Consider the following 144,179-nt stretch of genomic DNA (forward strand, 5'->3'; position numbering starts at 1 on the left):
GAAGGTCGCTTATGTGGCAACAAAACAACAATGGGCCAAGAGCTGAGTCTTGCGGAACACCAGACATCTACCATATTCAAGCAGCGGCCATTGTTGAACACCGTTTGTTTTCTTCCTTGAAGGTACGACTTGAGCAAACTCACAGCTGCAGAAAAGAAGCTGAATTGTGCTCCCAATTCGTCCAATAGTTTCCGATGAGGAATGGTGTCAAAAGCTTTCGAAAAGTTTAATAGAAGCAGGATGCCTACACCTTTTTTATCCAATATTGCTACTAAAAGTGGTCGTGAACCCTCAGTACAGAGCTTTTGATACCAGTTACAGCCGTAAATCATCAGTGGATTAAACAAATTATAGGGTATTGTCGTTATCGTCGGGCCACTGTTATGGTCGGGCTATCACGATTTTACAGTTTAAGTAACTCATGATATCTATGGTACAACCATTGTAAAACTTCTTACTGTGAAAGCTAACTTTTCACAATATTGTGAGTTTCAATCGTGTATTCAAAACACCCGTACTGAATTCAGAGAATAAATCTTACAAAACAAGTTTTCCAGGCGCAATGAACTTTTCTTCAAGAAATGATTCATGAAATGCAATTAGGTAGGTATCTAGATAAATTTTGAAAATGTATGAAGCGTGTTGTGCTGCACACGAAGACTATATAAAAATCCCCTCCAGTAAAGTGTTTGGGAAGGCTAAGGTGAAATACTAGAAAAGCGTTATTTGTAAAGGTCGGGCCACTTGAGTAGGCATGGTTGGGCCACCATAATTTCAAGCGCAGAAGCGCAATAATCGCTAGAGAATGTCAATCACGTAAAATGTGATGAAATAAAGCAAAATTAATACGATAAATACCTAGATTTTTGTTGTTTTATTCATTGTACATAGTTGTACACTTCGGAAAAGGCGATTGTAGCAACATTGATTTTACAAGATCGCCAAAATTTCGCAAAAATGCTATTAAAAATAGGGTATTTGTACCGATATGAGCCGTTGTTCACGGAATTCATGCTTTTCATGTTTTTATATTGAATTTCAAAACGTATGTCTTAGATTTTCTGCGGTGGCCCAACCTGTACAACATGGCCCGACTATAACAACATTTTTTGTCTTCACGTAAATGCCTAGAACTTTTTTATTTTTCAAGCAATCAGTTCAAAATTTTCCGAAAATATACCTTATTCTTAGACCTTTGCAACGATGTATTTAGATTTCCAACTGGTGGACTTAGCTGAGAACTGAAATTCTCCTTACGCACATTATAAACTCAAGTTTATTGACGTGCAACAACTTTCATAACCTGACAAAAACATAAGTCGCCCCACTAAATATATAGCAAACCCAAGCGGATGAACTTTGATAGCATAAATCCTCTAAATTGCATTTGAAGAGAAAGCAAATGAATCTTTCCAACGTTGCGAAAGAATACCGGAAGTCAGTGACAGGTGGAAGACCTTGGAATAAATCCACAAACCAGATTTTTCCAGGGAATACTACTGGAACGTAATCCAGTTGCAATTTTTATCCGCTTTTCGACAGAACTCACAATGTCGCTATAAATAATGAACGAAGAAGAATCAGACACAGACATACGTGGAAATCGTATGGGAAACTAGCCGGAAACATCAACAACAGAGAGGGCTGCCCTTTTGCATTCACACGACTTCAAAAATTTTCAGGATTCGCTTTCCCGTATGTACGAATTTTTTTTAGATAAGGGCGATGTCACTTCCGGATTCACTCACCCTACTGTTTGTTGAATCTTGCAGAAAAAGATACTGGCAGTGTAGAAACAGAGCCAGGTGCTGTAATGGTAAAAACATCCAGAAACCATTTCGTACACTTTTTACAATGCGGAAAGCTCCCGACCGTTGCAATAGATGGTCAACTACCGAGGGATTCATTTGTTTGTTAATAACTTTAAGGCTAATGAAAATACATGCCAACATCAGGCCAAGCCAGCTCTCCACTCAACCGATTGTTTTACATTTTTAATTCTTTCGACAATAATTATTCTTGCTCCTTCTTCCGTATCATCGCATTCCGACCGAGTCAGATTTTTCCGTGCTACCATTTCGCCGTACCGAAATTTTGCTTGTAACCAACTGCGAAGCACTTGAACCGTAATTAACATTCTTACCGCATTTTTTCTTAATGGACTTTCAACATTGTTTTCCTTCTATATTTCCCTCGATGCAATGCGCAAGGCACCCTTTGTGTGATACAATTATGAGTTCAAAAGTGAAACAATGCTAATGAAATATCATACCGGCATATTTGATCAAAAAAATGAAAGTGTTTTAACTGTAGCGGTGCATCTGCAGAATGACGTACTTTTTACAAAAAAAAAACTTTGTAACTGAACTGACTGATATGCAATGGTATTCGATTTTTTAGATAAGCATAAAACACTTACAATGCACTTTCCCTTCGGGTGTAAAACGTCACAGCCTATTGAAGTTGAAGTTTCCCAGTATAAGTGTCACATTCACCAGACAGATTCGCTAAGCCACACAACAGTACCACTCGAGCGAATCTAACGATGCACTTTACGATAATTTATGACAAACAGCGCTATGCACACAACAATCCAAGTACGATCTCGAGCTGGTCCCGGTCGCTTAACAACATTCACTCGATTTCTGCGCTTTTCTAGTAAATACAGATTCACTCGTTTGCTCCCTTCGTATTTTAATGATCACTGCATGACACAGAGCAGAGGTGTTAATTATGTAAAGACAATAATTAGATTACAACTTTTTACTGCATTATTTTGCCTTCATCAGCATTTTTTTTTCTGATACTCAAATTCACCTACACCAAACGCTAGAGTTTGTAATTATCGACACTCACTTAGTGTATCTCTCATGTACTTTTTCATCAAACAACACTATTCCGAATGAAAACAAAACGGACTAAAATTGCTCGTTTCGAAATGAGAAATCTTCTTCAACTATTAAACAGCGTAACACGATAATCTGTTAACCGTGCCTAATTTATAACATGTAACCCCCGGTGCAGACACTGAGTAAGCAAACGGCCGCTTTTGGCTGGGGTTTATCTTTGCAGTGAAACCCCCTCGCGGCCACTTCTCGTTTTCGTTCCCCGGGCACATAACGTTTCCTGCCGGCGGTAGCACAAAATTCACCGTACCATACGGTCGAGACTACACATGGCACTTGCTCAAACCACGGCGGCTACAATTGGCCATCGCCGGGCGGGCAGGGGATTGCAGCGGCCCGGAACGGCAGGTGGCCAAAAGCCTCTTGAACACAACCCCTGAAAGGGGAAAAACAACAACTGGGAAAAAAAAGTTCACTTGGACTTACTCCTTCGAAAGCACTCCAGCAAAGTCAGAACACGTCCAAACAACACGCGCGCCAAATGCAAACTAAACCAAATCGACCGGTCAACCACCAGGCGAACCCATCGGCGTTCGCTCCACGGCTAACTGGCTGATTTGGTTTGTTGCTGCATGCATATGCTGGCGAAAGGGATAGCTTCTCACCACATCCTCCCGACGAAAGCCTTCATGCTGCTGGCTGGTGGCGTTGAGTCACCCAGCAAAGTGCACCCGTTTCAGAGAAAACACGCGGCGACAAAACACGCTCTCAATGGGTTGGTTTTTTCCCTGGTCTCCTGCTTTATTAAGCTTCAAGCCGGTATCTACGGTCTCACTCATATGGTACCCGAAGCCGGAAAACCTAAAACCGCCACTGCCGTCACTTTATTGCCACCGGAAAGGGGTTGTTGCTGTGGGAAGCGATGAGGTGGAGAAAATTTGGATGCCCCTTGAAAAGCACGTGCGAATCGACAGCGCGGTAGAGAGAAAGAGAGTAACATAAATTAGGAGAATAGTAAACAGAGCAAACGAGAACACAATGGTGAGTTGAGATGTTGCACGGTAGCACCAGCTATTTAAATTTTTATGCAACATTTTATTGAATGCAATTCTAGTCAGTTTTTGCATTCAAGGGTTGGAGTAGTATGCAAGAAACGCTACTGATAGCGCAGAAAACACAAGACTTAGTAGGAACTTTCTCTGTCCGTTACTATTAAAAACTCAATACTCGGGTACTTTTTCATTTCGACGTATCTGCAAATGAAAGATTCTCTTTGTGTCTCCTCTCTTCCGCTTTTTGCGGCGATACTAATGCATTGAAAAGAAAATGAGGAGAGGAGACACGAAGAAATCTCTCATTTGCAGATACGTCGAAATGAAAAGTACCCTATTATAGGGGTACTCTCGTAGCGCTTGCTATGTTGCGTATACGGCGTATTGCGTATTTTATACTGCCGCTACTGGCATTACAGTTCCATCTCCATAGAGACCGGAACTGTAACGCGAAAAGCGGCAGTATATACACACCGTTTACGCAACATAGTAAACGCTACGTGAATATAATGATTTCACATACTATTTAGTCTGACCTGTAGAAATGCAAAAAGCACAAGTCATAAACTAAAAAAAGAAATGACTTCTTGAATATTTGGTACACTTAGACATTTAGAACAGTTTAGGGTTTATTTCTAATTCCCGTCGTAGTAAGTAAAGCCATTCTAATGTTCATCATTTGTAGGAGTGATTTAATGAATATAGGAGTGTCGTCGTCGTTGGGCCACGTTTTGGAATTCGCCCATAACTTTCGTTTCAAAAGGAATTTTGGAAATCTGAATACATCGTTGCAAAGGTCTAAGAATAAGGTATATTTCCGGAAAATTTTGAACTGATTGCTTGAAAAATAAAAAAGTTATAGGCATTTACGTGAAGACAAAAAATGTTGTCATAGTCGGGCCATGTTGTACAGGTTGGGCCACCGCAGAAAATCTACGGCATACATATTGAAATTCTATATAGAGACATTAAAAGAATGAATTCCGTGAACAACGGATCATATAGGTACAAATACCCTATTTTCAATTTCATTTTTGCGAAATTTTGGCGATCTTGTAAAATCAATATTGCTACAATCGCCTTTCCGAAGTGTACAACTACAATGAATAAACAACAAAAATCTTGGTTTGTATCGTATTAATTTTGCTTTATTTCATCACATTTTACGTGACTGACATTCTCTAGCGATTATTGCGCTTCTGCGCTTAAAATTATGGTGGCCCAATCATGACTACTCAAGTGGCCCGACCTTTACAAATAGCGCTTTTCTAGTATTTCACCTTGACCTTACCAAACAACTTACTGGAGGGGCTTTTTCTATAGTCTTCGTGTGCAGCACAACACACTTCATACATTTTCAAAATTTATCTCGTTTATTGCATTTCATGAATCATTTCTTGACGAAAAGTTCATTTCGCCTGGAAAACTTTTTTTGTAAGACTTAGTCTCTGAATTCAGTACGGGTGTTTTGAATACACGATTGAAACTCACAATATTGCGAAAAGTTAGCTGTCACAGTAAGAAGTTTTACAATGATTGTATCATAGATATCATGAGTTACCAAAACTGTAAAATCGTGACGGCCCGACCATAACAGTGGCCCGACGATAACGACAATACCATACTCCAAAAGTTCTTGTGCTGATTTGACTAAAACACACCTACCTTTCGATCCGTGAACTTTGAAATCACTGAAAAGCGATTATTAAACCATTCTTCTTCTTCTTCAGCAGCATAGAGCCAGGGTGGCTGGTGCTGTTTGAAGTACAAGTTCAAGTACTCGTCTCCATTCAACTCGGTCTTGGGCCACTCGTCGCCAATTTACTAGTCGTCTCAGAAGTCGCAAATCGCTTTCGACCTGATCGAGCTATCGTGCACGTTGGGCCCCCCTGTTCCTGGTGCCGGTGGGGTTATTGAAGAGGACTATTTTTGTCGCACTGTCGTCCGGCATCCTTACGACGTGTCCGGCCCACCGTACCCTGCTAACTTTCGCTAGATGTACGATGGGAGTCTCCCCAAGCAGTGCCTGTAGCTCGTGATTCATTCGTCTCCGCCACTCTCCGCTTTCAGTTTGTACTCCGCCAAATATCGTCCGCAGCACTTTCCGCTCAAACACGGTAAGGGCGCGTATGTCCTCCGTAAGCAGCGTCACGGCTTCAAGTCCATAAAGAACTACCGGTCTAATAATGGTTTTGTACATTGTTAGCTCGTGCGGCGGCGTATGCTTCCTGATCGTAGCGTTTTACGAAGGGCAAAGTAGGCCCGATTTCCCGCTTGGATGCGCCGCTGGATCTCCTTACTAGTGTTGTTGTCCGCGGTCACCAGCGATCCCAAATACACGAACTCCTCTACCACTTCTAGTTCGTCGCCGTCAACGGTTACCGTCCGTGGGAGGCGCGCATTTGTTTCCTTTGAGCCTCTTCCTTTCCTGTATTTGGTCTTGGACGCATTTATTTTTAGCCCAATTCTCCTAGACTCCGCTTTCAGTCTGGCGTAGATTGACTCCGCCGTCGCAAAGTTCCTGGCAATGATATCGAAGTCATCTGCAAAGCCTAGAAGTTGGCTACTCTTGGTAAAAATCGTGCCTCTCGTTTCGATGCCCGCTCGTCGGATCACCCCCTCAAGAGCGATGTTGAAGAGTATTCAGGATAAACCGTCATCTTGTGTCAATCCTCGCCGCATCTCGAAGGGACTCGAGAGTTCCAGAGATGCGTACGAACCACATCACTCGATCCAATGTAGCTCTGATCAGTCGCGTCAGTTTGTCCGGAAAACCATGTTTGTGCATTTTCTCCCATAGCTTGTTTCGATCGACTGTATCGTATGCTGCTTTGAAATCAATAAAGATGTGATGCGTGGACACGTTGTACTCCCGACATTTCTGCAAGATCTGTCGGATAGTAAAAATTTGGTCCGTAGTTGCGTGAGCCCTCATGAAACCCGCCTGATAATTCCCTACGAAACCTTGTGCTATCGGTGACAGCCGGCGTAACAGGATCTGGGAGAGTACCTTGTAGGCGGCGTTTACCAGCGTAATACCACGATAGTTGCAGCAGTCTAGCCGATCACCCTTTTTGTAGATGGGACAAACCACTCCTTCCATCCATTCCTCCGGTAGCTTTTCCTCCTCCCAAATCCTCGAAATAACCCAGTGTAGAGCCTTTGCTAGCGTTTCTCCGCCATGTTTATAAAGCTCTGCCAATAGGCGGTCCTTCCCAGCGGCTTTATTGGTCTTCAGCAGCCTGATTTCTCGTTTGACTTCTTAAACCATATTATTAAACCATATTATTGAGATTACGCAACTGACTTTATATCTTAAATTCGTCGTACCGTTTTAAAATGCGTCCATCAACATTTTTCATTGTCCGAACTAAAAATCACAACAATGTTTACGAAGCTAACGCGCATGTATTTGTGCAGAACGGCATGACAAATGTTATTCTGCAAAATTTCTGCAGGTCAGACAAGTTTTCCTGGCTGTAGAATAACGACAATACCTTGCGTGAGATATTTTCAATTATGAATGATGGAAATTAAAACGATTAGTCTACATTTTCTTCATCGTCGCACGTAAAAACGTAGGAAATTTGACTGGTAGGATTTCTTTATTGATAATAAGCATTTAAATAGATCTCAGCTCACTTTGATTGATCGCGTATGATATACAACAAACTAAAATATTAGGGAATAACTAGTTTTGCATTGTATGTCATAAAAATGCTGATATTTTTAATAATTTGTGTTGAATAGGACGAGAATAGGCAATTACGACGAAGCAGCAACAAACCCTAACTGAATTTTTGGAGCACGCGTAAATATATCATACGATAAAACACTCGACTGATATATTGATGAAAGCTTAAAGAGAAAGATTGAATATTCTGGCCTCGTGGATAATATGTCCCGCTTCGTTTGTTCCTAAACTATAAAAAACTAGGCAAAATTTGCCGAGATTTAGACAACCGAGCGCTCGGTGAAAATTTCGGTGGTGCATATCGACGTTTAGTGATGAAACCTCGGCAAACCGCGCAGCAGGCGGAGGAAGTGGGCTTCGGATGAAACTTAGAGGAAGACCGACGCGCGAAGAGAGGCGAAAGCAGGCATTGAGCGAGCGCGAACCAGACCGGCTAAGACAGCTGCCTGTCAACGATACTGGAGAGGGCTGTTAAACGTGCTTGTAGGCGGGACAAGAGAGCCTGGACTAACTTCCTAGCCGAACAAGTGAGAAACGATATTTCTCGCCGCCTTAGTGGTACCAGGATGAATACAAAGATGCCGCTAAAGGACAGAGCTGGTCAGCTACTAACTGACCGTACAGAACAGCTTAAGCGATGGATTGAACATTTTGAACAATTCTTCCGAGTTCCAAATGTCAGAGACCAACAAAACCAGCAGCGTATGACGCCTACAGTTCGTCGAATTAATCGCGTCAACTCGGAGGCGCCATCGCTGGATGAAATTGTAGCAGCCATCAAGAGTATGAAATCCAATAGAGCGCCAGGGATAGACTGTATTTCAGCCGAAATGCTTAAAGCTGACCCATCTTTGTCAGCCAAGATGATGCATCAGCTTTTCAGCAATATATGGGAAACCGCAACTTTTCCGGTGCACTGGATGCAGGGCATATTGGTCAAAGTCCTTCAGAAAGGAGGCCTAACTGAGTGCGGTAACTGGCGTGGCATCACGCTGCTCTGTATTACTCTCAAAGTACTCTGTAACCGGATCCAGGAGAAGATCGACGCTACTCTCCGGCAGCAACAAGTTGAATTCCGTGCTGCCCGATCATGTGTAGACCATATCACAACGCTCCGTATTATATTGGAGCAAAACAACGAGTTCCAGGACTCTCTTCTGCTGGTATTCGTTGACTTCGAAAAGGCGTTCGACCGACTCAACCACGAAAACATCTGGGGCGCACTTGGGCTTAGAGGAGTTCTAAATAAGCTAGTCCATCTCATCGAGGCTCAGTACGAGGCGTTCTCGTGCAAGGTTTTGCACGACGGCGTCTTGTCCGACCGCCATTACTGCTGGCGTGAGACAGGGCTGCATTTTATCACCACTGCTGTTTCTCATCGTTATGGATCAGATCAGTTGGAACAATTGACAGTAGACCAAATCGAGGATTGCCTTGGAATCCTCTAACGATGGAGCAGCTAAATGACCTCGACCTAGCCAACGACATTGTCTTGCTCGCACAACGCCGAAACGATATGCAGAGCAAGTTAGATGACCTCTCCGAAAGCTCCCAGGCAGCAGGTCTCACAGTCAATGTAGTAAAAACTAAGTCGATGGTAGTGAACACTGACAATTCCACCAACTTCACAGTAGCGGGACAACAAGTTGAGCAGGTAGAAGCCTGTCAATATCTTGGTAGCCAGACAACGCCCGATGGTGGTACCAAGACTGATATAGCCACACGGATTAGGAAGGCCAGGGGTGCCTTTGCAGGTCTGCGAAACATTTGGCGCTCAAACCAGATTACTCTACGTACGAAAACCCGAATCTTTCATTCAAACGTTAAATCCGCACTGCTGTATGCCCGCGAAACGTGGTCTCAGCGAAGACAATGCAAAAACTGCACATATTCATCAACCGGTGCGTGCGATACATCATTCGTGGCTGGTGACCTGATAACTGGATGTCCAATGAGGAACTCCATCGTCGGTGTCATCAACGGCCAATAACCACAGAAATTCGTGAACGTAGATGGAAGTGGATCGGACACACCTTGAGGAAAGGAGCGAACGAGGTTTGCAGAGGACTAGGACAGCGTAGAAGAGGCAGACCCAGAGGCTCATGGCGATGCTGCTTAGCCAACGACATCCGGCTGTAGACGAGAACCTCCCAAGGAACAAAACGGCAGCACCTAAACAAGCAGGTGTGGAATAAGAGTTGTGTGGTAGCATTCGGTGCTGAATAAGCGAATTTGCTGTTGTTTAAACGTCATATCTTACGTTTTTTCTAGCTTCTAATCAACATTTATACGTTGTTATATAATTGCGGAATAAGAGTCGAATAAACGTTATGCAAACGTATCGGCAGTACGGCTAAGAGCAGGTGTGGAATAATGGTCGCTTAAAAGCTACCATGAAAATGCATGTCGAATAGACGTTGTGCAAACGTGTCAGTCAAGAGCAATTGTGGAGTAAAAGTGGAATAAGAGTGGAATGAGCATTGCGCAAACGTATCAGCAGCATTACGGAAATCAAGTGTGGAATAATAGTGGAATAAGTGTGGAATGAGCGTTGCGCAAATGTATCAGCAGCATTGCTGAGAGCAAGTGCAGAATAAAAGTGGAAGAACAGTGGAATAAATGTTGTACAAACGAATTTGCAGCATTGCTGAGAGCAAGCGTGGAATAACAGTGGAATAAATGTTGAGCAGCATTACTGCGAGAAGGTGTGGAATAAAAGTGGAATAAGAGTGGAATGAGCGTTGCGCAAACGTATCAGCAGCATTGCTGAGAGCGAGTGTGGAATAAGAGTGGAATAAGAGTGGTATGAGCGTTGCGCAAATGTATCAGCAGCATTGCTGAGAGCAAGTGCAGAATAAAAGTGGAATAATAGTGGAATAAATGTTGTACAAACGAATTTGCAGCATTACTGAGAGCAAGTGTGGAATAACAGTGGAATAAATGTTGCGCAGCATTGTTGCGAGAAGGTGTGGAATAAAAGTGGAATAAGTGTGGAATGAGCGTTGCGCAAACGTATCAGCTGCATTGCTGAGAGCGAGTGTGGAATAAGAGTGGAATGAAAGTTGCCCAAACGCATCAGCTGCATTGCTAAGAGGAATTGTAGAATATGTGTCGAATAATCGTCGTACAAACGTATCAGTAGCAGCACTAAGAGCAGGTATGGAATAAAAGGTGCTTGATGGCAGCCAATAACACCAATAACTTGAATGACACTTTATACTTTACACTTTATAATTTATGCTTTAAATTTATGTTAGGTACACTTTATTTTTATTTTTTTTTTGGTACATTAAGAATAGAAAACATTTGCATAACCACTTTTAGCCGCCGCAAATCTTTGCTGGTCGTGGAAATCCTTTTAAGTGTTGTCTGTACGGTGTGTATCTTTTCCCTCGGCGTGTCGTTGTCCCTCGTCGTACCGAAATTTAACTTTAACAAACTTATATCCAAAGGCAGCCGGCTGCTTGACGCTTTACGAGTTACTCACAATGGATTTGCTCAGCGAGATGAATTCCGTCGGGCTAAAGCCGCCAGAATTGTTATGATCGGGTGGCATAGTGGCGATACCACCACTGCTCCCGCTGCCGGTGCGCGAAAACACCACTGCTTCTCGTGCCATCCGCTGCTCTTTTTTGTTTTCTGGAAGCTCAGGACTATCTGCGTAAACTAATGACGGGGTGACAAAAGTACTCCTTCTCTGCGGTACTAACACGAATCACTCCTGCTGCTAACTAATCACTGCTGCTGCTAGTCACATCACTGCTAACTAAATGAACAATCGCTAACCGAACATTCTGGATTTCTAGTTTCCAGTTAATTTTATTCACTAGCACCGCTTACCGTCGTCAATATTCAAAAGAAAAAAGTCCTCTGCGTTGCGACTGTGTTATGTTTCTGGTGGTACAAGCGAAATGCTTTATTATTTTAGTACAAATAGTTTATTAAATGTTTAACATGTGCGGAATAAATACTTCTAAAGTAATCTTGTACAGCAGATGCCAAACATGATTTAAGAAACTACTCTTCAGCGCTTAAATGTATTTTAGCCCATTTTTGTTCCACACTTGACAAACTTAAGCTGGTAAATCTACATCGGCTGAAAACTCGGCGCCTGTCATATGTCAGATTATCTCAGATGTGTTCGTTGACGGCTTCCGACCGATAGGATGTAAGTTCGAACCCGGGTGAATAAAAAAGTATTTGGTAGGCTTGATCAATTTAGAGTCAACCAATGATTTTCTACTAAAGTCTCTTATTAAATTATAATATATGCATACAAAAATGGCCATGAAAATAGCGAAACCCACAAAATAAAAAAAAATACTTCCTGCATATTTTTTTCTTTTTGCTTGTCTAAAAGTTGAACTGCTGTGGAATAAACGTAGCTTCAGTGTCATCAGCAGAAGTTTAATAAACATATCTATACGTACTGAATAAACATTTTACTATACGTTGCTTAACAGTCATACAAACGCATCTTCCACGCCCATATTCAGCATTGTGCTGCTTAAATTCTCCAAAACCAACTGTATAAGCATTGAACAGAGGTGTTTAGACATACTTGAAAAGCAGCTATACAGCATGTGCTGAATAAAAGCTGTCGGGTAAACGTTTAATAAGCAAAAATTGTTCCTTGGGCTGTCCCGGCGACAGGTAAAAGCCATGGCGGGTAACCGTCAGCAGTGGAGATCTCTTATTTCATCCCTTTGTTCTGCCGGACCGGCGGACATGGACACCTAATAAAAAATAATACGGATCTTTACTAACGTTTGGTATCATAAAAAATTTTACCGAACACTCGACTGTCAAAATCTCGGCAAAATTCTGCCGACTTCGATACTTTTTTAAAGTGTGTAAGGCAAACTTAAGTTAAAAGTCAAAACATCCAATTAAAAACCAAAACAAAAATAAATTGATTGTCGAAGCTCCCGATGTATTTTTTGCGTCGTTTCCAGAAGCTTGTCATAATCTGTAAACAATCGGTTGTTTCCGTGAAGTGAGATCGGAGAAGTTATTTCTGTCAAAAAAAAGAAGCGTTCAATTTTTTTTGGTATTTAATATGTCTCCAATAAGTAAAAGCAGGCAAGTGGGGAGGTCCAAATAAGTAAAACGGGTTTGCGTTTCTCTTTCACTTGCAGTTGCGCAAGTGTTTGAAAGACAAAAAGGCGGAGAGGTCATGGAAAGGCGATAGGGTTAAAGAGGTGGGGAGAAAGGCTTTCGTTTCTCTTCCGCTATAGGGATTTTCAGAGAGCAAACAACTGCATAATTGACTTTACAGAAGCAGAAACTGACTGAGAGGCCTTAACAGAGGGGCGATACAAAGAACGTCAATATGAAAATATGTTCCGCCATAACTCCGAAACGCCTGGACGGTTATAGTCAAGTGATTCACTGCGGATGTCTTTCACTCCTCTCCTCAAGGCGTGTCCGATCTAGTTCCACCTGCGCTTCCGAATTTGTATTAGCAGGCTGCGACTGATAAATGTTGTTGTTTGCGTATTAGTGACGGTACGTTATCGATCCTGCGCCGAACGAATTATGGTCTCCAATTCTCTCGAACACCAGCTGACCGTGCGTCGTCTTCGACAGCGTACAGTCATTGGGTGCGGGGTCTGCTCCGAAGTCTACGACCTCTTGCTAGTTCTCTGCTGAAAATAGCTTTGGTTGCTCTTTTGCCAGCCATACTGGCCACGTATCTAGCCCACCGCAGCCTGCCACATTGTGCTACCTTCACTATATCAGCATATTTGTATGCTTGATACAGCTCGTGGTTCAGGCGTCTGCGCCACACTCCGTTTTCCATTTGTGCGAATTCGCAAACTACGGGACTTAAGAATTTTACTGGCTACGTAATCCGTAGAAAGTCCGATTCACGGTTGCAATGCGTCGTTTCACTTCGCGGCTTCATAGTTGGAACAAGTGCTTGATAAACTATTATACAACAAAAATGTTTGCGTCAGTCCCGGTGTAGTGGTTATCAATCACGCCTCTCCCATCAAGGCCCCGGGCTCAAATCCCAACCCCGCAGAAAGAAATCCCGAATTACCCAAGCTGTTAAAGTGACTATAATTAAGCAAAAAAAGAACGAAAATGTTACTTGGGTATCATTCCTCATCCAGTTCGACCTCAGCACCAACACCTTTCGGACTCCCACGTTCCCTGCCAACAACTGTACTTCGTTTTGGCGGTGTTAATGGTAAGTTCCAATCTCGTTGCTTCCCGTTTAAAAGGTTCTAAGGTTGATTCCGATGATATCGACGTCGTCCGCAAAACCAAGAAGCATGTGAAATGAGAGGTTAGAGAGTGCAACCCTTTACTTCAATCGATCCAATGTAACGATAGTGGTTAAAGTTTTACCCGCTATGCTAACTCTTGATTTTGAAATCCAGCGTCACACGACTCAGCGAAATTTATTTCATCTAAAAACCATGATCTTCATCTGCCACAATTCATTTCGTTTGACTGAATCGTGCGCCGCCTTAAAGTCCACAAACAGATGGTGAGTCTGCAAGTTATACTCTAGTAACCGACGCAGGGTAAACATCTGATCCGTCTTCACGAAAACAAGCATGGCACTCGCCGACTTCGCTAACGGCCTCAGTCTATAGAACAAAATACGGGAAAGCATCTCTTAGGCAGAATTGAGTAATGTAATGCCTCGATAGTTTTTACAGTCAAGACGATGTCCTTTTTTGATTTGTAACAGCTGTGCTACTAGGGTAGTCTTTGCGCCGCTGGATCTTCTTACTAGTGCTGTTGCCCGCGATCACCAGTAATCTCAAATACACGTACTCCACCACCACTTCTAACCGGAAAACCGTGTTTGTACCTTTGTACATTGTCTGCCATAGCTGGTCTCGATCGATTGTATCGTATGCTGCTTTGAAATCAATAAAGTTGTATCAATAGACTGGTAAATATTAGAAATAAAATAAGTAGCTGAACAGTAATACGCGTTTAAAACAAGTATTAGGCAAGTTAGACTTCTTCAGAACTCTGCGTCGAAAGACACCAAAATAAAAACTGTATATAACATGTTTATTATGCTTCAAATGTTTTTTGTTATTTTATTTGTTCTGCAGTAACAATGCTGCTAATGATACAAAGATCTCAATAAAGGTTTAAATTTTTCTGTAAACAACCAACCCAAACCCACAAAGGGGGTTCTGTCACTGGACAGTCTTCCCGATTTCATCAATCAATTTTTTGATGCCAATCTATGCTCTATGCTCGAAAAACCGATGGTTTGTTGTCCTCATGCATAATTGTATTGTTCACTGCTTACGCGGACATTAGAATGATATCTAAAAACTACCAACTTGTCTAACAGCACTGAATTCGTTAACTTGATTATTTTAATTTCACTTCATTGCTTTCGATGTGATCAAATACAAACTTCAGCTTTTTTGAATTTTGTTCTAATTCACAAAATCTGCCCATTTGGTCATGTCGTTAAACAACCTTACTATTGAATATGTATTGTAAATTGTGCTTTTTAACGAATCCGATCCGATCGAGTCAGTCATCCATTTTGTTTTGGCAAAGCACATATTCAAAATACAATTTGCATTCAGTCGAAAAGTTCACAGAGTACTCTCTGGTAAAAAAAAAATCCCTTGGATTGGGTTTGGGGCGAACCAACCACTGGTTGAAAGCCCCATTAAAAAACAGTTAATAAATAATTTCCTTGGAAATATGGGATACTCAAGAAATTATCACCATTCTGCTACCAACTTTATAAATTAACAGTACAACATCGTCATACAAAAAACATAGAATGAAATTTTTTTCTTTGATCGATTTGGCAAAAGAGGAATCCCTTGGTTACTAATAGCAACAGTGAAAAGGAACTGGTGCAACAGGAGCATTAAATAAAAGATGGATGATAGATGAAAGGGTTTTTGCAATGTGATCCAAAATCATGAATTATACTTATCAGCTGAAATTCAATCCGATACTCTTAAAAATCACGCTTCTGATTTTATACTTATATTTATTGTATTCTCCGAATTTTTGGTTTGATTTGCATTCTATGCAAATTTCTGTTACGACCGAGAACCGATGGATGAGTAAAAATGTATTGAATGGATTTTACATGGTTTTTAACCAAGTTTTAACATGTTTCGAAGTAATGAGGTATGAAAAATTAATAAAATAACAAATAAATCGAATTATTCTTTGAATAGGATAATTATTTTATTTTATTTTTACTTCTATTCTTCCTAATTATGGTTCGAGATGTAAAAAATGTATTGTAGAAACAGTTCCGTTACGGATTTTTTGATAAATAATATTGTAAATAAGCATACCGATGCGAGTAATAATCGTAAACGATTGGCGATTTTATTACTAAACAAATTCAACACAAGAAAATTTAAGCAACTGAATTTAATGTGGTGTACTTCCGTGGAGAGCAACAAATAATTGCATGTGCAATTTAGAGGCGCCAAAAAACTAAACCTGCCATACTTATAATCGAGTCTACTAGCTGTTTTGGAACGAATATTAACTTCTCTCTACGCTTGTAATAAAATATTCAAATAAATATGTTTAGGAAATTGAGCTACTCTTATTTTCCCATTCGCTCGCGCCCACTCGCAAATACAGCAAACTCCTCAACGCACACTGCTAAGCAAATATTCCAGCCTGATTCCGATTCCAAAGAGAAAAAAAGCCAATTGCAGCCTCCCCTTGCCAATCCGGTACCAATAGTATTTCGTTTACACCTAACATACTCATCATCATTCGATGTGCTCTCTAAGTTACAAAGACAAAAGCTAGCAACCGACAAAAAAGATGCGGATCCTGCGCATTCTAATGATGCTGTCCATTGTGACCGTTAACCATTGCGGTCAGATTGTAGCTGGAATTGGGCTGCGAACGCGAATCGACAAACTCCTCCTCATCCTCGTCCTCGTCACCATCGAGTTCGTAGTTTGTATCATCGTCGGTTTCCGACAGTTGATTTCGCGATCGGAGTAAATTTGAGCGCTTCATCGGCGGGGAATCCAACGCTGAATCGGCCGGACTTTCCACGTCCTCTTCGCCATCGTACTCGTGCAAACTGCTATTGCTGCCACTGCCCGGACTTCCCGGTTGACTTAGGGCCGACCTTAGCCTCTGTTTCGAATCTGACCAAAAGTTTGAGATTCTGCTGTCTTTGCCGAACATCAGCAGGAACGTACGAATGAAGTCCGAAGATTTCTCCTCCCACTTGCTGAGGATGTCGCCCTTGCCCTTCTTCATCTTATCCTTCAGCTCGTCCATCTTGTTCTGGAACCGGAACTTCTTCTCCGACAGGAAGGACACGTTCAATTCTTTGGCTGTGTACCCGCGAGCGAGATTCCTTCGGACGTAAATGTCGTAGTCCTTCACGATGCGGGCCACGATGTCCGACGTGCTTACGCCCTCGGTGCGCTCGGTCGCCACGAACATGCCGCGCGCTTTGATATTGGCGTAAATATCGTTGCAATCGTCCGAACTGTACGGAATCTCATCGTGCGCCACGAAGTCAATCTTGTGCTTCGCGAGAAAGTCATCATCCAGCTCCCAGGGTGCGTCTCGGACGATCTGTAACCAGAAGACCACGAAAAATTATTAGTTATTGGGAAACTTTATAGGGTTATGGTAGATATAGGATTTTATTAAAGTAGAATCGAAACAAACGCGTGGTATGTCAATTTAAAATTAGCATATGCAGCCTTCAATTCAAGTTTTTGTTTATCAATTATTCCACAAACTTTATAACCTAATCTTTGAAAAGATACTCAAAAAGATTGTTTTTCTTCCTTTTTCCTAATGCAAAATTAATAGTCAAATAATAATAACTCTTTCTACCATTTTCTAATGAACAAATCTCATTTATGAAAAGCACAGTAGAAGAGGACCTATTAGTATATTACCAAAATGTGCGAGAATTCCACACCAAAACAACTTTTTTCATAGCCCTCCAAACGAGTAAATGTTAATGTCCGCTCAACTTTCGTTTACAGCTTGATGTAACTATCTCGAGACCCATAATTTATTTATTTAATCGACTTTCTGTCAATCGACATGGCCTGGTGAACATAATTCGTCCATTCTAGTCAGCTGTAGCCTCAAGCTTCTTGGACAGCGTATACTTGTCGCCAGATCTTACTCCATCGAATCTAGCCATCTTGCTTCATGTGCTACCGGTCGTCACTTTCTTTAGCGGTCATACTTCATGTTCTCAAAGAGCACCGGGAGAATTTAAAGCGTTACTTTTCTGTTTGTAAACTCGCTACGTAGTCCGTAGAAAGTCCAATTCGCAGTTGCGGGCTTCCAGTCTGGTTCACCACTAGACTTGTCGTTTAACATCACGGTTCATGCCATTATCACATGTCACGAGCATGCAAACGTAAATGAATTTCTTGATTACTTTAAAACATTCCTCATCCAGCTCCAACACCAACCTCACAGTTTTGCAGCTAGTTCCAGATGATTTTGAAGTTATTCGGAGAATCAAGAATGTTGTTTAAGAGTGTATCTTCTTACATCAATCTAACCAGTTTCACGAGAGTGGCCAAGATCTGACCAGCTATTCCAATTCTTGATTTATACCTGTGTAGCATTACTCGAATCAATCCAATGGGTTTTGTGGAAAAAACTGCTTCAAGCATACCTTACCACGACTTATTTCGCTTGACTGAATCGTACGCCGTTTGGAATCCACAAACGGATGAAGAGTCGGCAAGTTATACTCCCAAGACTTGTCAACGATCTGTCACAGGGTACACATTTGATCCGTCGTAGAGTAACGCTCTCAAAAACCAGTTAGGTATTCGCCGACAAAAGACTCCGCCAACGGTCTCCATGGAAATATACCCCGAATTGAGCAACGTTATGCCTCGATGCCCTTTTTGAATATACGGCCGTTTAACCAAATCTTCAATATGCGTAATATCTTAAAAATTCCGCCGTATTGCACATAAGCATTGCAAGTCTTCGGCATAGGAGAATTGCTGCTAGTAACATAGCAGACTGTTTTGGAAAAAATCTTTGCATCCTTCCTATGGAAACTATCTTCGGCGCTGGCGAGCACGCGCAATTCTTCGACTCTAGCCTTCCTACATATCTTTCTCTCGATTCTCGCGACTAATTCTCTCGAACGAATTACGTGCGTTCATGTTCGTGTTGTCCTCTACATTCATTCATTCTCGAAAATAGTGAATGAAATCAAATGTGAATCATTCATTCATTTCGAACTGCCGACAACGGCAAACAAAATTACAATAAACGTAAACATTGCTCCGAAGTTTCGATTGTTTCTCCTTCAGCCAGGTTTTGGTTGATTTCAAAAAGCAGGCAGTTTAAGAAACTAAACATTGAAATCAGAAATATCAGTCAAGAGCAAGAAAATTGACTAACAGGTTACTCGAGCAATCATTCAGCACTGCAATTCATACATGAAGTGTTTTGTAGAGTAGAATACTGAGAAAGACAAACACTGTCAGCAGTTCAGTAGTCATGTCCACGGGCTAACGGATAAAAGAATACTACCAGGGCTAAAACTGTAGGTATGCACTGAATGCGTTTTATGCAGGGCTTTCATTTTTTTCGAGCACTAATCGTGCCTATCGTCTGTCTCACAGTGGTCTCTACTACAACCTTTTTTGACGTAGGACTACGTCTTTGTTTACTATACTGGGACTGGGTAGCACTTTGTAAAAACGAAAAATAGAAGTGTAACGTTTGAATGAAATATTTCAAACGCTAATAGCTAGTATACTACTGAACGAAACATAACAGTTAATATGTCGTTGGATAGATAAAATGTCCAGCAATTTTATAGTAACATATTAATAATAATTTTTTATACGCTAAATAATGAAAATGTGTGTAAAGTTTTAAGGTCGAATTTTCCCATACATTTCCCTTGTGATCGCCTAGCTTCACAGGCACGGACGACAATTAGATACAGCAAAGGATTTGGATCCAAATGATAACCTTTAAGACCACTTTGTAAGCCACACCCCTTTTCCAATCCAATTGGCAACATCGATGGCTATTGACGGCAACACCGACCCCGAAGACAAGCGGAATCAGCGGGCAATGGCCAACGTGAATCCCACACGATGCACTTTACGTTACATTTTGCATTATCCCCATCGCAGACATGCGAAATTGTTCGATAGCTTGCTCAATCAGTGTCGGACAATCATTCAAGCAGCAGCAGCCGATATGGTTTCCTCCACCACCTACACTAGCTTACAAGTAGCAGCGGCAGTGCCAGTGACTATATAATGGTACACTTGGTTTGCCGCCTGCTCATTTATCGCACGATCGCACTGACGGACGGTCAGTATTTATCATCGACGGCTATTGGTGGCGAAACCAACGGCATTTGGCGGCAACACCGACAGCAATTGGAGGTAAAAACGATGGCATTTTGGCGGCAACACCGGCAATTGGATGCAAATCCAAGGACTTTTGCGGCAATTAATGGCAATTCGAGGCATGCCCGATGGCATTTTAGCGGAATTCAGCAGCAGGCCATTGTGGTCTTAAACAGTTCTTATAAGAATTATAGTAATTAAAGAATGGAAAGATTTTTCTACACTTTCTAAATGGTTAACTTTCCATTTTGCGTTGTACCATGGTAAACATGGGAAGTGCTTGCTCAGTCAGCGTCAGATAATCATTTGAGCAGCAGCAGCAGTCGATCTGCTTTCCCGGCGCGTCCCGGGCTCGCACGATCGCACTGGTGGACGGTCAGTATTTACCATCGACGGCTATTCGTGGCGAAACTAACGGCATTTGGCGGCAACACCGATAGCAAGTGGAGGTAAAAACGATGGCATTTTGGCGGCAACACCGGCAATTGGAGGCAAATCCAACGACCTTTGCGGCAATTAATGGCAACATCGATGACAATTCGAGGCAAACCCGATGGCATTTTGGCGGCAGTTTCAATGGCAATTATCGCAAACCAACACCAACAACCAAGGCAAATGGAAACTGATCGACTGACGGGCAGCAAATTCAGCAGCAGGCCAATGTGGTCTTAAACAGTTTCTATAAGAACTATAGTAATTGAAGAATGGAAAGATTTTTCTACACTTTCTAAATGGTTAACGTTCCATTTTGCGTAATACCATGGTAAACATGGAAAATGCTTGCTCATTCAGCGTCAGATAATCATTTGAGCAGCAGCAGCAGACGATCTGGATTTCCCCATCACCTACACTAGCTTACAAGTAGCAGCGGCAGTGCCAGTGTCTATAAAATAGCACACTTGGTTCGCCGTCTGCTCATTTATCGCACGATTGCACTGACGAACGGACAGTATTTACCATCGACGGCTATTGGTGGGGCAACACCAGTAATTGGCGGCAACACCGATGGCAAATGGAGGCATAAGCGATGGAATTTCGGCGGAAACACCGGCAATTGGAGGCAAACCAAGGGCTTGGGATGGCAATTGGTGGCAAGACCAAAAACATTTCGCGGCAACATCGGTTGTTAGTGGTAACATTAATGGCAATTGGAGGCAAAGCCGATGGTATTTTGGCGGCAACTTCGATCGCAATTATCGTAAACCAACACTGATGGCAAACGGAAACGGAATGACTGACTGGCAGTAAATTCAGCAGCAGGCCGTTGTGGTCTTAACCCTCTAACGGGCAACACCGTAAAAACGATGCGATCAAGTTAATGACTATTTTATCATGAAAGTACACACGAAAAAACCTTAAGTTCTGATTTTCATGCAAAAATAATTATCTGAAGGAGCGCCAGGTAAGAAAAAGTCCAATTTCTCTTTTTCTTTTTTCATGTCTAACGCTCTGCCCAGATATTTTTTCAATTCAGATATATTACAAAATTAAAATAATGCATGAAATTTACTCATAGAAAAACTTTTTAGGTCAATCATTTTGTTCTAGATGTCCTTTTTCTACAAAAGTAAAAAAGGGAAAATTCGCGCATTAATTATTTTCGAAATTTTTCGGAATTTTTGTTTTTGAAAGATAATAACTTTTGAATGCATGGTCAGAATGTTATGATATTAGTATCAAAATGTCAAGAAATCTGTACAGAACATATTTTCGATATTGCCAATTAAAAACAAATTTCGTATGCGACTCTGGAGCTTCAAACGCGAAGGCCGTCTACAGACGGTCTTACCCGTTAGAGGGTTAAACAGTTCTTGTAAGAGCTATAGTAATTGAAGAATGGAAAGATTTTCCTACACTTTCTAAATGGTTAACGTTCCATTCGGATAATTATTTGAGCAGCAGCAGCAGCCGATCTGGTTTCTCCCACACCTACACTAGCTTACAAGTAGCAACGACAGTGCCAGTGACTATAAAATAGCACACTAGGCTCGCCGTCTACTCATTTATCGCACGATCGCACTGACGGACGGTCAGTATTATGATAAAACTAATCCATTTCTACTTAACAGTGATTTGGTATTTCCTATCACTCATGTATTAGCGGGCAACCATCATCCTAGAGTCTAAAGGACCGAATAGCGACATCCATCTATATATTGGCAACAGTAATTATAGTATTGATTTTTAAGAAGTGCTATCAGCTCAAATATAGCTCTTTTCAGGGCCACCAAACAATTTCAAACGGTTTTTTTTCAAAACCACCATTGATTCAATGAAGAATTAAATCAAAATATTTCGCTCTTCTTTTACAAATAAACACTCAAACAATGATACTCACAGATACTCAAATATGCACATGCCATAAATGCAGTTTGCATTAGTCTCTGATCTAATAATCAGACATAAAGTTATACTTCATCGATTAAAACATGTTATCAATGTAATGAGTATTATATGACACAGTCCTACGTCACCCTTTCGTACAACCCTTAGGGCTGTATACCTTGTAGTTTTTTATCTTCTTGCGTTTCTTCCTCCCAGTTAGGTTCGAGGTACCATGTTAGCCTAACAAGCCAGTCGTCGTATTTTCAAATCTCGGCTGGGCAGTGCTGCTAGAGTCCAATAGGATCGTTGCACTAGCTCGGTCATTGTTCTGTACTGACTGTCAGCCTATAAAAAATGGTCTAATCTTGCCCAAAACTTTGCTTTGTTTTGCTCCGTCTCTTCCTGCTTTTCTGCAATTCATTGAGTGTATTCCGCTGCTGCGCCATCAGTTGTCAGTAACTAATATTCAGTTACTGTCAGACGAATACGAACTGTCAGTTCGAGTGTGGGTTGTCCTTTCTGTACGCAATTCCACCAAATTCAACAACAATACACGAATCTTACAAATGACAAGATAACGATCTAAGTAAATATTTAGTCCCCGAAAACATCATTCTTCTGACCGCGGCAAAGTCTAGAAGCTTTGGACCGTTCTCATTGTTGTCTAACGATGGCTTTGTCTGCCGATCACAGGATGTTTACATCATATTGCGTGCACTCTTCATAAATTCCCCCGATTTTGCCTAGAACTCATTCTTAGCGTCGCTGACTTTATCGTTTGGAACAAGTTTTAATGAGATACGTCTGGAAGATTGAAGTATCCCAATATGATTATTACATTATTTAAGCAGAGGAACCTTTTTCGTAACTGAATAAATTGACTCACAGTCACTGTTGGATCGTTATCACAAACACGATCAGCTGTGATGTAAAAGTTTCATGAAAAATAAGCAGCACCTTTTTTGTGTAACTATTTATTGCATGAGTAAAAATGAGAAAATTTTGGGTAAAACTAATTTGAAGTGTAATATTTACATGTGCAAAATTTCGTCGCAATCTGTCAAGTAGTTCTCGAGATGGCTTCAATAAAAAATTACGGCACGGTAATGAAAAATCCAGGCCAGTCCCACAGGTGGATCGAGAAACAGTTGGAAATCCACCATGCAGCCTTGTTCTGTGTGGTAAGATCGTTCAAGGAGATCCAGACGATCCAGCTGGCAGTGAAAAAAGCGAAGATGACCAAGCCCGACCCCGGCATGAAAGGTGAGATATGACTTCAAGCACAATTCGAACCTTTCGATTCGGAACCTGTTCAAGAAGGTAAATTTTTCACTCTGGTTCGTCCAGCAGACAATGAAGTGGGCTGGACCCCATGTCTTCAAGGTAAGGAAGGTACTTAACCGAACCGATCAACGGAATACGGTGACCATATCCCGCGCCAGTAAGCTGTACCGCGAGTGGTTGGTGCAAACAGATCCCCGACCTGCAGTTTTTTGTCGACAAGTCCCGCCTGGATGTTCCGGAAAAGAATGTCGTCAAGGAAATTTGACAAGAAGTACTTGGTGTGGCAGGCGATCCGTAGGCGCGGCAAATTCTGTAAGCCGTACATAACGACCGGCACTGGCACCAAATATATAAAGAAGAATGCCTTCAGAAGCGACTGCTGCCCTTCCTCCGGTTCCACGAAGAGTGACACTTTGTTTTAGCCGGATCTGGCATTGTTCCATCACCCGAAACCGGTGATGGAGAGGTACAAAGCCAACGAACTTGTTTTTGTACCGAAGGAGGCAAATTCAATAAACTCGCTAGAACTTCGCCCAATAGAAAAATTCTGGGCGATTTTGGATGGCTAGCTCCGGACAACAGGTAAAGCCATTAAAGATGACCAGGAGTTAAAAAAGAGTGGATGGAAGTGTGTAAGAAAGATGACGCAAGTGTTACACAGGATTTAATGGGTAGCGTGAAGTCCAAGATTGCTTGATAGAGTCAGTAGGATCGTTACACTGGCCCCGTAATTTTCCTGTACCCTAAACAGCCGGCTGCGAAGTCTGTCGATAAAGAAGGGTAATGCCTAATGCCGGTTTAAGCCCACGACTTTGCTTTTTGAAGTCCAAAATGCCTAGCAGAGGAGGCTGAATAAACCAACTTTGCACAAACATGGCTAATATGTCTTTATGTATTCCCAGAGATAAATTTTTGGTCACCATTTTTGACTGTTGTATTGTTTTCGAGTACAGTACAGTCTTTAGAAACTGTGTGCGATCACTTGATGGCCATCCAAACCTGCTTTACACAAATCCATGAGTTTGTTTTTGTTTCCAACCCACAACAGACAGTTATAAGAACACCATCGTCGATAAATTTTCGTCTATTGTAAGGGTTTCGACTACAACAAAAAACCTCATAAACGGGTCCAAAAATCATTTGAGAATCGGGCTATGTTTCGCATAGGACAATCACATCATACCAACAAACCAATACAGCTAGTCGGTTATCTTCAACAACAGAATTCATTCCACCAACGTTTTGGTAAAAGACAACGAGTCGTAAGAATTATGCATGCCTCGAATGCTTTGTCCATTATCAACTCTGAAGGAATACTCGCCATCGCCAATGGATAATACAGTCCCTTTCGCCAACAGATAGCACAACTGTCTTCGCTAAGATCAACGAAGTCCGCAATGCTCTGAATGGGACCGACATTAAGCGACATATGATCTAAATCTTGCATAAGGAAGTAGGTAAGTTGACAGACCCTTGATCAACATCTAGCAACAGGTCCGGAAAGGAATAAATAGCTACTGGCAGGAAACGGCACAGCTGAGCTTGAGGACGAGGCCAATACGCCCTGCTCAAACTGCTGGCCTTATTTAAGATGTGAGCGAGTTACCCTGTTTATACTGTAACCGAGGAAACTCCAGAGCTTGTGATGTTTCACTGCCCATGCTTCGAAGTCACTCGATGCGAGGTACTTGCCGTCGTTGGACTTGGAGTAGGCATCAATACCGACAACAGCTTTCAGAGAATATTTGCAGAGCAGTGGGCGGGGAGCACTGTTGGATAAGGCGGTAACGGAAGTGACGACGTGCAACGGCCAGAATGGGTGCAACGACATGGTAACTGAACAAGGGTCATCTATAGAGTCGAATAAGCAGTCAGACAGCTTAGGAGTTAGATGACGGATGCAGCAGTTATGGCATCATAGTAGTCAGCATAGGCTGAGTGCTAAGACACATCCTTTCTGCCGAAATAATACCTAGCGATGGTTCCAGAAGAAGTAATAGGAAAGGTAGAGCAGGAGAGTTTTTAGTGGGTAGGCGTAAGTTAACACCTTGTGAATGCCGTAAAGGTACACCGTAAAGGTGTTGTTGTTAGAAGATTTTCTCAAACCTGCGTTATAAAAAAAAAGCTGTTGGCCTTGCCACCACATGAAGGTGCCAATGGTTATGACTCAAAATGCTCGAAAAGAGGCGTATGGCAGCACAAGTTTTATTTCTCTACGCTCTACAAATCTCTACAAACTTTATGTTCCAGAACAATCTCTTTAAATGAGGATCTTCTTGCGTTTCGAGGCACGGAGAATTAATTACGTTCAGTTTCAACCGATAAGCTGCTTGGCTGTTCAGTTCAACGACCATTTACGACGACTTGTCCGATTTGGATATTTCCATCGATACTTTTAAAAGACGACTCCCCAAAGACGACAGTGTGGGTAGTTCTTTGTTCTTAAATTGATTTCTATCTTTTATTATTTGTAATTAGTATTAGTATTCAGCAAGGCCATCCTTTGTCTGATTTTTTAATTAAATCATGAATGGGTATTTTCTTGACATGCAATGCTTCTTGCTTCGGCAACGTAACGGAAGCTTTAGACGCTTTCTTGCTACCATGATTATTTCCTTTCAAAATCAGAGCAATTTATTACGAATGTATAAAACCATCCTGCATAATGCATGGTCATTTCTGAGCAAACATTTCCAAAAACCGCAAATCATTGTTACATCAGCCGTAATTACGTTTAAAATGACACCACGCAAATGTTCGCAAAAAAAGAACGCGATCCAACCACCGCTACTTACCTCATCGACGTAGCGACAGTGCCGCACCGCTTCGTACCGCTCTTCGTCATCCATGACGGTACGTCCCTTCCGGTTGTGGGTTAACTCATCGTTGCACACACCAACGATCAGATAGACGTTGGGAAATACGTTCTTGGCCTGCAATCGAATCGGAATTGGTAATAAGGCGTGTCGAAATTAATAAAAACGATTAGCGCGCCGATCGATCGTCGAGCAATCGGCGCTCCGCAACTTACCTGCATCAGCTGCCGGGCGTGACCCTGGTGAAACAGATCGTAAATACCGTCGGCATAGACACGAATTCTTCGCGTTGCAGTTCCGGATCTGGCCATTTGGTAGGTAATTTTCTGGGTGTAATCGCACCGGTCCCGCTCGGTAACCGCATCCTGCTCGTCCGAAAACGGCGCCGGTTTGCAAATTGTCTGCAATAGAAGAGTCGAGAGAAAAAGATAGCATTTAGTTATCAAGCGTTTTTGTTACACGAGTCCGTGGCCGGGCATCGTGAAGGACACACAGGTTGTCGCCGGACTAAGCAGAGCAATTCATTTCAATTGAGCCTGATTGCCGAGAGTCAACCGGCACGATAGATTTATGGCTACCGTATGTGTTTATACAGTACACTGTGGGAGTTCTGGTTGAAACTGCGCATTAGAAGCCACTTGAAAGGGTCAAACGAAAATGTGTTACCATGCTTTCATCTGATAAATGGAGTGATCTTGTGGCTTATCTTGAAATTCTGAGCAGAGTAATCCAAGAAACTCGGAAGAAGTGAGAAGCTACTTGTGCGATAGATAAGGAAAAAGATGATCATGCTTAATACAGAAAAATGATCGTTTCTTAAACACCACTTTGAGCACGTTAAGTCCTGATAACAAGAATTCCTTCTTTTCACCATAACCATAACTGATCAAGAAATAGTTTATATTGGCAAAACTAGTAGCAGCTTGTGTATAGCAAATCAGCAATTATACGGTCTTGGTGATTCCATTCCAGTTCAGCGAGCAATTTTGTTATGTCTAATTCAATAAAAACCGATAAATTTAAAATTTTGGTACGGCACCAATATTGAATTGAGTTCCATACAACAAACTTGCGATTCAGTTCAAATCTTCATCAACTTATTACGCGCATTTGAGTGCTTCTGTAATAAAAAAACCTTGGTACAGAAATAGATAACTGATCAGGTCTACTCGAAAGATCGATTGCAATGGTAGATCACATTCAGCGGAAAGTAAATATCACGCGATGCCATTTGCTACGACAGACATACACAATTCATCAACTGCTAATCGAAAGTTTACTATTAATAGACGTCAAATGCCAGACAGCAGAAGGGTGCCTTTTTCACTTCCCAGCTACCGCATGTTGGCTAGATAGAGTGAAAGTTCAGCTAACATTGATTGCCAACTTTGCAAGCACCTAAATGAGTTTGTGACGAAATTTTCCAGTAAGTACAATTTTCGTTATGTCTAATCACGTCCTTGACCATCGAAGCTAAATATATATTTCGTTCGATGGCAACCGGCGGCGGCGGCGGCATTCAATTCACATGGACAAATTGCGAAGAGAAACTGCCACTCGATCGCGAGTTTTTTCTTCTTCTTTTCGGTTCTGTCCAACCCATGACGGCCAAAAATGCTTGAACTATTTCGACCGCGTCCACGCCGCTAGCAACCAAATAAACACTACATAATGTACAGTTGACCGTCTTTTACGGCTGACGCAATGCTGACGTTGCAAGTTATGATGTGCATGTGAGAGAGTTTGAAGTTGGCAACTAAATACCTGGGAGGATAGTGATGATGATGATGATGCTAGCGAAATTCATACGATGATGAAATCTGCACACAAATCCATCGAGCTGACAGACACGTCGTCTTCGTGAAATCTCTTTCGATGGAAACCTAAAACCAACACAGAACTACAGCCTTGAAAATCAATACCACCAAAACCCACAGCCAAGCCAACAGCACGAGGAAGGAAGTGCGCCCGTGTGAAAAGTACCGGGTTGCTGCCGGAGAAGTCAGCAACCTGTAAAAGGAAAAATGATTCAGCTCTATCTCACGATTCTGTGCATTCATAAGTGGTGATTTTTTGCTTTGGGCAAGGAGGTAAATATCTACATAAGTAGATCATTGAAACACTCTTTCACTCATCCATCATGAATCATTTAGACTATAAACGTTGTGCATTATTTATGGTCAATACATTCACTTTTCAATAATTAATTAAAATAACTCATAAACTAAAAAAATTGGATGAACACTTTTTTAATTGCGACTTTAAATTAAGTAGAAAAACTGAAAGCAAACATTCAACATGTTCATCTTCATTTCAAGTCACATTAAACTTTTAATTATCCATTGAATTAGATAGCTCTTCAAACGCTGCCATGTAGATTTAAACTCAAGTCTTCTGAACTGCTACTTGAAGGTTAAAAATGTTATCGGATTGTCTCCCAGTTATTTGGATTAACCTTGTTGTTATTGTTCTAGTTGTTCACAGCAAACCTATTCAAATGTGGATAATTTTCAGTAATGGTGTTCTCGATAGAAACCAAGTTGGAGGATGATAATACTACGAAAACTTTGGATTTTAGCTATAGACAATATTTCAGAATCGGTTGATGTTATTCACTGAGCAAAAACCAGCGAGCGTCGCTGTGTCAGCGACCAATTCCTGATCATAGTAATCAGGGCGGCTGTTACAGCCTCTAATCGTAGTACAGTCAATATTTGGGTCAAAAAGCTGGCCAAAATATATGGCAATTTTACTCAAGAAAACAACATAATAAATTAAAAAAACTGCATTTCATAAAGAGAAGTCTCAATTTTCAATGGCGCAATGAGAACACATTACTGATTTAATAATTTGTTGAAATTTAGCATCTTTATATTGAAAATCTTATTGGCTAAATCTTTCAAAAACAACCATGAAATAATAAGACTAAAAGCTTATAATAGATTGAGGTTTTCACTGTATAAGTTTCCTAAACTTAATACTTTGCAACCTTCTCTGAACAGCACATTCTTACCACAAAATATCACACTTTCTTGTCACTACTCTTCTAATGAATTCCGAGCATACACATACACAGATATGAACTTATAGAATCATATTCAAACGAACAGTAGAGTTGTAGTACACTTCCCAAACACAGTTATTAAATTAGCCTAGGTTTAATCGTCGTAAAGAATCTTCGCCCTATTGGGACAAGACTTTGTCACTTTTTCTGGAGCACTTCCCCAACATAGACATCAATTTGGTCTAGGTTTAATCGCCGTACGTAACAAATCTTCGACCTGTTGGGACGAAGAGATTTTGTCACTTTTTCTGGCGCAAGCAAAAAACCTTCAACCTTTTGGGCGGGGAGCCTATCAGTAATCGGAATCACTGTACACATAACGTGTATTCAACTATCGACCCTGCTTGTAAAGCAAGACGATCACAAAGAAAATGTATGGGGAAGTTTGAACTTTTCGTTAATTTTAACTATTTAGATTTTTAATAAAAGCCACATAATTGCTACATGTATTATAAATCGATCGTTATCCTAGCGAAATCGAAATCCATTCATAGTTGGCGTTCAAAACCTTTCAAATTTTCGTGACGGTAACTAGAATCTCAATTATAGAATAACATCCTGCGGTAAAACCAATGTTGCAGATCGACCAAAAAGCCAACGATGCTTACTCTCACGCGAGCATGAGAAGCATAGCATTCAACGCCAACGCCACTCACGCAAGCGTAAGACAAACAGCCGCCGCACCGTGGAATGAAACCCAAATCTAGGTGGACAAAAATAATGGTAATGGTAAGTAAAACGGTAATTTTTACTTCAATATTCAATAGGGTCTAGCAAAAAGGGCCGACCTGGACCGAAGTGATCTCTATTAATTTCGGAGGCCAATATATTACTAATCATCTTATTCTTATTCTTATTCTTATTAATACCATCACAGCCACAATAAAGGATTCCTGGAAATAATTTTAATTATTTCTATTCATAGAAATACCTCAAATTATTTTCTTGTCTGTATTAACATTTGCAAAATATCAAAGATATATCACAAATGTTTAATCGGCCAGGCCAACTGTGAAGTATTGCCGCAAAGACGATTATGAGAAATGAATCTTGTGTGAATAAGTTATTCATACATAGATACATTTCTATATCAACAGGGGAGAAGAAACGGGGACGTCTCGTACCAACCGTCTCTGAGTAATTACAAGTTTGTTTTCGTTGGGAGTACTAATTGCTAACGAAGGTTAAGTGATACTTCGGACCCTCGAGGGTGAACTTATGGCATTAACCACAAACCAAGCTGCAATTGGCCAAGGTTATAGCGCCTTATTTCGCTCTCTGAAAATAGATAAACAAACAACAATCCTTGAAGTCCCCAACCCCCCTTTACTTACAGAAAATTAATTTTTACATAGAGCGAGTTTCACGCCAATCATAAAAATATAATTTATAAAGATAAAAGGAACTTTCTCACCACAATTAGCAACAATCTGGAATGTAAGTGGCTCCGGGTTGTGAGTTTGATCACAATACTTCTCTGAACGTCTTTTTCAGCTTGAGGTTACATGTATCCGCTATATCAGGCTGGATAATTTCGGAAAGCTTCTCATGTAAATTGATCCAAAAATTCTTGTAGAAATTTTATCTTGGAACTCTTCACCATTTGATGCCTTGATGTTCGCTCTATCCAATTCAACATTCACAAAGTACAGCTTTTCCTTCAAGATACTCTTCACAGTATGAAAACTGAATTTTATCCAATTGGGTGCACTAAAGATCTTTCAAAGTCATATCCGGATGCGCTGAAAAAACTGCGAGCCATCCACTCCCCATTCAATGAACCCACACCTAAATTACCATACAATTGCGCACATTTGACATGTCCTTTAAGAAACGAAACCAGTAGCAAATACAAACATGTAATTTTATACGCGCTATATGCAAATTATCATGAAAAAATTAAACGAAATTCCACAATGTCAAATAACTTCGCAATGCAGCGAAAAAAATTTCTCGACCGCTTTCGGTTACTAGCTATAGCACTTTTTGAATTAAATCCACAAATTTCCTGTAGTACTTTTAAACTATCACTCGTGATATAAAAAAAATGTAATTTTCAAATAGTTTTTAGTCTTTTACAACATAAATTATAACTAGAAAATTTCCACGAAAAAAATTGACGTCTATCACGCTTGCAGTCACAGCCTGCTTTCTCCAATATATTACTAATCATCTATACAAAATTTGATTTGCTGCTTTTGAGCAGTTTTTATGTTATTGGCATTTAAAAAAGCAAATTTTTTTACAAAAAATGCCTGTAGCTTCGGAACCGAAGGAGATAGCAACTCGATTCCTTCAAACAAAATGTGCGTTTTTCATGCATGTGAAAGTCCTCAGAAGGCATGATTTGTGAGAAATAAACACGAAAGGAGATATAAAGAAAAAACGAATTCTAGCTCATCAACCATAAGAGATAGAACTTTCATTTCTTTAGCAAATTTACTCAAAATTTATCGAACATTTTATTCAGCTAACTTAAGCCATAAAAAAGCTTATGTTTTGCACTCGCTTACTACGATGGTCACCCTAATGTCATATGCACCAAAAAATGCGAAAGTTAAAATAACAAATTTACTCCGAAGATACTATATACTTAGGACTAACGGTTTTAACGTAATTACTTTTGTCCACCTACATTTGGGTTTCATCCCACGGTGCGCCGTGCTGTGTGCAAACAATCTGCTACATACACACTCGCGAACGCACAACCTAATAGCGTCTTCTTGCATAGTCCCCTCGAAAGCCAAACAACTCGTGAGCAACCAGCTGCTCGTAAGGGCTGATGGCGCACTGGTATACAGATTCTGAATTACTTTTTCTTTTCTTCTTAATTTTTGTCCTCGATTCTACTCACGGGCGGGAGTGCGAGCCCTCGCGAGTGATCGATATCAGCAGCTTGGGTTGCAATGACGAGCGAGAGCGACGACTGTGTCTGTTGGCTAGACTCGTATACGTTCACAAAAACTCACCGCAGTGCACGAGTAAATAAGAGAGAGAGAGTCCGAAAGCGATGCTTAAGCCGGCGTGTTCGTTAGAACGAGTACGTGTGTGTGAGAAAATTAGATCACATGAATGTGATCTTCACAACATTGGGTAAAACATAGTCCTACCTCAAAATTGCCATTACCTTATCCTAATGGACGCGAGGTTGAACGAACATTAACAATGGATATGAGGTTCAGTACGGTGAAAGACAATTCTGTGTGTTTAATAAGGAGGAAGTCGTTGCGAGGACTGAGAAAAACTGACTAGACCCTTACTAACACACCCAAATTCCTTTACCAAGTTGCGGGTATCCGAGGGATTCCAATTGCTGGATTACCATACAAGTTAAGTTCTATAAGCAAGGCATTCTATACTAATCTTCTGCGGGTTTCCTCCACACGATTACTATGCAAGAAACCCAAGAGCCTCTGCGATTTTTTTTGTTTAACCGGGGAGGGCTTCCGCCCATTATACCTCAGGTCTATTATGCCTGACGTATGTATGCATTGGAGCCATGTCCTGTCCCCTGAGTGACTTTGTGTTGTCAAGAGGCTATCAGATACTGAGAATAGATTTCAGGCGCCATTTTGGAAGACATAATATTAAGTAGTAATTCAACAGAACGCAGCGAAATGCTACAATATGGGTATTTTTGAAACAGGAATCAGCTTAACCGCTCTAGTTGGTTTCGAGGTACGATGCTGATCTAACAAGCCAGTCGTCGTATGTTCGAATCTCGGCTAGGCGGTGCTGTTAAATAGAGTCAGTAGGATTGTTACACTAGCCCCGTAACAGTCCTGTACTCTAATAGCCGGTTGTGAAGTCTGTCGATAAAGAAGGGTCAAGTGTTAGAAAAGACGTTTAAGCCCAAGCGTTTTTTGAAACGGGAATTGCCGGTAGAAACTATAAATCAATTACTAACGCCCAACGAGACAAACGGTAACTGAGTAGAAAGCGTATTAAGCGTTATAATCGGTATTTCTGGCTTGAAATTACCTCGAAAATTTGAAATCTGAATTAGCCAAAAGTCAATATCTGGACGCCATTTTTAATCCAATTTAACGGATGGTGGATAAAAATGATAAAATTTCTCACAATGGACACGTTGCCAATAGATGGCTGCTTTAACAAGCGTTGGTCGATTTCAGCATATCAAAAACGTTACGAACCAAGCTTACACATTAGGCACATTTGTGATTCAGTTATGGCCTATAGACTTTTCGCTGTGTGAAAATGCTTCATTTTCTGCCAAATAATCGTCATTTGCGGAAGGTGTGGATTTTCTTCCATTATGTATTACAAAAAAACGCGGTAAAAACGCACCGACACCTCCGAAAATTTTACGGAGTAGGGCTCCAAGTGAAACAACGTGCTCTGATTCACCGTTATAAAGATGGAGAATTTGATGTTGACGCCCGTCCACCTGAACGAAGGCCTCTAAGCCGTCGATTCGTCCAAATATTAACGCTGCGAAAATTATGCTGTGTATATGATGCGAGCAGATCGGTGTTATTCATTGTGGACTGTTAAAACCAAACGAAATCATCACTATGGAACGGTATAGAGTTCAATTGATGCCACGCCACCCCATCCAGGCAACCATGTTTTCGCCACCAACATCTCGTGTGTGCGAAAATGAAACAGCATTTCACCACTGCGTTTCCCTCAACTGCCAGCAGTCTGATTTGGGCCGCTGTCAAATTTTGAGCCCGGGACATCCACACGCTGTCACTTATTGCAGCTCGATATAGAGATGCCAGTAGGGTGATTGATGCGATCGAACCAAGCATTGTCCGTAAAACGGTCACAATACGGGCAAAGGCATTTTACAGCATGACAACGCTCGGTCTCACGTTGCCTCACCCATTAAAACCTACCTGGAAAAGCGCAAATGGGAAGTCGTACCTCATCCGCCATACTTTTCAGATATTGCGCCGTCCGAATATTACGTGTCAGATAGCAAAAATTAGCTTGATTCGTGGGTAGAATCAAAATACCGTTCTGATTCCATCTTAGAACAGTCTCAAACTTCGAACACTTCAGAATAAAATGCTCGTTAGTATCGCCAATTTGATAAAATATTATGCTTATTGTACACCACCGTGTTCGTTAGAATGTCCTCTATCCGGTGAGGCATAACATTCAAATGTAGGACTCCTTGTAAGAGCAGGCGCTAAAAAAAGTGAGAACTCAGATTTTAACTTCGTTCGTGCAAAAGTAGCTGTTTTTTCGTTTGCATTTATTTTACCAATTTTAGAACATTTATCTTCTCACTTCGCGATTATTAGGGAAGTGCAAGATATATATGGGCTAAAGCATAGTTAAAATACAATATTTCATGCATTATTTTTAAGATATTAGATAAATAAAAAGTGTTCGAAGTTTGAATCACGTTTTGAGGTGTGATTCAAACTTCGAACACCCACGATTAATATCCGGTTTTTCCGAATTTTCCTTCGGGAAAATGAATTATCTGCATTGTAAAGTTGTACAAAGTTAACTTGCTTTAGATGTGGTACATAGAGTTTGAAAATATCAGCAATTGACTACAGAAATACGGATTGAAACTAATTATTGTGTGAAAATTTTAAATCAGACTATTAGGTGGATTTAAAAAGATAGTGTTTAGAAAAAGGATGAAATTTCACTTATTTAATTTGAATGACACTAAAAACTTTAATACTTTTCAAAGTAATGCAAGTGTTCGATGTCTGAGACTGAAATATTCGAGCTTTGAATGTCGACCATGAAAGTGTTCGAAGTTTGAATCAAAACCGAACAGCAGTTTTTTAGTGTTTGCCAATGTAAATTAACATTTTATCCTCATTTTTAAAATTTCAACACGAAAATAATTAAATTGTCATGCTATTAAACCATTTATGGGAGTAGAATAAAGATGTTTTCGAACCTTTTACTTTGAAGAAAGTTTCAGCATAGCTTAAGTGTTTGAAGTTTGAATCAGAACGGTACGAAGACTTTTACCGTAGCGGTATTCCGGTCGACCAGAGAAATGGGAAGCTGTCGATGGCCATTATTTCAATCTTTTATTTATAATCACTTGTTTACAATAAAGTTGCATATTTATTTGCAAAAAAATAACAACGAGAACTTGCGCAATACTATTAATACTTGAAAATGAAATAAATAAACTACAGTCAGTCCACAATTATGGGTCACACACAATTGTGGATCATTTTAGCTTTAGCTGTTAATTACTGTTTAAATATCACCTAATGATTGATCAAATTATTAGTGCTACTATGAGTAACAATTTTATCAATCAATTAGTATCAATTAGTATGCGTCAATATTTTACGCATTAACCGGCTGTTAAAGTTAAAATGACCCATGATTGTGGACTGACTGTAGTTTATTTATTTCATTTTGTTCAAGTATTGATAGTATATGAATCCATTTCATGTGATGAATAGAACTAGCACAATTCAAAACCTCTACAGCTATCGTGAGCAAAACAATACCCTATACGAGACTAAACAAATCTCTATTCCATGAGTCGAATCCGTTATTAGCAAATTCCGTTCAATTTATAAACACTGCCAAGCTATAAGCAATGAATGGCCAACATCCGGTAACAATGCAGCTTTTTGTCAAAGGCCAGAAATAATCAACTTGACAAGATAGCTAGCTCGCTCGCAAGCAGACATCATCGGTTATTGGATAGTGCATAGTGTGGCACACAAGCCCAACGTTACGGATAAAATGTAACAATTTCTTAAAAATTGTTTTAAAGGAATGGTTTTCGTAAAAGTTTGTTTTATTTTATCTTTTAAATGATCTCACTTTATAGTCAGGATTAGTAGAATGTGGTCATTGAAATTATAACCTTTTTTATACACTAGAACCTCTTCTTTACGTCCATTCATTTTACGTGATTTCGTTTTACGTCCACTGTTTTATGTCCTAAACTTGAATTAAGAAGTCTCGTTTTACGTCTAAAATTTTTTACGTCCAAAATTTGAATTTACGTCGTCGTCAAACATAATTAGGTGATTTTAGAAAATTAGAAATAACGTCTTTTTCTTTTACGTCCAAAATTCGAATTAACGTCCATTTTTTTACGTCCAAAAATTGAATTAACGTCCTTTCTATTTACGTCCAAAATTTGGATTAACGTCCTCTCGTTTTACGTCCATAATTTGAATTAACGTCCTCTTTTTTACGACCCCCCCCCCCCCCAATAGTGGACGTAAAACGAGCTTTGAGTGTACCTAATCTAGAATTCTCCCCGACGAAAAAGTGAAGTAAATGACTCCAACATACTGTTTCGAGGTTCAATTAAAAATCGCAAATTTAGGATCCACTAAATGTATCCAAAATCTATAGGTTTTGTCCAGGCTTCTGCATAGGTTCCACTGTTTGACTCACCACATACAGCAGCGGAAAACGTGACATGATAATAATCGATTTTCTCTCGTTTCTAGCATCAAGTGATACTGCGACCTCTCCCGCGGAAACAATTAGGTCACCTTCCACATGAGAGACTAATTTGCATCTAACGGAGCTAGATAGGTGTCACATAGTGTGACAGTGTGACTCACAATCTCTGAAATGTGGAATATGAATTACGAAACTAACGGGGCGAAAAAAACCCATCCTCCGCCGTTTGGGGCTGGAAAATTATAAAAGTCCCCATAAGTGTCGCGAAGCAAATTATAGCGTACACATGGCCTTGGTAAAAATCTGCTCTCCAAATAATAACGCACGTTCAACAAATATATAGTGGAAAACAACAAATTCGAACTGCACAGTGGCTCGTTTCCTATAAAGTAAATAGCTTGAATGTTTCTAGATAAAAACTAGTCTATCTTTTCCCTGTTTACTGGTTGGCAAAACCAAATAACAAAAGATTATCATTAGAAGCAAGTGTTTAAAGATTTTTCGTCTCTGGAAACAGGGACGGATTTTGAGAAGCGAGCAGCATGTCAACCAGAAATTTTCAACGCATTATTGCATCAAAAACAAAAACACATGATGCAAAAATATTTATTTAGCTTACATAGTTTGTGATTTGATACGGCACAGCATCTTTTTCTGTTTAATAAAAAAGCGCATGATGATTTTTCTCAACTAGGTGTCTAAGCAATAGGTTGAAACGATATTACACCTCAACTTAACTCGTCCGTAAATGGAGCGTACATACGGTATGTTGCTGCTTCGTCGTAATTGCCTATTCCCGTCCTATCCAACACAAATTATTATAAATATCAACATTTTTATGACATACAATGCAAAACTAGTTATTGCCTAATATTTTAGTTTGTTGTCTATCATAGGTGATCCATCAAAGTGAGCTAATATCTATATAAATGCTTTTTATCATTAAAGAAGTTCTATCAGTCAAATTTCCTACGTTTTTTCGTGCGACAAAGAAGAAAATGTCGACTAATCGTTTTAATTTCCGTCATTCATAAATGAAAATAACTCACGCAAGGCATTGTCGTTACTCTACAGCCAGGAAATTTTGCCTGACCTGCAGAAATTTTGCAGAATAACATTTGTCATGCCGTCCTACACAAATACATGCGCGTTAGCTTCGTAAACATTGTTGTGATTTTTAGTTCGGACGATGAAAAATTTTGATGGACGGATTTTAAAACGGTACGACTAATTTAAGAAATAAAGTCAGTTGCGTAATTTCAATAATATGCTTTAAATCACTTTTCAGTGATTTCAAAGTTCACGGATCGGAAGATAAGTATGTTTTAGAACTTTTAGAGTATTCATTAAATCCATCCAACAAATGATGAAAATTAAAATGGCTTTACTTACTACGACGGGAATTAGAAATAAACCCTACCTAACGTAAACGTGGCGATATTGTTAAGTCAACCCTGATCTACCCTCAAACTAATACACACGTCCTTTATTGTACGTGAAAAATCGCGTAAATTTCTCTACAGCGAGTTACGTGATTTTCAGTTGATCATTAATGAAAAAACAATTACAATTATCTGATTCTCACGTAAACGGACCCGCATGGGTGAGAACTACCATCAATTCAGGTAGGGTACGGGAGGGTACTTTCAGCACATTAAGCAATGGCATCTATTTTTTCGGCCTATGGCAGAACAGGTGATTTTGACGTTCTTTGAATAAAAAATAGCAATTACTTATAGTCTTGAGAAAATAGTTATAACATATTAAAATTGTATGTCGGCAAAGTATATTTATTGGCGAAATAAAAGGCAAATAGGCTGAATTTAGAAACCTGCTGAAAATACCCTCCCGTGCCCTAAATAGCACGGAAAAGTTGGAAGGCAAACATAACTTTTCCCATAATTTCGACGTGAAAATTATCTTGAGTGTAAAGTGGCTTATGAAAATGAAGAGAGCCTTCTTCAAATTTTTCAATAAACTTTTCAATTTCTCGATTCTAGTTAGCTGTTCGATCCAGCTCGTGCGTGAGCGGAAATTGTTTAACACTTCCTTAATTTGTTTGTTACGTGTCTCTCTATTAGCGTTCGCCATCGACGCAACAATTTGAGCAATTTCGTTACGTGTAAAGCTACTAAATAATTAGCAAAAAAAACTTCGAAGCAGCTGTGTACCGAGAACAGGATCAAAAACGCTTCTAAAACCCAAGAGAACCAGCGATCCTAAATTAAGTTTAAATTGCCAAAAAAGGCTTCTTAAGGCTAACATAAAGAATAATTTCAAATGCAACTCAAAATTCCCTTTACAAGTGTGATGTTTTCGACTTTTCGACGTCTTCAATAGCTTGGCAGTGACGTCTGCTTAATACTCACGACAAATCAAAATCTACCGAAAATATGGTACGGGAAGGTATTTTCAGCTCATTAAGCGGTAGCCTGAGCAATATTCAGGAATTATGTACGTTGAAACTATATTCATTCGAGACAAGATTTTTATACCAATTGATAGAATAATATTTACTGAATATCGGCGTGTATTTTGGTCTTAATGAAACACTACTGAATTTGAGTTATAGTTGCGGGAAACGATGAAGTCGCTGCGGCTAAATTGGGCCCATTTTCCATAGTGGTGTCTGTGTTGTTAAATCCGGTAAATCCGGTATTACTGCTTTTCAAAAATCAAAAGATCAAAAGAGAGACCGATGGATAACGTGTCGGTATTGCTTGCTGCTGACGCTAGTGTATCATTGAATCGTTCATATACACTAGCTCCGGAAGCAAGTGGTTGTCACTCAAATACTAGCTATGTCAACACGATAGAAGAGTTTCAGGCGCAACTACCTCACACAGTAGTGTAAATAGAGCACCATATGCTGAAATTAAAAGCAAATTGATTTATATTTCCATATCAGAGGGAAATTTTTGTATTCTTCCGTGATAAAAAGAAGTAGAATTGTTCTGTGACACCATATTCACAGTTGTTTAGTTTCTAAAATAAGTAAACGTGTTCATAATTGTGTGTTTTCCAAACCATCATCAAGAACAGATACATGTAAGCGATTGCTTCTGTTTTTTCAGCCTAGTTACGTGCTAGTGGAAAAACAGTGTTTTTGATGTTTATTCAATAAAATTTAGCAAATTACTTACATTTTTTATGAAAATAGTTATAACATATTAAAGCCTATGAGTGCTACTTTCGTTTCAGTATTGTTACATAGCTTCAACGTTTTTATTTGGGAAAGCGCAGCCAAAAAACGTAATATATGCCGAATTTAGTAGCGTGCTGGAGATACCCGTACCCTATTTCAACGCCATGCAATCCAGGTGAACTGCTATGTCAAACTAAAATCTGGGATTTCTAGCCTAACATTTTCTTTAAAATTCAAAGGTAGAAAAATGGTCAAGCTTACAGCAATATTGCTGTATAATTGAGTCAACTCAATTTTTGGAATGGAGCCACAAGATTTTAACATTATTGCAATGTTTTCAACTTCATGATTGCATTGAACGAATGAAGTTTTTTAAACTTATTTAGTAAACTTAATTTCGTCTCGTTCTCAATTCACAAAAAATTTCTCAAAAATTTCTGTGAGTGTTGTAGAAACCCACGCTGCATTCGGCAATGTGCTGTTGTGCATTTGAAACTACGATTATAAGCCATGTAAAATATTGACGCTTCTCGGCATTGTGCTGCCGTGAAGAGAGGTTTATATAGCAACACTCGCCGTCTCCAATCGCCCTTAACACTTACTGCTCTGAATCGTCGTGAACAGCATGCGACACATTCCAGTGTTACGGTACACCATGCCCACCACGCAAATCAGTTCCTATTTAACCAAATCCCTGGCTTACAACTGCAAAGCGAAGTCCTCTTTAGTCACCAGTTTTGCAAGATGTTTACCAAAAGTTTGGTGGAACAAGAACGGATTCACACAGTAAAAAGGGTTGCTAATTGTGTCCCGTAACGCTGGAATGCGTCATACATAGATTACAGGGTTGTCATGAAGTTGATAAGTATTAAAATCCCTGGTCGCTCGTTTGACTATTGCACAACCTCTACCGTGTTTGTTTAACTCTCGCTCAACAACGCCTAATGCCCGCTGGCGCTGCCGGTCAGCTTTTTTTAGCATCCAAGCTTTCTGACAGTAGAGTACTGAAAGAATCTGTGCGCTATGAGAACCCAACTGGATTTGCAATTTGTAAATCAAAACCGCGTAAATTTCGAAATTCATATAAAAAACAGTGTTAACTCTGAAGTTCGCGTAAAAACAGCCACATAAACGACGTCAGAGTATTTCGATTTTTAACCTGCTAGGTTGACGCATGTGTTCTGATGTATTAGACATTTTAAGAAACACTTCTTGAACATCGTTTTCCATAGCTCATTTCGCTTAACCGAATCGTTCATCGCCTTGAAATCGTTGATCAGATAGCACGTCGATAGGTCTAAGCTCCTATTATTCACTAACATAGAATTCCTATAGCGGTCTTTCCAGTAGTTTTTGAATACAAAACGAGGGTGTAAATTTCACATACAGATTTGAGAAGTGTTGTGTATTGACAATTGGATTTCGATATCGTTCCGTGGGCTGATGCGTAACATTTGCTGCCACCAAAACACGAGTTCTAGTCCAGTGCAAACTATTTTCTGCATTCAGCATTTTATTAATGAGAAAATAGCGATACCCGTATGTTAGTCAAATATTCAGAGCTGGGCAGCCAACTGTGTTTTACCTCCAGTACATTAATTTTATGTGCTATTTGTAACAATAAGCAGAAATTTTGGTTTTAGGTATTACAAAACCAAGAACGCTTTTCGAATCATAGCTGTTGGCGCTTCGAAAACTTTAACCTTTTCGACAAACTTCTTCAGAATTCCTACTAATAATCAAAGCTTTTACAAATATCGTGTCCAAATGGATACGAAGTTTATAAAAAAAGATCTCTGACGGTCCAAGTTTCATGACTTCTCAGTTTGATGATCATTTTGGTAATTTCTTAGACATGTTACTCTTGCTTTACCTCTACTAAAATTATAAAAGCGAAAAAAAAGCTGAACGTTTCAAAATATGAACTGGACTTTTAAACGTCATCAAACTGTTGAGTATATGGGAGTGAAGAAAACTTTTAGCTGCAAGGTAAGATATATATGGCGTGATTTTTAAGTACAATAACGGCAAAAAAGACAATTATTATGTGCCTGTTGAACGTGCATGCACCGAAGCCATCAGATGCTCTAGTTTGGCCCGAAACGAACCGCTTGCCAACAACAGAAAACATAATTGTTTACCTTGCTAACTGCTTACAGATAGGCGTTGTTCGTATTCAGCTTACATTACGCATTGGTCCTAATTAGAAAACCAGACAAATAGCGACGTTTATGTACATTGCACACCTCTGCTTAGGTCGTATACCATCGAATATGACAGCAGGTGACTCACATACAACGTTGATGTAAAAATCAAACTGAACTATGACGTCATTCTGACGTTCACATGGTCTGTTTAAACGAAATGAAACACACTAACCAACAACTCACCCTTCGTGCAGAGTTTGAGTATTGATTCGAATATGTCTGAAACTGACTAGAAAGCCCTGGCTATTCGTTTTCACTCTCAACGGGTGGTGGTTATCGACAAACGCCATACATTTGCTTGCTGGGGGGCTTGTCCGACTCCGACAATAATTCAAATATTAATTTATTCAGTGGATTTACAGCCTTTTTGATTCAACTGCCGAGAATATTCTAGTTGATTTTATCAGAAAATAATAAATGTCAGAGTTGCGTAACGATCGAAACTATTCATCGACGCACAGCAGCGAATGTTGCCAATTCATACAAATGGAATAGAGGCAGGATAACTACCAACTAGGTTGAATAACCGGAACTGGCAGAATCAGCTTCTGGACACTCTCCAATAGCATCATTTTATTTCAGTTGAGAAGAAACACTTGACAGTTATCTCTTTTTTCTTCTTAAATGTTACTGCTCCTCTTATTAGGATGTGCCAAAAATTACTGTTAGCATAATATAACCATCGAAACTATTCCCATATGGGTCACCAAAGAAAAACTGCATCACTTACATCCAGATCTCGCAGCGAAACTTTCGGCAGTCCGGTGTCGACGATATTGGGAGGCATGCTGCTGGTCGGTGGTGGTGGTTTTTTACCGAAAATTTTTCACAACCGCACTTTGCTACACTTCTTTCTTACACAGATTCACCAACTGCAAAACTTAGCCACCGAAAAAAAGGTGCAAACCGTTTTAAAAATAAAGAGTGTGAAACAGCTGAAAACTGCGTTTCCTTTTCGCAACGATGGGCACAATCGATCGTTCACTAGTTTTGTACTGTCATTGGAGGGCTCCGAAGCCAACTTTGATGTCTGCCGTATATCCTGTTCGGAAAATGTAATCGCAGGAAAGGTGCCACGTAATCAAGATCTGCCACCTCCGCGTGTACTCCACCTGACGGTTATGAAGAACACTTCCACTACCGGCGTCGGTGGGTTTTCCACTCAAGCAAGAAAATTGCTCACTACTACTCTTCTAACTCGTATAACCAAAATCACGTCCGGATTGGACCACCTCGCACTCAGTACTGACTGGTGGGCCAACACGACGAGAGCGCTGAACCTACCTAGCTAGCTAACAAGCGGCATAGAGTAGAAAAAAAGGCGCGCATCGAAACGGTACCGCCAGAGGTCGGCGTGGTGCGCATCGGTAGCAAACATATCACGCGATTAGGAGCAAGCCAACGGCTCTTCTCGAAACCCTCTCTTGCTAACCACATAGCAGCATTTCCTGCGCTCACACTGGTCAAACATAGCTATGTGTATGTAGATGTATTAGGACAACTCACTAAACGTGGCCGGATTCTATGCGGAAAGGCACATTATATTTGAAGACCATGCATCAGAAGCATCATGAAATAAGGAAAAATCCCAAACAAACAGCATAAAAGCAACAAACAGAGTTCGAAATTCCGGAGGAAAAATGTGTGGAACGAAATCTCATCACCGAAAACCGATGATAAGCGACTCTGTTTTGTTTGATAGCAGGAAGCACCAGGTTATCGATCACTGCAAACATACTCGAGGACGGTGTGTGACGCACATTTTGGCTTCTTCATGAAACGAGTTTGATCTTTAATGTAACGGCTTAACAGATATGAAACGTAAGGATCTATAATTATCTCAACAATATTCAAAACTTATAACACAGTAACTGGCATTATAGTTGCTAGTAACTCGACTATGTAGAACATAGCAGGAAAATATGTTGATTATGACAACTTGGATGTAGTTTATTTGACGCACACTACGAGAGATGTCGCTAGTGTTTAGTTTAAAGCTTCACACACCATTTGAACGATATTTTATATGAACATATATGTCTGTTGTCTGTGCTTATAATTCTATTATTTAAAACAAATTTTTAACAGTTTGAGCCAGTACTCGAAACAATCGACAGCCATGCATGAAGGTGAATATAAAACGCATCCAGCGCATACAGTTTTACCCCAAGTACTAGTCTGTTATCTGATAGCCCATGAACATGACTACTGAACTACTGACAGTGTTTTTCTTTCCCAGTTTTCTACTCTTCAAAACAATTCATTCGTGAATGGCAGTGCTGAATGATTGCTTGACTTAACTCTCTGTCAATTTTCTTCCTCTTGACTGATATTTTAAATCAAAAAGTTTAGTTTTATAAACTGCCTGATTTTCTAAATTAACCAAGACCTGACTTCGGAGCAATGGTTACGTTTATTGTAATTTCGTTTGCCGTTGTCGGCAGTTTAAAATGAACGACTGATTCACATTGATTTCATTCACTTTTGTCGAGAATGAATGAATGTAAAAAACAATACGAACATGAACGCAAGTGATTCAGATTAATTTCATCTGTACTACAAAACAGCAAAGAATGACCAGTATATTGCAACAATTCAGGCGTGTTGCATAGATTGAATATGAGATTTCTAAGCACTGATCTGAGCCAAATTCATATTCTTTTTTAACATTTTCAGTCATTTACTACAAATTTTGCCAAATTGAGCATAGTTTGAAATAACCCTTAAGGGGGCATAGTACTTTTTACACCATATTTTTTGCCTTATTTCAAATATTTTTTTCTCGATAACGCGAAAAGCGAATCGGTTCGGGTTTATTGCTTGCTAAACATTGCACTTTATACTAATATTTGCAGTTTTGTTTGCATATGTGAACCTCTTCCCCTCTCCCCTACGGCTCCTTGAACATGATCATTCGAAAAAACATGATTTGCGGTACCATGGATTGGCGCTGGGGGGCTTATCCGAATTGAAAAATTCCAAAACGACATGAAAGAATATTAAATTATCTCGTGTTTGACCTATCCTTTTTTTTTAATTCGAACGCATAACAAAATGGTGGACATTCAAACATAAAAGTAAGGTTTTTAGCCGAAAAAATTGACTTTAAACATTTCCAAATAATACAAAAATTGTAATATCGAAAAAAGGATGGGCCAAACACTAGATAATTTTGTTAGCTTTGAAACCAAAAAAGAATCATGAGAATTGCTTCAGCCGTTCTTGAGATATTTATAGTACCGACTTTCAAAACCTGGTTTCGAGAAAAACGACATTGAAGTTTTGATTCGCTGTGTAATCGCTCCACGTACAAATAGCTGTAACTTTGTCAATTTTTGGAATTCATCGAAATGACTTGAAACACGTATGGTCAAAATGTTAATCTTTCGAAATAAGGCCATTACAAATATTTTATAAAGTTTTTGTCCTTCCGGTGTTCGGCCACTGAAAGGGGGGGGGGGGGCGAAAAAAAAACAAAGTGAATGTTTTAATCGAGCAAAAAAAACATGGATTTTAAGAATTTTTATTTAAGGTTTAAACGTGAAAACCGAATCTAATCTTGCTTATAATATATACGTTATTATTTTCTATGCAAAAATATACGAAAAAAGACAAAAACAAAGGAAAATTTTTTTGGACGATTTTCGGAAATTCCATTGTTCGAATTTCCATTTCTGTTTCATGCTAGAAGCGTTAATTCAACTCGGAGACTCATTTTTCGAGTTTTTCAGACTGTAGAGCCCACAGACAATTGATTTTATAAAAAGATATTTGACTCATATGATACAAATTATTTTTTGCCCCCCGATTTTTCAAGCCAATTTCCAAGGGGGGGGGGGGGGGGGGTGACAAAAACTTTGAATATGATTCTCAATGGCCTAATTAATAAAACAAAATTCGATTTTTTTAAATTGAAAAAGTGCTATGCCCCCTTAATTAGCCTTTTGCTAATTAAAACGGGCAACTGGTGGACCTCTCGTTCGCTAAGATATCTGACAGTTTCAGAAAAAGGTGAATTTTTAACAAACCTTTACATCTACATCACGTGATATTTCCTAAATTAGCAATGAAACAACTTACAAATAACATGGCTCTGAAAAGAATAGAACTTTCATATGGAGTAAAAGATTTTTTGGCGACCATCTTGGATTTAATCACCATATTCGATTTCATCAGAAAATCCCTTTTTTTACCTTTGGCCCTCCAACAGATTTTCATTTTAAGATCATTTTAGAAAATTGAAAAAAATATGCTATGAAATGCATTTGTCAAATTAGGAGAAATTAACTAAACTAAATCTTTAATTTGGCCGCCATATTGAAATTGATCAGAAAATCCCAGAATAAACAGAATTTGCCATAAGCGCATCAACCGATTTTAGGTTGAATCCCACCATTGAAAAGCTAGAAAAATGCTACAAGAAACATTCGGTACATCAAGTGTGCCTTAGACCAGCGTTGCCAGATCAGCGGTTTTCCCGCTAGATTTAGCGGGATTTCAAGTCGGACAGCGGAACTTAATAACCAAACAGCGGCTAGCGGGAATCTAGCGGTTTTCTTAAACAACTCAGCGGGATTTTAGCGGGATCTCGATTTAGCGATATTTGGTAGGCAAAAAGAGTGCTGAAAGAGAGGTTGACAGCAAAACACTTCGTTTATTGAGATTCTAATGTCTGCTCATGCATTGGCAGATTGTTCAGCATATTCTGTGGATTAGAAAACTCCGTGGTTTTTGCCTAGAATGGGATGAGTTCTGACAAATACTTATTAGAATTTACTGAATAAGAAGACCACCAAACCAATCCGTTTTTCGTATTCCTAATTTTTCCACAAACTAATTCGTTGCCGATGGTAGAATCCAACTTATTCATGAATTGGAAACAAAACAACACTTATGTATCCATATACATCATAGAGCCGTATTCTGCAAGTCACGTCGAGCAACTCGGCTCGACTCAGTCACTGTCGAGTGTCGAGTGCAAGAAGAACGGGCAATATAGCGGCTCAATGCACGACCAAAACAAAGCTAGCTCAGGCGTCATTTGCTAACCGTTTAGTCACTAGCTTTTTGGCGATAGACTCAGTCGAGTTAGTCATCAAAATTGGGTCGCGTGTGACTTACAGAATAGGGCCCATAGTTTGGTATATACCACAATATTTGTATGATAACAAAACCAAAACAAATCGATGCTAAAACAAAATATAAGCGAGAACAAAGAGCCGATGCGCTTTATAGATAATTTTGATTTCTGGGTGCTTATGAAGATTGAAACATATCTTCTTTTGTCACCAAAAACCATAACCGTTTGCCAGTGTTGCTGAAATTTTGCATGATTTTTATCATAGCTAGACACAGAAAAAGAATTTGTGCTAAAAGCTTCTTTCGAAATTTTCGCCTGTGTTCTTAGACTCTTTAATCTTATAAGTCTTGCGAAATTTCGTAGTAAACTGTCATTATATGAGGGATAACAAGATATTTCTTTTTCTGTTTCCTGAAGCCAAAAACTTCATCAACATGAATGCAGTAAATTTGCATAATGTTCAATTGCAATTTCTCAATTTCAGTAGATCATTTTAATTTAAATACAAGCCTTACTGAAATGAATATATTTTTTATTCTGTACCAAAAACGAAAGAATAATATGACTTTTGATTCAGCGGGATTTCTAGCGGGAGATTGACTCTAAACAGCGGGATTTCAGCGGGAAATCGACCTCTGGGCAGCGGGAAAATGGGCAATCGACCTGGTAACACTGCCTTAGACACATTCCAGCGTTACGGGACACAATTAGCACCCATTTTTGCTGTGTGAACTGCTTCCTGATTCACCAATTTTTGGCAAATACCTTGAAAAATAGTTGATTAATAACGAAGTTATCTTCCACTTGAATTCCAGGGATTAGATGAAACTGATTTGCATAGTAGGGATGACGTCACTGAAACGCTGGAATGTGTCATTGGCATGAACTAAATGAAACAATTAAATTATCTGTAGCAAAGTTTACAGTTTCCATGTAAATCCATGTCCATGTCCATGTTAAATCTCGCTACCGATAATAAATTGTTTAGTCGGGTTAATTTCACTACACATTAAAATAAGTAAATGCTTCGTATAGCATTTTTTCTCAGCATTCCAAAGCTATGGGCCAGAAATTAAAATTCCGCTACAAAAATATCTGCGGTTAAACGGGATGTTTCAGCTCAATGTGGTCTTCGGCAACTTTTTGAATGAAAAAATGATGCATCTTTTGAACAACAATTTAAGTAATAACTTTTTGAGTAAATTTTTTTTCAACTTTTTAGTCTCAAAATATTAAAGATAAACCAATTTCAAGTATTTTTTTGAATACATCAAACTTCTACCTTTCACTCATTTTCAGCAACAGACCTTTGTTTATAAACGACCCCTCAAATCACATTTCTTCTTGTAAAATGTTTATTTCAACAAGTAGTTCAATGTTATGTTCTAGAAAGCATTTTGCACATAAAAGAGGAATATTTTTGCTGAAAACTGTTTTGATTTATCTGTGTTAATTACTAAGATATAACTGATTTTAGGTTAAAACCCGTCTGATAAAAAATCCAAATAACTGCAAGTATCCCCATCTGCATTACCATCTTGCAATCTAGATACTTGCAATCTGCAATTAGTTTGCATACCAATTCGTAGGGAATTGTTGAAGCTATCTCGCCCAAATGTTCATTTCAGAGAATACCTGGGAATACAATTCACTGCTTAACAGAGTGCGCAAGAGTGTCCATTTCATTTGTGGTCAATTCAAGGGGTTTCCAATAAGGCGTATAAGTGCGTAGTAATCAGAGATTACTTTAGTAATCATTTACGAATTAATTAGATAATCAACGGTAATCAGTACACTGAAGTCGCTTTTTACGCGGTTTTTACGCGAATTTCGGAATTTACGCGGTTTTTTACGCGAATTTCGGAATTTACGCGGTTTTTTACGCGATTTTCGGAATTTAAGCGGTGTTTTTTTACGCGAATTTCAGAGTTTACGCGGTTTTGATTTACGCGGGACGTATCCTTCGCGTAAAAAGCGACTTGAGTGAATAGTAATCAATGATAATCTTATGTAATCATTGGTAATCATTCGTAATCATAATTAATTTACAGTAATCATAAGAGATTGATTACTGGTAATCAGAAGTAATCAGTAAAGTAATTCACAGTAACTTTTTTCAAAGGTGCGTAGTAATCATTGCCGTTGGAAACCCCTTGAGTCAATAAGAAAGAATCTAACACTATCCTGTCGAGCGCAAGTTCATGTCCCACACTCCAGAATATCCAGTATCGGTTCTACCGGAACTGAAAATTGGCCATTTTGAATTTTCATCAGAAATATGGCAAATAGGGTATCAAATCAAGGATTTTTCAACGCGAGTTCTTGGGTGGACTTTTGGATGTATTTTGACCCGATTTGGACATTCTGGAATATCCGTTTTTGGTTCTACCGAAACTCAAAATAGGTCATTTCGATTTTTCTCCGGAAGTGTGGAGAATAATCTAAACTCAGTTTGATTGCATTTTGGACCCTTTTCAAATGTTAGTCTTAAATTGAATTTAATATGGAATGTTGTTTCGCAACTTTACAGTATTTAGAATTTCATATATTTTAAAATTCTAGAATCTATTTTATTTTAATATTATCGTACTGTATAAAACCATATTGGTCTGTTTAGACTCCATTTGAGATCAGTTTTTCTGCCCTATATGTCAATTTTCACCACTTTTCCGGCCAGTAAGCTTCGAGGTACGATAATGGTCCGACAAGCCAGTCGTCGTATATTCGAATCTCGGTTGAGGGATGTAGCTAGAGTCAGTAGGATCATTGTACTAACCCTATAATTAACCTGTACTCTAATAACCGACTGCGAAGTCTATTGATAAAGAAGAGTCAAACCTTAAAGACGTTTAATAAATAGCCCAAGGCTCTTTAACCACTTTTGTAACTGCTTTCACCAGCCGATTTCAACAACGTTTAGCTTATTTTTAAAACTGTTTTGCTTTTGTTACTTTTGTCTTGTCTGGCTGATTCATAACTGCTTAAAATCAAATTTCGCTTGGCTTAGTTTGAAATGATTAGTTTTATACTTATCTTTTTTGACCATTGGTCATCTAAAGCCAAAATTGGCCATTTAGGGCTTTATTTCGGGATTATTCTGTGCAGAGCCGCCCAATGCAATTTTAGCCTTTATTAGTCAAGTTTTGGATATTTTAATGAAAGACTTTTGATTTTAGTCTTTTCCTGTCGTCGAATTTTGAGCTCTTTTCACCACCACCACCTTTTTTTTTTTTGGTGACTTTTTGATAAAATTTGAACATTTTTTCTGAGCTTCTGGTCGATCTACAACAGGTCAATTCACCTAGGTCGGCTGATGTTTGTTTCAGTTTTATTTTTATTTTAAAATGACCACGTGAAAGTCCATTTGGGATATTTTTTGCAAAAGCTCTTGTGGTTATTATTTGTTCATGATTTTGGTCTGCCTTTTGTAGTCATTTGACCGTAATTGTAGTAACTTTTTGCGTAATCTTGAATGTTCATTTTCAAACAAGACATTTAAAACTTAATTTGAACAAATTGAACTCGTATTTGGCTTCTGCTTTTTTGGTCGCTTAGAACCGAATTTGGCCACCGTGATTTTGCTTTCGTTTTGGCCTTTACACGGTTTGGAGCTGAATTTAAAATTATTTTTGCTTAATCTTTGTTGCCAGTTACTTCTAAACTTACATTTCTTGTTTTCTGCCATTCTATTTTTAATTCCATTTCATTTTTATTTCAGACCATTTATGGCCTTTTTTCGCAGTGGTCCAGGCTCCCATAAAAAAATGGCCTTTTTGCTGTGGCCATCTCATAATTATTTTTTGAGATAAATGTGGCCGCTTGAAGTCGGTTATCAATATAAGGCAAAATATAAGATTATTTTGGTTTTACATTATTTTTGAACCTATACAATCCAGTTTCCTAACTTTGCCTTTTTGGCCGAAACTAGGCGCTAAAGTCACTGTTTATCAGTCAGTTCTCCTGTCGGCACTGTTGATCCTAATTGAACTAAATTACACTCTTTAATTTCTCTTGAGATTCTAAAATGCAAACAAGAGGTATTTTAGTACAATGAACTGCCAAATCGAACTGTGTCTGACTGAGAAATCAAATTACGATCGTAAATCGTAACGAAATCGAAAACGGAAAAGCCCGAAGAAAAAGCACATCAATTACGAGCAGCTATTTTTTGTCCTCTACTTAAACGAAATCACTAGTCGAGTGAAATTCTTCGAAGTGCTTCTATCGGTACATACAATAGACGCTAATTCTAACGGCTCCAATTTACGCGTCTGGCATGCAAATCGATACAGACCTCATTTTTGTCGGAAAGAAGGAAGCATTAGGCGCGCAAGTGCTAATGGCAAAATCAGGCTGCCTTGCCTACGGAATGGTTATTCCAGTTTGGTGACCTCACCCAAATCGGAGTTCGCAGAAATGGCCCACCAGCACGACAGACAGGGCCAGAGGATTGTCGTGGTCGTGACGTAACAGTCTACCTAAGGAGAATGAAATTTGCGACATTTTTTGGCACTCTTTCTTATTGATCGAAAACGGGAGCTTATAGAACTGCGGATCCATGCAAAATCCAGCATCAAACTGGTATGCTAATGTTGAGGTTGATTGCGAATTTATAGGATCGGCATTCTTTAAGGAGAAATTTATATTCATTGATTTTTTGGATTTCAAAAGTAGTTTATGTGTTCTTTAAAAGAGTTCTGTTCGTGAAAATGTATTCTTTATGTTTCGGTTGACAGAAAAGTTGTAGTGTCAAGAACAGAATCATTGTTTTGAGCGAACATATACTTTGCAAGAACATTAAAATATAACTTAGAATATACGTATGGCATGAGGTTGTGCCTATTACTTAATTATCATTTTCCTGTCTTCCTGCCGGTCATAAAACTAAAGAAACATTTAAAACCATGGAAAGTACAAGAGAAAGCCACAAGTCCACCGCGCACACATAAAAACCCGGCCCAATCGAACCAGGTGAGAGTGATGGTGATGGCAGGTGATGGTGGGCAGAATAAGCGGGTAATCTTCAGGTTCCTACACATTATGCGAGTGAACTCTGATCAGGCATATCAATGTACCTCTATGCAATGCAACGTCGTATCGTGTGCAGCACCGCACACACGCTGCCAATTTGAGCGCAGGAAAAACATTTTCGCAGAAACAATTATTGCGCGATTCGTTTGCAACAGCTTCGTCGGTCTGTCAGTCTACCGGTGTCGGCTCGGCTCTCTTTTGCTATATGCAGTTTACTGCGACGATGGCACGACGACAGGTGGCCGGTGTTGCTATAACTATAACTTTATTACAAATTTTACCGGTTCAGGATCAGCATGGTAAAAGCTACAGAGTCAATAAATTAATTATTTACCGATGGCTGTCAATAAGACTGGAATATATTTCAAATGAAGATGGTTAGCAACTTTTTTCCCATCCTATAGTTATAGGTCTATCTGGCAACACTGCAGGTGGCGTGATCGTGTCCGGTGTTATATACGTCGTCGTCATTGGTCAAATTCGGTTTTTTCAGCGCTTGTGCTACCGGCGAGCAACCGTACGAGACGAGTACGAAAAGATTGATATGTACTCAAATGGTGATATGACCCTGGACCGAAATTAATTTTCTACCACACTGGTGTCTGAAAAAGGTAAATGCCATATACCTACTTTTTGGCCTAACTTATGTTTCTTTCTTTACATTTCCTCCTTTTTAGTCGTTTAATTTGCTTTTATATTTGAAAGTTAAACTTAAATTCAATTCCCATTCTTAAATAAAAAATACCCTGAATCATGGTTGATGTGATTGGTTGATGAAGCCTCTGGTTCAACCTTCATCATGCAAAGAGACACTCACGTCAAATAGCAATTGAACTTACGTCCTTTTGAAAATGTACCCGAGAAATGCTTAATTCTTCCAGTTGAGTGTGACAAAAGATGACTAGGGTAACCAACGTATTTTGGACCCCATCAGCAGCTGTACATAATTTGGACACTTACAGCAAAATATACATGGAAGTGTCCAAATTATGTACAGCGCTGATGGGGTCCAAAAAAGGTTAGTTACCTATCTTCGATCACGAATTAACCGACCATGAAGTTTTAATAGCCGCCTGGCAAAACTGAGCAAGAATCTTTTCAAACAATTCTCTCAGAAGTACAAACTGAGCTCTTACTGAGCTTTGCATGCGTTTGCAAAGTATGAACCAAGTTTATTCTCATATGATGGGTGCACATTCCTGGCGAACCCTATATTGGCAAAGTTGTTGCCGATCGAACGTAGGGGAGTGTCGTCGTGGTTGGGCCACGTTTTGGAATTCGCCCATAACTTTCGTTTCAAAAGGAATTTTGGAAATCTAAATACATCGTTGCAAGGATCTAAGAATAAGGTACATTTCCAGAAAGCTTTGAACTGATTGCTTGAAAAATAAAAAAAGTTATAGGCATTTACGTGAAGACAAAAAATGTTGTCATAGTCGGGCCATGTTGTACAGGTTGGGCCACCGCATAAAATCTAAGACATACGTATTGAAATTCTATATAGAGACATGAAAAGAATGAATTCCGTGAACAACGGCTCATATAGGTACAAATAGCCTATTTTTAATTGCATTTTTGCGTAATTTTGGCGATCTTGTAAAATCAATATTACTACAATCGCCTTTTCCGAAGTGTACAACTACAATGAAAAAAAAACAACAAAAGTCTAGGTTTTTTATCGTATTAATTTTGCCTTATTTCATCACATTTCACGTGACTGACCTTCTCTTGCGATTATTGCGCTTCTGCGCTTAAAATTATGGTGGCCCAGCCATGACTGCTCAAGTGGCCCGACCTTTACAAATAGCGATTTTCTGGTACTTCACCTTACCCTTCCTAAACAACGTACTGAAGGGGATTTTTCTATAGTCTTCGTGTGCAGCACAACACACTTCATACATTTTCCAAATTTTTCTCGATAATTGCATTTCATGAATCATTTCTTGAAGAAAAGTTCATTGCGTCTGGAAAACTTTTTTTGGAAGATCTAGTCACTGAATTCAGTACGCGTGTTTTAAATACACGATTGAAACTCACAATATTGTGAAAAGTTAGCTATCACAGTAAGAAGTTTATAATGGTTGTATCATAGATATCATGAATTACTAAAACTGTAAAATCGTGATGGCCCGACCATAACAGTGGCCCGACGATAACGTCAATACCCTACTACGAACGGACGGTAGTTTTGCGTTGCAACGTAAACAACTGTGCATTCCTCAAGTGATGCACCATATGCTAAAGTCAGCATATTGTGTCACATAGACACACAGCGAGGCGTCTGCACAAAGCTTGAATGTAAAAAGGGTGTGTTAACTGGTAGTGGACCCTTCGGCTATAATAATGGACCCTCAATTACAATTTAAGAGTTTTATTAACCAAGTGCAACTTATTTCTGACGATAGATGACAAGAAATAGGAAGAACAAAACATTATATACATACATTGTAGTTTACAAAATCTCAGCTGCATTTAATTTGTAAAGCATATCAAAGCTTTTTGACATTTTCAAAAAGTGAATTTGAATGGAGAGGGATCCCTAAAGGTGACAACAGCGCAAAGAATGTCACCTTTAGGGCCCCCTCTCCATTCAAAATACGCTAAAATTTCTACAATTAATCCTGGTTATTATCCTATGTAAATCCCGAGTCATTGCCCCAAGGGTTCATAAAAAGAGATCGGATATTCCAATCTGTATAAGGAATATCCCAGCTAGCATTTTCATATGTATAAAAAAGGTAAAAATCAGCATTACGTACAGATATACATGCTAAATAAATCGTATTTCATGCGCAAAATTGGCATATCCGTACTATTTTGGAGGCGATATACGTGATTACGAATAATTTTGAGCGTTACGACTATATAAGTATTTATATACGATAATATCCGATTAACGATCGCGAGTCGCTCCGTACTACTCTACGATTTCGTGCTGAAAATCGTATGTATGTCAGTCATTATCATTATATACGACTGAAAATCAACTTGATCCCACTTTATCCAGCTTTAGCTACGATTTTGAGTTTGTTAGGAGACATTTACGATAGTTTTCGTACATTGATATACGAGTTGGTGCTAGCTGGGATATATCTAATAATGGTTTGCCTTCAGGATGGTCCGAAATTTGGTACGATGAACCCGCTTTTGATACCAAAACAACTTTTTTGTTTTTGATCTTTCTAAACTGGCAAACCAGCAAAGTGGCGAAATACAAAATAGCCGCATGCTTGACGTAGGACTACCTACTTAAACCATTTTTGCTTTAAACCTTGGATATTGAAAAAATCTTCGATATTGATTCTTCTCGTAAAATTGGTGGCCCTGAAAAGGACCGTTTGGTTTGAATGTTAAGGTATTCATGTTTTCGAAATGAAATGATTACGAGCTACGAGGCACTTTTATAGTCAATTCGCAAACAAGAGAAGGAGAAAATCTGCTTTTCTGCTACTACTGCTGCTACCCGTCAGTTTAATGAACTGATCTAAAGAAGGGGAGAGCAAGCTTTGCTGCTACTAATATTGTTTTTAGTTAACTAATTAAGACTATTACATTGAGCGTCTTAGCAGAATCTCGAATATGAGTTCAAGAAAAAGTTTTCCCTTTTATTCTGCTACATAACTTGGTGAGGATGCCAATATTAGTCCTATTGCCTATAATGGTCCTATTTTCACTACAATCCTCTATATCTGCAATGATAAACAATTATCTTGGAGTTTTTCTAACCTAAGTGTAAGTTTCATTTATTCTTCAGTCAAAATGCACAGATATAGCTGCTCGAAATAAAAATATGACCAATGAAGGCAATAGTACTAATAATAGGGTATGGATATGAAATGGAGAGAGTTACCTGGAAGGAGCGTCAAACATAGCTCTGGCTCTCTCAAGCTCCCACCTGGCGCCTCCACGCAGATCTAAGTCAAATCGTGACGGTCGATGGCCTTACCCGGAAATGTTTCATGTACTTACTGAAGCAGCTAAGCTAGGAGGTGCGAACTAGAGCGCCTGTTTTCCAGGTGAGGGGCGGCTCACACAGCGTCTGTCTCGAAACGGGCGGCTGAATATGAAATGCTGTATCCCGCAAGCTATACCTAAGATGGCAGACCCATCAGCGGGATGTAGGTATCGCGACCACGGTGAAGTAGTATACCGAAAACTCAATTGCCACGAACAACGAAGAAAGAAATTCCGGACGGAACAATCGGTATAGGACACGGCAACGGACAATAAAACGATTAAGGGATAACGATTGGAAACTTGGTACCTGGAATGTCCGAACTCTCCATGAACCGGCACGGGCTGGCTTGCTTGCTCGAGAGCGGCATCAGCTCGGAGTGGAGATCGCTGTTATTCAGGAAGTTCGGTGGCCAAATTCCAGAGAAAGGGAGTTCCGTTTAGTAGACCCTATGGCAGGCACTTCTTTCAAGTACCACATCTACTACAGTGGCGGTAAAAAAGCAGAACATGGAGTCGGTTTCGTAGTGTTGGGAAAACAAAAGCAACAAGTTATCCGGTGGAGGCCCGTAGATGACCGTACATGCGTGCTGAGGATTAAGGACAAATTCTTCAACTACAGCCTAATCAACTTATACGCACCGACAAATGATAAATCCGATGATGCTAAGGACGAGTTTTACGACAGGCATGAGAGGACCTATGGAGAGTACCCAAAACACGACGTGAAAATCATCATCGGAGATGCAAACGCGCAAATCGGGAGGGAGGAATTCTTCCGTCCATTTATTGGAAGACATAGCCTTCATCTGTCGACCAATGATTACGGTCTGAGGCTCATAAATGTTGCCGCGGTCAGAGGAATGGCCATCTGTAGCACCTACTTTCCACGTTTGAATATTCGGAAACACACCTGGAGGCATCCAAATGGAGACTCTAGCTTTCAGATCGATCGTCTTGATTGACGGTCGACACTTTTCGGATGTTATCGAAGTACGGTCTTTTCGGGGACCAAATATCGACTCTGACCACTATCTCGTAGTGAGTAAGATTCGCGCAAGGCTGTCGAACACGACGAAAGCTCGCACTGAAAGGACGCTGCGTCCGTTAGCGAGACTGTTAGCGGAGTCCTTCGTCGGCGAGTACCAACCAAGCTGGTTTTCGTGAGGGTCGCTCCACGACGGATCAGATATTTACCCTGCGTCAGTTGCTAGACAAGTTCCGGGAGTACAACTTGCAGATACGCCATCTGTTTGTTGATTTTAAAGCGACGTACGATTCAGTTAAACTAAATGAGCTGTGGCAGATAATGCTAGAACATGGTTTTACGACGAAACTAGTTACGCTGATTCGGGCGACGCTGGACGGATCCAAATCATGCGTTAGGATAGCGGGTGAGACCTTAGCTGCTTTCGTGATGTTGGATGGACTGAAGCAAGGGGATGCACTCTCTAACCTGCTATTCAACATTGCCTTGGAAGGTGCATTACGAAATGCAAACGTGAAAAGGAATGGAACTATCATCACGAAATCTCCCATGCTTCTTGGTTTTGCGGATGACGTCGATATCATCGGAATCAACTGTAGAGCAGCGGAAGAGACCTTCAGGCCCTTTAAAAGGGAAGCGGCGAGATTGGGACTTACTAGTAACACCGCCAAAACGAAGTACATGGTTGCTGGTAGGGAACGTGGGAGCCCAAGTGATGTTGGTGCCGTGGTTCTAACTCCACCACTCCGAGGAACGATATGAAGTAGTGGAGGAATTTATATACCTTGGTACACTCGTGACATGTGACAACGATGTAAGCCGAACGATGAGTTGCAGCCGCAAATCGGGCTTTCTACGGATTACGTAGCCAGCTAAAGTCCCGTAGTTTGCAAATTCGCACAGAACTGGCGCTCTACAGAACACTAATCCTCCCGGTGGCCCTTTACGGACACGAATCATAGACACTAAAGGAAGCTGATCGGCGAGTGCTTGGGGTTTTTGAGCGTAAAATTCTGCGATCTATACTTGGTGGCAAAATGGAAAATGGAGTGTTGCGTAGACGCATGAATCACGAGCTGTACCAGGTATACAAATATGCTGATATAGTGAAGGTAGTGCAATGTGGCAGGCTGCAGTGGGTTGGACACGTGGCCAGAATGCCCGATGAAAGAGTAACCAAAACTATTTTCAGCAGAGAACCAGGAAGAGGCCGTAGACTCCGAGGCAGACGCCACACCCGGTGGGTGTGTGCTATCGAAGACGATGCACGTTCAGCTGGTGTCCGTGGGGATTGGAGAACGGCAGCCCAGGACCGACGGTACTGGAGGACGGAGAGGAGTCACAAAGAGAACCCCTCATTTGCACATAGGCCTTTTTTACATGTTGCGCGAGATATTACCACGATAAAGACTCTTTACAGTGCAAAAAATTACTGTTGTCTGTAATGTGAAACGTTTGTAGTGAATAAGTTATATCTAGTATTATTTATTTAAAAAAGACGCCGGGTTTTTGCGCCGGCTTGAAAATTGTCAATCATCATTTGTAGTGATGAGCCCATAGAAGGAAAAAAAACTCGCCACGTAATAACTTTCATGCAGGAGCCTGGCATAAAACCATATAAAAAACACCTTGTTCAACAACTGGAATCAAAAAACCTATCTATTTTTGGCCGGCCTTAGATCAAGTGTAGAAGTTCGCCAGTAAAATTTTGTCGACAAGTTATGTTCACTATTTTTTTTTCAAAGATGAAGGTGACCGCCATGTCAATTTCCATTGGGCATTGTATCTAGCCGATGCGTAGTTTCAACAAGACGGAGCTACATGCCATACAGCACAGTACAGCCATACAGTACAGCCTGTCATCTATACGGATAGAACAGCAGCGTTTGAAACACGGAAACACGGATCATCGGTGGTGAGATACCAACCGAAAGATTCAAACGGTGGTAAAGCATTAGACCGTTTTTGACCATTTCAAGCTTAGTCGTGTGGTCCCTTCTTGTTCTTATAATTATATCCGCAGCCTATGCTTATACCCACCAATAATGAGTTTGCACAGGGTGGCAACTGAATACGAAAAGCCAAATTCCCTGACTTTCCAGGTTTTTCCCGATGTTTAATCAAATTCTAGGTTTCATATTGCGATATAATTTTAACTGAAAATGTGTTTCGATCATTGATATTTGAATTGTTTATCAATCTACGAGGTATTGAGAAAAATTTCCCTACCTACTCAATTTCCCTAGGCGAATTCTTCAATCACTTTCTCTTAGTCTGCCGACCAGCAAATTACTCTCCTACCGTGAGTTCCTCATCTGTCCTTTTTCCCGCGCAAGTTTATTCGCAACTCAGGCGCAAGAGGAGTTTTAGTGCCCATTACGGCTAGCTCTCGAACCCACCGTGGTGCTTTTCCTGCCAGCCACGCGGAAATGTTCGTATGTTTAATTTTCGTTCTTCGAGCCATAAGCCATGCAAAAATGCAGTTTGAGCTAATTTTTAATTTCGCTTGCCTCGTAGAATAATGCTCTTTGCAAAACACTGAGCTAATTATCGATAACCCAATCTATCGCTTGTGTGCCGTACTTTTTTATCTATTTCTAAGTGTTCTTGACTACTCAATGAATCGATCATTGGGGTTGTTTGAAAAATTCCCTGATTTTGTTAAGAATTCCCTGATTATTCCAGGTTTTTCCAGGTAATTTCAAATTCCCTGACAATTCCAGGTTTTCCAGGTTTTTCCAGGTAGTTGCCACCCTGTTACAATCAAAATACTATAAAAATGTTTTTTCACTTTAAATGAAACGTTACATCACGACTTGTGTTCGATTTTGTTCAGTTTTATATTATTGTTTACCATTCTTACACGTGTCTGATGCTTCGAATAATCTGAGAACAACACCGAAACACGAAGGCATGGCAATAGCTTCGCGTGATAGAGCGGTCATAAACATACATAAACAGAGCGCCTGGTAATTATGCTGACAATGTAAAATTTTATGTTAAAACAAATCTTCATCTGTCGGGCTTGTTTCTTTCCTTTGCTAAAGTTCTAGAATATTGCCAAAAACTCAACAGTCAAGATTTCAGCTCTGTCAATTTCGACATTTTCCTGCATAAGACAGTGAACGAACGAACGAGTGAACGAAGGAAAGAAAACGAGCGAACGAAAGAAATATAGAACACGCATTAATACCGCTGTTGCTGCTACACGCTGCCAAAAGTTCCACGCTGGCCATTGCGTTCGCGCAGTCTCGCCGCGTGTTCCCCCAGTAAGAATTAATCGTTTAACGTCGGACCGACTGAAGCCCGACGTCCGACGGGTCACTCTTGCTGGCTAACCGCAATCGCATTGCTTTTCGTGCACGTTCGCTAGATAAACACACTACTTTAAACAAATAAATGTACCGCTTTCTTTTCGACCGTTCGTAATGGGCAAGCTATGAGTTACTTAACCACATGCTAGACCAACGGCAGTGCCCCTTCGGTCAAACATCGTACGATGCAGTCCCTTGAAACGGACCGGTGTGCAAGCGAAAGTGCATTTTATTTACCGTTGCATGTGCATCAACCACCAAGCCAGGGTCCCAGTAAGCAGCACATGCAAGATGGACTACATGAAGCCTTATGACGTCATAGCAAACTGGCGACCAGATGTGATCGGTCGAATTTCAAGATCAACCGCTTCTTCCCACGCACGTAAATCGTTGTCGGTTTGGCTTGATCAGCTGTTTTGCGGCAATATAATTTATATTTATCCGTCTTCGATGGAAGGCATATACCTGCTGTATATACATTCATAGAAACATAATAACCGGTCTGAGACTCGCACATGGGTGGTGACGTCAATGGGGGTTTTCTTGGAATCCCGACATCGCCACACGCACCGAAACTAAATTCACGGATAGGATCGGTCGCATTGCTATTCATATGTCGACGGGAGCGATATCGCACCCATTGACGTAGTCTCAGGTGACGATTACTATAAGTGTGAGGGGTAATGGCATATATTAAAGTTTTTTTTTCACGCCACCTGCTTTTCCTCCCCAGTTTAGTCCTTTTTACGCCCGTGGCATACAAGTACGTTTTTGCATCAGTGTAAGTAAATTGTGTTCAGACTGATGACTCCGCATCCGCACAGCTCAATCAAAGTGAGCGTAAAAACTGATTCCTTTGGTGACTGTGATGCGTTGACCAAGTACACGTCACCCGTTAAGGAGATTAGAGCCATAACGAAAACAAGCATGTTTTTCATCGTGACTAATTGAAGCACAACAGCTGTGTACTGACATACATCGCCATTCATATAGTTAAATCGACTGTTTACTAAATAGTGAACCACTCACGTCGTTGGCAACGATTGGCTGACCGGGTGCAAAGTGCAAAACTTTCCTAGTTGCGATTAGAAACGAAACCAAAGTCATTGTTCCAAATTCCAACTTCCGCCCAACACGGAAATTAAATGCTCTGTCCTATTTGAGTCAGGAAAGTGTCAAGTAAATAGTCCTGCTCACACATTCGCGTTTGGTTCGCAACACACGAACCATTAGTCATCTTTTTTCTACACTCCATTTTACATTTTTTAGGCAAATCATCACGTGTTCAGCAGCGCTCAGCCGAGTTCCGATAGTGAATCGTGCTTGCGTAATCTGTTTCTGGCTTTGCAGTTTGCGTGAGTTCGCACACATTGTAGGCATTAGAAATGCTCACGTTTTTCTTGCCGTGGTTGGATGTTTGCCTTTTTTTTCGCTCGTAACCTTGAAAAATATCTAACGCGCACCATCGCAAAAGCGTGACGTTGACCGATGTGGCGCGATGTTTTTGATTTGCTGCAGCTACCTTATGTCATCGTGGGGTTTCGAGAATTAGAAGGTGTGTGTTATTTTTTCTTGGAAGCACTACAAGCATGCAGTTGTTTGCTGTGCTATGTATTTTGTTTCAACAAACTGTCTGACGAGTACAACAGAAATATGAACGGTGAAAGGACGTCGTGTCAAATTGGTTCTGTCTACCATTCTTGATTGAGTATGCAGATTTGATAATAACGAATAGTCGCTTCGCTATATTACTGGCCTGGCAGAGCTTCAGAAATCAATTGGAACCGATTTCCAAAACTATGGAATAGGTTCAACCCTTCAACCACAGGAACTATCACCACAGACTAACAGACGTAACACTGGAGCATAGTTCCATCGTCAACAAAAACGATCATTTCAAATTCTCCCCTTAGTCAAGACCCAAACAGCAGTCGCTGCGCGAAAACGTCATTCGCTTGCGCTGGTGCTGCAATCAGATAAAATACAAGTAAATTTATAGCATAGCTAAATTTATAGCGAGCCGCTTTGCGTAGTGCGAAGACTACACCAGGCGATGCTAGTGTTTTTTCACTATCACTATCACATTTATCACTAATCATTTCATTAAATTACACCAAATAATCGAAAATTCATTACTATTAAGTGTAGCCAATTTGTACACTTTTTGAATGCACTTCGTTTTCGTACCGTTGTTCACGTAAGAACCACCAGCACCACTTTTTCTATTGGGTGCACAACTACGTTTCTGCTGTTTGTCAATAGGTGGCTCCAGTAGCAAGTCTAAAACCAAAACGTCATAAACCAGGTTTAGACAAGGTAAACAAACCGATTTAACACACTAACGACTTCGTTATGGCGTCAAATACTTTTGGTTGTATAAAAATGTTTGAGTTTGTGCCAAATTATCGTCATTTTCGGGTGGTGTGGTTTTGCTTCTTTCATTCGAAGAAAACAGCGGTTGAAGAGCATCGAGAGCTCCCAAAAGTTTACGGGGATGCTGCTCTAAGTAAAGCAACGTGAAGCTATGATTGGTCGTACGCCGCATCAAAGATGGTGATTTCAATGTTGATAACTGCCAAACGCAAGAAAAGGTTGCTTTAGCAATAGAAATTATCCTCCAAATCATTACCAAGCGTGAAACCAAACGTCGACAATCGAGCTCCAGTGCCAAGCAAAGAAATGTTTTTATCATCGTTGTGACGGGTGATGAAAAAGGGATTTATTGCAGCAATATGCGGCGGTATTATTAATCAGCTGTTGAAATCGAATGAAACCATCTCTGGGAAATGATGTCAAATTCATTGATGTAATTGCGTTGAGCACTGCAAGTAAAATTGCCATAATACGAACAGAACGCTCGAGAAAGTGATTCTACAGCATGACAATGCTCGGTCTCACGTTGCCAACGGTAAATGACGCTCCCACTCAAATCGGTAGTTCCAAACTATTTGCTCTTCAGCAAATCGTTCAGTTTGAACTGTTGAAGTATTGAGGAAATCGACGGTGTGGGCTGGCCTGAACCCGAAAGCGACAGAAAAGCAACCAGCTGTTAGAGTATAGGACAATCACGGCTCTAACAGCCTCTCCCAGCCGATCTTCGAACAAATGACGACTGTCTTGTTAACCAGTGTCGTACCCTTTTTCAAACAGAACCCGAAATTGTCATCGATAAGCGCAGTGAAAACCGCAAAACAGTATCTAGATAACAAAATAGAGAGCTGATTGCGGATGATGAAACATACAGCAAGAACGTTGTCGGAAAACCTCCAAGGACAAGTATACCTTGTCCGATCGGCCGAGTACTTCGGAAAACTGCAACATAAAAAAGATGCCGAAGTTCATGAAAAAATTCCTCGTTTGGCAAGCAGTCTGTAGTTATTAATTGAAAAGTGTCACTTTCGTAACTTCTGAAACCATTATCCTAATCATGATAACCAACCATGATTCAGAGTTCCTAAGGGGTGCAATCCTTAGGACGAGTACTGGTCGATTGTGAATGAAAAACTGATGAAGAAGAATTGAATTGCAAGCGAGAGAAAGAGTTTAGGCTTGAAAGGAATTTGACTGCCAAACACTCCGCACTCGATGGATGTGTGTTGTGGGTGATGATGAAAGCGCAACGAGGATGATGGGGAAAAGCAACCCATAACTGCGTGGTTCAAAAGCGCACAACGCGCATCCTTCGTCTGCACAATGGCGAGAGCGTCGAACGGAATCCTGGTTTCCACCGCGCCCCACCCAGTAAAGTGCAATAAAAACTGAAGAGCAAGACCGAGAGAAGCATGGTCTCATTGTTCGGCACCTTGGGCCCGGAGGTCCGGGCAACCGGACAAACGGTGAAAAAGTACCTGGCCAGAATGGACATTTTTATGTCATAGTTTTAGTCGCGCCGGCCGTGCCTGAGTGGTAGGCATTGTGCAAAGCCTGCTACGAAGAATCGTCTATGTCTTGGATGTTTGGCCCACCGAATGCGACTGGCTGCTCAGCAGTCAGGTCTTTGAACGCAGTCGGAATCTAGACGACACCGACGATTGCCGATACGATGATGCACCGAACTCTTCAGACAGTTCGTCGCATCGGTCGCACAGTGTGTTGCTGCCGAGATGGTATATTGCGCGAGGCATCTTCTGATGCTGGGATAAGCGATATTCTGTACCGGGGGCATTCAACCCCCACAGGCATTAGGCAATCACCCAAAAGGAGCGATTGTAGGCAGGCTTGGCATGCACTTTTCGCTTCAACTTTGCTCTTTTGATTACTGCATCTCAGCCAAGCAAAATTTGAAAAAGTGGTGTATGGGGTATTTGCCGAATTAGTTATTATCTGCAATATTGCTCAAGAAAGTAGCGTTTTATCATTTGCATTTAAGGCGCTATAAGGGTGCTACCCTGTTGGTAGCAAAAAGAGTGCTTGCTACCAACGGCATTGTAGCCCTATAGAACCATCAATACAAAAAATAAAACATTACTTTCTTCAGTAATATAATAAATAAATGCCCCATGCACCACTTTTTCCAATTTTGCTTAGCTGGTGCAGTAATCAGAAGAGCAAAATCGAAGCGAAAAGTGCATGCCAAGCCTGATTGAAGGTGCTGGTATAAGCATCTTTCCGGCGAAGAGCGATGGTCATAAAGGATGTAGAAATCAACTTGAAGCTAGACGTCAACGACTGGCACGGGACCGGATACTCACCGGACCTCACCAAGAAGTTTGGGCGACGACGTTACATATATTTCTCATGGCAAGTTCTGCAAGACGGTCCTTCCGCGGCTGACGATCAGCGAGGAGGTCCTTCCCTGTAAGGAACTTTCCTCGGGGCTCACGGGAAGATATACAGTACTAAGTGGCTTCCGGAATTTACCGCATTCTTTAAGAAGTATCACGCGAAGGGGGATGCGATGTTTTGGCCGGACTTGGTCTCGACCCATTATGCCTAGAGATGGACGGGATACTCGTTGTACCGAAGACCGCCAACTCTCTAAACGTCCCCCAGCTTCGGCCGAGGGAAAATTTTTGGACCAACCTTAGGCGGAGAATCTATTCCAGTAATTTCAGGGTCAAATAGGAGAAGAAGCTGTACACCAAAGCCACGAAAAAACTGAAGGACATGCCGACTTACATCTTTTCATTGGCCATGGCAAAGGTTGCGGCCAATTGCCGTAAGGCCGCGTGAAAGGGCGCCGAAGCATTTTTGCAGAAAAATAGGATTTTAAGGAAAATTTGTTCCATTGAATTTGCTAGTTTTTTTTCGTTCTATATCAGCAGACTTCACAGCCAATTATTAGAGTACAGGAGAATTACGGGGTTAGCGCAACGATCTAGCAGCACCACCCAACCGAGATTGGAACATACGACGACTGGCACGTTAGACCAGTGTTATACCTTGAAATTAACTGGGCGGTAAACCCGGGCCTAGAGTGTCGTTTTTCGTCCATCAAGAGAACATTTTTTATCGTCGCTGTAACGGTGACGGGTATTGAAAAAGGGATTCTATACAGTAATCCAAAGACAAAGAAGCCATGGGGACAGCTCTGTCTTGCTTTACTATGTCGTCGGCTCGGCGTAATATTCACATTGCGAAGGTTATGTTACATTATTTATGAGCTGTTCCAATCGAATGAAACCATTACTGGGGAATGTTATCGAATTCAATTGTTGTGATTGAGCCGAGTTCTGCTCGTAAAACGGCCATAATACGAACATAAGCAAGAAAAGTGATTCTACAGTATGCCAACGCTTGATCTCACGTTGCCAATTTCCCAGATAATGGGACGTTCGATTATCACTTGCTCCATCCGACGACACATGGTCTGGCTGATCAGCTGTTCTGCTCATTTAAAGAAATAAATTATAAAGTAGCTTGATTCGTGGATAGCTTTAAAAAGTCTTACTTAACACAAAGCGTCTGATCTTCAGGTGGACCGGCCGATGCAGCACCTGTACTCCAAAGGAAAAAAGAAGAACGGAATGCGTTGTTTGGCCAACTACGGTTAAATTGGCAGCTCCGTCACAAGGTATCCCGCCAGGAAAGCTGAAAGTGGCAAAAGAGTAAAGGCAGTTGATCCTAAAACCCAAGTCTTTTCAAACGAAACCCGAAATTGCCATCGAGAGACGCGGTGAAAATGGCAAAAGTTTCGCGATCCTGTGTTCAGATAGCAAAGAAGAGGGTTGATTTGAGAAATCTCAAGGCATAGGTTGTACCCGGCCGTAACGCGAAGCAAAATCTGAAGACAAAGAAACGCTCAAGAAAGCTCTTATAAGGAATGAATAGAATACATATACTACAACTATAACAAGGACCTAGGGAATCGTCAACATGTCCCAAGAATATCTTCCTGATTAATTGATCAATCGTCATAAGCCAAACGTTATCATATTTTCCAGCTGCTTAAAATTTTTTGAACTGCCAAAAACCGACAAAAAACTGGTTAACTGCTATAAGTGGAAGTGAATGAAAATTTAAATTTATTTATAATGAAATATTCCTAAGATTTCAAAATAACGCCATTTGATGAAATCGGTCGTTTTATAATAGAACAGATTTAAAATTTAATTTCAAAATGCAACAAAACGAAAATTCAAAAAACATAACAACAAACATTTTTAAAATAAAGTTTTTCTGGCACGTAATCATGAGAGACGCTTCCAGTTATCAATGCGTATATTAACGTGTTTAAGAAAGGTAACAGTACTAAGGCGGAACTTTCCTTGCGTTCAACATAAAGTTAAACGGCTCAATAGGGTCCCGACAATCCCTTGAACAGCAGTAAAATATTACCGCGCAAGCAAATCTCACAAAAATATGCAAAGCAAAGTCTCTAGGCACAAAACATATATAATACGCATTAAACTATCTTTCTACTTTCCTGCTGAGGCATAATAGCTTCAAAGATATAACGATCTCATAGGGTTCAGTTTGAATTACCATATTTTTTAGCAATTGCATTGTTGGCAATCAACATGTATCAGTTTATATCTGAAAGCCTATACAATTTAGCATATACTTTCGCCTATAAATTGTTTCGGACTAAGATCGGTATAAGCTTAGTCGAAGCTACTCAGACACTTTTTTTAAGTCGCATAAACTCTGATTTTGATTGATTTTGAATGAAAAATTCAATAAAAGAAAATCAATTCAGAACAATATATTTGTCGAAAATATCCTGACTATAACCAATTTTTTGCCCATAAAATTTCACACCGTAGTTTCAAGACTAATCGATAAATTACAATGAGAAAACATTTTCCCTACATTGTCTAGTAAAGTTGTAAAAATGTCTAACAAGCACCACTGTAATCAAAATAATATATTAAATTTTTCTTATTCATCGCTTACAAGTCTTATTCTTTTCGTTGCCGACATCGGAAATATTTACATTCCTGTTAAATAACTGAAACCGCCGGCTCGACTGTGCTGTAAACAAAATACAGCGCAAAAATAAACCTCTCTACACCAACTGGCAGAACAAAAATAGTGCACCTATTATACAAGCCGGTGCAATTGAAATACCCTTCTGAAAGTAAACTACATTGTGTAAAGCGCAAATTAATTTGACGAACGAAACTGCAACAATTTATAATTCATTGTAACCTACTAAAAGCACTAGCCCAATTGTTTTTAGGTTAGAATCAAATCGCAAAATTTATTAATACAACGAACGATAGAAATGAAATTTGTACATTTGTACAACCTGAATGAATCATTTATGGAAACTCCATCGGATCGCCAGTAAATGAAACCCGTCGTACAGTATCAGTATCTTATCACTTCAGTAATTCCGAAAAGTGCCAGCACAGTCCAACGTAATACCCTCCTATTCGGTATAGTGTGGTGTGACTGGGCAGAAGCAAAGCCAGCTTCATTGCCGTCTAATTACGGATGTTTTGATTAACCGTCCGTATTTTTTTTCTGACAGCAAGAAAAGGCCATTTCAAGGTCGTAGAAGTTATCAACGCCGGATTAGTGCTCAAGCTCGAGATAGTAACAAACGTAACGTTCGTTAGTCCTCCAGTAATGGCGACGCTATACATCGCTATGCCAACTGATGAACTGTGATTGTTTTGTTTTTCGTCGTGATTTTCCTTTCGAAAGATTGATCGTTATTCGATTTTAATTAGCCTTATTGTGTCCCTGACTGTAACTAACACTGCGACGACGCCTGTCGACCGTGAAATGTAACTCGCGTGGGTTAGGTTATGCGGTTCCGGTCACGTGTAGATAACGTGAGCTTATTTTTACCCATCTTAACAGTTATAATTTGCATCATAATAAACATTCGTTTAGTCCAGCGCAGTTTCAATCAGCAAAAACGAATATTTTTTCCATTGCAAGGCTTAATGGACGGGTAATTTGCCCCAATAAAACATCACAAACTAGTTTAGTGAAGATGCAAGATAGGATTACTTACGACTGGTGGGCTGTGCTCGACTCCACTTCCCAGCTGACTGGATAAGCTGGATAACGAAGTCGGTCTCGAAGTCGGTCTCGACGAGGTTGCTTGTTGGGAATCTGCAATAAATTAGACGTAAACGGTTTCATTAGCATTCCAGAACCAAATAGTGTTGTCGGATCTATGTAAAGATTATAGTTGCTTTTTCAGATGGGTAATATAATCGTAATGAAAAAGAGCGTTAGATTGTTTAATACGGTTTTTGCCATGTCTATAATATTATTATTATTATTATTATTACTATCAGTCAACAGTCACATTAAACGAAAATATTTGTTTTAGTAAAATATCTCAATAGAACAAGATTAAAACTTTGATTACAATTATATCATTAAAATGTTGGAATTTAGATAGATCTTTTTAATTCAAAGCTTTGCAGTAAATTACACATGTTTGCTTTGAAATTTAATGTTTGTTATGAAGCATGTCTTGATTAAATTCCAAAGTGTTACTATTCTGAATGATTAGAGAGTAAAAGTGGCTCCGTACCATGCATAATCTCCTCCGAAGTGATTCCTGAGGACACAAGCTATAAAGACAGTGCAGCGAACTATAAAATAAACAGCCAACATATAGATTTCTTTTCCGGTTAGCAGCAAGTATTCTTCTATGGCCAGTCTTATTTTCTAATGGTCCACGTGGACATTTACTTTAAGCTTTCTTTTAAATACCTATTTATTTGGAAACCTGCCTTAAGTTTAGAATGAAAGTGCGTCAGCGCTTGTTGATGCGTAAATGATTCATTGAAAAGCTACTGTGAAATATCAATATCACCACAATGTGTTTCATGGCTGTTTATATTTGCTTTGGTCAGGCGTTTCCTGCGGCAAAGCATCATATTTTGTTGACAATTCATCTCTGATGTTTGTTATTAAGAGCACGACGGAGGCTCATTAAACTCGTCCAACTCACCAGTTGCATCCGCATCATTGTTTACGTTATTTATAATCCGCTTATTTTTCTGATAATGTTAAAACGATCTGGTCTTTGGTTTGGAACATAAAGTCTTCATTAGATGGTGGGTCAAATTAATATAGTTTAAAAGAAAATTATAAAGAATCAGCCTCAGCTGACTTTGAAATATCTCCTATCAATACAGCAATCAATAATGATTAACTTATTGATCATTTACGTTCACAATAGCACCTTCTCCGGCGTCGGATCACTTTTCTAAACCGACTGGCTGAACTGGTTATGCCAACACGATAACCAAATATAGTGCTCAAAAGATCGAATATTTGATATATTGCTTAGCATGTAGTGCCATCCTGTTAAAACTGTAGGTACCTAATCCATTTCCAAGTTGTCAAATTCCTTTTCCAGTCGGAAAAGGAGTTCCTCAATGACCTAGCGGAGCTACCACTGCTTAATTCCAATCAAGCTGTCACCGTTTGAGAATGCCAAAGAATGTTCGATCACTTTGATTCAACTTTGATTCATTTAACAGTACCATCTTAACCGTGCAAAACTTAATAATATTGTGACATTGCAGCACTAGTTATTATCTACAAATTTGCTGAATAAAAAGCTAAGCTGTTTCTTTGGAATTTATGGTACTACAATGCCGCTATCTTGTTGATAGCCAAGTGAACGTTGCACTATTGTTAGTAAAAAAAAGTTTTCAGTATCAATTCCATCAACTTTGGAAAGAAAAATTTGATTTTCACGTTGTGATACCGTTCACCATTAGCCGCAATCTTCATTTTTCCAAAACATTCTGCATAACTGAATACCGGCACCTTGCCCTTGACACCACTCATAAGGTTTTGTGCGATGGTGGAATCGACTTCTTTTGATACTTTTCCCCACTATTTCTTCTATTTCAGTTTGTTCTGCAACATCTTAAATGTTTTACAAAGTCTGGCCTTCAACATTGCCCAAAAGTTCACAATCGTGCAAAGTCCCAGCAGGTTCGTTGAGTTGACGTCTTGACGTCTTACTTCTAGCAGCATAGAGCCAATGTAGCTCTTGCCAAATCAAGAATTCCTCTCCACTGTACTCGGTCTGAGCTATTGATCCGTCGTCATTTCGTAGAGCATCTCGACACACGCAAGTCGGTTGCAACCTGAGGGAGTATTCTAGTACGCTGGGATTCTTGAAGAGAACAGATCTCACTACACAGTCGTCCGGCATCGTTTTCACGTGGCCGGCCCACCGTAGTCTCCCAACTTTCGCCAGATGTACGATGGGAATCCCTCAAGGTTGTACCTGCAACTCATGGTTCATACGCCTACAGCACTCTCCACTATCCGTTTGTACTCCGCCAAAAATAGTCCGCGACACCTTTCGTTCAAATACGGCAAATGCATGTATGTCTCCCGTAAGCAAAGTTACTATTACCGGTCTGATTAGCATTTTATACATAGCTTTGTGCCTACGCGTATGTTCCTTTGCCTCATTTGCCTGAAAAATTGCCTCGATTTCCATCTTAAATGCGTCGTTTAATCTCCTTATTCGTATTATTGTGCGCGGTGAACAGAGATCCCAAAAATATGAGCCCATCAACCACTTACAGCTTATCGTCGTCATTGACCATCCGTGGGAGTCCGTGGGAGGCGCGCGTTGTTTTCTCGGGAGCCTCTCCCTACCATATATTTGGTTTTCGATGCATTGATTTGTAACCCAATCCTCCTAACTTCCTCCTTTAGTCTGGTGTAGATTGTCTCCGCCGTCCCAATGCTTCTAGTAATGATGTCCAGATCGTCTGCGAAGGCTAGGAGTTGGCTACTTTCGCCAAAGATCGTTCCTATCGTTTCGATGCCCACTTGCTAGATCACGCCTTCAATGGCAATGGTGAATAACATACAGGAAAGTCCATCCCCTTGCCGCTACCCTCTGCGCGATTCGAAGGGACACGAGTTCCTAGAAAACACACATCACTTCACTTGTTTCAGGGTCGCTTTGTTCAACCGCGGGAAACCGTTCTCGTGCATTATTTGCTATAGCTATTGGCGCTCGATTGTATCGTGTGCTGCCTTGCAGTTCATGAAAGTATGATGCATGGGTACGTTGTACTCCCGACATTTCTGGAGGATTTGTCGAAGACTAAAAATTTGATCCGTAGTAGCACGGGCCCTCATAAAGCCCACCTGGTACTGCTCTACGAATTCTCAATATCTCGCAGAGCATCTATTACGCATCTATTGACTAACGTCATGCCGCGGTAAACGCTCTTTTTGTAGATGGGACCAACTAAACCTTTCATTCACTCCTCCGGTAGTTTCTCCTTCTCCCAAATCCTTGAGATCATTCAGTGAAGTACCGTTGCTAGTGGTTCTTGACCATTTTGTAGAGTTCTGCCGAGAGTTGATCCTTTCCGGCGGCTCCATTATTCTTCAGCTGACCGAGCCGGCACGCTGTTATCATTTGTGGGCATTCCTAAGTTAACTTCCGTTCCGTCTCTTTCTCTTATATCGCCTTTAAGATGCTCATCGAAGAACTGCTTCCACCTGTCGACCACCTTGCACTCGTTCGTAACTAGGTTTTCCTTCACGTATCTACACATATCAGGCTTCGATGTGTATTCTTTGCAGGACTGGTTCACCTTCTCATAGAACTTGCGCGTCTCAGCACGGAATAGTTGTTTTAGCTCTTCACGATCTCAGTCGGATGCTTTTTCCTCTTCAGGATCGTGGTCTACTCATTTCGTATTCGTCGATACTTGATCAAATTCTCCTTCGTGGCAATGCTTATATAGTTTTCTTAAGTTTTTTTTTTCTTATCGTTGCTTGTTGGCGTTCCCAGTCAAATCAGTCTTTTCGTACACTCGACGTTTCTTGACATAGGTCTTGACAACTGCGCTTGCGGCCTCTTTGGCGGCTGAGCGTAGTTTTCGACAAATCGCTAATTGCCTCAGCGGGTTATCTAATTGTCGAATGTTTAACCAAGGAGGACAACTTGGTCGTGAGGTATATAAATTGTGGATAGTTTTTGAGCGCAGCGTTTTACGTTTTTTGGTCCAAAATCGCGTCATTGATTTCTGGGACTACAAACGCAGTTTTATGCTCAAAACAAACGATACGTTCGCGTCTATCAGAACACAATGATAAAGTTTCATAAAAATATCTTGTGTTTTGAGCATAAAAACTGCTTTTGAAATCCCAGAAATAAATTATGCGTGTTTGAACCTTAAGTCTGGTGAGGTTGGTGAGGTCTGGTATGGTTGGCGGGGCAAAACTTCCCGGATGAACCAAAAAGATACGAACAGAATCTCTGAGATTCCTCGCATTGTAATCGTGTGGTAGAGTTCTGCATAAAATTCGAACGGAATGCCTTGCTTATAGAACTAGGATTCTTGCATGAGAATCCAACAGGCGAATCCATAGCATTCTTATAACTCGGTAAAGGAATACCCTTCACTATGAAATAGGGATCCTCGGGATCCCGAGTGCAAGAATCCTGTGTGTGTTAGTGAGGATTGTCAGTCGCTATGCTCCAGGCATTTTTTGCCGGTATACACACATTTGACCGAGCATTAACATAATGGAAAGTAACTCGTGCCTAATTCCAGCCATTTCTCTAAAAATGTACACTTCAAATGAATCGGCTGTCGAAGCATATATTCTATAGTTTACTATCCCATTCATGATTAAGTGTCATTGCAGTCGTGCAATTGGAATGGAAATTTGGTTTGCATCCAACCCTCAAATGGCTCCTGGTTAGGCAAAATAGCCCCAGCAATTCTTGCTGCTCTAACATAGTTACACAGAGATCCGAGTAAACTAAATGCAATAATTCAACTGATAGCCAGTTAATCTTCCGCAGTAATCTGCATCACTCGATTGTTCACTGTGATAATAGTATCTAGTTGCTAGGCACTTCTTCTCCATTGAAGCACCAATTCAAACAGTTCTAAATTGAATTACCAATTGTCGGCTTCGGTTGAACCGTTTAAACCTTTTACATTATTGACTTTGCTATACAGTTCCTAACGAAAAGTTCAAACAAATTGATGAACTGCAAAATGATGAACTGCAGATATCATTACACACATATATTTCCCAGTAAATTTAGAAAAATGAGGTTTTTTTGGTATCAGGGTAAAATAATCAAAACAAAGATCAATTATGCCAAATGTCTGCATTGGTTTGCACTTTTGGTCTGAGTCCACTAGTTTTCTCGACCAACAATTGCTGACTCTGTGTGAACTTTTAGTGGTTACGCTTAGAAAAAAATACATATCCAACATTTTAGGTTAGTTAAAAAGGATTTTATAAACTGTTAAAAATCAGCAATCGTTCTTCATAAAATGTTCGTAGCTTACGTCAAAGGCGATATTTCGATAACAAGCGTTTATTGCATAACTTATACGAAAGATAATCAGAAAAAAATGGGTAGAACACACTTATCACCTAAAGTGTTATCATGGCATGGAATGCAACTTAGTTCGAATTTCATTTACGTTTAAATCCTGAAATTTATTGACTGCTGATCCGAGTGTACTCACCGAAATTCATCCGGGCACTGCGCACGCTGTCCTGATTGGGCGGCCAGAAATTATCGCCTCTGCCAACCTCCAGACCGTCATCCTCGATGCTAATGCTGCTGAAGCGTTTGTCTGTCACTGTGCTACCACCACCAACGCCGTTCGCGTTCGGGGCATCTGATCCGTTCACTGGTACGGTACGTTGCAATCGCTGCACGCTGACCGAAAACTGTTCCCCGGTCGGCGCGACATCAAGTGCAACGGAATCTTCGCCGGAACCATTTCGTGCGGAGGGCAACGAATCACGAGGTCGTTTACGGGACATTATAATGCCAGTAGCTTCTTTTTTGTTTTTTGCTTCTATGGGTGGTGATACGAATGACGCCTTCGCTGTGGACGTCACTTTCACTGTGCACTATCTTGATGATACCGGGCGAAACGGTTGAACCTGTTGATAAGAGACGGGAATAATCTTATTACATTTTGCATGCATCGTGGCACAGGGCCTGACAAAAGATCCTTTAGATGATAAGCTTATTGTGAGAGGTCTTGATGGAATACCTATTACCTGCTAAACCTGCTAAAAGCAATCGATGTTATCAAATCAAATGACATTATTGTTTTGAACTTTACACAAACGTCCTAGAGGTCAAAAGGCGGTCAATGTCAAGATTGTTGGTATTGAGTAGCTGATCCTGCGCTAAAAGAGCATTACCAAAGAGCAGATCAAGAAGAAGGCCAAGCTGATGTCCCTTCAGCTCTAAAAAGTAATGTTTATAAAACATTTTAAACCGTCGCGTCGCCTCAATGAGTATTTATTCAGCAGCCAAAGGCCACTGTTATCAGTAGCACCCGAAACCCCCCAGTCAAAGCTAACCGAAACGAACCGCTAACGTAAGCACTCTGGAATTGGATGGCGTGATGCGTTTTTTCCCTGTCTATTGATTACTCGTACGATTGCAACGTTCACACAAAACAGGGGTGCCACATGCCATTGAGATCGGGGTGATAGAAGTGAATCGCACGTTGCGCTCATCACCACCACTTGTTCGTTCATTCTGTCGTTCGTCGTTAGAATCAGGCGCCTATCGTTGATTGTCAATTGATGCACGTAACTGCGCAGAATTAAACTAAAATGTATTTGATTAAGTAATTGGAACACTGTTACGCGATGTTGCAATCTATCACATGGTTCTAGCGACTGGATCTGAACCGACCAGCTCCACGTGTTCGTCGCAAAGTGACAGCTCTTCAATTGACTACACGAGCTTAGGTTCTGTTTACGCTGACGGTAGAAGTCAAATGCTAATCAGCGTAAATTAAATCCACTATTTAACATTGGACACATAAGGATCGCATGATCGGACGTTGCATAAAGCTTCGGTGTCGAAAGATGAAACTGGTCTACTTACGCGGCGTAACACAATAGTTCTGTCACAATGCACACCCTCTTGTCGTCACTGAAGACGCATTGCTAAAGCGCAAAAAATCACCGGAAAAATCGACCACGTATCAAATAGGTTACAACCAAACGCTTCAACTCGAAGCTGACCGGCAGCTACGGATTATCACAATACACTGGCAGTGCCCCACTGGTTGCTGTAGGGTACACGGCTCGAAGGCACCGTAAAAAAGCACAGCAGCACAGTGCCAGTGCGGTATGTGTAAGTTATGTACAGATGGCGGTTACCGTAGTCGTCGTCATCACCGTTTTCGACGCCGTCGTTTCCGTCGCTGCGATTGCTTCCAAGGCGGTACACTTGTACCTACAATCAGCAAACCAAACGACGAATGTGCTAATCAGCCGGCAAATACAGCGCTGCTCGCTTGTATTGCCGTAGGTTATCTCTCTCGCCACCTCCGCTTCTGTTTGGAATTCATAAATTTTCGGACGGATATTAAATGACAGCTTCTCGATGCTGACTAATAGATAGATTCTCTAGCGTAACCTCCAAAGGGTTTACCTTCAAACGCAGGCACCCGGATGTAGATCAATATTAACATTAGAAGAAATCTTTTCGATTAAACCTGTTTTCCACACAATGTGCGCCAGCCCGAAATGTTTTCTTATTAGATAATTATTATCGATACTGCAGATATTATTTTTGTTTATGAAGCAACTAAAGCGGCCTAGTTTTGTTGTATATTTAGATTAAACTTTAACTTCAAGCGCTTATCTGTTGTTAGAATACATGAAACCGGTTCAAAGCTGTTACTTTTTTGTTCAAGCAAATCAATAAAAAAAAACCGCGGCATTACGCTGATCAACACCGAAATACTCTCCAAGATTTTGTTACGTCGTCAATCCCCAATAGCAAAACAATTCGTAGCGCAGTATGACACGGGATTTATGGGGCTCATGCTCTTACGGCCCAAATTTGCACTCTCCGACAAATCTTCCAGCAATATCGAGAGTAAAATGTATCCACGCATCATATTTTCGCGGATTTCAGGGCAGCATACGATACAGTCGAGCGCGAACAGCTATGGTAGAGCAAAGTTATGGCTATGGCAGCGACCCTGGAGCGAGTGATGCGCTACGTGCGAGTTTCGGAGGCACTCTCGAGTCCCTTCGAATCGCGCAGTAGATTGCGATAAGGAAATGGACTGTCCTGTATGTTAATCAACATCGCTATTGAAGTTTTGGTCCGAGTGGCGTAAGTTGAAATGAGAGGAACGATCTTCAGCAAAAATAGCCAACTCCCAGTCTTCGCAGATGACTTCAATATTACTACTAGAAACCTTGGGACAGCGAAGGTAATCTACACCAGATTAAAAACGGATCCTAGGAGGATTGGGTTACAAATAAATGCGTCGATAATCAAATAAATGGTAAGAAACAGCTCTACAGAAGACAGCGTTCGCCTTCACGGACAAAGACTATTGGTTGATTAGTTCTTATATTTGGGATCTCTGGTCACCACCAGAGTGAGTGAGTAAAGAGATTCAACGATGCATTCAAGCTAAAAATCATGCCTATCTTTCCCTCCGCAAGACGTTACAGAGCATGCGCCGCCGCATAAAGCTGACGACGTATAAAACGCTCGTTGACGACCTATATAGGACACCGCCAGCTTTGTACAGCTGATCAAATGATCGGAGGACAAAGAATCTCCGATTTCCATCTTAAACGCGTCTTTAAATACTCTTCCTCGTGGTGACCAGAGATCCCAAATATATGAAGGGTTACACACCGAAACCTACCATTTGTAGGGCCGAAGAGGGCTAGGTTTCCCTTCCCGAGCGCAATGTGGTTAACAGATCTGTTGCCCGCCTCCCATAGGCCAACCTTCTCGTAGAACTTGCGTTTTCGAGAATCAGACGGACCAATGCGCAATAGAATGCTTTGAGACAATGCGGATCATTGAAATTTCGTCCGACTTCGGCTATAAATCCCAGCTGGCGCGTAGCTTTTGCATTGCATGATGACGATCAATCACCATTTTCTAGTCAAGTGTGATGCCAAGATCGTTAACGCAATCGACTTTTTTAATACCTGGCCATCAATTCTGTAGTCATGTACGATCGGCGATATGATACGGTAGAATGTCATCACCTCACATTTAGAAATGCTGATAGTCAAGTAGTTTAATTTATACCAGTTCACAAATGTGTCCAAAAATATCTGAAAACGATGACAATCCTCGATGGAACGAATCGTCAAGTAAATTTTAAGATTGTCAGCAAATGCCAGCCTGCAACCAGTTCCAAGAGCAAAGGCAGCGTCGTTGAAAAAAAAAATAAACAAAAGTGGCCCCAAGTTACTGCCTTGAGGTACACTAGATTTATTTGTGAACGGCGACGATAACTTAGACCCAAGTTTCACTTGCAGAACCCTGTCACACATATACGAGTGTATTTATGTGACAAATCGTTGCGAGGTACCCTGTTGTAAGATTTTGTCAAGCAGTATGCGGTGATTTATGCCGTCGAGGGCGGCTTTTAAATCAGTATGTATTGCATCCACTAGTATTACACTATTTCGGCAATGCAATTAGAGGTGAAATCTAGAAGATTTGTTGTCACGGAGCGGCCAGCCATGAAATCGTGTTGGTCCGAGGAAATGTAGTGTCTAGTATACTACATTAAAGCGCAACTTACAATGTCGTTTAATAGAAAATATGTACAGCAATTTTGTTATGTCGTAACCAGTATGCAATTGTTAAACAGTCAAAATTGAATTGAAAATTGCTGTATAATCCACAGTCATGAGTCACGATTGCAAAACAAAGTATTGTTCACTTTCCTTTGACATCACTATTGTGAGGCCAACTAAGTAAGTAATTTTATGAATAAAGTTATATTCATATGACCATCAGAAATAAGCAACGGCAAACGAAAAAAATTTCAAATAAAAGTAATTCTAATTCTTCAAATGGGGATACTGCATTGTCATACAATTCAAATTTGCATGATAGTCATACGTTTGAAATATCAGGTAGCAAACCATTAGTATCAGCTGGTGTCAGGGTGAATGCATGGAGACAATCTATCGATAGCTCATTTTCTGGTTGACACCAGGTCTACGTCTATCAATATCTGCAGTGTAGTTGGTTTTGACATCACAAGGCCTGATTCAATGTATTAATTTATGAGTCATCTCTATGGAGATAGAATTTGGAAACATAGGTATATTCAATCTGACTCGTAATGCTTACAACGCACTCTACGCCATGTGTTTAGAAATAAACATCGTAACAGCTATTTTCAACTGTGGTGCATACGGTTACTATTGATTTTGCGCTCAACGAGCGAGTACAGAGAGGAGATGAATGTCGGTCAAACTGTAACAGTACTGACTATGTACTACGGCCAAAAATGCAATCAAATGCAGACATGTATCATCAGATTAGGCAAACTATTTTTAACTTTCTTTAAATCCTGACGTAAAGAACCTTATTGACAACTCTAAATATAACTGAATTTACCAGATTGACAGCAATGTTCAGGCCACAACTTGCTTATCAAATATTCAAAATGCATAAGCATATGCAGTTGTTCTTCAAACAGCTCTCATCCAAGGCACTCTTCCATTGTCTGACCCGAATTTCAACACTTTCTCAAAGCGCATTCCAGATTCCAACAGAAAACACAGCATTGAAATTACGTCATAGTTTCGCACTCTCACGTTATATGACAATGTTCCAACTCAGCTAGTTTAAACATTAATGCTTACAAAGGCTTCTTGTTCCTTTCAGCTGACCAATCGATTTTGCTGATAAGGCAATACACTACACTGCTGTACATGTAGGTAGGAACTATCTCACTTGCAGAAAAGGAAATTTTTCCTCTTTCGGGCTTGCCATTTTTTCCCTCCCGTTTTATTACGTACTGGAAAACACCTACCTGGAAGTTCACACAGTAAATTTCTCAGGGTCAGCCAACCGTTGCTTCCGTGCACTATATAACGCTGCTGTTGGCGTGAAAAAACACTATACACTGCACTTCAACTGCAAATCAACGTGACAATTCGCAAACAGTTGTATTATTCACACAAAATCACACCACGGGAAATCTCTTCCATCAGCCGCCAGGCAGTACAAAAACGACAAAAAAAACTCAAACTCAGACGCAGCGAGTGCGAATCGATTTTGACAGCTAAATGTTTTTACTGTTCAGAGTTGCCAGAAATTTTGACACTTTTAACTGTTACGTGTGAGCCGATGAAACAAGCAGCAAAATGATTCAGCTTTATTCCAGCAGTTATTTGCACAAAATGTGCGTACATTTTTAAAAATATTACGCGTTTTTTAAGGAAACTTTATCATAGTTTTGTTGAAAATTAAGAAAAATTTGACATAAATATTTGTATTTTACAAACTAAGTACAGAATACCTCATATCAATAAATCTGGTATCTCTGGCTTCTATTACGAGGAGCGAGGACAACGTCAATTACAGAAGGTGATATGCAAATACGACTCTGGATGGATTGCGTTCCCGCATAAACAGAAAGTATAGAAATATAATTCAATGAACGGTTGGTACTACAAACGGAATATATAAAGTACTTTTTAGCACAGAGAACAGGAGTGACATTGCGCATCTCGTTTCGAGTGATTTTGGTTCGTTTCGACCACGTTAAACAAATGGGCGTCTCAATCCAAAATCACTCGAAACGAGAATCGCAATGTGACCCCAGATTAACAGGCTCGAAGGAAGTAATCGATTTTATTTGTGTAAAATCTGTCGGTAGCGCCCTCCAGAAATAGTTTGTCAAACACTTGGCCAAACGCATCAAAAAACATCCATGTACCTTTATCAATATTTTTTTGTGTTGGAGATAGGGTAACCAACCTATTTTGGACCCCATCAGCAGCTGTACATAATTTGGACACTTGCATTTGATTTTGCTGTAAGTGTCCAAATTATGTACAGCTGCTGAGGGGGTCCAAAATACGTTGGTTCCCCTACATAGCAGCGATGGCAGCGACATCAAGATTTAGTTTGCCACTTACTGCTCGAGGGGTGCTCTATTGAAGGGTTACTCGTAGATTACATAAAAACCTTTTACACACTTTTTGTCAATTACCTGGTAGTCTGTTCTCTGTGTTTTTAGTATCCACCTTTTCGTGCGCTTAATGGCGGCTAGTGGGTACACTTTTCGATAATGTTTAAATTTATTTGCTTTTAGCAACTCCGCTCATGCACGCTTGATAGTTCTACAACAATAATCAAGAGTGGAAATGTTAACTTGACGTGAATAAAATTGCCAAAGGCTTGCTAATGTTTTCCGAAGGTTGTACCCACTAGCCGCTATTACACACGCGTAAAGGTGGATACAAATTTCAGTTTGTTGCAATGAAAACATGTAGTCTGAACATAAAAAAATGCCTCGATATTTCTTTGACAAATTCTCAAACAGAGAGTAAAGTTATTTTGACGGCGGTCTGTGTTTATTTACCGCGTCTGTCTACTGTGTTACCTGACTCATAAGAATATACGTTATATACGGGGGAGGGTCTCGCAACTCACAAACTTTGTGGTTTTTCGTTTAATTGATCATAAATTCGAATAGAGCATACAAATATCAACTATATATTGTCAATTGCAAGCAAAATTATACCATCCAAAGTGCGATATCGCTCATAAAAGTGCTATTTTAGCTTAAATCGTTTCAGTCTCTTCGGCGCACTTATTGCTTGGAAGATAACGAAAAAGTGCGCCGAAGATACCGAAGCGATTTAAGCTAAAATAGCACTTTTATGAGCGATATCGCACTTTGGATGGTACAATTTTCCTTACAATTGACAATAACATAAGAAATTACATGTTTACATCAAAAATAAAACCATGAGTTATTTTAGAATTTCGGAAAAGGGGTTCGTTATGAGTCAGGTAACACAGTAGTTTAGTTGATTTTTTGTTTCGACCATGAATTTTAGCGAAGGATATTCCGCCTTTCTTCACTAACATTTCATTATGCAGCTGACGTTACAGTTCGTCGTATTTTGATTCGAAATTTAGGACAAGTTTTTGAAGCTGATGTCAGAACATCGTGGCATTTCTTTAGAGTTTAAGCCCAGAAAAAAGTCTAAAAGGCAACGATTGCTGATGAAAGCATGGAAACGTCTGTACATGCCAGAAAAGGCTGGACAGATGTATCAAATTGAACGCAAAAGTCTCCACAGACCAGACTTCATGTCGGATTCCATCTCTCAAGTCCAATTTTAAGTCTAATTTCAAGTCCAATTTAAATCCAATTCCTAGTAACTAAATTCCTGATTTCATAGAAACTTGAAAGTGTCTAATTTTTGATTCAAGTTCAATTTCAAGTTCAGCTCAGTTCAAATTTTTAATTTTATTTTCTCTCTTCTAAAGTCTTTTGAATATGAAAAGTCTTTTAAATGTTGAATTCTGGTTAGACTTCTCATTTGTGTCGACTTTTAAATTTTGTTTTTTCTTTAATCTGTTGTATGAGTTTTTATTTTTGATATCAAACCTTCGATTTTGAATTTTCGCCGTTTGAGTTTTTACCAAAAAAAATTACTTGACTTTTGAACCCCGACATTCAATTTTTGACATTTCTAGATAGAATTCACAAAAAGGCGAATGTCGCAAATGTAAACAAAACGGATGAGAGTTATTTTTTGCTTGGCCAGCATAGGAAAATCAACCCTCAATCGGTTTGTTTACGCTTGAGACATTCGCCCTCTTGTTAATTCTATCTTCATTTGACTCTTGGTACAGTCAGTCCACAATCGTGGGTCATACAAAATTATGAGTGAGTTATGCTTTATCTGCTATTTAATGCGTATATTATATTAATTGAATGATAAAATTGTTACTAATAAGTAGCACTAATAATTTGATCAATCATTAGATGACATTTAAACGGAAACTAGCAGCTAAAGCTAAAATGGTCCACAATTGTGGGTGACCCATGATTGTGGACTGACTGTTTTTTTTTTAATTTTAACTTTTGACATGACTTCGGAAAAAACACCCTTGGTTTTTTTGTCTTGACGGTTAACTATTGATTTGACTTTTTACTTTTGATTTTAAACTTTGGCTCTAACTTTTTAACTGTTGACTTTTAATTATTGGTCTCAACATTCGACGCTTTGGCTGGCGACTTTCGTTTTTTCGACATTTGACTTTTAACTGTGGCCTTTGGTTTTTGAGGTTCGGTTGATTTTGACTCTCTTCTACTCTTTATTTTTAACTTTCCACTTCTGACTGATATTCTATATTTCAATCTATTTCTATTCCTAGTTTTATTTCAAGTCTAGTTCCACACTTCCAAGCCCTCTTTCTTTTGGTGGTCATTTTTAGGGGAGGGGCATATTGACATTATATGCATATTAATACTTGGGGTTTTTTTAAATTCAAAAACACAAACAAAATTTTCAAGTGGGACTAAATCTTTTCCAGAGGGAGCTTCAGGCCCAATTTATATACAATTTCAAAACAAATTTTATGACAAATTGGAATTCATTAGAATTCAAAAATTAAATTCAGAAAACGCCAAAACAGAAAATGATCTCAAGTTAATGAAGTATGATCAGACGACTTTTATATCATAGATTTTTCAACTTTTTTCTTGTATCTCAGAAATATTTAATCAAATTTTAAAGTCATTTATTTGATGATTCAGAAGAAGATTTGGAATTAAAATTTTTGTTTATATTTTCTACACTTTAAATGCGTTTTATTCTTGCCCATCTTCTTTAAACTCGGTTATCATCTTCTAGCAAAATATAGTGCATCGATCCTAACAAAATTTTGCAGAATTGATTTATACATGAAATATCTGACATACAGGATGTTAGGTAGTTTAGTGCACGTATTTCAGGGGGTGATAGAGAACCATATTTGACGAAAAAAATCCTTCTACGCATATGGTCAAATCTTACAGCGTTATTGAACATTTTTAGTTTTCGGTTCTGTTTGTCTTAAATTAGCTCTGGTACAAAAACTATGTTAGCTAGCTCAATTCGGTCACTTTCATAATACATTTTAATACTTTCAGAATCGTCCAAGAGAAACTCGAGAAGTCCGTTTTCGAAACTGTTTTCCATATGCGTCTAACCGTGTCCGTCGCACACGTTGATATAGTGTGCTATGCGTGATGTATGAGTTCGAGCAGTTTTCAGATACTAATTCAACACCCAAAACCATACGTTTAAAATGAAATTGTAACGAAATGAAAACGAAACTAAAAGAGAGAGACGTTTTACGTCAAAGAACGAATTGTAGAACGGTACTAGAGCTGGTAAATAGCTTTTATGAGTTTTATCACACATTTTCAGGAGAAATTCGACAAAATCGTCTTGAGAAACACATATTTCAAAGCTTTTTGATTCCATAAAGTTACTAAAGTTCATAAAGTAGAAGGTTTAAAACAAATTTTTAGTACAAAATTTCGAATGAAAGTGACCGAATTTAGCTAGCTAGCATAGTTTTTATACAAGAGCTAATTTAAGACAAACAGAACCGAAAACTAAAAATGTTTAATAACTCTGTAACTGTAACTGTAATGTGTAGAAGGATTATTATCGCCAATTGTGATCCTCTATCACTCCCTGAAAAAACTACACTAAGCTACCTAAACCCTTGTATAGTATTATACATAATAAATTAATACAGACAAGTGACAAGATGTGCGTTTGGGATTAGCTCTTACAAACACCAGAATCAAACTAGCTGAATTTATATTAGTTTGATTGATTGATTGTTTTATAACATGAAATATCAACTCTAAACGACGCTCTATTGAACCACCAATAATAAAGGAGATTTCGGACATGCTTATAAAAAGAAAATATTGAAATTCGAATAAGAATATTTTTTTATTACTGGATTAAAACAAAACATTTTATTGTAAATAAAATAGGTAAAAGAGAAAAACATCTTATAGACGACATATTCTTATTTCCTATGCAATATGGGTCATATAAATATAATGTTTATTCTTAAATTCTATAAAAAAAATATGTTTATTCAAACCTTTAAGCTCTTTCAAATTAGATAAAAGCTTTACGATAGACGGTGATCAAGACGACTGAAAAGAATCGGACTTACGTCTAAACTATCACCTAACTGCTAGTACAAATAAAATATTGCAAAGTTCATTTACTGTGCACTGTAGTTTTGCTTATGCATGGAGAGTATATGGTGGTAGGATGAAGAAGTGATTTTCTTACATACATGCTGCAGCTGTGAAAAGATCTTAGAACTTAGTTAAATATATATCAATATATCTTTGATTTTTATCAAACCTCTTTTTTGCTTAGTTAATGTAATTAAATCTAGAAAAAATGGTTCCCTTCTAGTAACACCTTCTATGCTTCTTCATTGTTCGAACCTTTGCGCAGAGTCTCATATCCCGACGAGTCCTGCTCCGCATTGGTCGTATCACAAAATCTGATTAGCAAACTTATCGGTACGGAAACATTATGGACAAATATAGAGCTTATAGTGGGCTAAACCTGCACGTGGTTCGTTTTTAAACTAAACAGTAAAAACGGTCATTCAATATTAACAGGTTTCCCTGTTCGTATATGGCTGCCGATTTCCTATAGTAAGATATTGTATTGATTTGTACAGAATGGCATTCAGATTTAAATATATGCATTAAAGTATTGTAAAGTTTTACAGTAAAACAACGAATGAAGAATCCATCAGGCCACTTAATGTAGCAATGATCCATCTAACTATTGTTTTGCATGTGCAAAACAATAGCTAAACAAAATACATCACCTAAGCAAATAGGCTGTGGAGAAGGGTAACTGCTGGGACTTCAATTCCCGGTTACATTCGCTTTGTAGTGGAAATAATAAGCAAACAAAACTCAATTAAACTAACGAATCTTCGAATGCAGTTGAACTATAGTTTTATAAGTAAGTAATATACATTAGATGCGCAGTGTTTTATAACTACAAGAGGTTTCGTTTATTAGTTCACTATTACCTGTTATCTATATTTGACAAAGCAAAAGATCAAATTATTCTTGTTATCATTCTGTGTTTTAAAACATTTCAAATATTTAATTAACTGCTTGGAAATCGTTTGTGCGATACTTTTGTTGAAGAAAAATTAATTTTAAAAAAATAAGTCGTTCACGGTTCACGACATGTAGTATAAGTAGCGTAACTTCTCTGCGCTCTAAAGCAAATCTAATCATGGAAGGAAAATCACAACTAAATTCGAACCGAAAATTTTGGTTTTTCTTCAAAGTACACAACTAAATGAATCATGGTAAGATATACGAGCTCGTTTTTCTATAAGAGTAGAAACATCTTTCCGTTTCTTTTTTTTTGTTCATTCGAAGCTAAAAACCAACCTAAAATAAAAATGTTGATGCAACATGTTACCGATTATTACGAATCCGAAACTTCTCCGCACAGAAAATTTACTTCGATGCCAAAAACATGATAAGCCTTGAAGTAGATTGAAAAAAAAGTAATTATTATACTAAGATACCAAGATATGCTATATTGTGAAGAACATGAAGAATTACTTTAGTTTCTAGTTTGATGCGATGAATGAAGGTTGTTCCTACATTTTTAGGATAATGGTTTAGAGAAGACAAAAATCTTTTCATACTTTTTCTTACTCGTACTTATACGTACTTATAAATTTTGTCAAAACATCAGAAGAATCAAATTCCATCCATTCTATACTGTGCGAAATGCAGGTATAGTCCATTTTGCCCAATTCATCCCTAAATACATATTAAAACCCAATTAGAGCGATTAAAACTAATTCAAAGACAGGGGAATAAACTCCAATAGTACCAATTTACTCGAAAGATATCAGGAGAGTTGACTGTCATCGATTTAGTACCGTGATGAATTCACAATCGGTTAGTTTTGCCTGATTCTCTCCTACATCTAGAAAAACGCGTTCATTTGCTATTGCGTAAAAAAATCGTAATCTTTCAACGATGGTATCTTTAGAGAATTTTATCAATAAAATACAGCGCATCTTTTCAAACTATCAAGGTGATCTTATATTCATTTATCAGGGTGATACAAACTGTCATTTTTTTTTAATACGTGCAATAAAAATTTTCTTCAGAAAAATTATAGAACACACTAAAATGAGCAACTTTGCTGAATATAGTAACTATCTATCTTTTGTTAGTTGCGAGATATAATGATTTATTTAAAAAGTACACTTGAAAATCAATTCTGCACAATAACTCCGCACCCAATCAATTTATTGCTTTCAACTGTTCTCCAAAATTATTCAGTATGATAAAATACACATTTTTTCTGAAGACTGTTTTTACCTTTGAGTTAGTTTTAATCGCTTTAATTAGGTTATCTATGTATATGGGGGTGAATTGGGCAAAATGGACTATTCTTGCATTTCGCACAGTATGGAAGGGATGCAATTTAATTCTTCTGATGTTTTGACAATATTTGGAAGCTATTCGAGTTCGTTTCACGGGCGGCAAATAAGTTTTCATTTGATTAGCTTTCATCATGATTTTTGGAGAAAATAGGGCATAATGAACCACTTCCCGAAGTCCGCGCAGGATGAAACCACCACCAATCGATTTCCTGCTTTTTTTTACATAGAAATAGGTATCTTGTAAGATTCCAAACCAGCGGCTTCTAATTCTTGGGATTACGAGCTCGTTTTTGCCCATTGTGCGATGATTGGAAAGTTAAGGAAATGCTCATAAGACTTATCGAGTTTGCCACTTACAAGAACACGATCGTACGTAGAAACTAAGTCTTCTTCCAACACAAACTCCTGTACTGGAGATCATCAAATCAAACAATAACACAGACCGGCCGCGTTTTGATTGACTGCCGGTATGGAGGAGAAGAACGCGGGGGTAAAACCGTGCAGTGTCACTTAACAGAACGTGGAAAGATTTTTGTGCAGAAGATGCAGCGAACCCAAATATACCGAAAAAGAAAAAGCGCTGCGTGGAGAAGGAATATCCGGAAATGGAGCAGCCGCATTATTCTGACTAATCGCGAAACTTCTATCAGAAATTGAATGCATCTCGCAAAGACTTTGTATTTCGAGCCGAAATGTATGAGGATAAGAACGGCAGTATCGTGACAAACAATCTTGGTGTGAGTGACTGAAAGATGGAAACATCATTTCGACGAACACATGAATGTCGCTCATGCAGAGAACCCAGAACCATAAGGTTTTGCACGGACGAGCATAACCTCACTTCTTTGACGTCTATCAGTGGTTTGTTTACATGGACTTGGAACATGGGTTAACAAGTTGAAACTGAATATTGCTTAAGGCCTTAACGGCAAGTCAGAAAAGCACAAAAACTGCCATTCCGAGTAGTTTGGAGGGCGACACTGCTGGATAATATGCTTTTAAAACGTTTAACTCCAATTTATGCATATCGCGTTTGTCTAACAATTAGTAAACAAACCACGAGTGGATGTCAAATGGATGAATTGCGTTCATTCCGGTTCATTCGTGACGTCACCTTGCAAAACCTTATTGCTTTCTCCGCAATTTAGACGGTGCGACAAATGTGGAAGAGATGCCAGTCTCATCGACAGGCGAAATTAAGAACTCCATCAATTAGCTGAGAAACAAAAAACCGGCTAGACAGGATAGCAAAGGAGTGGAACTTATTAAGATGGATCCAGAAAAGTTGGCCACTTGTCTGCATCGACTAATTGTAGGAAATTGTGATTCAGAAAAGCGACTAAGGAGTGCAGAGATATGGTTATCTACCCGATCTACAAGAAAAATGACAAACTAAGCTGTCATTTCTGTCTACCCTCTTCAAATTTCGAACAAATTTCTGGAAAACAGGACTGGTTTGAAAGAGGAACAACAACGGGCCAAATATTTATGTCGCGGCAAATCTATCAAAAAGGCTGTAGTTCCCACGTATTTGGTCTTAGACTCCAAAGCTGCATATGATACCATTGATCGTAGAAAGCTGCCAAGAATCATGGACGAGAACGGCTTTTCTGAGAAGCTGATCAGACGGATTAGGGCTACGGTCGATGATCCGCAGTGCTGTGTCCGACCTGCTAGTGAATTGACGAGTCCCACAGGAGCCTTCGTGAAGGTGATGGTTTCCGTACTTTTTTTGTTTTTTGGGCACAATCTTCAACAAATCTGATGAATTTGTCTACTTTGCCGATGACATGGACATTGCCAGCAGGACATCTGCAGTTATGATTGAACAGTGCACCAGATAAAAGTACAAAGTAGAGAAGATTAGGCTGACAAACATCCAAAACAATGTACATGCTAGCCAACGTAACCAAGGTTGACCGTGCCGCGTAGTACAATAGTGCAACAGCCTCAAAAGGTCATAATCTGGGTTTGAAAATGATTTTTATTAATTTACTAGCTGACCCGACAAACTTCGTATTGCCACAAATTAACCTGTGTTGTACATAAATCATGAATCTCGGATGATCTTTGTCACTATCTCGAGTTTTGCAAGCCCCCCAGTGGGCGGCGCTTCCGACGGCGGGTCACCGGCAACACTCGCGACCGGCTCGTCCTGAATGATCTAGTGTTACTATAGATAGTTTTTGTGGTCTTGTTATTGATTAATGTTTTATGGAAGAGTCTCGAATTTCTCGAGTTGGATTAGTTTTTGAGTTTCGCAAAAATTTCTGTTTTATTTGTATGAGAGTCCATATCCCCCTACCACAGGGGTGAGAGGTCTCTAACTATCATAAAATAAATTCAAGACTCAAAAATCTCCTACATGCTAAATTTGGTTCCATTTGCTTGATTAGTACTCAAATTATAAGGAAATTTGTATTTCATTTGTATGGGAGCCCACCCTCTTAAAAGGGAAAGGGGTCGTAATACACCACAGAAAAAAAATTCTGCCATCTAAAACTCTCACATGCCAAATTTGGTTCCATTTGCTTGATTAGTTCTAAAGTTATGAGCAAATTTGTATTTCGTTTGAATGGGAGCCCCCCCCCCCCTCCTAAAAAGGTAAGAAGTCCTAATTCATAATGGGAAAAATGGTTGCCTCCAAAAACACCCACATGCCAAATATGATTCCATTTGCTTGATTAGTTCTCGAATTATGAGGAAATTTGTATTTCATTTGTGTAGAAGCCCCCCCTCTTGAAGTGTGGAAGGATCCTAATTCACCGCAGAAAATATTTTTGCCTCCAAAAACCTCCACATGCCGAATTTGGTTCTATTTGCTTGATTAGTTCTCGAGTTATGGGGAAATTTGTATTTCATTTGTATTGGAGCCCCCCCTCCTAAAGTGGGGAGAGGTTCTTATTCATCATAGAAAAAATTCTTGCCTCCAAAAACACCTACATGCCAAATTTGGTTCCATTTGCTGGATTAGTTCTCGAGTTATGAGGAAATTTGTATTTCATTTGTATAGGAGCCCCCCCTCCTAAAGTGGGGAGAGGTTCTTATTCATCATAGAAAAAATTCTTGCCTCCAAAAACACCTACATGCCAAATTTGGTTCCATTTGCTGGATTAGTTCTCGAGTTATGAGGAAATTTGTATTTCATTTGTATAGGAGCCCCCCCTCCTAAAGTGGGGAGAGGTTCTTATTCATCATAGAAAAAATTCTTGCCTCCAAAAACACCTACATGCCAAATTTGGTTCCATTTGCTGGATTAGTTCTCGAGTTATGAGGAAATTTGTATGGAAGCCCCCCCCCCTCTTAAAGGGGAGAGGAGTTATAATTCCCCTTATAAAGAGGGAGGGGTCTCAATTTACCATAGAATAAATTCTTGTCACCGAAAACACCCACATGCCAAATTTGGTTCTATTTGCTTGATTAGTTCTCGAGTTATGAGGAAATTTGTATGGAAGCCCCCCCTCTTAAAGGGGAGAGGAGTTATAATTCCTCTTATAAAGAGGGGAGGGGTCTCAATTCACCATAGAATAAATTCTTGTCACCAAAAAAAACACCCACATGCCAAATGTTGTTCTATTTGCTTGATTAGTTCTCGAGTTAGGAGGAAATTTGTATTTCATTTGTACAGGAGCCCCCCCTCTTAGAGTGGGGAGGGGTCCTAATTCACCGTAGAAAATTTTCCTGCCCTCGAAAACCTTCACATGCCAAATTTGGTTCCATTTGCTTGATTAGTTCTCGAGTTATGAGGAAATTTGTATGGAAGCCCCCCCTCTTAAAGGGGAGAGGAGTTACAATTCCCCTTATAAAGAGGGAGGGGTCTCAATTTACCATAGAATAAATTCTTGTCACCGAAAACACCCACATGCCAAATTTGGTTCTATTTGCTTGATTAGATCTCGAGTTATAAGGAAATTTGTATTTCATTTGTATAGGAGCCCCCCCTCCTAAAGTGGGGAGAGGTTCTTATTCATCATAGAAAAAAATCTTGCCTCCAAAAACACCTACATGCCAAATTTGGTTCCATTTGCTGGATTAGCTCTCGAGTTATAAGGAAATTTGTATTTCGTTTGAATAGGAGCCCCCCCCCCCCCCACTTAAAGTGGGGAGGGGTCCCAATTCATCATAGAAAAAAATTTTGTCTCCAAAAACACACACATGCCAAATTTGGTTCCATTTGCTTGATTAGTTCTCGAGTTATGAGGAAATTGGTATTTCATTTATTTGTACAGGAGCCCCCCCCTCTTAAAGTGAGGAGGGGTCCTAATTCAACATAGAAAATTTTCTTGCCCTCGAAAACTTTCACATGCCAAATTTGGTTCCATTTGCTTGATTAGTTCTCGAGTTATGAGGAAATTTGTATGGAAACCCCCCCTCTTAAAGGGGAGAGGAGTTATAATTCCCCTTATAAAGAGGGGAGGGGTCTCAAATTACCCTAGAATAAATTCTTGTCATCGAAAACACCCACATGCCAAATTTGGTTCTATTTGGTTGATTAATTCTCGAGTTATGCAGAAATTTGTGTTTCATTTGTATGGGAGCCCCCCCTCTTAGTGGGGGGACGGGTCTATAACCATCACTAAAACCTTTCCTGGCCCCAAAAACCTCTACATGCAAATTTTCACGCCGATTGGTTCAGTAGTTTTTGATTCTATAAGGAACACAGGACAGACAGACAGACAGACAGACAGACAGACAGACAGACAGACAGAAATCCTTTTTTATAGGTATAGATAATAAAGACTATGTGAAAAAAATCGATAATTCAGAATTCAATTAACCTTGGCTCGATGCCTCCACGTTTTGCCTTGACTATGGACCTTGGGACGGTCAAAAAACGATCGCAAGGTGCCCGAATGTGAATTGCCGATATTTTGGTCAACTTACTTTCTTCAGCATCCCGAGGCTGGCCAGGTTTTCAGCTCGGACCTTACTCTGCAAAATAATCCAGACAGAATAATCCACTAGATGTACGCCTGGTAAATTCAAAAGCCATTATGTGGTCGAAATGAAGTTCGGAACGTTGTATTTCTTCTATTCTTAGTTCACTCGAGCCTATCCATTCTTGATGAGACGGTGTCGAGTCCAGTTGAAAGGTCTATGATCTGCGACCCAAATGTTTGTCTGCCCACGGCTTCAAAGCAGCTTCCAGCCCTGTGCACTTTTCCGATAATATTTCATATTTTCTTTGACGCCAGACTTAATGAAAACGATTCGAGTGCGCCCATCTGCGGTTAGTGCGTCCCGAACCATTATTTATGTCCTGGTGGCCACCCGATGGCTCAAATTCTCGTATGGACAATCGTAAAGTAAACCCTATCGTTTCGAAAGTTTAAGAATTGGGAAATTTTTCTCGTTAAAAAACGCGATAATCGAAAATGGACTGTTTTAGGTCCAGCGAAGTAACTCATTCGCTCGCTTAGGTCTAACTTGGTCAAAAATGTTTTGTAAACAATACACAGAATTATCATTTAGCCAGTTTGACAGCTGCAACAATGTCAGAAATTTGAATAATCTTTCTAATAGAAAATGGTAGACTAAAGTAATGCAACATGGTGGGTGTTTCTAGTGTCCCCAGGATCGGACAAGACGTGAAGAGGAAAGAATGATTCATAGTCCATTCCGTTATACCAAACTGAGAGGTATGCGATGATAATAATATAATGGGTACCAATTCCGGATTCGAACTCAATTTTTCTCTCAGGCTCCGTGGTTCGACGGAACTAAATTATTTGTAGACACATATGTCGTTTTCGTTTTAGCAACCTCAACTACCGAGCGAGGAGTTTAAGCTAACCGCGACGCCGTAAGCGTACAGGCACTTGCTACCTTCAAGGCACTGCAGGTCACGTGGCATATGCGAATTAGAGTGTATCAGCTGCGATTTTTACCGTGGGTTTTCGGGTTAGGCTCCGTTCCTCTTACAGCTTAAAAAAAAGGTAAAGTTTCATCCCACCGTCCATATTCACCAGATATGGTACCCTTCAGTCTTCACACTTCTGAGCAAACCGTTAAAATTAGGCTGTTCCGTTCTTAACCTTCAGTTTTAAACCCATCAGAAGACGTGGAACTTAGTATTCAAATCGATTAGTTAGTATCATTACACTCTACAAAAGCATAGTCATACATGGCATAGTCGTACGAAAAAGAACGATGTTGCGTAATATGTTTTGAAGGGGGAAAGGTTTTTTACATAGGATTATATCTGATAGCGGGTTCAGGCATATTGCCAAATGGAAACAAATATGTAGATTGAATGATGCTAGCAACTATTGGAGATTAATATAATTCCTATAACTAATGTTGCAACTTACCTGAAGTTAATCGCCTTCGCTGCCAGCAGCCGGTTGCACTCGGCCGTATCAGGTAACGGCATCAGATGGAACGGACTCTCCGTTTCGGTTTCGGTAAAGTCATGCTTATAGATCTGAGTGTCCACTTTAATATCCGAGAATGGACCTCTGAGCACAAAGAAATGCATCGGCAGCGGACTGGTGGTTTTCGACTTCAGAATCAACTAAAAGGCAAAGAGTGTTCGAGTTAAATTTGAACCTTATTTTGTGCTTATTTTCGACTTTACCTGATAAGTGATGTCTCGATCGCACGACTGGTGCGGATCCCGTTGGCTCTTGTTGATGATAGCCTTCACAACCCATTGATGGTTGAAAGCGGAAAAACGCGAAGTTTCATAATACAAACGATGAACGTACTCATCCGTGCGGTACGGCTTCATTTGGAGATCTGTAACAAGTGGAAAGAAGAAACAAACGGCGGAAACAGCACCAAAAGTTAGACAGATAGAAGATCGCATTTTCAAACTGACAAGAAATGCTACCATTGAAGATTATCTTCTCGTAACTCAAGAGATCGATCAATGTGAGGAAAAGCTTCTTCTCCTCGGCAGCACGAGCATCGTGGGCCTGCAAAGCCACCATAACTTCGGCGCCGGATTTCTTCGGATGCACGCAATTGGCTTCGTGCGACGGAACCTCGTGGATCGGTCCACGCCACTGGCATCCGATCCGGGCAAACGCGCAATCGGTTGGCCGCTCTTCGCACTCATTGTTTTCGTGATATTCGACCGATTTATTCGGGAACTCGTTGCCACAGTACTGACACTCGCTGGGCAACTCCGAAACGGCCTTTTCAACGGCCAAGTTCCGGGACGAGTTATTTTTGCTGATTTCGGTGCGACAGTTCGGACAGGTTGCATTCTGATCGCGCAGCCTGTGAAGGACGTGAAAGGTATGAACAACTGCTCGATAGAAAAACGAAACAATAGCAGAAACTATACTCACCGACCATCTGCCAGCAGATGGGTGAAACATCCGGCGCACATCAAATGGCCCATTGTGCACTGCATGAACGATTTCAAAAAGAGCAAGCGAGAAGTAGAAAAAGAAACAAATTGGTTAATACGGGATAGAACCGGCAACACCACGTAGCATCGATATCCTGGCTGTTTTTTTATTATTTGCGAAAAAAGAGAAATTTTGAAAATTTTGTTTTTAGGAAAGGTTATCCTTAATATACGTAAGGATAGATTTTGATAGCGTTTTGCTTATAGCGCAAACGCAAAACCGCAGGGTAACTTACTAAAATAACCCTACCTGTAGGGAAAAGAAAAAAGAAAAAAGGAAAATAGTAGTCATTAAAACGCAATAGTTTCTACGGTCGTGAGTGTAGAAGTATTTCTTTTCTCCAACGTCCAACAAGTCACCGGGTGTGATATATCTGGAATCTTTTTTCCCGTTTTACGTAGCAATTGCGAAACCCCGAACCGTAGTACAAAACCGAGCGGACTACCAAAAGTGCAGCGGAACTACTTAGCCACTAACAATTGAATGAAAACATCTGCAGATTTCGATTTTCCTCGAACGTTTATTTCGCCTTTCTTTGGTTGTTTCGTACAAAACATCTTGGTTTCTTCACTTTTTTAAAATCTTCTGTGTATTTTTTTCAGATTGTTTTTTTTCTTCAACTCACGATGATTTGAATACTATGAAATGCATAATGTGGTACAAAGTGCTTAAGGACGAAGAAGTAGTAGTTTGCTCACTGTCGACTAACAAAATCTTGATACTATGTCGAGTAGGTCTATGGAAGATCGTAATGCTACCTATAAGCTATGCGTTAGGTTATGATCTTACAAAATTATTAGTAACATTTTCAAATGATTTTCTGCTTATTTGCGGTGGCTTCATTCTATATTTTTACCAGTTGTTACATCCAATTCACTATTTGATAATCAAATGAAAACATTTTACACTTTGCTCTTGCGCGCTTTGACAATTGTGATGATCATTCCTAACATCTGCTAGTTGTCTCGACTACTTTGGAAACCGGCTTTCCATTCACTAGATTTGCAGTCTTGCTAACCTTAAACTGCACTACGTTTGTATACGTTAAGAATGCAAAGCTAATGAAAGTGTACAAAAAACCGGCTCCAATGGTTTGGTCATACATCGAACATTCACATTCCGTAAGCGCGTCATGGCGATGGCGCAGAATCGCACTCACAAGCACCCACTCACTTAATGCTAATCTGTATATTTGGGAAATATGTCGCACTCCAAAAAAAAAACAGCACAAGCACAAGACACTCCATAACTGCCACCCCCTCCAGAAGCATGCAAAAGCACTCACACTCAATTGTATTCCATTTTATGATTGATTGACACTTTTAAATATGTTCAACAATAGAAAGAAATTATCCTTTAGTTAAAGGTTGTCTGAGAGTTTGTCTAAGTATACACTTTTTTTGCTGAAAATGAGCAAAACTTTATTGAATATAAAAACCGGCAACATTTCTATTTTCAGCAAACCGGGTTTTTGATTGCAAATAAGGATTTTATTGTCGTTATAATCTTCAAATTAAGTTTTATGAGTTTTCTGGCCCTTAACTTATAAAATTAAAATTCATAAGTAAAGTAAAAACAAAATATTTTTTGATTAAAACCAAGACTTTGGTTGTAGATGGACAATATGTATTATAATAGCAGTTGTAAACTGGCGGCAAGTGACTTTGTGGATTGTCTAATGACAGTGACAAATCCCTCCATTCCACTGATAACAACCAAATTGGAGTGCACTGCACTCCTGCATGCTCAATCGTAATAGTATGATTAGACAAACTGCGTTACTTATTAGCTCGGAGTCAAATTGACAAGCTCTGTCATGGGTCATCTTTGACATGAATGTTTGTTATCCGCATGTCAAGCCTGTTATGCAAACTTGAAGCTTATTGGATTTCTCCTCTGGTCTACAACAAACTAGCTTCGACATTCCATTTTCTTTGCACACCCTAAATCGGTGTGTCTGTAAGGCTACACAGCTCGAGCAAAGAAACTGGTTGCCGTTATTTGAACTAACTATTTATGTAAACACATCATAACTATCAAATTGTGGGAACTCGAACCACATGTACAAATCACGTGCCCTCGGTTAGGTACTCCGATAGAACACGTTCGTGCTAAAAACGTGACCTGCCTATCGGAAGCGGGAGTTTTCCTCGATGAAAATTTTATAATTCCCTCTTCTATCTTTTACTAAAGCACAACATTTTTCACTACTTTAGATCACCCACTCAAGGCTGTTTTCAGCAAGTGGTTATGCAAGCAAAGCCGCTGCTACTGTCATAAACAACGTCACACATTCTCAAAACGAAACTCCTCCACAAAGCGGTCTGCTACCCATTCGCTCAGCTGGTTTGCCTTGAGTTCTACTTTTGGCCTGCTAGAGCAACTTTCCTAAGCTAGCGAAGTATCAAGAGGATGGCGTCATACGTCTCTTGAAGAACCGTCAAGAAAACTTGAATTTATTTATATTTTTTTCCTCTGAAGTGTTTGGGTCATTTTTTTCTACATCGTTGCTGCTGCTACGATGTCGGAAGTAGCTCTAGACCGAGTGGCGATCGCACAGCATGATGGACCCTATCGCAAACAAATTATCGTCACGTTTCAAGTGGCAGTTACATTTCGTAATAACAGTTATTGCTGACATCTGTTTTCCGTCGGAAGCGATTGAAACCCGTCGATTTTCCGTGCGAAATCTGTGCTTGAATTCGTGGTGGAGGCAAAACAAAATTGTAGGAAATCCTGAAAGCAATGCCTAGACAGAACGCCGTCAATGAAAATCTTAAAATGTCACAAAAAGTGGCCAACCTTGGAGCGTTTATATTTAGTCTTATTTTAACAAATTCACAAGATTTTTACATTAAACGATCAGAAATATTTTTGCGAACTGAAAAATGTAAAAAAGAAACATTTTTAAAGAAATTTACTGTTGAAAAATGTATATAAAATATCGATTATTGTCATAAAATAATAAATCAACCAATCACTTGCATGCACACTTTTTGCTTCTCAAACCCATAATGACAGTCTCATACTACCTAGCTGTTTACTGTGATTTTGTTTACTTTCATTTCACAAAAAAGAAACAAAAAATTATTCGATTACCGATTAATTGTTAAATGCGGCCTTCACTAATCGAATAATTCTCAAACTACAGCCCGAATTCGTTAATTGGGCCACGACTGCTCTCCAGCTGATTCGCTAATTGGACCGACTCCGACTGACAGTTGTTAGAAATTTCTAAACTCGAAAATTCCATACAATTTTGACATTCAAGTTGTCACATAGCCCAATTTGCGAACACCCAATTAACGAACCGCCCAATTAACGAACCACCAATTAACGAATCTTTGCTGTATTCAGGCTGCAGGATACGGAAGGAAAAAAACGCGAAAATGTTTAAACTTTAATATTGCGGTAATTTGTATAACTAATCACTTATTTCTGTTGACAGTGTATTTGTTTACGTTTACTTTCAAGTGCTGCATCAGAACATCGGAAATGTTTTATTGCAAATTTATGAATATGTACGCCAAAGAAGTAATTAAAAGATTGCTGCTCGCCCAGAAAACACCGAATGTGACTGCCAAAGTGGTGACCACAGTTTATTGCATCAAAAAATCTCTGCAGGATGGTCATAACCAGCAAAAGCCGGAAAGTGAAGGTCCGCGATTTGCGCATACTCCAAAAATTACTCGCAAACCGGTACCGGAAACTCGCCAATAAAACCAAAATTTCTGAAAAATCCATGCGAAGATATATCAGAGAAAACTTGCAACTGGCAGATATTGTGAAAACTTGTGGATAAAGAATGAAATCCTGTTCTCCGACGAAAAGCTGCCACACACAGCCGCACAGACCGGTTTCACATTTAACCGAAGAAATTTGAGGCCGTTTCGGAGAAAGTAATCATTACGTTGTCATACAACAGAGGCGCCATGTCACACGTCAAATCGGACCTAAACGTGACTGATGGAAACTATGAAGTTTTGGCCGAAAGATTTGTGGCCTTCCTGCAGTCCGAATCTTACTCCGTTGGATATTTCAATTCTGGCATATCCTGAAGCACAAGTCTGTAAAACATCTCACCCTAAGTAGTGTGGATACCATACCATAGTCTGTCATAAAGCATACATAGCAATCGATGTCGTAGGACTATGTTCAAAAGACCTGAACTGAAAATGGAAGGCACATCGAGTAAATTTGTTTGAAAGGGCATGATAAATATAGCTAAACTTGAATATGTTGGCATTGCCCAGGTAACCAATAAGCATTAAAATAAGCAGTAAATCAGTCGTTTATTAGCATCCCTGGCGTTTTATACTGCAGGTTGTTGTTTATCAGCTTTTTGACTGCATAACTGTTGACTGAAGTTTTTGGAGCGTCTTAGTAGAATACAAAACCTAAAAATAAATGCATAACCATAACTGTTGTAAATTGGCATCCACAATTCTATTTAAAATCTTCTTGTTGGTAACTAGCTGGAAATAAGCATTGTCAGCACTATAAGAGGGCTAGCAGTAAAGTAGCCGCATTTTTTGCCAAAATAGCATTTAAGTAGCATTCAAGGCAACTTAAATGCTTATTGGCTTGCTTTTAAATTGCATTGGAAATGCTTATTGGTTACCTGGGTATTGCTTAAAGTAGTTGAAAAACGAAGTTGAAAGAAATACCGTAAATTTTCCCATTTTTTCTGCCGTACCCTGTAGAAGTATTCAATAAAAATATTCACACATTTCTTCTGTTGTAAGACTAGTGGAATTAATTGAACGATTTATTTATATTTATAATTTATTTATCAGTCCCGGCGTAGTGGTTAGTATTCACGCTTCCCACGCCGAGGACCCGGGTTCAAATCCCAACACCGCAGAAGTCACGAATGACCCAAGCTAGTTAAAGTGACGCTAATCTAACAAAGAAAACATATTTATAACTGACTTATTCACATTATTTCCTCTGAACTATTTGATAGATTGAACTATTCGTGCTGGCAGACAGAGATCTCTAAATGAGGCTTATAATCCTGTCTGATCTGAGTCGATATCTTGGCATGGTTATGAAAGATAAACATTTTGTAGATCAAACGTAACCCAATAGAGATTATATAATTTTAATAGCTCAGTCGATCAGTTGTTAAATTTTTGCTGCCGTCATCCGAGGATACTTGGAACACTTCTGCGCATCGCGGGTTTGACAGCTTTAACGCATTTATTTGTTCACATAACCATTTGCAGTTTATGCCGTTTTAAAGAAAGGGCGTTTACCTTATGTTTATTTAAGTTTAATATTGTTTTACTTGTTTTTATCCGATCGGCAAGTAGTTTTCATTCACCTTCAGAGCTGAAAAAATGGGTGTGCAAAGTTATGTGCATTAACTTGAAACCATATTTTTATCGTTTAGTTCCTATACACAATTAGTGCATCATATGAACTTTGTTTATGGTGCGACTTGCAGTACTTGTAAAAAATGATAATCGTAAAAGATAGTGCAAAGTAAGTTTGCATTTGTACGATGTTACTTTTTCTTCTGTCATCTACAGAAAAATTGAAAGTTGTGAAAAATTCCAAGTGTCTTCAAAAGGTGATTCGAAACATGGCATGCTGCATTTTCACCGGATATCTTCACGGAAGGGATAGATCCCAGATAACACAAGATCGTAATAGAAAGTTTACATTAAATCGAATGCATGTCAATTTACATTGGAATTATATGATTGTAGTAGATCAAAACAGAGCGAACAATAAGTTGTTTTGCAGTCGTGTGTGTCCTCATATACAATTCATGACTGTGAATTATAAAGCAGTATAGATGATTGCAATCATATATTCAGGAGTATTAAGTTGCGTGTTTTAAAAACCACGCAAGATAGAATTACAAATAATTGTTAAATTTTTTGCACGCCTCCACTTTGGTACTTATATGTTCTTATGTGGTATGAAATATAACTTTTTCGTTCAGATATGATTTCGTATTTCTCAGTTGCAATCGAGCGATACAAACCCAATTGTTTACTGGGATGAAGTTGGGAAGCAAAACCTCCAGTATCTATCGTATTACTGCCAACACATTCAAAGTGTTTAAAATCAGCCATTCACGAATTTAAATCAAGTTTATATTCATAAGGAATGCACAATCAGAAGTGTTGCAAGTAACCTCATGTACCGTGAACTTGACCACCACTATTTTCGGTTCTTTCTACAGATTCGTTTAATTGCTTTCTTCTCATAACCATGATTCAAAAGTGCTAACCACTATACAAGTTTTAGTTACTTACAGTTGGATCTAAACAGTAGGGTAACCAACGTATTTTGGACCCCATTAACAGCTGTAAATCAAATGTCCAAATCAAAGTGTCCAAATTATGTACAGCTGCTGATGGGGTCCAAAATAGGTTGGTTACCCTACACTTTGAAAGTTATACACTAAGTTATCATTAATAATTTCACGTTAACACAATGTTTGGAAGCTGTCCAAGCATTCTTTCAAAATTAAATCGTCTTGGAGCTCCAGCACGCCTCGAAAGTCATCAACTGGAAAGTGAATTTTCTTTACCCGATATTAGCCCACTTACACTACACACAGGCTATGATAAGGAGGATATCGCTGCCGTTCGATTACAGTCTACGGTGAACGCTATCGCGATGTGTCAAGCTACTCTTTCTTTCCAAAAGTTGACTGTTGTCGATGACCTTGCTTCCAACAAGATGGAGCAACATGCCAAACTGGAGCGGTAACAATTGACCGTATGGAAAGCTCGGTAATAAGAAAACCTATCGAAATTGAACTTTTAATTGAAAACCAAGATCGTACAATCTAACACCGTTGAACTATTCTCGTAAGGGTATGTTAAATGTAAAATGTACGCTAATAGACCAGCTTTAATTTAAAACTATGAACAAAACATTTTCATTTTTCCATTTTACTGCAAGGAAAGCTTTACAGCAGTAATGGCGAACAATTTCAAAAATTTGGAATCACAGATTTAAAATAAAACCGACGGGAATTTCTTGTATACTTCAATGGATTTTTACAATAGAGTGATAATTAAACTTTGAATACGTCTCTAGGAGCCGAAAATGGGCGCTGCTTACGTCACTTGGTGTGACCGGTGAGTTCATATATGGCAGTGTAAGGAATTGCCACACCCACTTTTAGTCACAGACACTGAGCCGTGCTTGGTTTGACATCATCCAGAACGGGCCCATCCCAGTAGTTTTCTTCGTCGATGGAAGGCCGTTCAACTTTGGAAACCATATATGTCTGAAATACAAGCCAGAAGGCGAAAATCCAAAAATATCTTCCACCCTGGCCGACTAGACATCAGTGATTCCGTTTTTTTTTCTTCCTAACCATCCCAGTAGTGTTCTAATTTTAGAAACGGTTTACATCAGCAAAAGCAAGCAGCACACCGTTTAGGTTCAACATAATCACATCGAGCTGGGCGAGTGATGTTATTATGCGTAGTCAACCGAGATACAGAAACACACTTTGCGTATGTACCTACCTCCGCTAGCCAGCCCACAGAGCCAAGGTCTTCTGGCCTTTGGAGGACCACTGTAGCGGAACGCACGTACGTATGAACTGAACTGTATATACATGCCTACAATCGGCCTCGACGGTTGGCAATTATTTCCCACTAATGATCGCCAACGGCCTCCGAATCCGTTTAGAGATCTCGCTACGATCTAAATAGGATGTTAATTACAGAGTATCGCAGGTACCAGAAACTAGGTTTTCCTCGCGCTGTGTACGAAGTCACGAATTTGGAAAGTGAGGCAATCGGTATGTTGTTTTCCGACTGATTGAAAATCACATTTCGGAAACTAAGAACCATTTTTTATCCAATGTTACATTTCAATTACGACTAAGGAATAAAAACTTTACATCAACATCTGATCAGAAATTACCGCGTGATTTTCTTAGAATTTTTATTTTTTTTAATAAAAAATTAAATACCTTCCGTTTTTAACATACTATTAATCGCAACAAATAACGTTTTTTCTACCCTACATATACTTTTTCACACAGGACTTCAGTTTTGTACTCTAACAGCATTAGTTGAGAATATAAATAAACGAAAACACAGTATACAGCCAGCATGCATAATTATCCTCGTAGAGAAAAATGAATTTTAAATTATTTATTACTTAATATTTCATTTGACTGAACATGGATTAATGGCGGAACTCCACAATCTAAATTCTCTTTTTGATATTGCAATGACGTAGACAGCTTTGCTTTCACAGAATGCCCCCTAGTATAAATAAACAAAGACAAAGTCCTTCTTCAAAATTCAAACCCTAATCGATCTCTCGCACGTCCGTACCCTGACGTTTACAATACCACCGGAAAAACTTCTTATCTAATCGATAGGGGTCAGACATTTGGCTTGGTCGGCAATTGCCTTCCTGCATGGAAAGCTTGAACTTCGCAGCCATATTTATTTTTCCCGTATATTCCAGACTGAAAAGCAGCTCGGTAGCAGGCTGTTTTTATTACGTCGCATTTTTTTTTTCGTTTGCTCGCTCGTTCTTCTTCTGCACTCGCTCCTACAAATTCCGCACTCTCTCAGCACAGCAAACAGCAGGTTTAGAACTTCTTGCTCTTCTTCTCCTGGAGTTGTTTTCCCCTTCGCAGCCAGCCAGCCATTCATTTGCACACTCATACCAAGCACAATCAGCTGTTTTATTGCAGCGCATACTTTTCGACCCACTGTTTGTACTACCCTCTGAACTGTGCTCGCGCGTTTGCTCTTGCTCACTCGCTCGCTCGCTCACTCTTTTCGCTTTTTCTGGTATGGTTTCGTATCAGCAAATGGCACAGTAATAAAGTCGATAAAATTTTCCCTCATCAGGATAGCTAAACAGGAAGGGAAATACGGAGGACAGGAGGTGCAGGGTGTGTATGGCAAAAATGACCCTCACCACCACCGTCGCTTTGCAAGGCAATCGATTTTCTTTCACGCTAGCCAGCATCGTCGTCACTGTGATGTGGTAGGCAAGTTTCGATCAGCTGTCGGGTAGTTTTTTAACGATAACATGCGATTGCGACGGAGGTCTCTATTTCGTGACTTTTACTAGATATTTGATAGGATGCCTACGTCGACTGCAACAGTACTATGCGCTTTTGATGACGTGGCAGGGTAGGAGAAGAGTAAAGGATTGGTCTGTGAAGGCTCGGTAGAGGAAACCCAGGAGAGACATTTCAATCAAAATGGAGTTCTTCGGGCGAGTTCACAGTGCGATTCCTCAACTTGTATCTGAGCCTGTGTGGGTTTGTTTTTGTTTTGCTCGTGACGTTTTCTGTTCTCTCATACGCGATTGATCGTTAGACACACTGCTGCACTTCGCATTTTGTACGGAACACTCAGTAGAAGGTATCTGCGCAGTGTGTTTTGATTTTTTTTCTTGTCAGGGATTTCTCTTTTTTCTACACCACTTTCATGAAACGACATAAAACCACGGAACAAACGTGTATGGAACTTTTGTTGTTATTGTATGTAGCTCGTAGGTGAACTAACTGCGGGGACACCGTACGATATATTTAAATTTAACCAATTTGAATTCCTAAGCAAGAGAGCGTGGTGGGTAGAACACGCTTATCTGCTCGAGTAAATTCCAAGGCCAGTTAAGCTAACATTATATGTAAAAATATGGGGAACACGTTTCACATTTCCTCAAGCTTAGTAGAAAGACCTGACCACTACATAACACGGGTGAAAGAAACGGTCTGACAAAAACTTAGAATATACCTGAATCAATAGATTTAAAATTTATTTATAACTGTAGTCTGTATAAGCAAAGTGAAAAAATCGCTTCCGTCAGCAATCCCAATCAAATCAAATGGCAAGTGAATTAAGCAACGACTAACACAGGCTAACAGCACTCTCTTGCCGTTGGCACACAGCGATCGGGACCATTAGGAGCCCATCACGCGAATGTGCAAACAAGCGAATAAAGCAGAAAATGTGTTACGACGACCCACATTCGATTGAAAAAATTCCGTTCGAATCTGGGAGGGGTCATAGAATAAATTTTGTGATTTCGTGTGCCAAAATTGAACTGACACGGGTGAAGGGGAAGAATTTGACGAGCGGATTAGAAACGGATCGATAAAATTACCTGATACATCGCAGTCCTTGGCAGATCCAAGCAGACGGCACAGCACAGGATGCCACCGAGACGGGCCTCCAACTTTTCGATCATTTTAGTCGTAGGTTTATCGATTTTCTTTCGTTTAGCTTCAGGTTCATCCTCGTCGGGACAGTCCGATGGGCGACCCGATTTCTGCGACTCTTTAGACTCTAGCTGGCCGCCATTGTTGCCAGCGTTGGCAAGGCTGAGATTCAGTTCCTGACTTGGGGTCATGATTTGCTCACTCAAATTTAGACCGTGGCTCGGTGGTTGAGTAGCCACAGAAATCAATAATGCCGAGGCACTGGATGAGGATGAGGATGAAGAGGACGAGGAAGCAACAACGGACGAAGCCGAGGAAGAGGCAATCGACGAGCTTCCAGACGACGAGCCTGGTTGCAAATCAGCAGGAAGTTGATTCATTCCTCCAATATTGATTAAATGACTTGAGCTGGAAGCAGGCGTTTCCACCAAACTGTCTGCCATATTGGTGTGATAATTCAGCAAACTTTTTTGTTCTAGAGTTTTAGACTTATGCACCAAGACGGGGCGCAAACAATACTCAAAAGTTTATAAAATATACGAATCACTTTTTCAGAAGCAGCGAAAAATCAAAATGTCAGCCAAGGGTTTGCCCAAAAAAAGTTTTTTTTTTTCACAGCCAACTTTACAAATAACAAAGGAAAACTCGACCAATTGTCATACAGCAAGATTTTCAGCAGGAAAAACGCCCTAAAAATAAACACTCTTCTCGCCTACTACTGATAATGCACGCACAAAATCTCTTCACTCGCGTTTTTCGAAATTCCACGGGACAAGTCAATTAAAGCCCCTCGGACCGTGATGATGGCGGCCGTGGTGGAACAGGAAGAATACACAACCAGTAATAAAAAGAACTTCAATTATTCTGTTTCTGACTGCTCTTCTATGGAAAACTCGCGGAGCTACCCACGGACACGTCTTGATCTTCAAAGTGACAATTTGTAACTACGCAATGCGCTAGCTCCTATATGTTTTTCTGTGTTATATAACGCTCGAATTTCAATATTATTTCTTTGTTCTCCTGCCTGCCTTCTGCAGTCTATGCGACTGACAACGAACACTCCTGAAATTAAGCAGCACGAGAGAGCCTGGTTAATCCGGAGAGAGCAAGATATTTTATTCACATCCGCGATTTTGTATTCTACAAAAGTATCTGTGTTGGTCGGGGCGAGAGCACTTCTCATCATTATACTACAGTGTGGGTGAATACGATTATATCTTAACTTGTGTTTGTCCTGTAGTGTGCATCTAGCACACAAATCGAATCAAAGCAAAACCCTCCTTTCGATACGAATGCACCTCACCCCTGCCAAACGAACCCCTAACATCCCTCAACCCACAAGTCACCGTCACAACAAACCAAAACAAGATTCCCTTCAGTTTCCTTCATTACATTACTCATCGACATCAGAGAGCACACAAGAACCGTTCGTTCGTTTCCCCCATTCCACCCGACCCCACCTCTAACGGGCAAATACGCTGCTGACATCGTGCACCCATTTACAAATTTTTGTTTTCCATCTGTCTCGTTTCCCCGCACGGAACAGCTGGTGTAGCAACACCAGCGAACTGTACGGTAAAGCGAGAGGCAACGAAAACAAAGTCTTGTATGAATCAAATCGGAGAGTGTGTTGATGAATATGCGCTAGCTCTAGCCTAGCGTATACGACGACGATGACCGTCCACGACGAAGGGGATGATTATTATTGATGATGCCACGATAGCGCGAGGAGATTCCTCTCTCGCGTATTCTATGTGTGTTTACGTTTTTATTTACCAGCTGGGCTATCATCGTCAGACCAGTTTTGCGCAGAACCGTTCGGTTATGTTGAACTAATGCGGAGGGAGTATTGTAATGAATAGTTATAGGCAGGGCTGTCCTGCACCATTTTTGCTTATTTCACTGTATCACCTCAGCCAAACAAAATTCGAAAACGTTTTGTACAGAGCATTTATAGAGCTAATTAACTATAATAATGCTGAACAAAGTATTGCTCTATCTTAAGTATTTACGGCACACTCGTAGTTCACATCGGGTGATGCGCCAAGAGCGTTCCATCAAGAGGAGGGAACATATGGAAGAGGGGGAACAGCGACTGTCTGGGAACTGATGAACGAAAGAATAATCGTGACCAGATTTAGAACACATTTTAGAATATAGGCCAACAAATGCAGAAAAAAGAGTTTCTACCGCCAGCTGAACAGTATGGTTGAGGAAATCCCAGAGGGAGATATTCAACTCCTCTGAGGCGACTTCAACGTGAAGATTGCTTCTAACAACGCGGACCTAGAACACGTTACGGAACGCCAAGGCCTAGGAGAGATGAGCGAAAATGGGAAGCTGTTTATAGTTTTATGCTAATAGCAACGCGTGTGGCATTGGTGGATCACTCCTTCCTCATGGACCAGCACATAAGGTCACGTGGGTCTTCCGCGATGGCCAAACAGTAAACCAAATTGATCACATCAGCATCAGCCGAAAGTGGAGAAGAACCTTTGTTGATGTACGTAACAAACCTAGCGCCGATAAATCATCTGACCATCACCTTGTTATTGTTGAGATAGGCGAATTGTGTATAACGTGCCCCCACTGGCCAATTTGCCCCCCCCCCCCTTCGTTTTAGCCTAACGTCTTACGACAAGGCCTGCGCAATATAATTTCTCCATCTGTTTCGGTCCATGGCGACTGGTATCCAGTTCCGCGGGCATCCGGTGCTCGCCAGATCTCGTTCCACCTGGTCTTGCGACCTCGCTCGTTGTGCCCCTCTTCGTGTTGTTCCTACCGGATTCGATGCGAAAACCATTTTCGGAGGAGAGTTGTCCGGCATTCTGTCCTGCCCAACGTATCCGTCCAGCTTTAATCACTTTCTGAATACTTGGTTCGCCGTAGAGACGCGCGAGTTCGTGGTTCAGCGCGTGATGCCCACCCCTATCCTGTTTGTCATCGAGAAGTGTCCATTTTGCTCATTTTCCCCTATTAGTAACATATTGACGTAGAACTACGTCTTACGGCAAGTTTTGAGACAGGGTGTCATTCCAAAAAATCGAAAAATGCGAGCGTCACGAAAAATGAAAGGTTTTGAGCGCTAATAGCTCAGCGGTTTTCCGATAGATTTTCAATATTCTTACACCAATCGATCTACATCGATCTATCTACGGTTGCAAAGGAGTAAAACCATACTCGAAGGTGACCAAATCGGTCATCTTCGCATACTTCGGGAATTCAATCTGACACCCTTAGTAACTTCAGTCTCTGACTGCATGGAAGCCAGGCCCAATATGGACGTTCCATATGAGGTGATTGAAACAGGTCGCTCAATGTGGAATAATGGAGGGCCAGATCTTCCATCTGGAACTATCTGTTTTTTTTACAGATGGTTCAAAAATGGGGGCCTGCACAGGCTCCGGAGTCTACGGACCCGGCATCAGGGAAACCATCTCATTAGGAAAGTGGCCCACCGTTTTTCAAGCAGAAGTATATGCCATATACATCTGTGCGACAATATGCTTGAAACGAACGTACAGGCATGCGAAAATCGGTATCTTCACGGACAGCCAAGCAGCACTACTGGCTCTCAAGTCCGCCAAATGCGTGTCCAAATTAGTTTGGGAGTGCAGCACAGCATTGAGGGAACTCTCCCGCCAAAACAAAGTTTTATTACTTTGGGTGCCCGGTCACTGCGGAATCGAGGGCAATGAATTTGCTGACAACCTAGCAAGACAAGGATCAGCTCAGCAATTTATTGGTCCTGAACCGTTTCTGGGCACCTCCACATCCGCCGTGAAAGGCGAACTGATGACATGGGAAAAGCTAGAAATAGCATCCCGTTGGAATCAAACACAGGGTTGTAGACAAGCTAAACAGTTTATCTACCCAAACCCTGCAGTAGCTAAAAAACTACTCCATTTAACTCGTAGTGAACTACGCACGATCACGGGACTCCTAACAGGACACAGCCCCGCTCTTTATCATTTAAAGAATATCGGCAAGGTATCATCTGACACCTGCCGCTTTTGTAACTCTGAACCTGAAAGTTCAGCGCATCTGCTCTGCTATTGCGGAGCTCTTGCATTATCAAGGCACAACTTCTTAGGAAGTTTCCTTCTTACTCCATATCAGGTATGGAGCCTAAATCCCAAAACGGTCATTGGTTTTATAAACCATGTAGTACCGAATTGGGGCACAGGATTACAACTATTCCGCTCAACTCCATCAATGGGTATGAGCGATCCCTAAACTGTGTACAGCAATCGGGGCCTGCCACAAAAGACGATCATTAAGACTGTCGCAGTGGCCTTTTAACCCAATGCCCTTCTGGCATACAAAAAAAAAAATACACCAGTCGATCGGAAAATCTTCTAAGAATTGACCCAAATGAAGAAAAGTATAGATTCTTGATGTTGAACTATTGAAAAATTGAAAATAATGAACCTATGTTTTACCAGAATTCTCGCTTCGTGATTGGTTGGAAGATTCTTTACGATGATCTAAAACTATACCAATTTGATATCTGTGCTTGGGAAGTAAGCCAAAACGAGTGACAGTTTCTTCATTTCATTTCAACAAGATTTTCTTAACACCGCGGTTCAACCTAGACCATTTTGATGTCCTTGCTTGGGAAGTATGCCAGAGAGAGTAACAAAGCCCCCTCGTGCCAACAGATTTCTTACGAACGCGATTAAACCTAGTCCAATTTGATGTCTGTGTTAGGGAAGTTTGCCAGAAAAAAACACAAGCTCGTTGTCCCAACAGATCGCAAATTCTTTACTGCGAGACGATTAAACCTCGGCAAACTTGATATCTGTGTTGGAAAAATGTGCTACAGCTGTAGTATTCGGTTATAATACGACTCTGTATGAATACGCATGCTTGCCGTTTCATTAGAAGTGTAGTAAAAAGATGTGTTGTTGATAAAATAGGATTGAATTGGTAAAATCCCTTCAACGTGGGAAACCATGGATAATAAAAACAATCTTTAATTTCAGTAAGGTAGCAGGAAAGCAATAGTTTGTGTTCTTGATTTTGTTAAATTGTTTTCAGATGCACAATCTTTTGAGAATTGAACGTATGCAATGTTACTACTTTGGTAAATGATACATACAACGCATGTAGCATGTATATATCTTGCATATAGCATGTATACATGAAGAATCGAATGATTACAAGCATGAATACATGCCACTATCACTACAAAGAGACTTACATAGTCCTGCGTCACATATATATATATATATGCGGTCGTGTCTTGTACACAACCCCGCTGATTTTTTTTTCACTTTCAGGACATCAAACTGGACTAGGTTTGTCGCGATCCTATGAAATCTTGTTAGAACGAGAACACTTTATCACTTTGTCTGGCGGACTTCCCATGAACAGATACCACTTGCTATAAGTCTGAACGTCGTAAAAAATCTTCGACCTGTTGAGACCTGTTGTGTTGCTTTTTTTAAAAAAATAATGTAATCAAAATCACAGTAAACAGATACTGTATTTAACTGTCGTCCTTGCCTGTGAAGCAAGGCGATAATGTATGGGGATATTTGACGTAGTCCAACGTCAAAAAAAGTCTTAATACTTACCGGCAACATACTCAACTTTGTCCGGCACCAAAGCAGTCTTTGCTCCTACGTTGTTGTCCTGTAAGTTAAGATGAAGCCCTCGGCCGTATGGGTTGTTCGATGTCCTTCCAGTCACAAATCTTTCTGCGAATCCTTCTAGCCATATTTAAACTACTATATTAGTAGCTTAATGAATATTTAATCGCTTTTATAACAAGCCGCCAAAAACTTTTGCAGCTGTTTACGAACGGGGTAGCCAGGTATTTCCGTGAATATTCCCATATTGTAACTCATTCGATCGGCCGATTACTTTTGTACTTAGCGCTCGTGATAAATGCATAATTGTTTTTAATGCGGTATTATATTTATCCCGATGTTGCCTGTTTGAAGCACTAACGATTCAATTCTTTTTGCAAATCCTGAATTGGCATATCTCGTCCGCAAAAACACTCTCAGAGTGTACTCACTCTGTAACTAAATTAAAATTCAATAATAATTCTAGATTTATATATAAAAAAACTATTACTCGTTTTACCGGCATCAGCTTCAATTGTGTTTCTTTCTGGGGATTCAGACCGTTCAGAAGACTCTGTGTCTGTCGACAAGATGACACAAGTTCGACGAATTGCTCCCTGAAAATATTTAAAGATAATGTTTTATAACCGTCTCTCACCAAAAAGTCTGAATACGCTGTTCCTGATCCCACCAAATCCGTTTTTTATAGACCCAGCACAGCGTTTCTCGATGACATGCCACTACTGAATATGCTACAGATGAGTTCAGTCACAAATAGCCGAAACCGAGTTCTCGACTTTCTGTTTATCGATGAGGAATCTTCGTGGAACTGAAATGTTTCCGAAGCACATGAACCGCTAGTAAATATCGATCATCCTCCTTTATACGTAACACTCGCCCGTGCTTCATCTGTACATTTTGAAGAAATCGATCGATAGAGAGCTTGACTTTTTTCCGTTTTACTAGATTCTCTAAGGAACACGAACTGGGAATCGCTATGTTTCCGCCCCTCGTCCTCGACCAAAGCCACGTTGGTCAATCAAACGGTTAGAAGAGTTGAAACGGCAAAAAGCTCGCGCACTTCATCGTTACACCCATCGTCGTGATCCGCTAACAAAGCAAGAGTTGCTGGCATGGACTCGTACAGGATGTATAACCGTTTTCTGTACTCTAGATGCTTATTGAATACTCAATCCAAACTTGAACGGAACTCTAAAAGCTTCTGGTCCTTCGTAAAGTCAAAGCGAAAAGAAAGCGGACTTCCATCGAACATGTTCCTTAATAATGAACATTCCAGCTCGCAAAGCGATATTTGCAATCTGTTCGCCAAACATTTCTCTAGTGTATTTAGTGCTACTTCCGTCAAGTCGTTTGAAATCGAGAGTGTTCTCCGTCAAGTTCCATGGAACGTTCTAACCGAGGGATAACATCCCTGTGCGCTGCCTCCAAGCTGTTCGAAATACTAATAGGAAAAATAATATTACACGAAGCTAAGTCCTATATCTCTACCGACCAACATGGCTTCTTCCCAGGTAGATCGACAATCACTAACTTGGCTCAGTTCACATCACACTGCAACATATGGAAGATAATGGTGCTCAAGTTGATACCATATACACAGATATTAAAGCCGCATTTGACCGAGTCGATCACTCTATTCTGGTGGCAAAAATTGCTTGATTGGGAACCTCTTATAGCTTCGTCAGATCATACCTGATTAACCGTTTTCTTTCTGTGAAGATTGGTAATTATGAATCATACAGCTTCGTCAGCTTGTCAGGTGTACCACAAGGAAGCAAACTCGGGCCTCTGCTTTTCTCTTTGTTTTACAATGACGTCTGTTTTATCATACCACCAGACTACTTTATGCGGACGATCTTAACACTGTTTCTTGTGATACGATCCATAGCAGGCTGTATTGAACTACAACGTTATCTGGTTTGAATGGTGCTCCAGTAATTAACTGACACTGAGCATACCCAACTTCTATGTGATCTCCATCACTTGCAGGAAACAAACGATTCTGTGGGACTACCACCTGGTCAGACGCTCTCAAGAGTATCACTTTTTAAGGATCTTGGGATACTGCTGGACTCTCACATGCCCTTCAGAGATCATTATTTACCAATTATCGCTCAGGCTAACAGAAATCATGGCTTTATCACAAGAATCAGAAAGGAGTTCAGTGATCCATACTGTCTGAGAGCACTGTATTATTGTCTTGTACGATCGGTTTTAGAAACGTAAGCGATAACTTGGAGCCCCTATGCAGATATTTGGGTTGGTAGAATTGAGGCGGTACAGTGTAGAGTTTCTACGATATGCTCTTAGAATCTGCCCTGGCGTAACCCAATAGAACTTGCTTAATATGGAAACGCTTGCCCAAAGACGAGACATGGCCAGAGCCATTTTCATATGAAAACTTTTAACAAGCAAAATTGAAGCTCCTAATTTTCTCGCAAATTAACATCAATGCCCACACAAGGAGCTTACGATTGTAGGACTTTATAAGGCTTGACTTCCAGCGCACCAACTACAGCCAGAACGAACCCATTCGGGCAATGTGTAATGTTTTTAATAGATTTTATGTACATTTTGACTTAAGTACTTCATGCGATGTTTTTAAGAATAACCTAAAAAGACTGATTAGCGAAAGCTGAAATGACCCATAATTGTGTGCGACCCATGATTGTGGACTGACTGTAGTACCTAATTGTGGCACAGTTTTACTAGCTCAGCTCCTTCAATGGTTATGAGCAATTTAAAATACAGTCAGTCTCCATGACTTTCGCAGTGCCATTTTGAACCCAGTACCCTTCTGACATACAAAAAATCAGAGGGGTTGCGTACAAGACACGACCGTATATATAGGTGACGCAGGACTACGTAAGTCTCTTTGTAGTGATAGTGGCATGTATTCATGCTTGTAATCATTCGATACTTCATGTATACATGCTATGTATATGCAACATATATACATGCTACATGCGTTGTATGTAACATTTATCAAAGTAGTAACATTGCATACGTTCAATTCTCAAAAGATTGTGCATTTGAAAACAATTTATCAAAATCAAGAACACAAACTATTGCTTTCCTGCTACCTTACAGAAATTAAAGATTGTTTTTATTACCCTTGGTTTCCCACGTTGAAGGGATTTTACCAATTCAATCCTGTTTTATCAACAGCGCATCTTTACACTACACTTCTAATGAAACGGCAAGCATGCGTATTCATACAGAGTCGTATTATAACCGAACACTACAGCTGTAGCACATTTTTCCAACAAAGATATCAAGTCCGCCGAGGTTTAATCGTCTCGCAGTAAAGAATTTGCGATCTATTGGAACAACGACTCTGTGTCATTTTTTCTGGTACACTTCCCTAACACAGACATCAAATTGGACTAGGTTTAATCGCGTTCGTAAGAAATCTGTTGGCACGAGGGGGCTTTGTTACTCTCTCTGGCGTACTTCCCAAGCAAGGACATCAAAATGGTCTAGGTTGAATCGCGGTGTTAAGAAATCTTGTTGAAATGAGGAAAGTTGGTCGCTTGTTTTGGCTTACTTCCCAAGCACAGATATCAAATTGGTATAGGTTTAGATCATCGTAAAGAATCTTCCAACCAATCACGAAGCGAGAATTCTGGTAAAACATAGGTTCATTATTTTCAATTTTTCAATAGTTCAACATCAAGAATCCATACTTTTCTTCATTTGGGTCAATTCTTAGAAGATTTTCCGATCGATTGGTGTAAGAATATTGAAAATCGATTGGAAAACCGCTGAGCTATTAGCGCTCAAAACCTTTCATTTTTCGTGACGCTCGCATTTTTCGATTTTTTGGAATGACACCTTATCTCAAAACTTGCCGTAAGACGTAGTCCTACGTCAAAATACCTTCTTCAACAATATTGTAGAGAATAATTAACTCTACGATTGTCTTATACACCATTTTTTCTAATTCTGTTTAACCAAGGCGCTATAGTCAAAAGAGCAAATCAAGTCTGTGCTAGGAACGTTGCTTCAGTTTTTGATTTTTGTACAGGCATGACAAGCATTTTTTTCTTACATTAGATCTATGGAACTAACATTGTAGAAGTCACGCACAGTCACCAAATTCGTTCCCTAGTTTTCAGGTTGATTTTTCTACGTGTACACTGTTGCCGATGTGGCATACACTTCTGCCTGCCAGCTAGAAGAAGAAAATCAAAACAAACAACAAGTTCAAAGTATGCGCGATATATACATAATAAACACAGCCAAGTAGCCTTGGCAGCATATGATACGGAGGCCCATGATCATCGCTTGCCATGCAGTCACTAGGGGTTGTGAATGTTTTATTCTTTGAAGAAAAAGAAAACAACGCAAAAACGGACCCCAAACCTGATTTTGTTTCTCAAAACATTGTATCGACTGGACTATTGGTTGATTTAATTTCAAAAGTTTGGTGGAAAATAGAAATCAATTTCTACTTTTCAGAGTAAATCCAAACCAATGTTTGAAACACAACGAGCAATCTATAGTTCAACTGGTTGCAATAGTACATACACACAAATGAAGCTCACATTATCGAGGTTCTGTGTTCCTATAGGTCAACCATTGATAGCGCAAAATACAAAAAGGTTTGCAATTAGCCATTAGTCTGCAGTGAATCAGAGCTCATAAAATACCGAATTCAGAACACGTTGCCTATAAAATGAATAACGATGGACCATTATAAACAGGTACAATAATAAGCTAGCCAGTTTCAACGTATATAACGTATGCAGGGTGGGGGTAAATGCGAGATAAAAAAAAAACAAATCTGACGGTATACAACGTCTTATCTCATTCTAATCGGTGCCAAAGACCAAATGTTAGCACTTCCACTTCCTTCCAAATATTAGGAAATACTTCCATATCTAAGTTTGAACTATTTTGTTCCAAAAAATGTTAAGTCCAAATGTTTACCGATTTAGATAAAAATATAGACGGAGACCCGCTTGAATTTTTACCACCCTCATGCTCAGGTAGACCAGTCCTAGCCTTCAGCTACCAAACAGCAATTGTTAACTGCGTAGTAGCGAACACCTCACAGCTGTGGAGAAAGGCGAAAAGGAAACCAAAACAAAACCATGATTCTTCATCCATCAGTTAATTGGTCCATTGCTGCCGAGAAACCCTTGGAATAGTACAGGTATACAGTCGACAGAGGGTTAAAACCGATAGATGATGATTCGATTTTCTATATCGTTTTTATGGTTCATGCTTACCGCGGGTTTTACAATTAACTTACAATACATTTCGCTAGTCTGTTTAGCTTTAAAACGAATGCAAATGCTCAAAAACGTAAAGTTAATGGGTTTTATTGGTCTTCTTTGTACAGGAAAAAAACAATTTACTGCTTTCTTTTCCTACAGATAGAAGCATATGTTATACCATTACGTTGACAATGGAAAATAAAATTAATAAAATAATTTTACACTACAGGAAATCGTCTCTAGTTTTCATCTCTGAAAGTGTATTACTTTCTAAACCACTTAAAAAAATTATTTTATAAACGTAATCACAAACAAGATAATATTGCATAATAAACGGAATGACACCAGAGGTACCGCCATCCGGGGTGACATTGGGCCACGGAGGTAAGATTGTACCAAAAACCAGCAATGTTTGTTTATAAAAATACTTTATATGCATGCAAACTGGTGGCTCAAATTCAAGATGATTCGAAACAGAACATATTTATTCATAACATGGAATGGAACACAAATAATATTAGCGAACAGTTTGACTTAAAAAGGGTTTCAAAGTTAAACCCTAAAAAATATTGGGAAAAAACGTTAACAATAATAACAATAATAAATGTCCCATATAAATAGACCCAAACAAGAAATCTCATCAACTTGCTATTCTGAAGATAGATAAACTATACATTTACAATATATTGGAAAGCATTATGCGTTGATCGGCTTTTGATTACGAAAATAATTTTTACAGTAAATTCATTTTTACTTTTACAAACACTAAATTCATTTTTACTTTTTCTCTAAAAATTTCCGATCCTTTGAATAAACACTTTAATATGAGACAAATATGCTTTACCTTATATATATTGTCGGTTTTAAAGGTAAGACTGATCGCGTGTCCTCTGGTTACAGTATCTCGAACAAAGTAAAAAATTAACTTTGTTGAATGATCAAATAGATAAGTCTTCTGAGATTTTACGCCCCTTTCTAAAGCCTGGAGACGCTACTACATATTAGTAGTTGTCTAAACCACGTACATATTGTGTACTACCACGTACACGTGTACTTATTATTAGTTGTTGTAGACCGCCCGAGTAGTTTTCGACCATACGTTTTATAATAATTTGTATGGTGCGTTGTTTTTGGTCGTCCTCCGACTTCTAATAGCCCACATGGTTCATGGTCGGTTCCATACGGACTAGCTGATATTGGTTTGTTTACATGTTTTTTGTCACATCCCGCGGTTTCGATTTGAGATTTCGTGAAGAATTACTGTATTAATTGCTTTGAAATGCATGTAAAGGCACTTTCTCTTGATTAAAAACCAAACATTTTTATCATTATCTGCCGGGCAAAGACAGAAAACTCAAATCAAACTTTAACTTTAAAACAAACTTTAAAAGCGTGGTCAGGAGCTTCCGTGTAATGCTCTATAGACACGCTATTGTTTATTTATTAGATACTAGCTGACCCGAAAAATTTCGTATTGCAACAAATTAAACTGTGTTGTACATAAATCGTGAATCTCGGATGACCTTTCTCACAATCTTGAGTTTTGCAAGTTTCTGGGGAGTTCATGGGTGTTTTAATATACAAATTTTCCTCACAGTAAAGTAGAAAGTAGATAAAATAAAGCGGATAGCATTTAAATATTCGCCATCATTACAAACCATTTCGCCGAATACCATTTGGCGGAACATCAATTCTCGGTTGACCATAACGCGGAATATAGAATTTCGCAGAATACCATTTCGCGAAAAACCTTACGCGGGATGTACCATTTCACGGAAAATCTTTTCGTAGAAAGTACCATTTCGCAGGGGTGACCCAACTGAAGGAAAGTAATAGAGGTCAGTAGATCTAGGAAAATAAATAAACCTAGATAGAGGTGATCTCTACGGGGGGCTGTCTCCCCGCAGTGGCCGGCGAATCCGACGGCAGGTAGCCGGCAACACTCGCGACCTGTGGCCGTCTCGCGCTGAATTATCTAATGTTACTATTGATAGTTTCTGGTGGTCTTGTTATTGATTCATGTTTTATGAAAAAGTCTAAAATTTCCCGAGTTCGATTAGTTTTTGAGTTACGCAAAAATTTCTGTTTTATTTGTATGATAGTCCTTATCCCCCTACCACAGGGGTGAGAGGTCTCAAACCATTATAAAAAAAATCCTGCCTCCAAAGCCCCCCACATGCCAAATTTAGTTCCATTTGCTTGATTACTTTTCGAGTTATGAGGAAATTTGTATTTCATTTGTATGGGAGCCCCCCCTCCTAAAAAGGTAAGGGGTCCAAATCCATCATAGAAAAAATTCATGCCTCCAAAAACCTCCTAAAGTGGGAAGAGGTTTCAATTCACCATAGAAAACATCCTTGTCTCCAAAAACACCCACATGTCTAATTTTGTTCGATTTGCTTGATTAGTTGTCGAGTTATGAATAAATTTGTATTTCATGTGTGTGGAAGCCCCCCCTCTTAAAAGGGAGAGGGGTCATTATTCCCCTCCTAAAGAGGAGAGGGGTGTCAATTCACCATAGAAAAAAAATTGCCTTCAAAAACACCCACATGCTAAATTTGGTTCCATTTGCTTGATTAGTTCTGGAGTTATAAGGAAATTTGTATTTCATTTGTATGAGAACGCCCCTCCTAAAAAGATAAGGGGTCTCAATTCATCATAAAAAAATTCATGCCTCCAAAAACACCCACATGCCACATATGGTTCCATTTGATTAATTAGTCTTCGAGTTATGAAGAAATTTGTATTTCATTTGTATAGGAGCACCCCCTCCTAAAGTGAGGAGGGGTCTCAATTCACCATAGAAAAAATTCTTGTCTCCAAAAACACCCACATGTAAAATTTCGTTCCATTTGCTTGATTAATTCTCGAGTTATGCAGAAATTTGTGTTTCATTTGTATGGGAGCCCCCCCTCTTAGTGGGAGGAGGGGTCTCTAACCATCGTAAGAACCTTCCCTGGCCCCAAAAACCCCTATATGCAAATTTTCACGCCGATCGGTTCAGTAGTTTTCGATTCTAAAAGGAACATAGGGACAGACAGACAGACAGAAATCCTTTTTTATAGGTATAGATTAGCTGACCCGCCAAACTTCGTAATGCCAAAAATTAAACTGTGTTGTACATAAATCCTGAATCTGGAATGACCTTTATCACAATTTCGAGTTTTGCAAGTTTCTGGGGAGTTCATGGGTGTGTTAATATACAAATTTTCCTCACAGTAAAATAGAAAACAACTCCCCCCATTGTCCGCGTCTTGCCCTGAATCATCTAATGTTACTATTGATAGTTTCTGGTGGTCTTGTTATTGATTAATGTTTTATGAGTTTAAAATTTCTCGAGTTCGATTAGTTTTTGAGTTACGCAAAAATTTCTGTTTTATTTGTATGAGAGTCCTTATCCCCCTACCACAGAGGTGAGGGGTCTGAAACCATCATAAAAAAAATCCTGCCTCCAAAACCCCCCAAATAAATAATAATAATAATAATATCTAGTTTTCGAGTTATGAGGAAATTTGTATTTCAATTGTTTAGAAGCCCCCCCTCTTAAAGGGGAGAGGAGTCATAATTCCCCTTCTAAAGAGGGAAGAAGTCTCAATTCACCATAGAAAAAATTCTTGTCTCCAAAAACACCCACATGTAAAATTTTGTTCCATTTGCTTGATTAATTCTCGAGTTGTGCAGAAATTAGTGTTTCATTTGTATGGGAGCCCCCTCTTAGTGGAGGAAGGTGTCTCTAACCATCATAAGAACCTTCCCTAGCCTCAAAACCTCTTCATGCAAATTTTCACGCCGATTGGTCCAGTAGTTTTCGATTCTATAAGGAACATTCCGACAGACATAAATCCGTTTCTATAGGTATAGATTTAGCTTAACATAATGGTTTTGGCGCAATGTCACCCCCTAGAAGGAACGCCATGATGCCAAAGTTCATGTTATTTTAATATTATCAATGATCATTGTAACTAAACTATCTTTCGGACAGTTGTTAACTTAACATTGAAGAATATATTGGCAGGCTTTGAATCAACTTAAACGCCAAATTGTATGTATAACCAGCTAAAGAAGAAAAGCCTATGCTTTTTTGGCACAATCTCACCCCGGCAGACGGTAGTTGTGGCAAAAGTACCATAGACTGTTTGGCACCAGAGTCGGTCGCTAATAATAATAAATAGTAAAACTGGGTCTATGAGTACCTATATTATATACTATCATTAGGAGTTTCAAATTACTGTAAGCAGAGTGTTCGCATTTATTTAAAAACAAGCAACTTCAGAGCAGCGAGAAACAACTAGCTCGAATGCTTTCATTTTAGGGGATTTTTTTAATTGCCATACAGGTTTTGGCCGAGGAACAGGTCTCAGAGCATTATAATTTTTTTTCACCATAAAACTCATGGATGAATACGCCCTAAATAAACAAGAACTCATGACTAGAAGATGAGTGATGATTTCATAAGTGCAACGATAAATATATTGAACAATATCAGTGTTTTATGAATATGATTGATTGCTTCAAGCGAAACTATTGATATCTAGATCAATAGTTTGTCAGAATAATTTATCGAAATTTACATATTTACAAATCGTTAGAGTGAAGTGCTTATAAAACTAAACATATTTTTGTGTGACGCGCAGTTTTTACCATTAAATGAGCAACTTATTTCGTCTAAAATTTCTACCTAATATAAATAGTGCTTTTGCGATTAGAAAAAGTTAGTGCATTTTCTGCTTATTTTATTTTTATCTCATGCTACCGCCAAACTTAATACTTGCTTGCTGACTTGAATATTTGGTTAAGCCTTTTTATGGAATACAAGAGCTTTAACCCTTAAATGCGCACGCTGAAAAAATTCATTTAAAAAGAAAACTTACTCATCTAAAGGCAATAAACATAATTTACTTTGGGGATGTTTTTCACTATGCTGTTTTAAAGCAACACTGCTCATTTAAGGGTTAACCTACACACCCAAAGAGGGCTCATAGTTTTACTAGGTATAATAACATATTTAATTTAATTTTTTTCGTTCCTGTTGAGTCTTTGGTTCTTGGCCACAGTAGAAAGTGCCAGTAATGTTTCGTTCAGTTTAAGGTTAGCAATTGAATGATGCCTTCTACTGCGGTTGAGTGTAATTAGGGTCATTAAACTCCTTACTGCGTATAGGTACCAATTCAGTGTATAGTTTAAACCTGTATTATCATTTTTTTCCCATACAAAGAAATCGATATCAGTGAAACCAATCTCCTAAAATCTTCGTTCAGTTCAGACAGTTTGTATAAAACCTATAATTATTATAACAAATGCGATAAAACTCTACCATCTGATCAAACTTGATGTGTAGTATTCATGAACCTGTGGTTGTGCCATTGCATTTTTTAGCATTGGATGATTCATACGTTATAGAAGTTCTTTTTGCATATAGAAACACAGGAAGTGTATTTTTTGACGTAGGACTAAGCCTTATACGAAGGTAGCGAAGACAGGGGGTCACTCAAAAAAATCAAAAAAGGTATGAATGTCTGTGCCTAGGGGCACAAACGCTCGGCTGACGTAGAATTCAGAAAATAGATACAATTCAATACTGCTGGACATTTTTCAGATGTTCAATAGTTTGTTACGTCAATTTATAATGGTTGCTAGATGAGATCGAGATTAAATTTTCCAAATGCCTGTCATACACTGATTACATCACTGATTAACTCCTATTCCTACCTCCACGAGGTGCCGGCTAGGGTACGCAACTTCGGTTGTCGTATGCTAACAGAAAAGGGGGCATAGTGGCTCCCGCCCACATTAAGATGGCAACCCCATCAGCGGGATAAGGACCTTAGGTTAACAGCCTACTGTACCAGAACACACAAAAAGTTACCGAAAATGAAAGAAGAAATCTCTCCGGATTATTGGCAACGACCGTTAGCATGAAAACACGGACACGAATCGGAACATGGAATATACTGACCCTTGCCCAGCAGGGCAAGCTGGCTCAACTTGCAAGGGAAGCTAGCCGCCTGAAGCTTGAAATCCTGGGGCTGAGCGAGGTCCGCTGGCCGGGTACTGGCGAACACAGGACATCATCCGGGCAAGTCTTGCTCTACTCTGGCATACGAGGTGAAAATGCTACTCGAGAAAGAGGAGTTGGATTCCTACTGAGCCCAGGGGCACATGCGGCCCTGATGAAGTGGGAACCAATAAATGAGCGAATAATCGTTGCCAGATTTAGAACACGGGTTAGGAACCTTACGGCAATCCAGTGCTATGCGCCAACAGATGCTGCCGACCTGCAGGATAAAGAGAGCTTTTACAGCCAGCTGAACAGCGTGGTTGAGAAAATCCCGAAGGGGGACATCCAAATTCACATGGGCGACTTCAACGCGAAGATTGGCTCAAACAACGCGGACCTTGAACGCGTCATGGGACGCCATGGCCTAGGAGAGATGAGCGAAAACGGGGAGCTGTTTACAGAATTCTGTGGTAATAACGACATGGTCATTGGCGGATCGCCCCATAGACCAGTACATAAAGTCACGTGGGTTTCCCGCGACGGCCGAACAGAAAACCAAATCGACCACATCTGCATCAGCCGGAAATGGAGAAGGAGCCTTCTTGATGTACGCAACAAACGCAGCGCTGACATTGCATCCGACCATCATCTTATTATCGCTGAGATACGTCTGCGCGTCGCACGTGTCCAACGACGGGAGGAGAACGTTGGGTGCCGCTACGACGTCCGCCGATTGGAGAATCCTGAGGTGAAAAGGGCCTTTGTTGAACAACTTGAATCTCGAGCCTCGGAGTTGCCACCTGGTGGAACCGTCGAAGAGCAATGGACCGGCATCAAGAACGCCTTCATCACGACCAGTGATGAAACCCTCGGCAAAGCGCGCAGTGGGCGGAGGGAGTGGATTTCGGATGAAACTTGGAGGAAGATCGACGAGCGGAGAGAGGCGAAAGCCGGCATTGAGCGAGCGCAGACCAGATCGGCTAAGACAGCTGCCCGTCAACGATACGCCGAACTGGAGAGGGCTGTTAAACGTGCTTGTAGGCGGGACAAGAGAGCCTGGACTAACTCCCTAGCCGAACAAGGAGAAACTGCCGCCGCCAATGGTGACATCCGTTTGTTGTACGATATTTCTCGCCACCTTAGTGGTGCCAGGATGAATACAAAGATGCCGCTAAAGGACAGAGCCGGTCAGCTATTGACTGACCGTACAGAACAGCTTAAGCGATGGACTGAACATTTTGAACAGCTCTTCCGAGTTTCAAATGTCAGAGACCAACAAAACCAGCAGCGTACGACGCCTACAGTTCGTCGAATAAATCGCGTGAACTCGGAGGCGCCATCGCTGGATGAAATTGTAGCAGCCATCAAGAGTATGAAATCCAATAGAGCGCCAGGGATAGATCGTATTTCAGCCGAAATGCTCAAAGCTGACCCATCTTTGTCAGCCCAGATGATGCATCAGCTTTTCAGCAATATTTGGGAAACCGCAACTTTTCCGGTGGACTGGATGCAGGGCATATTGGTCAAAGTCCCTAAGAAAGGAGACCTAACGGAATGCGGTAACTGGCGTGGCATCACGTTGCTCTGTATTACTCTCAAAGTACTCTGTAAGGTAATCCTCAACCGGATCCAGGAGAAGTTCGACGCTACTCTCCGGCGGCAGCAAGCTGGATTCCGTGCTGGCCGATCATGTGTAGACCATATCACAACGCTCCGCATTATATTGGAGCAGATCAACGAATTCCAGGACTCTCTTCTGCTGGTGTTCGTTGACTTCGAAAAGGCGTTCGACCGCCTCAATCACGAAAACATCTGGGGTGCACTTAGGCGTAGAGGAGTTCCAGATAAGCTAGTCCATCTCATCGAGGCTCAGTACGAGGCGTTCTCGTGCAAGGTTTTGCACGACGGCGTCTTGTCCGACCCCATAAGGGTTACTGCTGACGTGAGACAGGGCTGCATTTTATCACCGCTTCTGTTTCTCATCGTTATGGATGAGATATTAGTTGGAGCAATTGACAGTAGACCAAATCGAGGATTGCCTTGGAATCCTCTAACGATGGAGCAGCTAAATGACCTCGACCTAGCCGACGACATTGTCTTGCTCGCACAACGCCGAAACTATATGCAGAGCAAGTTAGACGACCTCTCCGAGAGCTCCCAGGCAGCAGGTCTCACAGTCAATGTAGCGAAAACTAAGTCTATGGTAGTGAACACTGACAATTCCACCAACTTTACAGTAGCGGGACAACAAGTTGAGCAGGTTGTCGCCTTTCAATATCTTGGTAGCCAAACAACGCCCGATGGTGGTACCAAGACTGATATAGCCACACAGATCAGGAAGGCCAGGGGTGCCTTTGCAGGTCTGCGAAACATTTAGCGCTCAAACCAGATCACTCTACGTACGAAAACCCGAATCTTTAATTCAAACGTTAAATCCGTACTACTGTATGCCTGCGAAACGTGGTGCGTCTCAGCGGAGACAACGCAAAAACTGCAGGTATTCATTAACCGGTTCCTGCGATATATTATTCGTGCCTGGTGGCCTGATAATTGGATATCCAATGAGGAACTCCATCGTCGGTGTCATCAACGGCCGATAGCCACAAAAATTCGTGAGCGTAGGTGGAAGTGGATCGGACACACCTTGAGGAAAGGAGCGAACGAGGTTTGCAGAGCAGCACTCGACTGGAATCCACAAGGACAGCGTAGAAGAGGCAGACCCAGAGGCTCATGGCGACGGAGCTTAGCCAACGACATCCGGGCTGTAGACGAGAACCTGTCCTGGCGACAGGTAAAAGCCATGGCGGGTAACCGTCAGCAGTGGAGATCTCTGATTTCATCCCTTTGTTCTGCCGGACCGGCGGACATGGACACATAAGTAAGTAAGTAAGTGTCATCACTGATCTTAAGGGGCAGTTCTCCACACATGAAATTTCTTGAATATAACATGTTTTGAGAGCTAATAGCTCGGTTATTTCTTAACCAATTCAAAAGATATCAATATAGGGTAGATGATCCATTATCCATTCATTTTGCTTGTTTATTGAGGTATATGCTTCAATTAATGCTTGTGGGATATAAATTTATCAAATACAAGGTATTTGTCACAAGACGAGACAATTGCTTTCGTTGTACGAGAAGCTTTATAAAGAAAAAATGAATTTTCCGATTCAATTATATTGTACCAACAGTTGCGCTAATGCTTCGTTAATTAAATTTGATGTTCCTTTAATTGTGTTATTCCATATACATTGCTAGGTTGCTAAGTGAAAAAACATCGTAGCAAACCTATAGATGAGCGCCTATAGTTGTGCGCTCCAACTGCGCGTTAGATTTTGGAAAATTGGCATTTTAGCAAATAATGCTTTAATTTTAAATGGTGTAGTCTAACTACCAATACTTCTAAAAGCCTGTTTTATATAATGAATGTAATTGTTTTATCTAAAATGCTACGGTGACGAAAATATGCATTAATAATGAATAGTAGCGCAACTATTGGTACTACCACAACTATTGGATCAACTACCCTATATATTGATGTCATCAAAAACTTGTTATGTTATGCTTGACTATGCTGCAGGTTAAAAATTCAAATTTTTGCAGGGCGATAATTTTTTTACATGTTTTTACTCATTTTCATGATTGAAAGCTACTATATAAGTAAAAGAAAGTTGTTTGGAAAATGTTTTGTACCTCACTACCTTATACTGAGTTGACGGTTAAATAAACATTGACATCACTACGGATCTCTCGTGCCATGCCTTGTATACATCATTTTTGAACGAAATTAATCTAAATGTAACGCTGGACTATTGAAACTATGTATAGAATCGCAGGCAACTAACTGACGCAAAGCAGCAAATGAAACGTTCAAAACTATTCTCAGATAAGAGGACAAATTATTTACTTAGTTACGAATTATTTATTTACGAATTATTTACTTAATTCCTGTGGTGGGACCTGCGTAACATAATTCATCGATCTAATTCGGTACATGCCAGCTGGTCTTCAGTTTTGCGGGCACCCAGTGCTCGCCAGATCTCGGTCGACCTAGTCTTGCCATCTCGCTCACGGTCGCTGCGAAAACCAGTTTTGCAAGATAGTTGTCCAGCTTTCCAGCATTCTAGAAACATACCCCGCCCAACGTATCCGTCCAGCTCTAGCCACTTTTTAAATACTGGACGCCATAGAGACACGCGAGTTTGTGGTTCATTCTACGCCTCCATACACCCATCGTCCTTTTGCACGCCGCCAAAGACGGTCCGAAAGCTCCGAGTGCTGTAGGTCCTTTTCTAGCAATGTCCACGTTTCATGACAACCAGTCTAATTTGCGTTTTGTACAATGTGCACTTAGTTGGTAAACGGCTGAATAATGCGTACCGTCGGCAACCTCTGGGTCACAGCCTGGTGGTTCACAGGTTCACTCCTATCCCTACCTCCTCGTGGTACCAGCCGGGATACGAGCAACCTTGGTGGAGATCAAGTTACCAATCCCGGTGGAAGCCAAGATCGTATGCTGAAAGGGAAGAAGGGCTCTTCCGAGCTTCGTTGGTCCACCCGCGAAACACGGGGTTGGTGCAACAGGCTTTGCAAGCCACCACCACGAAAAAACTAAGGCAGTGAACGAAGATAGCAACAGAAATTCGTGAACGTAGGTGGAAGTGGATCGGTCATACCTTGAGGAAAGAAGCGAACGAGATCTGCAGAGGAAGAGTCAGGCCCAGAGGCTCATGGCGACACAGCATAGCCAACGACATCCAGGCTGTAGACGGAAACCTGTCCTGGTCACAGGTCAAAGCTATGGCGATGGCGAGTAACCGTAATCAGTGGAGATCTCTGATTTTATCCTTTTGTTCTGCCGAACCGGCGGACACGGACATATAAGTAAGTAAGTAAGTAAATGAACGAAGAACAAGGAAATTCGGACTGGAACTATCGAAATAGACCCACGTGACGAAAAGGAATAAGGATTAGAAACTCGGGACGTGTAACTGTCTCAATTTCCAAGGGAATACTCGAGTGCTCTCTGCTCTCCGACGTATTGAAGAGCGGTAAATTCGACGTCGTAGCGCTGCAGGAGGTGTGCTGGAAGAACTCAACGGTACGTACGTTCAGAGTACGTTGCCGCTTCTAAGCACATGGCCGTACGCAGTACCTTCTACCATGTTGACTCGGGCATGGCTAATGTTGACTTGGAGCTCTACATAGTGATGGTTAAGATGCGCCCAAAACTCTCCGTTGTGAACAACAACAACATTCGAAACACAAAGGAAAACAGAAACACAAAAGAAAACAGAAGATGCTGCGAAACCAAATCTTCTGGGAGAAAAAGCGGTATCTGGAAAAGTAGAAATATGCAGAGTTGGAGCGACTGGATCGTTCTCAGGAAATGCGAAAGTTCTACCAGAAACTGGAGGGAACCCGCACAGGCTTTGTGCTGCGAGCCGAAATGTGTCAGGATAAGAATGGCAGAGGGGGCCCAGTAGCCGCAAGGCTACCGAGTCTGCCTTGACAAGCGATTGGTCGTGGGTTCGAATCTTAGCAGAATCAGGCCATTCGAGGTTAAGTGACTTTAGCATGGGTTTATTCTCAGGCCCCTTCCTACTGCATTCTGCATTTACTAACAATGAAAGCCTCTTTCCAGAGCACGTTATAAGAATAATACTTGCTCGAGGTGCGAATGAAGCCTCTTGTCCAAGGACAAATTATAACTAGTCCCCGCATTTCCTGGCTCTAGAGCTCAATTGGTTGAAAAGTAAGACGAAGCCTAGAAGGCAAAAAGGGGGTGAAAAACACCGCCACTTTACGCACGGATAATAAGCAGTTTACTCACTCTATAGCGATACTGCAAAAATAACGAAATGCGGAACAACACCTGGATGATATCACAATAGATCAAAATGCTGGTCGTAGTGATAATATCCATACAAAAAAAAAAAAGAATGGCAGAATTCTGACGGACGATCGTGAGGTGACCGATAGGTGGAAGCAACACTTCGATGAACACTTGAATGACGCCGAGGGGGATTTTGACTGTGCAACAAACGGAGAAAAAGTGCCAGCCCCAACGATAGGTGAAGTTAAGGAGGTCATCATGCAGCTAAAAAAAATAAATCAGTTGGGAAAGAGCGGAGCTTATTAAAATGGGACCAGAAAAGCTGGCCGTTTGCATGCACCGGTTGATTGTTAGAATTTGGGATACGGAACAGCTACCGGAGGAGTGGAAAGATGGGATTATCTGCCCGATCTACGAAAAAGGCGACAAATTGGACTATTTGAGAACTATCGAGCGATCACCGTTCTCAATATTGCTTTTCCGCCGACTATCGCCAATTGCGAATAGATTTGTGGGACTTAACAAGCCTGCTTCAAATATTTACACTGCGGCAGATCCTCCAAAAGGGCCGTGAATACAAAGTGGGAACACCATTTGTTCGTTGAGTTTAAAACCACATATGATACCATCGACCGAAAGGAGCTATGAAAAATCATGGACGAGAACATCAGCTTCCCCAGGAAGCTCATCAAACTAATTCAATCTACGATGGATGGCACACTTTGCTGTGTTCGGATCTCGGGTGGGTTGTGAAGTTCATTCGAATCGCATGGAGGGCTTCGTCAAGGTGATGGTTTCTCATGCCAGCTGTTCAACATAGCGCTACAAGGTTCCGACTTCCGCTGATAATACGCCTTTAAATTTCACGACTAGAACTGTTGTCCTCTGTTGCCCGTGAATCAAGGTATACGAACTCGTCGACTATCTCAAACTCATTCCGTCGATTACGGGGAGAGCGAGCTCTGTCGCGCTCTGTCCCGCCCGCCAGCATATAGGGTACAGGAAGGTATTTTCGACTCGTTTCTAAATTCAGCTTATTTTCATTTTCTTTCGCTAATAAAAGTGTTTTGCCGATACAACTTTAATACCTTATCACCATTTTCTTAACAATGTAAGTAATCTACTTTTATTGAAAGAACGTTAAAACCGCCTGTTCTTCCCCTATTTTTTCTAGGCCATGGCCGAAAAAATAGAAGCGATCCCTTAATGGAGCGAAAATATCTTCCCATACCCTACTTAATTTTAGACGTATTTAATTTCAACCCAGTTTTCTCTGCTTCGCCTTTTAGTCGGTGTACTGATGTTCCACCGTCTCAAATGTTCTACCGACAGGATCTGCGTCGAAGATTATAAGAACCGCCTTCCTACATTAGGATCCCTGCAAGTAACATCGCAACATCTTCCGCGAGAAAGGCGAAAGCGCTGTACGGAAACCTGATTCCAGCCGCCCGACAGTGCTGCGCGGAAACTAAAAATGAAGAGTGGCCTCATCGTTCCGCGCCTTGGACCTGGAGGTCAGAGAAACCGGCTAAACGGTGAAGAAGTACTTGGCGAAAGTGGACATTTTTATGCGGAAGCGTCAGTCGAACCTGACCGTGCCTGAGTCGCCCAGAGAACGACTGAAGGTGCTGGTGAAAAACATCTTTCCGGCGAAGCACGATGTCGTGGTCATAATAGGCGACAAAAACTATTTGACCCTGGACGCAACGATTGACAAAGGTCCGAGTACTGTACGTCCCCCACCAAAGAGGTAAGTGATGACGTCGAGTATATCCTCAAGTTCCGTCTCAAGTTTCCGAAGAAGATACTTCTGTGGCTGACAGTCAGAGAGAAGAGAATGTTCAAGCCGGTGTTATTTCATTCAGGGTTCACGCTGAACGAGGAGATACGAAGATACAGTATAAAGTACCTACCGGAAATTGCCGGCTTCAATAAAAAGCATCGCACAAAAAATGTGGTTTTTTGGCCAGACCTGGCCTTGGCCCATTAAGCCAAGAGATCAGCCAAGAGAATTGTTACTTATGAGTAACAATTTTGTCAATCACAGGTTAGCATGCATTAATCGGCAACTAAAGTTAAAATGACCCATGATTGTGGACTAACTGTTTCTTATTTTATCGATTCGGGTTTTTGAAATTCTACTTACAACTTGTGGTCCGTCGTGTTCATTACGTTTCCCGATTGTGCTAAACTAAGACAATCCATTCCAAAGAACCGGTATTGTAAGATCAAGTGGCTCAGATGGCAAAGCTACAGATGAAAGATTGGTGGCCGGAAACCACATAACATTGCATTTTCTAGGTCAGCAAATAAATTTCTCACTCCGTTAACATCTCTGTCTCTTGCTGTCGAGTAAAACGTACCGGTGAAATTCTGTGTCATTTCTGTATACGCTGGAATGTGAACAGCAAAAACAAGGTGCAATTTTATCATGATTAAAGAAATACGTTCTACTTACGTTAGTAATTGTGGTGACCACCCTCGAGTACAACCCTGACAGAACAGCTGCTGGCAGTGTTCTGATTAGTAAAATAAAGAGTCAGTTTTTAGTTGACTGTCGAACCGTTCACCTCACGTTTATCAGTACCGTATATCACAGTTCCCTAAGTTTATCCTCACGGTGTTTGAAGGAACATATTAGTGGCGACGAGTGTAAAATTTTGGAAAAATCGCGTGTGAATAGTTTTTTTCGACAGTACCTAGTGTTTTTCCTGGAAGATTTTCCAGTGTTCTGCTGTTTGCGCCGTGCGCTAAGTTTGCCGGTAAATTGAGTTTGCAGCTTGGTTTGCAGTGAAGTGTTTCCCAGCGTTTTGGTTTGCTGGAGGTGTTTTCTGGTAAAGTGAAAAGCTAGATTAAAAAAAAAAAGTAAATCTGTTTGCCCCGCCGTTAGTTTGTGCGGAGTGCTGTTTGGAAAGAAAAAAAAAGCGGTCTTTTTAGTTTTTCCGCAAGTGCAGTGTTTTGCCGTTGAGTTGGTTTGGTTTGTTTGGTTTGCCAATACACAGGTTTGAGGCAACGGTCACGTAAGTTTTTGCATGGTTTTAATTCTGTTGAGTTTAGAATTTGTTTTAGTTTGCATGCTATAAAGTGCGTTTGTAAGCCTTTTCTTTTGTTTAGCACACAGAGAAGACGCTTCTTTTTGTTTCTACCGTGATTGGTTTGGCAAAAGAACCATTTTGTATTTACCAAAAGTTGCACTAACATAATCAAACCGCAGCATTTTCGTTTCGCTGACAAGTTTCGGTTAATGCAACATTGATACCATTCAGCGACGGTAAAGTTTTCATTCATTCGTTTGCAATTTGCACTACATACCAACAGTTTCACCGTTTGCTTGTGTTCATCGTTCCCGCACAAAACGGAATACGAAAAGATTTATTGTTTATCGCGTTTGCTTTGAGTTGTGTGTGGAGATCAAGTTCGGTTTGTTTTGATTTGATCTCTAGTTTTGCACTGATAAAAATAGCATTGTAGTTTCGCGAATAAAAATTAAATATTTTTGTGAATTTATTTTATTTTATTTTTGTTTTTGTTTTTCACATTTTGTCAAGTATGCCGCTAGTAAATCAGATTGAGCCGTACGTTCCCGGCACAATTCCGTTCGCGCAGTTTCTGGAGCAACTAGAGTGGGTGTACGCGCACCACAAGGTGACGGATCCGGTTGAGCAAAAAGTATCGTTTTTGGCTTCATGCAGTAGGGAAGTTTATAGCGATATAAAACTTCTTTTCCCTGGCAAGGATTTGAAGCTTTTGTCGTTTAAAGAAATTACTGATGCTCTGCGGAAGCGGTATGACAAAACGGAAAGCGATCTGATCCAGCGTTTTAAGTTCTACAAACGCAACCAAGAACCGAATGAAAAAGCTGTGGATTTCATACTAGCTGTCAAGCTCCAGGCAGAATTGTGTGAATTCGGAGCGTTTAAGGATATGGCGATCCGCGATAAATTGGTTTGCGGAATTAGCGATGAAGATCTGCAGAAAAGATTGTTTGACGAGGACAATCTAACCTTAGCAAAAACGGAGACAATAATTACTAACGCCGAATCAGCGGAAGAGATAGTGAAGATAATCTCGAAAGATTCCAGTTCGCGACGTACGAGCGTGTTGAACCGACTTGGAGATCGGGACAGTCGTGTTAATGTTCGAGATCGCTCACGTGGACGGAGTCGTCAGCCTAGCAGAAGAAGAAGTAGGAGTCGCTCAGTATCGTTTGACAGGAAAAATCGTTCCACTTCAAGGCATCGTAATTTGTTTTGCAATTTCTGTCGTAGGAGTGGCCATACAAGGCGTTTTTGCTACGATTTGAAAAACAAGAGGAAGACAGTTAAGTTTGTCGATTCTCCAGCAGCTAAACCCAAGTTGACCGATTACCAGAAGAGTTTGAGGCGTCGATTGAATCGTTCCGTCTCGGATGATGAAGATATGGACTGTATGATGATTTCGTCAGTCAATAAAATCAACGAACCGTGTTTCCGTAACGTTTACGTTGACGGCTTGCGGTTAAGAATGGAGGTCGATTGTGGTGCTGCAGTTTCCGTCATCAGTTTGGAGATGTACGAGGGAGAATTTGACCATATTCCTTTGGAAACTTGCGACAAGAAATTGGCAGTGATTAACGGTAGTCGTTTGAAGGTGGAAGGACAAATTACAGTCCGTGTTGAGTTTAACGGACAGAGGAAAACTGTTGAGCTAGTTGTTTTGAGGAGCGGTAGTGACTTCACTCCTTTGCTTGGACGAGATTGGTTGGATTTGTTTATTCCTGACTGGAGGAGAGCGTTTGGAAACAGCATCAATCAACTGGTAGTTTGCCCGGACCAGATTGTTTCTGAGTTACAGAGTAAGTTTGCCAATGTTTTTGATAAATCTCTATCAACGCCAATTAAAGGGTTTGAAGCAGATCTTGTTCTGAAAGATTATAAACCGGTGTTTAAGCGTGCTTATGACGTTCCATACAGGTTGCGAGATAAGGTTTTACAGCATCTCGAAAGCTTAGAAAAAGATGGCGTCATAACACCAGTAGATGCAAGTGAATGGGCATCTCCGGTAATTCAAGTTGTTAAAAAAGATGGTAGCATTAGGATGGTTATTGATTGTAAAGTTTCTATTAATAAAGTTTTGGTTCCTAATGTTTATCCGCTACCACTCACACAAGATCTGTTCGCCTCTTTGGCTGGCGCGAAGGTTTTCTGTTCTCTAGATCTGGCTGGTGCGTATACACAATTGTTATTGTCAAACAGGTCAAAGAAAATTATGGTGATAAATACGATCAAAGGTTTGTTTACGTATAATCGTTTGCCACAGGGTGCTTCTTCAAGTGCAGCTATATTTCAACGGATCATGGATCAGGTTTTGAAAGGTATCGATGGAGTTTACTGTTACTTAGATGATGTTTTGATAGCAGGCAAGGACAACTCAGACTGTGTACGAAAGCTTAATTTGGTGTTAGAGCGTCTTTCTAATGCCAATATTAAAGTTAATACGCAAAAATGCAAATGGTTTGTCTCAAGTTTGCCATTCTTGGGTCACATTTTGTGCGACGGAGGTTTGTTGCCGTGCCCGGAAAAGGTCGAGACGATTCGGAAAGCGAAAGTTCCGAACAATGTTTCTGAGCTAAAGGCATTTTTGGGTTTGGTAAATTACTACGGGAAGTTCATACCCAACTTGTCCTCACGCCTTAGCTGTCTGTATCGTTTACTAAAGAAAGACGTTAAGTTTGTCTGGAGCTCGGAATGTAGCCGAGTGTTTGAGGAATGTAAGCAAGCATTGTTGAGTTCAAAACTGTTGGAGTTTTATGATCCGAGTAAACCTGTTGTCGTTGTAACAGACGCATGTAGCTACGGGTTAGGTGGAGTGATTGCTCATCAGATCAAGAATGAAGAGAGGCCTATTAGTTTTGCTTCCTTCAGTTTAACAAATGCACAAAAATCCTACCCAATTTTACATTTAGAAGCGTTGGCAGTTGTTAGCACCATAAAAAAGTTTCACAAGTTTCTCTTTGGCAAGAAGTTTACTGTGTATACAGATCATAAACCGTTGATTGGTATTTTTGGAAAGGAAGGAAAAAATACGTTGTTTGTGACGCGTCTGCAGAGATATGTAATGGAACTGAGTATCTACGATTTTGACATTGTTTACAGACCGTCAGCAAAAATGGGCAATGCTGATTTTTGCTCAAGATTCCCTCTTCCAGAAAACGTACCCGTTGCTTTGCAAAATGAATTTATAAAAAGTTTAAATGTATCCAATGAGTTTCCGCTAGATCATGCGTTGATTGCAAGTGAATCACGAAAAGACTCGTTTTTGCAGCAAATTTTTAACTACATGAAGCATGGTTGGCCGCAGAATTTAGATCGCAGTTTAGCCAATGTTTATGCGCAACACCAAGACCTGGAAGAAGTTGAAGGTTGTTTATTGTACCAAGATCGTGTCGTTATTCCTGCTAGTTTACAAAAGCAAGTACTGCGTTTATTGCATAAAAATCACTCAGGAATAACCAAAATAAAGCAGATGGCCAGAAGGACAGTTTACTGGCATGGCATGAGTGTTGACATCGAAGATTTCGTAAAAACTTGTAGAGTGTGCTGCCAGATGAATGCAATTCCAAAGCAAGTTCCGCATTCTAACTGGATTCCTACCACAAAACCGTTTGCCCGCATTCATGCGGACTTCTTTTATTTCGACAAGAAAGTTTTCCTGGTCATTGTAGACAGTTTCTCCAAATGGCTTGAAGTTGAGTACATGAAGTTTAGTACTGATGCCAGGAGTGTAAAGTCGAAGTTTATCAGCGTTTTTGCTAGATTTGGGTTACCGGACGTAGTTGTTACGGACGGAGGACCACCGTTTAGCTCTAAAGAACTGATTGATTTTTTTCAGACACATGGTATCAAGGTTATGAAGAGCCCGCCGTATAACCCGTCCAGCAATGGACAAGCAGAGCGCATGGTAAGAGTGGTAAAAGAAGGTTTGAAAAAGTTTCTGTTGGATCCAGAGATGGCAAGGCTAAGTATGGAAGATATGGTGTCATATTTTTTGTTTGGTTACAGGAACACATGTTTGGAGGATAACAGTTCGTTTCCTTCTGAAAAGCTGTTTAGTTTTAAGCCCAAGACGCTGTTGGATTTGATCCATCCTAGGAATAGTTTTAGAAATCATCTGACGAAGAGAGAGTCTATGAATAAACCTGTATATAGTAACAAAGCCAAACAACACCCAAAGTATGACTGGATTGATAAGTTGCGCCCAGGAGATCCAGTTTATTATAAAAATTTTAGACCAACTGATATTCGACGATGGTTAGAAGCTAAATTTCTTAAACGTGCTTCTTTAAACACATTTCAGGTTTCCGTCGGAGGTCGGGTTTATCTGGTGCACCGCAATCAGCTGAAGCTGTTTGGCACCCGCAAGAATCGTTACGGTTTGATTTTTGCGAGGGATGAGGAGATTAGTAGTAACCGAAAACGAGCACGTGACGATGACGATGAAGGCGTTGACGACGATGCTGACGATTTTCTCGGTTTCGCAGCAGATTCGTTTATTTACCGAGGAACTGACGATCATACCAAGGTTTGTGATTCGAGAGGTGGAAGTGTAGCAACAAGTTTACCACCTGAGGAAGTAGATCCCCAGGAAGGCCCATCTATGCGGCAGTGGTCGCAGTCGAAGCCATCGAATCCATCGTCGAGTTCCAGTGTACAGCCGAGGAAAATACGTCGCTCCAATACATCGAAGCAATCGAGTTTAGCGTCGAAATCAAAGCGTCATCCGTCGAGTTTACGACGTTCATCTAGATCACAGTGTTTAAAACAAAATTCTGATTTTATATACTATTGATGAAACATCAAATCGTGTTTTTAGTTTGTGGCAGTGAAGTTTCGCCACTATCAAATGTTTTTTTTTATAAATAATACGTGGCAGTTTAGTTTAACCGCAATCTGAATTGTACGACAGTTTTGGCAGTGAAGTTTGGCCAATTTCAAATGTAAAGTAAATATGTTTTAACAAAAAGGGGGAGAACTGTGGTGACCACCCTCGAGTACAACCCTGACAGAACAGCTGCTGGCAGTGTTCTGATTAGTAAAATAAAGAGTCAGTTTTTAGTTGACTGTCGAACCGTTCACCTCACGTTTATCAGTACCGTATATCACAGTTCCCTAAGTTTATCCTCACGGTGTTTGAAGGAACATATTAGTAATCAACATGGGTTCACGCCCCACCCCTAGACCCTTGTATTATTCCATCCAAAAGTTTTTATCGGCTTTGATTTCATAACCATTCAGACGTCCGATTCAATTACTTGGTCTTTGCTCTAAGTAGAATGGCTGCCTTCTCATTCGTGCTGCCTTTTGGAGGAAGACCTAGTCACTATCTGAATAAATTTACTTCTAATAAATTTACTAATCTTCCTTACTATTTCAGCAATAATTCGATTCTCGATTCGGTGCCGAACTTAGGATACGTCTCCATAATTTGCCGGTCTTGAGCAGCTATTCCAGTCCGACTTTACCTCTGTTCTAGCACTTTGTACAACCATTAAATCGATTATTTCCCATGGCTTGATGCTCGGTACCATCAGTTTCAACTATTCTGTAGCTTTTTTTTATTTTTTAAAATTTTACCGGACTTGAGCCTAAAATTGGTAAAATTAGGCTTAAATAATTTATCTGCTTTAGAACTAGAGCTAAACTTTTCTATCAGTTCCGTCGATTGCTCAGATAGCAGATAATTTTTAGACACCAGTCAAACTTTGAACAGAACAAAGCTGCTCTTATAAAGGATTTCGTTTTTCGTTCATCAATCAAGAGGACACCCGTGCGAGCATACCAGCAAGTGTCTGGCTTTATTCTTATATCAGATTTCGTTCCAAGCAGCTACAATCAATTGAATTTATACGACAATGTAAAACTTTAAGAGGACCATTTACATTCACTAAGAGAATATAATAATTCATCATAATTGTGCATCATCATTTTCAGAAGCATTTTGGATGCACAGTTTGTAAATGATAGTTTACCACCGATGTTTACGGTGAATTAGAAATGTCCATGTTGTCAGATTTTTCCGTTGTCGGGCTGGCCGTTTTCTCGCGTGACGGGATAGGTGATTCGCGCTTCGCAACAGCAATCGCTGAGCCGCTCTCGCTTCCTCCGCCATTACCGTTACCACTTGCACCCGCATCGTCATCGCCACCCCCGAGACGTTCCTCTGCATCGTAATCGCGGCTTACGCTTTCTTCCAGAATTTTCTTCAGCCGTTTGTCCGGCGATCGACTTTTTTTCTTAGATGAACGGGACGAGTCCTTCGGTCGGCTAGACCGGCTATGAGAAGTCGATCGTTTGCGGCTGCGAGACCGGGATCGCGAACGGCGCCGGCGTTCCTCCTTGTTACGATGACCCTTCTTGCGCTCGCGGCTGCGATCACGACGTTCACGGGAACGTGACCGTTTACGGTTTGAGCGTGAACGTGAACGACGACGATCACGCGATCGCGAACGGCTACGGTGCCTAGAACGGGAACGCTTACGACGATCACGAGATCGGGATCGTTTAGACCTAGACCGGGACCGTTTGCTCCGCGAAGGCGATCGCTTCGCGTGCGAGTGTTTTGAGCGACTGCGTGAACGTTTTGAACGACTACGTGACCGTTTTCGCGAGCGGGAGCGCTTCGAGCGTGACTTGGAACGCTTGCGAGAGCGAGAACGGGAACGACGATCCTTGGAGCGCGAGTGCGAACGAGACCGGCGTCGGCTCGAACTTTTATCCTTTGCAAGCATTCCAATAACCGGATCAATAGCGGCAGAAATCATGCTATGCGCTTCCTTAACAATCGACATTGCTTCTTCGATTTCCTTCTGGGCTGCTTCATTACTTTTCGCTTCAGGTTTCACGATCGGTTGCGTAGAATGGTGAACGTTAAGGCGATACCCACGGAAATCGGACCCTTGCAGCTTAAGTGCAGAAATTACGCTACGCTGCTCACAAAACTCCATCAAAGCATACCGGGAACGGTCATTCTCTGCAAATCGAGCATACTTTATTTCGCCAGCAGACTTGAAGTGGTCCATAAGATCCTCCAACCGCCAGTCGGACTTCAAGTCCAGTACCAAGATGGTACGCCTGGTCTCTTCAATTTTCTTCGCATCAAAATTAACTGGCAGTGGAGGGTACTCCGGCAAATTATTCTCATCGAGTTTCGGATCGATGGTTTTGACTACCTGTAAGGTGGAATAAAGGAGTATTAGTAATGATGCTAACAAACCAGTCGTTGCATGCTTGAATCTCTACTGGGAAAGGCTTTGCTTACCTGATTGGGTACCATTCCGTCGATTCGATTAACCACCTCCGGTGGTAGCTTGCTCGGTGCGTCAATATTATGCAAACCCGGCACCAATGTTCCGTTTGCGGCCATCTCCAACGCTTTGTACTCATCCGGAATCATTCCGCTCTGCACCGGAATCACTATCAGGGCTCGATCGATGAAGACGGTGTTGGTTAAATGCTGTGCCACAGCAACGCAGCTGCTCTCGAAATACTTGACATAGCAGATACGTGACACTACTGGACAGGACACGTCACGAATCGTCGGATAGAGGCGAATTTCGTCGATCTTGCCGATGTGACCGAACAGACTCTGCATCTGGTCCTTGGTAGCTTGCGGAGCAATGTTGGTGATTTGCACCACCTTCGTGCCGGTACCGCCAGCCATTGCGACGCGACTGAAAATTTCCTACGTAACTACACTTGTTGTGTACGAAACTCGTCGCAATTCAGCTAAAAAACATTTCCCAAAATCGAATTATTTAATTTTCTTAATGTTTTCGGCGTTTTTTGAAACAATTGAACTCACTTTTCGGTATTTTACACTTCACACGCCAGAAGAAAGGAAGGAAAAACGTTTTACGGCTGCACAAAAATGAAGCTTCTTTTGAAGAAAAATGTCAGCCGTCCAGGGATGCCAATATGCTTTGAAAGCTTGAAACTTACTCCAAAGGTGTTTTAATTAATTAATAATGTTATTTTTATAGGCAATAACGTGGTATAATATATAACATTGCACTAATTTGTACTTATTTAAAAGAAAGTATGGTGATCTACTAAAAATCTACTACTCTACTAAAATCTGCAATTTAATTGCTCTCAAAATACCATAATTTTGAGATTAAGCATATTAAACAAATCTGTATATCTGGCGTCCCTGCAGGTACAGACTTCAACTGTTAGTTCACCCCTACGCACGCACCACGCACACAACAAAGATTAGGGTGGCGATAGCGCTGCACCGTTAAGCAGGGATGCCAGGTGATTTTTTGAAAGGTCTTCACAAATCAAGAAAAATGTCTTCATTTGTCTTCTTCCGGCTTTCCAGATTTTTTTACCCATTTGAATTGCATGGTGAAGACATGTCTTCAAGTGAAGACATTTCAAAATAAAAGTCTTCTTTGTAACAAAAATGTCTTCAAAATGAAGACATGTCTTCACTTCTGGCATCTCTGCCGTTAAGCTCAATTCTGGATTTAGTTTTCAAAAGGTCGCATAAAGCACTCTGTACGAACTGAGTAAAATGCATTCAAAGTTGTCAATTTGTTTTTAAATCGTAATTTAAAAATAATGAATAATATTGTCAATTGCAAGGAAAATTGTACTATCCAAAGTGCGATATCGCTCATAAAAGTGCTATTTTGCAATAAATCGCTTCGGTATCTTCGGCGCACTTATTGCTTGGAAGATAACGAAAAAGTGCGCCGAAGATATCCCGCATTTTGCACCTTACTGGACACCGCAGTCTAAAAGTGCGACTGGCACAAAAAGTGCGACAATGCGAATGCTGTGAGTAAGAAAGAGAAAGACTGACAATTGCAATGTTGCTGTTTTGTTTTGTCATATACATTAGAGCACCATAGCACATTAGAGTCATAGCATTAGAGACCCAAGGAACAATTTTTGCTTATTAAACGTTTCACCGACAGCTTTTATTCAGCACATGCTGTATAGCTGCTTTTAAAATATATCTAAACACCTCTGTTCAATGCTTATACAGTTGGTTTTGGAGAATTTAAACAGCACAGTGCTGAATATGGGCGTGGAAGATGCGTTTGTATGACTGTTATGCAACGTATAGTAAAATGTTTATTCAGTACGCATAGAGATGTTTATTAAACTGCTGCTAATGATACTGAAATTACGTTTATTCCACAGCAGTTCAACATTTAGACAAGCAAAAAGAATAAAATATGCAGGAAGTATTTTTATTTTATTTTGTGGGTTTCGTTATTTTTATGTTCACTTTTGTATTCGTATTTTTATAATTTAATGAGAGACTTAGTAGGAAATCGTTGGTTGACTCAAAATTTATCAAGCCTGCCATTATACTTTTTTCATTCATCCGGATTCGAACTTACATACTGACGGTCGAAAGCCATCGACGAACACATCTGAGATAATCTGACATATGACAGGCGCCGAGTTTTTAGCCGATGTGGATTTACCTGTTTAAATTTGTCAAGCGTGGAACAAAAATGGGCTAAAATACATTTAAGCGCTGAAGAGTAGTTTCTTAAATCATGTTTGGCATCTGCTGTACAAGATTGCTTTAGAAGTATTTATTCTGCACATGTTAAACATTTAATAAACTATTTGTGCTAAAGTATTTCGTTTGTACCACCAGCAATGACAGCAACATAAAGGCCCAAACAGAATACTGTGTCAACGTGTCCGTCGGCGTCATTCTGACAGTTTTCCCATGGGTTTATTGCCAAATTGACGCTGACGGATGCGTTGACGCAGCATTCTGTTTGGGCCTTAACACACTCACAACGCAAAGGTTTTTTTTTCTTGAATATTGACGACGGTGAGCGGTGCTACTGAGTGAAATTAACTGGAAACTGGAAATCCAGAACTTTCGTCTAGCTGCGAACATTGTGTGCAATTGTTCAGTTAGTTAGCAGTGATGTGATTAGTTAGCAGCAGCAGTGATTAGTTAACAGTAGAAGTGGTTCGTGCTAGTACAGCAGAGGATTAGTACTTTTGTCACCCCATCATTAGTTTACGCAGATAGTACTGCTTCTGCTTGCTGTCTGTGCAGGTATATTTGTCAACGGGTCGGATTTAGTTTTTTTCATCCAAAAAACAAAAAGCAGCAGTGGATGGCACGAGAAGAAGTGAGGTTTTCGCGCACCGGCAGCGGGAGCTGGTCACGCGATTACGGCGCTACCAGCAGTGGTGGTATTGCCATTATGCCACCCGATCATAACAATTCTGGCGGCTTTAGCCCGACGCAATTCATCTCGCTGAGCAAAGCGTCAAGTAGAGCTGGTTGCCTTGGACGAGGGATAAAGACACGCCGAGGGAGAAGATACAGATCGTCCAGACAACAACAAATAAAAGGATTGCCACGACCAGCAAAGATTTGTCTCAGATAAAAGTGGTTATGGAAATTTTTTCTATTCTTAATCTGTAAAAAAAAGAAATAAAGTGTACCTAATACAAATTTATTTATATAAATTATAAAGTGTAAAGTATAAAGTGTCATTCAAGTTATTGTGTTATTGGCTGCCATCAAGCACTTTTTATTCCACACCTGCTCTTGGTGGTGCTACTGATACGTTTGTACGACGATTAATCGACACATATTTCACAATTTCTCTTAGCAATCAGCTGATGCGTTTGGGCAACTTTCATTCCACCCTTATTCCATCACTATTCCACACTTGCTCTCAGCAATGCTGCTGATTCGTTTGCGCCACGTTTATTCCATCCTTATTCCACTACTATTCCACACGTGCTTTCTGTAATACTGCTGATACGTTTGCGCAATGCTGATTCCCCTCTTATTCCACTTTTACTCCACAATTGCTCTTAGCTGATACGGTAGCTTTTAAGCGACCGGTATTCCACACCTGCTCTTAGCTGTGCTACTGATACGTTTGCACAATGCCTATTCGACTCTCATTCCACACTTACATAACAACATGAAGATGTTGATTAGAAGCTAGGAAAAATGTGGGATATGACGTTCAAACAACACGTACTTCAGCAAATTCGCTTATTCAGCACCGGATGCTACCACACAACTCTTATTCGACACCTGCTCTTTTAAGTGCTGCCGTTTTGCTCCTTGGGGAAAATAATCTGGATTAATCCAGGTACAGCTGCAAAGTACAATACCGAAACGATTTCATGCAAACCCAAGCAACCAAAAGTTCGAATTTTACTTAAGGAACAAACTTGAAAGTTCATATTTGGTTCACATTTAGTTCCGCAGAACTTTCTTGCTGAACAATCAGACACTACATTTGTAAACCAAACTTCATTCTTATTAAAGCACCGTTCATATCTGTAGCAACCTGAAAGTTCAGCATGCAGCTTAAAAGTTCATCATGCAACTTGGAAGTAGCTTAGAGTTCGGATAATGCTGTCTAAGGAAGGTTAACAATATCGCCTGGACTGAAAGAAAGAACTGGAAAGAAAGAAAAGTATTATCAAGGCTAAGAACTGGACACACAGGAATAACGCACAATCTAACAGGCACTGGAGAATTCAGGAAAACCTGCTCGATATGCAATGTCACATTTACTGTGGAGCACATAATTACGTTCTGCCCGGAGTTCGAGGGACCACGACGCACCTACAACATCTCATCAAGCGTAAGGGAGGCACTGAGCGACGATCGTGTAGCAGAAACGACGATAATATTGTTCCTGAAAGACTGCAGCTTATTCGACCAAATTTAAATTGAATGCTTTGGCAGAAACAAAATTGAATTTCTTTACTTTTTACAAAGAGGCGAACCAGCCGCAGGCTGAAAACCTCTCTAATATAGAATTAAAAAAAAAAAAAAAAAAGGTTAACAAGCTTTTTGTCTATGGATGTATAGCTTGCTAAGCAGTTTTACCTGCAATTAACCGAACTTCAAAGTTGCCTTGATTTCGCTGCATAGGGCGCTAAGCAGCTACTAAAGAAAGTTTGGCAAAAGTTTATAATAAAACAGCACTTTCAGTTCTATTTTTATACTTTTCTATTTTCTACCTCCGCCTCCTCCTAACTTTTGTAAAGTCGGTTCATGCGATTAAGATAGACCATATAAAAAAACCTAACTAACACCGACCGTTGCTGGATTTGAACCCGAGCGTTCTTCGTTGCGAACCTATCCTGATGCATTGCGCCATCTCTGAAGCCGCTAGTGACATGAATTTTGCCGATGAGTTGTTCTTAAGTATAAGTTCGTTTCGGGGCTGTGATAAATGAGAAATTAGCACATCGAGTAAAAACGATGCAAATCGCATATTCCAGTAACGGAGCAGTGGTATGCGTCTAAGTCACCGAAAAGAAGTACTCGAGTTCAAATCCCCGAGGTTTTGGTTGGTGGTGTTGTGGTAAGTTACAATAAATTAATATTTATAAAAAACAGTCGATTATTACCCGAAATTAAATGCCTTAGTTAATGAGAAATGTCATGAATCCACAAAACAGGAAGAAGTGGGAAAATATTCCCCCAATTTTTTTTATTTTTAAAATTATTGGAGTTTCTTTTTGGGCTGAACAGTGTTCTATGTAGCGACTGAAGCGAGTGAACTTTTTGCGAACTTTATAGTTCTGTTAGAAGTTATTTTGTATTCCCTTGGAAGCTTAATCATCAAATACGAACTTGAAAGTACGGTTAATTACTTAAAAATTAAGTTGAATAGAGTTTTATTCATGATCATTTCGTTGGCTGATTAAGCCAAAAAATAGTATAATCAATATATATAGAATGCCAGTGTCGCTTGAGTGCGCGTGGTAAACATCACACTTGTTCAGATAATGTATTTACATTATATATGCAGATGTGTGTGTGCCTGAGATTCATCAAAAGGGGAATCTCATTGTCAAACTTTGACAACCAGTTTAAAATTTCGATTATGGCTGCCAAGTAATGTGATTGGAAACTTCGCTTGCTTCAAATTTCTGAAAAAATCGGTGCAAAAGGGCGCGGTTGTGGGATTCTATTCATCCGGACGAAAAGAAAAAGAACGTTTGAAACCATTTCACTGGCATAAAAACACAGCGGAGAACGCCCTGATGACAGCACCAACCAGCGCACAGATAAAGAACAGATAAATAACAATGAGCAACTTTGACAACGAAGTTCCCGATTCACAGACTTGATACAGATTGTTAGCATCATGTTTACCACAATGAGTCCTATAGAAAAACAGCGACACTGGCATTCTATATATATTGATTCTACTCAAAAAATCCCCTTTTATCGGAACTTTTGGTTACTTGGGAATGTTCTCAACGACTCTCCCCTTGGGAGTGGGGGACTCGTGAAAATTGAGTTTTTGGCGTTACGTCATATTTAAACGGTCCCTAACTATACGTGAGCAAATACGGTGCAATGGTGGGTGTCATAAAGCACCGAATCCGCCGACTGAGCTGTCATTTTCTGCTGTCAAAAACTGGAAAACCTTTATTAACATCATCAAACGCTATTCCGTCGTCCGCGCATTACATTCATATCTTGTGAATTTCGTCGTTTTTGCTAGCTGATAAGCTAATTTCTTGATTTTCCAGGGCTGTTTGGTTTCATGTTTCTTTTGCAGGTAAGTTTCGTTAACCACGTGGGGAAAAGTCCGGTATATCACGGTGCGACTGTGATTGCTGGTTATTGTGATGAAGTACATCATAGTGATCGAAACTTTGATTTATTTTTTTTATATTTGATTTGCCTACTGCCCACCATCACCGTCTTTGTTGCGGATCATTCATCGACGTATTTCCCCGCGTCTCACCATTGGATGCATATTACTTATTATC

At 40.2% G+C, this 144,179-nt stretch overlaps 5 protein-coding genes across 8 annotated transcripts in view; 2 read left to right on the plus strand and 3 right to left on the minus strand.

Moving 5' to 3' along the window:
• Positions 1-15,751: 15,751 nt before the first annotated feature.
• On the minus strand, positions 15,752-79,940 carry LOC128741152 (choline-phosphate cytidylyltransferase B-like). 4 transcript variants are annotated; one of them, XM_053836755.1, is made up of 6 exons: positions 79,760-79,940; positions 74,435-74,861; positions 68,947-69,047; positions 26,589-26,774; positions 26,353-26,490; positions 15,756-17,162 (listed from the first exon to the last, which is right to left on the minus strand). In XM_053836755.1, the coding sequence occupies exons 2-6, from the start codon at positions 74,736-74,738 to the stop codon at positions 16,407-16,409; spliced, it is 1,485 nt and encodes a 494-aa protein (XP_053692730.1). In that variant the 5' UTR covers positions 74,739-74,861; positions 79,760-79,940; the 3' UTR covers positions 15,756-16,406. The 4 variants fall into 4 exon arrangements, with proteins under 4 accessions (XP_053692732.1, XP_053692730.1, XP_053692729.1 ...); XM_053836754.1 differs by lacking the exon at positions 79,760-79,940 and adding an exon at positions 75,826-76,043; XM_053836756.1 differs by lacking the exon at positions 79,760-79,940 and adding an exon at positions 74,982-75,247.
• Positions 79,941-84,715: 4,775 nt separating this feature from the next.
• LOC128744330 (zinc finger TRAF-type-containing protein 1 homolog) lies at positions 84,716-105,735 on the minus strand. The gene is made up of 6 exons (XM_053841236.1): positions 104,688-105,735; positions 94,509-94,567; positions 94,046-94,437; positions 93,791-93,951; positions 93,525-93,727; positions 84,716-86,294 (listed from the first exon to the last, which is right to left on the minus strand). The coding sequence occupies exons 1-6, from the start codon at positions 105,183-105,185 to the stop codon at positions 86,267-86,269; spliced, it is 1,341 nt and encodes a 446-aa protein (XP_053697211.1). The 5' UTR covers positions 105,186-105,735; the 3' UTR covers positions 84,716-86,266.
• A 25,775-nt stretch (positions 105,736-131,510) lies between these two features.
• Positions 131,511-134,877, plus strand: LOC128743572 (uncharacterized). The gene is made up of 2 exons (XM_053840173.1): positions 131,511-132,226; positions 134,728-134,877. The coding sequence occupies exons 1-2, from the start codon at positions 131,812-131,814 to the stop codon at positions 134,823-134,825; spliced, it is 513 nt and encodes a 170-aa protein (XP_053696148.1). The 5' UTR covers positions 131,511-131,811; the 3' UTR covers positions 134,826-134,877.
• Positions 134,878-136,205: 1,328 nt separating this feature from the next.
• On the minus strand, positions 136,206-138,309 carry LOC128742346 (probable splicing factor, arginine/serine-rich 7). The gene is made up of 3 exons (XM_053838680.1): positions 138,232-138,309; positions 137,689-138,155; positions 136,206-137,599 (listed from the first exon to the last, which is right to left on the minus strand). Exons 2-3 carry the CDS (start codon positions 138,088-138,090, stop codon positions 136,409-136,411), a joined length of 1,593 nt encoding a protein of 530 aa, XP_053694655.1. The 5' UTR covers positions 138,091-138,155; positions 138,232-138,309; the 3' UTR covers positions 136,206-136,408.
• A 5,539-nt stretch (positions 138,310-143,848) lies between these two features.
• LOC128741496 (probable protein phosphatase 2C T23F11.1) overlaps positions 143,849-144,179 on the plus strand; it is a 9,512-nt gene continuing 9,181 nt past the window's right edge. Inside the window, exon 1 of the mRNA XM_053837364.1 lies at positions 143,849-143,965. The gene's annotated coding sequence lies outside the window, so the exon portion shown is untranslated. The remainder of the gene's footprint in view (positions 143,966-144,179) is intronic.

The sequence above is a fragment of the Sabethes cyaneus genome, chromosome 3, assembly GCF_943734655.1.
Source record: "Sabethes cyaneus chromosome 3, idSabCyanKW18_F2, whole genome shotgun sequence".
Taxonomy (NCBI): Eukaryota; Metazoa; Arthropoda; class Insecta; order Diptera; family Culicidae; genus Sabethes; species Sabethes cyaneus.

Bases quoted from the DNA above. Each gene is read 5' to 3' on its own strand.
- LOC128741152 (XM_053836755.1), bottom strand. From the start codon at position 74,738: ATGTCCCGTAAACGACCTCGTGATTCGTTGCCCTCCGCACGAAATGGT. The intron at 69,048-74,434 runs GTGAGTACACTC...AATTTATTGCAG, and splicing joins CAGTGCCCGGATGAATTTCG to ATTCCCAACAAGCAACCTCG. The intron at 26,775-68,946 runs GTAAGTAATCCT...CTTCTATTGCAG, and splicing joins TCGAGCACAGCCCACCAGTC to ACAATTTGCAAACCGGCGCC.
- LOC128744330 (XM_053841236.1), bottom strand. From the start codon at position 105,185: ATGGCAGACAGTTTGGTGGAAACGCCTGCTTCCAGCTCAAGTCATTTA. The intron at 94,438-94,508 runs GTGAGTATAGTT...CGTCCTTCACAG, and splicing joins CATCTGCTGGCAGATGGTCG to GCTGCGCGATCAGAATGCAA. The intron at 86,295-93,524 runs GTAAGTTGCAAC...ATCTACTTCAAG, and splicing joins GCGAAGGCGATTAACTTCAG to GCTTATCATGTTTTTGGCAT.
- LOC128743572 (XM_053840173.1), top strand. From the start codon at position 131,812: ATGGACTGTATGATGATTTCGTCAGTCAATAAAATCAACGAACCGTGT. The intron at 132,227-134,727 runs GTAAGTTTGCCA...AACACATTTCAG, and splicing joins GATTGTTTCTGAGTTACAGA to GTTTCCGTCGGAGGTCGGGT.
- LOC128742346 (XM_053838680.1), bottom strand. From the start codon at position 138,090: ATGGCTGGCGGTACCGGCACGAAGGTGGTGCAAATCACCAACATTGCT. The intron at 137,600-137,688 runs GTAAGCAAAGCC...TCCACCTTACAG, and splicing joins ACGGAATGGTACCCAATCAG to GTAGTCAAAACCATCGATCC.